The sequence below is a fragment of the Candoia aspera genome, chromosome 2, assembly GCF_035149785.1.
Source record: "Candoia aspera isolate rCanAsp1 chromosome 2, rCanAsp1.hap2, whole genome shotgun sequence".
Lineage (NCBI taxonomy): Eukaryota > Metazoa > Chordata > Lepidosauria > Squamata > Boidae > Candoia > Candoia aspera.
Genome location: NC_086154.1, coordinates 80,788,571 through 80,932,749, shown reverse-complemented (window position 1 = coordinate 80,932,749; position 144,179 = coordinate 80,788,571). Strand labels below are relative to the sequence as shown.

The 144,179-nt window shown below is 39.3% G+C and overlaps 1 protein-coding gene across 4 annotated transcripts; it reads left to right on the top strand.

Annotated features, from left to right (window-relative positions):
- The first annotated feature begins 45,462 nt into the window (after positions 1 to 45,462).
- Positions 45,463 to 96,615, top strand: P4HA2 (prolyl 4-hydroxylase subunit alpha 2). 4 transcript variants are annotated; one of them, XM_063292325.1, is made up of 16 exons: positions 45,463 to 45,581; positions 46,099 to 46,143; positions 59,743 to 59,833; positions 64,315 to 64,411; positions 65,550 to 65,701; positions 70,883 to 71,020; positions 72,970 to 73,209; positions 75,579 to 75,778; positions 77,421 to 77,597; positions 81,569 to 81,639; positions 82,055 to 82,154; positions 83,703 to 83,756; positions 89,459 to 89,524; positions 92,685 to 92,753; positions 94,647 to 94,743; positions 96,204 to 96,615. In XM_063292325.1, the coding sequence occupies exons 3-16, from the start codon at positions 59,761 to 59,763 to the stop codon at positions 96,272 to 96,274; spliced, it is 1,605 nt and encodes a 534-aa protein (XP_063148395.1). In that variant the 5' UTR covers positions 45,463 to 45,581; positions 46,099 to 46,143; positions 59,743 to 59,760; the 3' UTR covers positions 96,275 to 96,615. The 4 variants fall into 4 exon arrangements, with proteins under 4 accessions (XP_063148395.1, XP_063148398.1, XP_063148397.1 ...); XM_063292328.1 differs by lacking the exon at positions 89,459 to 89,524 and adding an exon at positions 89,334 to 89,393; XM_063292327.1 differs by having other exon boundaries at positions 45,469 to 45,561.
- The last annotated feature ends 47,564 nt before the right edge of the window (positions 96,616 to 144,179 follow it).

Genomic DNA, 144,179 nt, shown 5'->3' with positions numbered 1-144,179 from the left:
TTCTGTAACTGTCACTCCATAGAAGAGAATGTATATACCTCAGGGTTGAACTGTGGAGTCCTTGGTGCTCTCTGAGCTTGGTTGTTGGCTTCCAGACGTTTAATTATCTGACAAGGTAACATCATCAGTGCTGGTGAGTGTGGGGTTTGCTCCCTGTGTCTATACAGCAGCTTGCCCTGCCAGTGTTGGTGGGGTGTGGTTTTCTCCTTGGGAGTTCTTTGATGAGGGGATGTGTTCTGGTCTTTTTTGCTTCCTTCTTAGCTTTTTTTATTGTCTCTTTTGAATGGTGCATAAATGTGGTTTATTTCTATGTGCCTGTTGACAGCTGACTTGTCTGAATGCCAAGTTTCCAGGAACGCCCCAGTGTTTTTGGATTTGGCTTGGTCTAGAATGTTCACAGTTTCCCAGGTGAAACTATGGTTGAGTCTGTCCATGAGTTGTGAGATTAAGGGGTTTTCATCATGTCTTCTGTCTGCTAGTGGGTGTTCGTGGATGGGCTCTGCTAGTCTTCTGCCTGTCTGTCCTACGTAGTGGCTCTTACAGTCCTTACACTGTATGTTGTAGATGACTGCTGTTTTTTCTTCTTGGGCTATTGAGTCTTTTGGTTTGCTTAAGATGTTCTGGAGGACTTCAGTTGGTTTGTGAACCAATGAACTGGCATATTGTCTCACTAATATGGAGAGTAAATGGATCAGAGATATATGATCTATACACCTCTAGTTCAATGCATTCACCTATCTCATCAGATAAATCCATATAATTTCTGCAGTACCATTTCCATGATTATCAAAAGCAGATAAGGAAGCAGAGATGAGCAATTCCCAAGAGTGAATCTTATCTTGATGATATCCCAGCATTTTAATAATATATATTTTATTAGTTCCACACTGAAAAGGAAGTTTCCATGTATTCATTTATGAAATATGACTGAAAATAGTGTGAATGAGCATGCTGATTATTTAGCATACTTCTTTTTTTTCTTTTTTTGTGATGTTGTACATAGAAGGAAATACTTTTGTTTCACTAGCAAATGTTAGGCAGGTTCTTAAAGATATCTGCAAAACAGACCCCAAATGGGTGGCTTCTTAAAATAAATAGACCTCTTAGACCACCGCTGGGCAGATGCTATCAAGGAGTCCAGCAATACAAATCCCAGATATTATTGAATGTCTGCCATAGGTTCTTCCGGACATCTGGAAGGATTTAAATTATAGCAATGGGTTAGTCTATTGGGACATATGGAGCACTCTCACACGTGTTGACATTTGAACCCTTAGCTCTGGGTAAATGCTGCTCAAGCTTCCTAAAATACTTTGTAGCAATTACAATAAAGTATCATGTCTGTCTGCCATTAGTACATCAGGTTGTGTCATCAGCTTCTTGGAGCTGTCTTTTTTAGTTTTTATCCTGTGGAGATGGCTTTCTTTCTTTCCACTGATTTATTTATTTTTAACCCTTCAGGTGTCACCAGATTTCACAAGATGTGCCATTTCAGATAAATAGAAGGAAGACATTTTGGCCTGTTGCAGGAGAGCAGTATAAGGTGGGAGGCAAGATTCAAAGAGATTGTTTTAGTTGTAACCAAATAAATTACTTTTTCAAAGTGAACTTCCTATATCTTTCTTTGTTAAACTGTGTACACTAACTGGGTGTGAGTATGAAAATGTGATGAATTTGTGAAGTTGACATATACAGTAAGAGGCAGAAAGAGTAGTTTAAAGAAGGATGACATAGTTAACCAAACAAAGAATCCCCTGACAAATTCTGCCCCCCATCTGGGGGGAAAAAATGAAAAAGCTGCCCCCACCGATGTCTCCAAACTGCCCCATCCTCTTTCCATCATCCTCTTGCCCGTTAATGGCCTTTGCCTCCACTCAATTCAATGTTAATTGTAGTCCCAACAACTAAAATTTGCCCACCTCTGTCTTGGCAAATTTGAGACTGCGTTTTGATCAGAGGTAGCAGTGAACAGGGGAAAACCGTAAAAAATAGCATGGGGTCTTGGCTAACAGGAAAGGGTGAAGTCTTTTTTCTAGGATAAGAATGGAACAGGCAGTCGGCCTCTCCTCTGCAGCTTGGATTTTCAGGTGTTGCTTTGCCTCTGGAAGGCACTAAGTCAGAAGAAGACCCCAGGCAAGATTCCTGCAGAAAGGAGCAATGCAGAAAAGGATCAACTTCCTCCCTTTGTAACTTGCAGTTGAGGAAACTACAGTTATGACAGCCATCAGAGAGCAAAGGCCATTTGCTATATTATATTACAGCTCTAAGAGCCGAAATGTTGACCCACTCTGTGATATAGGAAGTGCAACAGGACCTAGAGGGAACCTTAGATTCCTCTCTGGTGCTGACCAAAGGATCCCAGCCCCACAAACCAAAGGATATTGCAGCTGTGGTTAATCTGCTACCTTTCATGGATTTTAAACATTGTTATATTGCTGATTTTAAGGAATTTGTCTTGTAGGCCTGCCAAAACAAAAGTGGAACATAAAGTAAATAACGTCCATGAATGAATAAATCATAAGTAACACTCAATAATTATATATTATATGCCCTTCAACAGTGATTATAAGACTGAATCACCACTGAAAAACAAATATGGTTATTTTTATTTACCTATGGCTCCCTTTGAATGCCATATCCTTCAGATTAAGAATAGAAACACAATTTTCCAAGTTCAGATACTTATGGAGATGTACAAGAAGGAGAAATTTACAGATTTGGAAGGATCCCAAGTTTTACCAAAGTATAAAGAAAAGAATCTTAATTTTACATGATCCAATGAACATGTTCACATGACATGGCTCAACCAAAATCCTGTCCCGCAGCAGACCTGCACATCTTTGATAGTTAGACAGCGGCCATGTTTTAGTTCTTACTTCTGGTCTTCACAAAAAAGGCTTTCAGTTCTCTCCCCAATTACTGCCTTTTTGATGTTTTTCTTTTCTCTGGAGAGAAATTTTTTTCACTGAGAAATTGTGGCACTGTGATCAGGGTTGGATTTAGAAAAACCACAAAAATCTGGCTAATCCAATAGATCTGGTGGGCTGGGATGCTACAATGTTGTTTCATTTTGTGGTGGGATGGCTGTCCGATTAACATGATTCCTTCATGTATAAATATAATATAAATGGTATAAGTGTTGTACTTATTTAATGTTTTAGAATTATCGTATTTGAATCTGATTTATGGATGTCATGTATGGATTCAGAATCAATAACAATTAGAGTGGCATATAAGCCCAGTAAATTAAAAAAAAACACATTTTGGCACAAATAAACCCATTCCTACCTTTTTTTCACTATCTCATGTTGCTGGGGGTGGGTTCACTATCTCACGTTGCAGAAGCCACCATCTTGCTTGTTTTGAACCCCTGCAGATAGTGAATGGATAAATTAACTTGGCTTTAGAGTTATTATGACATATTTAATTATTCTTAATAACCAGCTGAATGTTTTGTGAGAACTGAGCCAGGGAGGATCTGACTTTGATTATAATGCTGAGGCTCAAAAATTGGCAAGTGGATGAATTGGAACACCCAAGGAAAAGGCATTGCTGAAACTCTAACCAGGATAACTCCAGTGCAATAGTTTGTTTCAAAATTTATCCATTTCTCCAAATAGTTTGCAGAAAATATATATATATATATAAAAATGCTCTTGGGACCATTACTGGCTTTCATGGAAAAGAAAGAAAACTTTTTTGAATGTAGCCTGCCATTTCCTAAACTCTGCTTTTACTCAATGTGTATAGCAATCTGTTTTAGATCATGATCAGCATCTTTTCTTGAGGCAGTATTTGATGCTGGAACAGAACGGACCAGACAATATTCTAAGAATTGGCCAGAGTTAGTTTCAAGGAATGGTTTTAATAAAGGTAATTAAAACATAATTTAATTCTTACTGAGCCATATTTGTGCTGAAATTGCATTTCATCTTCAGCTGCTGGTCTGATCTCTCCTTCCAGCTGTTACATTTTTCTGGCCTGATGACTTTGCTTCTGGATAAATTTTTTCATCCTAGAATGAAAAAGAAAATGTATCTATACTTCTTTCAAATGGAAGACCATGAGCTTCAGCCTATATTTAAATGGTTATTACAGCTAGGCACTGTAGCTTTGGAATTTCTCAACTATTTCCCCAAAATGAATAGAGTAGGTATTTTGATTAGGTTTTTCTTAAAGCATATAGGATCTGTCATCTGGATTAGTTTCTGCCTCTTTTACTGTAAACTAGCAACTATCCATTGCACCTTTTCTGTGATATAAACTCTTGCCTAGTATGAGAAGAACCATCACATGGGCTGCACAGTTTAACTGTGACCGCCCAGAGTCACTCTTGAGGGAGATGGGCAGTGATGAAATTTGAAATTCAAACAAACAAACAAAGTAAGATGAAGCTAATTAAATATGACTGATGGACTCCATGGGTTGTACTGCTGGATTAATTGTTTTAAAAGTCAAGCAAGTCATGTGTAAAAGAAAAAAATACTTGGAACACATCAGTAATAAGTAAAATAATAATAGTCACAAGTGAATCACAGAAAATCTTTTGCTATAGAAAAATAATAATTTTGTCATCTAATAAAACAAACTTCTGAACGTATCCTTCCTCTCTCTCTGATTGTTTTAATGTGACCCTTATGCCCATATGTTTTCATTATTTCCAGGAAAGCTTCACCAAGATAAATATTATTTAACCTTCTTTTGACAAATGCATCAGAACAGTCATAATTCATGTCCAATAAATCAAATAAATCAGTTTAAATATCTCAAAACATGACTTTGGGATGTTTTGGATTTCAACTTCCATATTCGTTTGCCTAAGACTACCAGATCTGGGCTCCAAGAATTCAAATGACCATTAGATGGGAGCAAAAAGATAAACTAACTCCTTGTTGCCATCTAAAGGTTGGCTTTTTTAATGCAGTCCAAATCTGCAGAACTCTTCACAGCTTGGCCAATGCAGCTTTCTCCCTTACCTCCATTTTGCTACATCTTCCACTGAATTGAAACATGCAGATTCAAAACATTCTGTATTAGTGAAAAAGCCAGGTTTGGTTCTTCTGTTGAACTGGCTATGGATGTTTTTAATTTCATTCTTTTCAGACTTTTTATATTCCAGCATTATTTGATTTTTAATTGCCTTTCTGCTAACATTATGTAAGAGTATTTCTAATTCAAGGCCAATCTCCATCCTTGTCCTTGAAGTGACATATAGCATTTGTTTAAGTTCCAGTCTTGGTTATTGAAAAGACAAGTTACAGGAATGAAATGTTATGCTTTAGAGTCAGCTGACAATTCCCACTCCTATGAGAAGAATGTAGTTGTGGAACATGAATGCATAATCCTGGAATTATGTGGGGAGAAATAGGGAAAGGATAATCATAAGTAATTTGTAGGCTTGGGGCAAGGGTAGCCCTCCCGATGCTATTGGGTGCAGCTCTTACCACACAATCATGAGCTGGGTGGAGTGATGGAATATGAAGTCCAAAACATGTTCTCACTGCTAATTAAGAGCTTTCCTTACAATAGCCCCATTTATTTGAGAAAAACTATTGGACAAGCTTTGTGACTGTTGACAAGACTAGCTGTTGACAAGAAGTTAATGTGAATCATCATTCAGCAGAATTATTGCTACAGATGGCGTGAAAGCCACTGTAATATTTGTATTCACTGAATGTTTACATAAAACAGCATACCTAGCAGACAAAAACCCATTGAAATAAAAATCCTTTTATGGCACAAGCATCCTATCATATTGACGCAGCCATTGAACAGAGTCCATCCCTTGTTGTCATCCATTGTGACTACCTTAATGGGATCTATTGCTGAGAACAGGAAGAATGATAAAGGGAGGTAGCTGCACAACTGATTTGAATTAGCTCAGGAATGTTTTAGCTGAGTTAAAATTGTCTTCAAAGCACCACCCATATCCATTATGAAAAATAATTCATCACTCTATAATAACTGCAAAGTTAAAAAATAAATCCAGCGTACAGTTCTAGCTTATTTGGAAGCCATTTTAAGTTAGAGTTCTGTATGTAGAATTGTGCCACATCTGAAATGTGTGTTTTAGAGTTTACATTTAAGTTTGACATATTCTATATATTATCTACAGTATTCTTTTAATACATTGTTCATTATCTATAATGTGTCTTGTCTGCTCTTATTAGTTTTAATTATGTTAACCAGATATTTTTAAAGCTCAGTAGAGACATGTTTTAACTAGAAATTGGGGATGAAATGTTTCATAGTACTTTAAGTTTTCAATGTATTAGAATTTCATTCAGTGCCAAACACTCCACATCTATTAGAATATATTACCCATAGTATATTCTTAGATTTGTTTGGCTATTCAAGATTTGTTGGCTAGCCACCCTTATTTTATTGCTTAAATTGGTGGTATTATTCTCTACTATCTGTTTTTCTATATTCTTTTAAACTTGTATTAGTTTTATTCCTTTTCTTTGAACATTGTAATATCTAGCTTGTAAGGGGGAAAAAGCAAATAAAATGGGGGGGGGGAGGAAAACCTTTTCAAGGCTCAGGACAGTCACAATATTATTTTGCATATTTTCATAATCACAAAAGGGCTGATTCTCTTACTTCTTTTCTGAGTAAATGTACTATTTGAGCAATCTAGAATAAGAGCCGTCTGTGTTCCTCACTACAGTCTCCAGCTCTTGCAGAGTACACTATAATCTAAATGCTTCCTGGAGATCTGTCCCAGCCTTAGCAGGCTAACCAGGAAAACCTGGGACTCACCATAAACAAAGATTGTCATGTGGAGATTGATTGCCCACAAACTCCCAGTTGTTTTAAAGGCTTATGGAGGACTCTCTAAGCAACACTATTTCCAAGCACTAAGCCCTGTTTGTTCCATTTTCTTCCACTCTGGTGCATTGGCAAAGTTCCCAGGAATGCTAATGGGAGTTACATGCACTTTGCTTCAGACAGATCATTAGAACTATGTCCCTTAGTACATTTTATACTACTTCCTTAAGATTTGCTTCCAGAATTCTTTATATAAGCTCTCCTTTCCATTATAAATCTATAATCAAAAACGTAAACTTGCCTAGGCAGTTAAACCACAGTATCTGAACAGAACACAAAGGCTGTTCTTGTCTTTCATATCACAGGCTTCCCGTCTATTTTATTCCTTGATTTACAGCAATCTTAACGCAAGGTCAGAGTGGTCAGAGCTCCAAATGCTCTGACATAGCCATTCACCCAAACAGATGCAGCCAGCAGGGTAGTGATGAGGCCAGAAAGTTGTTTATATCTTTCCTTGGCTGATTTCAGAAGCTAAGCAACATCAGCCCTGCTTAATACTTGGATCAGGACCACCAGGGAATTCCAGAGCTCTTAGTTGGGATCCCGCCCCCCCCAAGCACCCTCCCAGAACAAGGCCACAGCAAATTACTTCCTTAACCCTGCCAACAAAACTGTGGATGCAGTCAGTAGGAGTCAACCTTAGGTTGAGGATATCTTGACTCTTTTATGCTCTTCTGGGGCTGATTTTAAAACAAAACAAACACTAAGCAGTTGGGCTGAAAAGTGCCCAACCTGAATCAGCAACATGGAGAAGGCTGGGTTATACTGAGAGCCAGTTTGGTGCAGTGGTTAAGGTGCTGGATTAGAAACCAGGAGACTGGGAGTTCTAGTCCTTCCTTAGGCACAGAAGCCAGCTGGGTGACTTTGGGCCAGTCACTCTCTCTCAGCCCAACCCACCTCACAGGGTTGCTGTGGGATATAAATAAGTAAATAAACATACAGGTATTTGCAGCAAGAGGAAGGGCAGGTATTATATGACCCTGGCTCTGCCCTCTAGTTTTCACAAATCCCAGGGACAAGGAACAATGTAAAATGAAGCAAAACAAATCCACGCCATGTTCATATATTTATTATTGACTTGTTTTGTTATAGAATGAGTCTATAACATGATGCAGTACAATCAAACCACATTATATTCCATAACATTAAATAAAGAAGTCAAAGCTACAAGATAGAGCAGAGCATATTAATCTGTAAACCTGGCTGGGCGAGGAAGTCTCTGACTGATAAGAATCTTGCAAGGTTGTTATCAGTACCCACCATATAAGAGCAAGGAGGGAATTTTGGATTTAATGTAGCTCTCATTGCATGTGTGCGCGCGCGCATTTTATGTAAATGATAAATACAGCAAAGTGGTGCTATCTATAAAACAGGCAATCAGAATTATAAGAAGTACATATATAACAAAGGCTTAAGAAGCTAAAAGGTATTATCATTCCCCCACTTTTCAAACCAGATAAGATTTCTAAGATACCCCAGAAGAGAGCTTGTACTCTCAGACATGTATGGATTACTTGTTGGATAAAACTCAGTTAGCTGGGTTCACATAACATATTATGCCATAGATTATGGTTTATAAAATATAATCACTGTAATAATAATTGAAGTTATCATCCATTGCTTTAAGCCAAAGCCATATTTCAGGCTAAGAGCAAGGTCTGAACTCAGTCTTAGCTACTACAACTTACATTCATTCTGACCAATGATTAATTTAATAGATCACTGCAAGTCTAACGATTCAATTTGCTTTTTTTAAAAAAAATCTTTCATTGAAGTAATTTATTTTATTGAAGCTTTCTGGTGAAACTTGATTTTAGTATTAGTATAATTTACCTCTTTTTTTTCAGCAAAACTTGTCAGAAGAAAATGCAACAATTGCTTCTGTCTAAAGAGTTGTTTGGATTCTGGGATTTTTGCCTTCCAAAGAGCTGAATAAGTTTAGTTGCCCATGGTCAGTTGTTGCAGCACCATAGGTGCTTATCCCCTGGTCTTTTCCATCCTTCCATAAGATACAGGTCATTCCAGGACAGTCTAAACAACTTTTCCCAACTTGGTGCCAATGCCCACACTGGATGGGTGTTATCAATTCAACATATCTAGTGGATGTCCAGATATAAAAAATAAGGGAGAAAATGCAGAACCTACAAGATTTTGTAGTACATTTGCACCCAGAAGCACTGGGTACTTATCCTGAGAGAAACTGTTCCTTCTGTTCCAGTTTAGTTACACTACCTAGTTTTGGGAGAGCTGACAGATTCTAGGAGGGTATAATGTTCTGTTGCTTGGATTTGCTTGAGATTATAATCATGTGGCATTTCTCTTACCAGGTTCCTGAAGGCAAAATGAGACATACATGAGGAAACAGATGTTTTGCTGGTCTAAGCCAGTTGAGATGCTAGTGTGTAGTGATGTTAATTTATATTAATGGAAAACATGATCCAGGAATTGCGTAAAATGACAGGAATGTTCCAATAGGAAAACAGAAACAATGTCAAGTCATCCAACACCCTATGCTGTATATACAGGACAAATACAGTGGAGATATAGTGATAACCTGGCCTCCTTACAACAGGAAATAGGATGGTGGTGTGTCCTATTTTGCAAAAGACAGCTCTTTATGTGAAGACAACCTCTAATTCAGGAGCTGCCTTGTTTAAAGAGAAAGAACTAGAAAGGTCTGAGTCTTGGAAGAGGTCCATCAACAGAGATCACCTGGCCACAGTCTTCCCCACCAGGATAAGCTAAATGATGTTTCCATTCAAATATAAATGCTTACTTCTAAATGTGCTTCAAGAAAAGTTGTTACATACAAATGTTACAAAATGTCATGCCCAGTTTTCTGTTTGCTTGTTTTCTCTCTTTTGTGGATTATATAAGTCATCATTTCAACTCACAGATGTTTTCATGCTTTTCATCCTTCAAGCAAGAGCCTGAGATGGTCAAATTCTAGATCTTTGAGTTATCTTCTGCTTGTTTTTATCCAGCATTTGAGGTCTTGTTGCCTATTACTTATTGGAAGCATTTGTTCCCCTCTTCGGACAAAAAAGCTTCCAGAAACAACGCATCAATCCATAAGACAATCCATGACATTAGCCTTGGTGGCCTTTCAAACAAGGCTTTGTGCCTTCACAGATCGTGTTTGGAGGGAGAGCGTGAAGACGTCCCAATATCATCTTTCATTTCGGGCTCTCTTCTGTTTTTGAATAGCTTATTCAATTTCTTTTAACTTGTCAGAAAAGGAATTTATAACTGCAAAATACCTTTTGGTTGTGGTGCTAGGAGCTGTCTGTCTCATGTTGTCTGTAATTGTCTGCATGAAAAATAATCTGAGGGGTTATGAGAGGGACAAAGGCCTCTGCAGAAGCTGATGTTTTCATCAAAATGTTGAAACTAATGTCACAACATTTTAATGCAAGCTCTGCTCTTTATATATGTGCACATAAAGCCACAATACATGTACAAAAAGAGGAGAACTTGCATCATGATGTTCATTTCATTTGCTCCCTTTCTCCCCGTTGGAGGTCCCAGCAAATCAGCATGCCACATTAGCATGTGGATGAGTTTGTTCTAGGATGTAATTCTCTATGTGCTTCTGGAGGAAGCTGTTTGTTGTCCCTCCCACATTCCTTAGTCCTACCTTCCTCCACCACCTTAGAAGGAAGCATGCTGCTGCTGCTCCTTCCATCTGGGGCCATGCATGGGCCTAGAGTCAGGAGGTTCCCCCTTTCTGCATGCAGCCTTTAGCAGCAATGAGGGCTAAGGGTTAATTCAGTTTAGGGAAAGAAAGAAGAACAAGAATCATTTTTCCTGAATGGATGTAACTGGACCAAATAAATGAGTAAGACTTTTTTTTGCTTACTTTTGAACCTACTTCGTCTAAGTGTGTAATTCTTTATGCTTGGGTGGGCTAAGTGTGTAAGATCAATAACCTATATTTCTCTAACAAGCCCATTAATGGTATTTTAGATAATATTCTTTTCTGTGAGCATTTTTTTCTCTGTATTAAGCTCTGCTCCATTCAGTGGTCCTAGCTGTCCACTAATGGCTTCACTGCCCCCCTCCCCAGTAAGTTTCATGGAAGGGGAGTTGCAAAGCCATCAAGCCATCTTTCCCCTTGAACAAACTGTTAGGTCAGCTGAAACTGAGAAGCTGGAAGGCAAAGAGGTACAAAAATTCATGCAAATGATGAAGGAATTACATGCAGATTCCACAATGCCACAGCATTTCAAAGAAATTGCTTCTTCTATTGTGATTTCAAAAGCTGAGTTATTTATTTAGAAATAAATCTACCCATGTCTAAAAATAGGGGTCTGAAGCCAATATTGAACCAGCACAGATTTGTCCTATGGATTCACTTATGCCATAATAGGGAAGATTGAAATCAATGTCTTGCATCTGTTCAGTTGCTGCCATAGCATCAGGTTGATTCTTCCTTGCTGCTAAGCTGAAGTGCAGTCCTGATATCTCTTCATCTTTGGGCTGATGGCGGAGGCCTAACTTTGCTGTTCTTTGGCTCTGTGGTGCTCATTTTATTTGTTATTTTATAGTTCTTGCATTTATATTAACACTGTACTTTCTTTTCATGTAGAAGAGGCACACAAACGACATAAATCAATAACATGCCTGAGTCTTTCTATATAAATTAAGTAGATAATCAGTATAGCAACATGGCCCTGAAATCATTATAGAGAAGAAGCATGGAGAGATGGTAACTTAACAGCTGTTTTGTTGTCTTTCTCTTCTCGTGTGTGTGTGTGTGTGTGTGCGTGTGGTATCTCTAACAAATGACCACATACATTTTAATGGCTCTCTAAAAGTACACTACCATCCTAATTAATTTTGGGAAATAGCTAAGCAGCACATTTGTGAGCATGCAACAGAGGCTCCACCATCAGCCTGAATCAATGTTCTGTTGACTGCAACTCATTACCCAGGTCTGGGGCAGGTATCCAAAATTATGGAAAAAAGAGCAGAACCAAATCTGAAGCATAGGAATGAGGCTAGCAATGGGAATGCAATTTTGTTTATGTTGCACTACTGTGAATAATCCATGTTTTCCCTAGGCTATAACACACAATTTCTCGAATTAAAGCATTTCGGTATGGATCAAATCTGATGATTATGTGAAACAACTGCAACATTGTTTACATGCCTATTGCTCACTGTTTTGACCATCTGGCTGGTTTGGAACCCTGACGATGCCACAAAATACGGCTTCAGCTGCTCTGAACGATTTGGCATATTGTCTTTTAGTTTCAGCCTGAGAATTTTATGCCACACTTATGTAGCACAGCTTCCCCCAGTTGGTGCTTTTCAATCGTTTTAGACTCCAGATCTCACAATTCCTAACTAGCATGGCTACATTTGGAAGAAACCAGATTGGGGAAGGCTGGTGTAGAAGGTGGGCATGTGAATGTATATGTTTCTGTGTGTATATATAAAACCCTCTCCCCCCCATGAAAAAGCCTTGTCCTTCTCAGTTCAACATATCATGACCAAGTCCTAATTGGGAAAGGGTTGAAGTGACTGAATTTTAAAGAAACGTTGTTTTCTGACTGTAATACCCAACTTCACAACAAACTGGGGTGTCCTTTCGTATTTGAATGACTTCAGCAATTTACTAAGCAGACAGTTCATGTGCACAGATGCGTGACCGGCATATCGAAAGATTCATGGCACCTGAAATCCCCTAAATTTCAAAGCACAAACAAGCTGTTGAACCAGAAAGTTCACTCATTATAGTGTTTGTTCCTGTTTGGCTGAGGACCAGTTTCCATATTAAATGCTTTTGTTATGCACAATAACTGCTCACTGATAGGATTATAATGGTCTTGGCCATATTAATTACCACTGGCTCTTTTTCAACTTTATTCTTTGAAAATTCCTAGGTTTGGAACTATCTTCTGTCATGGCCAAAAGTACCAGTTAAATGTCTCTGAGGTAGCCGGTGCTGGAAAGTAGGACAGAAAAGATTTTCCGATTGTTTAACTTTTCTCAATTTAAGAGTAACAATATCCTTGAATCAAGCTCTTCTCCTTGTGACTGCATGAACACAGCCATGCAGTTTTCTTGGCAATAAGACAACTGTTTAAAAGCCACTGATGGCTATAAACCATGGGTTAAGGCTCCACTTCTTATGTGAACCCAGATAGTTGCAGTTTATTTAGTAAACCATGACAAAACAAACGTGTGTTAGCATTTTGTATGAATCTAATCAGTATATTTACAATGGGTTTTTTTAATCAGTTGCTAAAGTGGTGGTAGAATAGACCTCTAACATACCATCAAATCCTGTAATTAAAAAAAATCAAAACAGGCCGATCATGACAAGAAAATGTAAATTGAGAGATATTAGGCTTTTCTGCACTGCCCAGGTGCCCCTCCACCTGCATAGGCTGGCAATCATTTCTGGATGGCAGAAATGGACAGTGTTGTACTCTGTTAATCCCGTCCTCACTATCAGGATACAGCTTCCTGCTTTACTTCCAAATACAATTTTCCATGTTATGTCAGCTCAAGCATTCCTATTTGTTTCAGATAGCATGCTTTAATTTGTTATAGGCTTACCCCAGCAGTTCACAATCTACTTGGCTGAGGCAGGAACGCACTGAGTTGTTTTACTTGTATTTGTATGGCCACCTATCTTGAAACACAACTCTTGCCAGCTCACAACAATCGTAAAACCCCAAACTATAAAAACCATAAAACATAAAATGCTTACCCATAGCTATTAGAGCTACCTTTACTACAAATGCTATAATAGCACAATAGTGGTAACCCTTGCATTGAAAATAGGGTTACTAGTGTGAAACTTGGCATGATTTTAAAAATTAATATTTTTATTTCCCTGAGCTTTCTACTTTTCGCTGTTACTGGATTAGAACGCACTCTGAGTACCTCAGCCACTTATTGTTCTGAGGAAATCCTTGGGATCAGTTATGCTAAAACTGAGAGTAAGTTTTGCAGAAAGATCTAGAGAGCTTGCTCGGTGGTGAAATGGTCAGACAATAGAGTTAAACTCTCTAAATACTTAGACGTAAGTTTTCCATAGGTCTACCAAACACAAGGCTTATCAGACTCACATAGTTCAAATGTGCAAAATTCAACAGCTGCAATGTAATTCTTTCACTTGCACAGCAGTGCTAAAAACATACTCGGCTAAGGCACATATGCAAATTGTGTTTGAAGCTTAATTGGGACTGTATCACTGGAAAGGGTTCAATCTCAATTCTTAAGAACTATATTTCCAGTGGGCCTAATGTGGTACTAAGGCAGGAGGCTGGTCTGACTAAAGTAGAGATAGCACATGGTTTCCATTACTGCCCACTCGTTAAAGTTTTTCCCACTCAGAAGGTCTAGGCTCTATGATTTGTGGCAGATAAATGTTCCTGAGGAGTCAAGCTCCTTTTTTCAGGCCAGCAAGATACTTATTCCCAAACTCTGAAGAGCACTAACACTACCATGTTTTAATGCCCTCCTAACAGCTGTTCTTGAGGGCAAATATTAAAAGTTCCTGATCAGCTAAGACTGCCCTTGCAGTGAAGGTCCTAGTGAATCCATAGCCTATATGCTCTGATACATTGCACCTTCTGTCAGGACACAAGAGCCCTTTTCATAGAACCCTACTTGGTGAAGTTCCAGGACAGTTCAGATTTATTTTATGTACAATGATTTCTGTCAGGCCAGTACTGTTTAATTATTGTGTTAACTTGCAGAATTATTCTCAGTGACCAAAACAAAGCATAACAACAGCTACCACTACCATTAACTGCTACTGCTATTACTACTTTTCCCTGTACCAATTCATTGTTTTTCCAGTGTGGGCTATTGAACTGCTAAGGGTGAAATCTTTCTACTTCAAGGGACTGGGAAAATGATGAAGCAATGAATTGTTTAATTTAGCAAAAACAAAAAAGCACAGGAAAAGGTAGGATGCTCAGAGAAAGAAGTATAGCTGATGATGAAGGTAGTGCTAAAAGACATTTAGAAAGCAACAGGACAGTAAGAATTTTTTTTAAGCAGATTTTGGGGCTAAGTGTATATGCATGTTGATGTTTGTATATATAAATCCAATTTAATTTTGAGTGTGTGCATGATAAAGATAAAAAAAGGATATGTATCCAGTAAGACACACCCATCAGAAAGTGATTGGCAATTGTTTTCTTAGAACAGAAGAATGTGAAGGCTCAGAAGCAAGGGAATTGTCTAATCAGGGGACTTGATCACCTGATGTCCAGACTGAATAGCTTACAAGCTTTTGCCAAAGTGTCTCTTCCCCGACAGGATTTTATTATGCTGGTCTGGGCTGAAGCCAAAAGCTTTCTTAAGCCTTTCTTAAGCCAGTTTAGAAGTAAGCCAGCATGAGCACCGGACATGAGCAGCTTTAATGGTAAGAATAGCCATTCCCAAGGAGAATGAGGCATAATGTGCAAAAGAATCCATAAAATGAAGAGTGGAAATGCAGTACAGATTAACAGGCATGGAACTGTTTGGCCGATGTCACAGGTTTATTAAAGACACATGCACACATATTGAAAGAGGGAGAAAGAGCATACTACATCTGAACCCTTAATTCTCATCTATTCCAAACGTTCTGATGAACTGGCCAATATTAAAAACAACTCTTGAATACCTTCATCTTACTGGCTTTAGTTACACTGATTTCATTCCTACTTATAATCATGATGCAGGATTTTAAGATTGAACCATGGAGTATTCCAATGAGCCCTGCCAGTAGTTTGTGCCAGGTGAAGATCTGAGTCATCACCATTCTGAATTCTTTGCTTTGCTTGAGCATTTAGGATCTTGCGCATAGACATGTTTGTCTATTCATAGATGTGGTGATGCAGGTCTCTGTTCCCAAACAGAGTGGAATTTCCATGAACAGATGGAAAAAAAACAATAAAGGCTCAGTGTCTGTTGCTGTGGGAACCACACTCCTCACCAAAAATATTGAAGGCTTACAGTGAAGGAAGCCATTTCTTGTGCCACATAGCAAGCCTGATCTTGGAAAATAGAATAGCCAAGTTGTCATTTCTCAATGTCTAATTACTGTTTCCATTCACTTGTTTGCTGTTAATTCATTCTGACCTTTTAATATAAATTGCTTCTCTCATCTGCATGAACTCACATTGTTGTGACCTGAAGTCTATATACAAATGACCTTTTGTTTAGAAGTTGGACAATGCCCACTAAGCTGTCTTTATTTTATATTATACTGTTATGACATTTCTAGTCTGAAACCACTCTTTTTCCCAAAAACAAAACTGGAGATTCCAACAACTTGATGAAAACAGCACAAAGCAGTTCCCAATAAATGTGCGCAATATCCCTTTTGCTTGCAATAAAGCCCTACATGGCATGGGACCAGGCTACCTGAGGGACCGTCTCATCCCCATGACATCACCCGCCCCACCCAGTCAGGCAGAGAGGGCATGCTATGGACCCCATCAACAAAGGTATTGCATCTGGTGGGGTCCAGGAGGTGAGCCTTCTCTGCAGCGGCGCCCGCCCTTTGGAATATCCTGCCCCCGGAGTTGAGAAGGGTTTCCTCGCTCCTGGCCTTCCGGAAGAAACTGAAGACCTGGTTCTGCCACCTTGCGTGGGATGGGGGAGGGGGGTAATAGCTCCACCTGGTGGTGGTTGGTGCCAAAGCACCCCCTATTGATTGGGATTCCATCTCCTCTTGGATTTTATATTTATATTTTTATCTTATTTATGTTTTTAAAGTGTGATTGAAGTTCAGATGTTTTTATTATTGTTTTTATTGTAAACCGCCCATCTCTCCCATTGGGGGAGATGGGCAGTAATATAAATTTAATAAATAAATAAATAAATAAATATTAGTTCTGTAAGTTCTAAAACTTATTCTTGATATTGCTGATTTAAAAAAAACCCAGATTTTGGAATTAGAAGGATTTTAAAATCATTTAGTTATACTGAGTGGGGGCTACCTTTTATGGGAAATCAACACAGGAACAACCCTTTATTAAAGATGGGATAATGTTGTTGCTTTTGAAGAATCAGAGAAATAAAACTCAGATTCCAGATTCTGACTTTGCTTCTCTGAAGTGAGTTCCATGTTACCCTGATTTGTCCTTAAGTTTCATGAATGGTGGAAACAAAAGGGCTGGAATAGAAAAGGTCCCTGAGGATGCAGAACCTAGATGAGCACTGGCCCCATCCTTCTAATATCTTCTGATGACTGACATTAGGTGGTTCACTTTATAACCTCTTGTGCTGTGGGGAAGTGTTTAACTACACTGGAACCAACGAAATGTTGAGGGCAGAATGACACGGCTCCTAAAAAAATGGGCTTTTCAATACTTGTGTTTCCCTTGCAATGAAGGTAGGTTGAAATAGTGTTAGAAAAGTTTCCGGTGTCAAATTAGAATGGGGAGGCCCAGTTCACGAAGCTTGTTGCAGGTCCTTGGACTATCCAGTGTGAGAGCTTGAGTTTTAAAGTCAGAGGAGGAAGAAGAGGAGGAAGCAGTTCTTTTCTCTGGTCCAGATAAATTTGCTCTGCCTTCTCCAGTCAGATATCCCTCACCTGTGCTAAGACAACAGCGCCTAGAATTTCTGGCCAGCTTGGTTGGTTGGTTTAGTTTCTCTCTTACAGAAACCTAAGCTGTCATTGTTATCTCTCAGATACACAGCCCTGCCAGTGAGGAGCAAAGAGGCCAAATGGCTTGTTGCTCTTATTGTCTATGGTTGCAAAAGCTTTCATAATTTATTTCCTCAGATGCTGCAGATCTGCATGTTGGATAAAAAGGATCCCCATCTGTCAGCCTTCTCCCATAATGTGTCTGCATTAACAAAATGACATTGTTACCTAAGCAGTTGCCCTATGAATTCCCTATGCAATGGATGCCTCTCATAGAGTTTGAAACGTCTCCTAAACTGTCTGAATAATGGCTTTCTTTCTTTTATTTCATTTTGATGCTACCTATCTCTTTCTTCCATGATCCCAAATCTTAACAGAGGTTCTTATTTTAAAACCTGCAGATCGTTTATTTATAATTGTTCAAGGATTGTTACTCTTCAGTATGACCAGAACATCCATCCATCCATCCATCCATCCATCCATCCAGGTGGGGAACATACCTGATACTCCTTCCTCCTCCTATTTTCCCCACAACAACAACCCTGTGAAGGGAGTTGGGCTGAGAGAAAGTGACTGGCCCAAGGTCACCCAGCCAGCTTTCATGCCTAAAGGGGGGACTAGAACTCTCAGTCTCCTGGTTTCTAACCATTAGACCAAACTAGCTGTCATGTTCACCGTTCAGATGGGATTACATCATAACGGTTCACTTGCCGTGGTGCTGACACGTGTATTGGCTGGGAGGGTGCTGCTGGGAACCTTGTACAATAAACAGGCTGGATGGTGCCAGGGAGGAATGTGTTTCGGCTATCTCTTAAATGTCAAGGTCGTTTAGCCCGTTGATCAGCGGTGCTCGTTAGGAGCACCTGGGAATGTGGGGAGGGCTGCTTGTGAGGGAGGGGGTGGAGTGATGTTGGCAAAGACGCTATTTAGTTTGAGTTTGGGTGCGCTTTCCTCATTCTCAGCTTTTTACATGTTTGCACTCTTTTCTAAATAAATCAAGAACTTGAATCAAGATTCTGAGTCTGCAAGTTTTATTTAGATTAAGGCAATCGTCACACTAGCTCTCCATTACTATTACTCTATTACTAACTATTGCCCTTATATAGTGACCTACCAGCATGACCAGTGACCAACCAGATTTCTCTGCAAAGTTCATACTAAGGACACAAGGGCAAGAGTCATCTCTTGTAATTGTCCCCAGCAATAATATAGTATTTAGAGAATGGCCAGGCAATTGGTGGCAAGTGCCCTGTGTATGCCCCTCAGTATCCAGTTTGAAACCTCAGATCCAGAGCATCCAGATTATACTATAGAAATTCACTGGCTAAATGCTTGGATGTCATGATTTTCATCTCTTCCCATCACCATATCAGATGAAAGGTCAGTGTATGGACCTTTAAACTCTAGCAACTCAATACAAAGAAGATAAACCTCAGAGTAGTGTGTGTGTGTGTGTGTGTGTGTGTGCACGCGTGCATGTGCAGGATTGCCTGCACTGATTTTGAAGGCTATTGCTTAATCATATACATAGTTGGGCTTTATTGCCATTCCACTGTAGTCTGAAATGTCATTTTTCAGGTGATAGAAACACTGATGGAGTCCTTAAGGTTGAACCCATGGTAAACAATCAAAGACAAAAGGTTCATGTTTATGAGAAGTTCTGGAACGGAATGCCATCATTTTCAAAGGGCTGGCTGTGGTGTTTATTTCATGACTCCCACGACGTTCAAAGAGAGTCCCATGACTACAACCTCAAGAAATATATTCTAAACAAAACCTGATGGTGATAAGTAAAGAAATGCAGCACAATGGTAACAGTTATAAATGAGCTGTCAACTGAGTCTCCATAATGTGATTTTGTGTTCTCCTGCTATAGTTCCTTGGCTTTGTTCCACAAAAGGGCTTTCATGTGAGTTTATCAAAAGCACGATATTGGAGCAGTGAAGAATGTAGAGCTGTTTCTGGGCGGTTTTCTATGGCATATGATATAATGAGTTTGAAAATACACTGGTTTTTAAAATTTCAATTTCATAGTATTGAGATTTGGAATTATATCCATATATTGTAGTTTATTAGAGAACATGGAAACCCTAAAATACTCTGGGAAACACTGCATTTTATTGAGGGAGATGCATTTAGGAAAGGATATTCTGTACAGTTCCTTGACATACAGTGCAATTTTTGCCTATTTTTAAAAAATCTTTTTTGCAAAAAAGAATGAATAAGAAAAAAAAAAGAAGAAAACATATCATCTACATTATTATAATTCTACATTACATGCATTTGCAATAATATGTAAATAACTAATCATGGAGATCACTGACCACCCTGCTGCACTGCAATGAATTACAGTGACATAATTCACATCATTTTTCTGATAATATAATGATGAATGTGACATCACTGTGGCTTATATACAGTATGAGATATCCTACAGGAATCTGTAGGATACCAGACATTGTGCATATGAATACCAGATGCTTATGAATATGTAGAATAGATTAGCTGTCCCTTTCTGCATGGAATTTATTCCTTAGGTCTGTGACAAAAGCTGAAAGTGTGCTAAGTAATTGAACCTGGTTTTTTTCCATGATTAATTATCTTTTTCTCCTATTGCTATTGCTATTTTTATTGTTTGTATTCATTTTACATATAGCACCATGATTTATGTCCATGATGCTTTACAGAGAACAGGTTTAACCACCGTGTACTCCAGGAGGCTTATAATCTGAAAATAAAGACAGGGAAACAACAGATTTCAGTTACCCAACCAGAGTAACTAACTTAAATACAGTAAGATATTGCATCTACTTAGCTTCAGACTGTTTTCTCTGATTACAGTCTACCTTCTTGCATGATCATTTATTTATTTATTTATTTATTTATTTATTTATCAAACATTATCAACACCCATCTCCCCCACACGGGGGGGACTCTGGGCAGTTTACAGTAAAAACAGAATTAAAATTCAGAACAATTACAAAGACAATAATACAATAAAAATAGAGATAAAATAGAATCTAAATGGCTAAGAGTTTTTAATCAGTCTGTGAGTGTAATGGGTCCATCAAAGATAACTTCAGGGCTCTAGCCATCCCCAGGTATGACTATTCCCCCTCCCATTCCAAGCCTGCTGACAAAACCAGGTTTTTAACCTTTTTTGAAAGTCCAGGAGCGAGGGGCCCTGTCTCACCTCTGGGGGAAGGATGTTCGAAAGGGCGGGAGCTACAGTAGAGAAGGCCCACTTCCAAGACCCCGCTAGATGGAATTCTTTTATAGATGGGGCCTGTAACATGCCCTCCCTGCATGACTGGATGGGGTGGGTTGATGTAATAGGGATGAGACAGTCCCTCATCATCCCAGGAAGATGCTTAGAATAACTAGCTCATAGGACAGTGTTCCTCAACCTTGGCAACTTTAAAATGTCTAGACTTCAACTCCCAGAATTCCCCAGCCAGCCAGGCTGTACCCATGAAATCCAGACATCTTAAAGTTGCCAAGGTTGAGGAACACTGCCATAAGAGGTTAAGGGGATGGACATCCAGAGGACAGAATTTCTCAGTGGCAGCCCCAATGCTGTGGAATAGTATATCCCTTGAGGTTCCTTTGTTGCCAACCCTGCTGGCTTTTAATAATAATAAAAAAGTCCTGTTCTGATAGGTACTTGGGTAAGTAGAGGTTTGAGGCTGCCTTTTTATTTTGATCGTAATTGAATTCAGTCCTAACCCATAGAATAAAAATAAATGAAATCCTTCCCCTGGCCATTTGTATCATCAACCCATCCATTCTGGTCCTCCTTCTCCAATGTTAAGCATGGTTCTTTGTCACCAAAATGTTGCTCCAGATACTTGCTGGAAAAGTGGGTTTTTAGAAAATACTAAAAAGAAAAAAGGAGATGATCATCCTGAAATATTTTTTCAGGCATTTCTAGCATAAGGCCCAACCAGGGTAAAAATAGTCAAGAAGATCAAGTACAGATTCAAGAGCATCTTGGAAGAAGTAGCCTTTCATATAAAATATGCCCATTAGGAAATGTTTCATATGAAAGAAACATCACCACACACACCCAGACTAATACCTGAATGTATATCACAGTATGGACCACATTCAGAGTAACATACATTTCTGCCCTTTAGGTGTGTCATTGCTCCATCTTCTATTATTCCCACATGTAGCCTTTGTGGAGAAGCCATAGGTCAGTGCTGGAGAACCTGAATGGTATATCTTTCCAAACAGTTGCCAAATTTCACATCCCCTTGCAGGGGAGGAGTATTTGTGGACCATAAAGCCCAGATAACAATATTCAGCCCTTGGCATGTATTTTCAGGTGAGAGCTTTGCCTGAAGCTCTGAAGAACCCGAATCAGTCAGAGTAGATCCAAAGCTGAGATAGATGGAAAAACACTCTGACCTTGTAATATTTCATTTATTTATTGGATTTCTATTCCATCTTTTCCCAGGAGCTCCTGCTATTTTCCTGCGCTGCAAGAACCGTGTGAGGTAGGTTGGCTAAGAGAGAGTGAGTGACCCAGGGAGATTCCATGGCTGGCATTGGACTAGAACCTGGATCTCCTTGTTCTTAGTCCAGCACTGTCACTGTTACCCCAAAACAGCTTCCTTCCTTGTTTTGCCCAGTTGTCCTGCAGCAGGAGCAAACTGTAACAGGAAATATGGGTCATGCCACTAAGAACCAATTATATGTATTCACCACTGAAAAGGTCTTTTCTCCATTTCAGAGGTATCTTTAAGAAGCCTGTCACGCTCCGATTCAGCAGGCCTTTGCATGACTACTTCTGCCTTTGTTGTTTTATTTTTGGTCTACTGTGCACACAACTTCCACAGACTATTCTGGATCAGGGTTTCACCCTCTGAGATGAAGATTCCCCACAAATAATAAAAAAAAACACCTGCTTTTTTCAGGAACACATCCTGAACCTCTGATTGTCTCTTCTATGCCAAAAAGAGAGCCTCAAACAATTTTGTGTATCACCAAATATAATTTTTCATATATATTTCTGTATATACATATTTGCCCATTCACTCTTTTTAAAAATTTTTCCTTAGTGTTATGGCAGCAGAGGAGGATTGGTTATGTCAGGGCTCCCCCTAATGTCAAAACACATTGTTGCAGCTGACTTCTCATTGATGAGATAATTCCATCAATACAAACGTAGGAAGATGCAGGTTTGAAATTCAGAAGCGCTTGGCTCCAGTCCTGCGCTTTACTCAGATTCCTCCATTCAGTGATCTCCAAATATGTTGTACTACAATGTATTAATCCAAACTTGTATATAATTCAACATATATCAACTGCTTGATGGTTCCATTATTCTGAATGAAATACATTAATTTCATTAATTGCCCTTGAGCCAGGTATTGATGTCACTAAGTGGAGACCAGATATGCCTTATGGAAGTACTAGAACGAATTATGAGATGATGTTGATAATGTTGATGCTATTTTAAGTCCATGCCCCAACTGAATGAAGCACCACGATCTGAAGTCAATCACATATAATCAAATATAAAACATGCCAGACTAAGTCATATATGGATTGGGGAGTCCCAGATTCAAATTCCACTAGAACATGGGGCTCAATAGCTGATTCTGGGTTAGTCATTCTCTCTAAATTGATTATGAGTCATCAAGTTGTTTTCAACTCCTAGCAACCACAAGGACAGATTTTCTTCATGACGATCTATGCCTAACATGTTCTTTCAGGTCTCCCAACGGTGCACTCTCTCTTAGCCCAGACTTATAGTCTGTTATAGGGATAAAATTAAGGGAGATCCCAGGTATAATGCATTGAACTCTTAAGAAAATCAGCCTATATACTTCTTAGAGTGGGATGTTCTCTGAAAGAAAAAGTAGACAATAAATACAATAAACACACAAACAAATAAATAATTCTCATTTAAATTGAATAAGAATTAAAGATAAAGACTCCCTGGAACTGAGCTTGACTCCTTGAGACCATACAGACACACCTGTAATTTTCTTGGCAATAATATGGACGTAGCTCACCACTGCTCTCTTCCAAGATGTTATCTCAGCTTCCTTGTTTAGTCTAGAGCCCAAGACAGGTGCTGCCATCTGCAGGAACCAATAATAATCACACTGTAGTAAATTAGTGTCGTTCAGTCACTTCCAACTCTTCGTGACTTCATGGACCAGCCCACGCCAGAGCTTCCTGTCAGTCGTCAACACCCCCAGCTCCCCCAGGGACAAGTCCATCACCTCCAGAATATCATCCATCCACCTTGCCCTTGGTCAGCCCCTCTTCCTTTTGCCCTCCACTCTCCCTAGCATCAGCATCTTCTCCAGGGTGTCCTGTCTTCTCATTATGTGGCCAAAGTATTTCAGTTTTGCCTTTAATATCATTCCCTCAAGTGAGCAGTCTGGCTTTATTTCCTGGAGGATGGACTGGTTTGATCTTCTTGCAGTCCAAGGCACACTCAGAATTTTCCTCCAACACCACAGTTCAAAAGCATCAATCTTCCTTCTCTCAGCCTTCCTTATGGTCCAGCTCTCGCAGCCATATGTTACTACTGGGAATACCATTGCTTTAACTATGCAGACCTTTGTTGTCAGTGTGATGTCTCTGCTCTTAACTATTTTATCAAGATTTGTCATTGCTCTTCTCCCAAGGATTAAACGTCTTCTGATTTCCTGACTGCAGTCAGCATCTGCAGTAATCTTTGCACCTAAAAATACAAAGTCTTTCACTGCTTCTGCGTTTTCTCTCTCTAATTGCCAGTTATCAATCAAGCTGGTTGCCATAATCTTGGTTTTTTTGAGGTTTAGCTGCAGGCCAGCTTTTGCGCTTTCTTCTTTCACCTTCATCATAAGGCTCCTCAGTTCCTCTTCACTTTCAGCCATCAAAGTGGTATCATCTGCATATCTGAGACTGTTAGTGTTTCTTCCAGCGGTTTTAACTCCAGCCTTGGATTCCTCAAGCCCAGCTTGTCGCATGATGTGTTCTGCATACAAGTTGAATAGGTAGGGTGAGAGTATACAACCCTGCCATACTCCTTTCCCAATCTTAAACCAGTCCGTTGTTCTGTGGTCTGTTCTTACCATTGCTACTTGGTCATTATACAGATTCCTCAGGAGGCAGACAAGATGAGTTGGTATCCCCATACGACTAAGAACTTGCCACAATTTGTTATGGTCCACACAGTCAAAGGCTTTAGAATAGTCAATAAAACAAAAATAGATGTTTTTCTGAAACTCCCTGGCTTTTTCCATTATCCAGCGGATATTGGCAATTTGGTCCCTAGTTCCTCTGCCTTTTCTAAACCCAGCTTGTACATCTGGCAATTCTCGCTCCATGAATTGCTGAAGTCTACCTTGCAGGATCTTGAGCATTACCTTACTGGCATGTGAAATGAGTGCCACTGTTCGATAGTTTGAATATTCTTTAGTGTTTCCCTTTTTTGGTATGGGGATATAAGTTGATTTTTTCCAGTCTGATGGCCATTGTTGTGTTTTCCAAATTTGCTGGCATATAGCATGCATTGCCTTTACCGCATCATCTTGCAAGATTTTGAACAATTCAGCTGGGATACCGTTGCCTCCTGCTGCCTTGTTATTAGCAATGCTTCTTAAGGCCCATTCAACCTCACTCTTCAGGATGTCTGGCTCTAGCTCACTGACCACACTGTCAAAGCTATCCCCGATATTGTTATCCTTCCTATACAGGTCTTCTGTATATTCTTGCCACCTTTTCTTGATCTCTTCTTCTTCTGTTAGGTCCTTGCCATCTTTGTTTTTCATCGTACCCATTTTTGCCTGGAATTTACCTCCAATGTTTCTAATTTTCTGGAAGAGGTCTCTTGTCCTTCCTATTCTATTGTCTTCTTCCACTTCCGCGCATTGCTTGTTTAAAAGTAATTCCTTATCTCTTCTGGCTAACTGTCATGAGTAAGGATGGCGAGCAGGGGGCTCCCATCCAGACTGTTAAGCGCATGCGTAGCACTGAGGAATTAGGTAGCCATTCAAAGAGACACAGATCGGGACCGCCTTAACCTTTGGGGTTTATATGGCTGGGTTTTTCCCACGCTTCTTCAGTTTGTTAGGATTCCTGTTATGTACAAGCAATAAAACATTAGAGACCAGTTCCTTGTCTCAGCGTGTTTCCTGGCAGTTAGGACACTAACCTCTGGAATTTTGCATTTAATTGGGCATATCTCCCCCTATCGCTGTTGCCTTTTGCTTTCCTCCTTTCTTGGGCTACTTCTAGAGTTTCAGGAGACAGCCATTTTGCCTTCTTGATTTTCTCTTTCTTTGGGATGTATTTTGTTGCCACCTCCTGAACAATGTTGCGAACTTCTGTCCATAGTTCTTCCAAGACCCTATCTACTAAATCCAGTCCCTTAAATCGATTCTTCACCTCCACTGCATATTCCTTAGGAATATTAGTGAGCTCATATCTAGCTGATCTATGGGTCTTCCCTAATCTCTTTAGTCTGATCCTAAATTGTGCAAGAAGTTCGTGATCTGAACTACAGTCAGCTCCAGGTCTGGTTTTTACTGATTGTATAGATATCTGCCACCTTTGGCTGCAAAGGATGTAGTCAGTCTGATTTCGGTGTTGTCCATCTGGTGAAGTCCATGTATAAAGCCGTCTCTTAGGTTGTTGGAAGAGAGTGTTTGTTATGCAGAGTGAGTTGTCCTGGCAAAATTCTATTAGCCTATGTCCTGCTTCGTTTTGTTCTCCCAGGCCATGCTTACCTGTCATGACCCCGTTGCAAGGCACAAAGAGCCTCACAACGTGGATCATGATCATTAAGGAAAAGGGGAAGGAGATAATTAAAATAGTGCTTAAACCAAGCACCAAAGCACCCACACCCATGGACTCATATACAGCTGAAAAGAAGGGCTTGAGATAAGCAGCGATAAGCCGCACCTGGTGCCCTGGAGGACACACCGGAACCAAGAGGACAAGGAAAGACACCGGGAAAACGCCCACGCAGCCATCAAGGAGCCCATCAAGAGGGATTGGGAGCAATGAAGGGTGGAGGAGCACGGGACCCCGCAAGAGGGTATAAACAGGGCGCCTCACCACCGCAACCCCATTCCTGTTTTTCGTTCTGTCAGCCACCATTCCAATAAACCGGAAATCCTTAATACCTATTAAGTGAGTCCGTGCCTTATTGCGAAGCGAGACTGACCCTGACATTACCTGTAATTCCAGGTGTCATCTGACTGCCCACCTTAGCATTCCAGTCTCCTGTGATGAGAACAATGTCTCTTTTAGGCGTATTGTCCAGTAGGTGCTGCAGATCCTCATAGAACTGCTCTACTTCAGCTTCTTCAGCATCTGTGGTTGGGGCGTACATTTGGATCACTGTGATGTTAGATGGCTTGCCCTGAATTCGAACTGAGATCATTCTATCATTTTTTGGATTGTATCCGAGCACTGCTTTAGCCACTTTACTATTAATTATGAAGGCTACTCCATTTCTTCTATGGTCCTCTTGTCCACAGTAGTAGATCTGCTGGTCATTTGATGTGAAGTGGCCCATTCCAGTCCATTTCAGTTCACTGACACCCAAAATGTCTATCTTTAATCTTGACATCTCACCAATAACCACATCCAATTTGCCCTGGCTCATAGATCTTACATTCCAGGTTCCAATGGTGTGTTGATCCTTAGAACATCGGATTCGCTGTTCACCACCAGAACCGTTGGCCGCTAGCCGTCCTTTCGGCTTTGAGCTAGCTGTGTCATCACATCTGGGGCTAGCTAAACTCATCCTCTGTTCCTCCCCAGTAGCATTTTGACCATCTTCTGACCTGGGAGTCTCATCTTCCGATGGTATACCGACATATCTCTGGTTGTACTGATCCATTTAGTTTTCACGGCAAGAATACTGGGGTGGGTTGCCATTACCTTCCCCAGGGATCGCATTTAGTCTGACCGCTCTGTCATGACCTTCCCGTGTTGGGTGGCCCTTCATGGTTTAGCTCATGGTGTCATTGAGGTGCTCAAGCTCCAGCACCATGACACGGTAACGATCCTTTGCTGAAGAGTAAATTAGTATACTGTGGTGCAAGACTGGAGGAGCTTTCAAGCGCAATGCTATGGTTGCCTTCCCATTGCTGACATTCGCCCCCACAGCCTCCACAATTCAGCTGCTATTCTGTTATTATTCACAATATCTCATACTGTTTTCTCAAGTGGATGTTAAAATATGATTACATGAAGGCTTTATGATCGTTAAGACTACATCAATCTTTTAGACTGCAATAAGTATACAAAGCTACAGTAGGCAAAGTATGGATGCAAAGCAGGAAGGGTTGTGTCATTTGTGTGTGTGTGTGTATACACACACACACAAACACACATACATTCTTTTCCTGCATTTGGAGGTATTTTTAAAATCACATTAAGCTGATTTTAGCATGTACACTATGATTTTCAGTATTTTCTGCTTTGAAATGATAGATGTGAATGATGATGTTCAGCAATAGTGGTCAAAGAAGACTCCAGAGAAGAGTTCAAGGGTCACCTGCTGCTGAACCTTGATGTACCTAAATAGCCTAATGGAAATTTGTATTTGGCCATTCAGGAATGAATGGAAATATAATGGAAATGTAATGTAACTATATTTCCAGTGCCATTGGGCTACCAAAAAGATACATAATGATAATGAGTTGCAATAGTGTCCCAGGAATAGGAGGGACCACTAGGATAAATTGAGAAATATCCAATATTTCTGTTTGATTAATGCCCTGCAATTAGCTTGGTCTGAGACAACTCATTTTCAGAATCTCATCCTTTTCTCTGGCCTTGCTGATGGCCTCAGATGATTCAAGGTGATAGGCTCCAAATGAGATTGGAAAGAGCTCTAAAAGGAGCTCTCTCCAAACTGAGTGAATGGGTTTCAAAGTAGGAAATTCAGTTCAGGGTAACCCAGTGCAAAGTGGTGCAACTGAAAAAAACAGCAACTACAAAATTAAAGTTGAGCACAGCAGATAAGGACAATTATTTTTTTTAAAAAATGACTAAAGTCGAGTGTGGGAGTGCAAGAGTAAAGGGCATGATAGCTAGGAGAAAAATCTCTGTGGTGCCCCCCTTTCCTTGGTGCCCTAAGCTTATTTTGCCTAATGGTTAATCCAGGGCTGCATCTTCTAGGCCAAACCTGTGGGTAGCCGCATACAGAATTTATTAGAGAAATCTGAATGTGAGGTTACCAGCGTATATACCAGTGCAGCTAGGCTGTCTGGGTCTAGAAAAGGGCATAGTTGATAAGCCAATCAAAACTGGCAATGGGCACTCCTAACCAGGAGATCACTTGGTTCTCCAGTGACCATGAGGATCCCCAAACTGCCTACATCTTTCTGAGGGGGTGAAATCTCATATTGACCAGATAAACTCCCTAATTCCTGCACCTGGAACTACCCTCCATCAAGGTCTCTGTCTTGTTGGGGTTCATTATATGTACTGGCCCACATACACCCCATCATTGCATCCAGACTTTAGTTTGGGACATGCACAGCCTCCCTTGATTTAGATGTTACAGAGAAGTAGAGCTAAGTGTCATCTGCATATTGGTGACACCCACTTGTAAACTCTTGATGACCATCCCCACCATGGGGATGCTAGATAGCACTGGGGACAAAACTGTCTTGTGGCACCCCAGAGCATAGCTGCCAAGATATAGAGGCACCCAATACTATATTCAGAGATCTTCCTTGCAAGCAGGAGTAGAACCATGGCAGAACCATGGTAACACAAAGCCCCAGCCCCCAACTCACAGAGACAGTCCAGGAAAATACCATTTATCAATGACACTGAAAGATGATTAAAAAAACCAACCAGAAACAACAGAATTGCACTTTGTCTCTCTGCCTCTTTCTCAGAGAGTGACTCAGCTCCAAACCCAGGCCTAAATCAGTCTGCACAGGGCTGAGATAATCAGCATCCTCAAAAATGTCTTCAGCTGCATAAACATCACCCTCTCAAGTACCTTGCCCAAAAGGGAACATTTGGTAGCTAGCAAAATTATCCCAATCATATCCTTCCAAAAATATTCTAGAGAAAATATTTATATATGATTACTACTCTGAAAGAAAATATCAGGCTATTGTAACTGATGATAGATTCCTTCTATGATTGACAGCTTTGGAACAAGTTCTAACATTAAACCATTGTTTGAAGTTGGACTAATACCCTGGCTTATTCTGAAGCTGGCAACCACATTTCTTGGTTTCGGCAAAATAAAAAACTGATTAAATTGAAACTGTTTGGTTTTTATTGCATCTTCCTATATAGGAAGAAGTGAAGACATTTCATTCATAAATTTTAATTTTTTTTTAATATGAATCTTTATTAATTTATTTAAATAAACATAAAATTACATACAAACAATAATATCTTACAATACAAAAAAGAGAAGAAGAGAGAAGAAAAAGAAAAAAAAGGGAAGAGCAGAGGAAAAAAAAGAGAAAAAATGAAATATACATACATACATACATACATACATACATATATATATATATATATATATATAAATAAAACAATTTAAAAAGGATAAAATGGAAAACAAATAAATAAATAGAAAGAGTTGGGTTTCCAACTTTCTAGACGGTACAGCTTAATATCCTAGCGTGTTATTTTTTTTTCCTTAATTCTCTAAATTGCCTTCATTAATTCTAATAAGAGATTAAATAATTCAAATAATTTGCTATTTACATACTATATGTTCATATTAACTTTTTGAGTCCATTCCACATATTTAAAAAAGGGTGTCCAGTCCTTTTGAAAGTCTTCCATATTTTTATTGTTTAGTTGGTCCGTCAGTTTTGCCATTTGTGCCAAATTTAGGGATTTAAGTATCCATTCTTCCACAAATGGGATTAATTCTTCTTTCCACTTTGCAGCATAGAGAATTCGGGCAAAGTAATCAAATACAGTAGAAGTTTTCCATAGTTCTTTTCCAAATCTTTGTTCATAAAGCCCAATAAATAGAATTCCGGTAATTTATCAAGGTTTACTGCCAACATTTTACAAATTATATTATGTATAGATGACCAAAATTTGTTCGCTTTTTTACAGGTCCACCACATATGGTATAAAGTTCCAATTTCTTTTTTACATTTCCAACAAACATTTGACGTATTTCGAAACATTTTCGATAATTTTTCAGGAGTAATATACCACATGTACATCATTTAATAAAAATTTTCTTTTAAATTATAATTTAATGTAAATTTTAATCCCTTAGTCCACATTCTTTCCCAAACATCGTATTCAATATTGTATCCAAAATTTTTCTCCCATTTGTTCATACATTGCTTAATTTGTACATTTAATATTCTCATTTGTAATAGCATTTTATATGTTTTAGAGATCATGTGGTCATTATTAGCATAGATTTGTTCATCCCACCAAGATAGTTTTTTTGTAAATTTGTAACTTTTGGCATCTATTTTAAATTGTTCTTTTAATTGAATATATGTAAACCATTGACATGAATATCCTTCATTTTCCAGTTCTTCTCTTGTCTTCATTGTAAATTTGGTCCCTTCAAATTTTATTAAATCCAAATATTTTAGCCACTTATTGTTTCCTATTGTTTGTCGCCTTACAAAAGCTTCTTGTGGGGAAATCCATAGTGGTACTGTCAATGTTAAAATAGATTTATATTTTTCCCAAATTTTAAGAATGGACCGTCTAATACAATGATTATTAAATGTTTTATTTACTTTCAATTTGTTATACCATAAGAAGCCGTGCCATCCAAATTTTAAACCATGTCCTTCTAAATTTAGTAATTTATAATCTTGTAGGGTGATCCATTCTTTTAACCATAATAGACCACATGCGTCATAATATAACCTGAAATCGGGAAGACCCAAGCCTCCTTTTTCCTTATCCTCTTGTAATAATTTGAATTTAATTCTTGGTCTTTTCCCTTGCCAAATAAATTTTAAAAGATCTTTTTGCCATAATTTAAAATTTTTATCAATTATAAATATTGGAATGGTTTGAAATAAAAATAGCATCTTCAGCAGAATATTCATCTTAATTGCAGAGATTCGTCCCATAAGTGATAAGTTTAATTTTTCCCACCTCAATAAATCTTGTTTAATTTCCTTCCATATTTTAACATAATTATTTTGAAATAAATCACTAGTTTTGGCTGAAATCTCTATCCCTAGATATCTAACTTTTTAAACACTATTAAATCCTGATTTAATTTCTAATACATTCTGATTATTTTGTGGCATGTTTAAATTTATCATCTTCGTTTTTTGATTATTTATTTTAAAACCAGCTAATTCTCCATATTCTTGTAGTGTCTTTAATAAGTAATCAATTGATATTAACAGGTTTTGTAAATGATAACTAAATCATCCGCAAAGGCTCTTAATTTATATGTTTCTTGTTTGATCTTTATCCCTTCAATTCGATGATCCTTTCTGATAGCTTCTGTTACAACCTCCAATACCAATATAAATAATAAAGGAGATAGCAGACAACCTTGCCTTGTTCCTTTTTCTATTTGACATTCTTGTGTTATCTCTTCGTTGATCACAATTCTGGCTTTTTGAAATATATAAATTGATTTTATTGCTTTTATAAATATATCACCAAAATCCATCAGTTCTAAAGTCTTAAGCATAAAATTCCAATCTGGGTTGTCAAAAGCTTTTTCAGCATCTAAAAATAACAACATAATCTGTTTTTCATTATGAAATTGAGCATACTCTATTATATTTAAAACCGTCCTTATATTGTTTTTTATATATCTTTGGGGTAAAAAACCATTTTGGTCATAGTTAATTATTTCTTGAAGTATTGTTTTTAGTCTTTCAGTTAGAATTAAAGTAAATATTTTATAGTCATTGTTTAATAACAAAATAGGTCTATAATTTTTACATAGTGACGGGTCTTGTTTTTCTTTTGGGATTAGTATGATATTTGCCTCTGACCACGATTTTGGAATTGGATTTCCTAACAGAATCACATTCATTAAATCTTTAAGTGGTAACAAAATTTGATCTTGAAAATATTTATAATAACCTACTGAAAATCCGTCTGGACCTGGAACTTTGCCTATTTTCAATTTTCTAATTGCCTCTATAATTTCCTGGGTTGTGATGGGATTGTTAATGAATGCTTTTTGGTCTTTAGTTAATTTCCTTTTTTCAATAAATAGTTTTCAATTTTATCAATTGAAATTTCTTGTTTCTTATATAGGTTTGTAAAGAAATTATGAAATGCCTTTTTAATTTTTTCATTGTCAACTAATTCTTTCCCATTTTCTTGAATTTTAGTAATATTTTTTTTCCTTTTCTTTTCTTAATTTGTATGCTAGCCATTTTATTTGCCAATTTTTTAGATACCCATATCATATCGATCCTGGAGAACGATTTGAATCTGTCTGAATAAAATGTATAATCTCTAGCCATACTGTTTTTATATCTCCAGGCATCTACAAGAACCAAATTTTCTGACATATCAAAAAAAGATTGGGGCAATTTTCCTTGATTTTTTTTAATTTGTTGTTCAGATTTTCTGTCAATAATTGGTAAGGTAACTCCGTTCCAATCTCCCATCATATTCCAATTGTTATAGGATAATTTGGAAAGTTCATTTGATAAATTTTGATAGAATTTATTCTGATTATCATTAAGGGCATATACTCCAACCAATATTGCTTTAGAATTTTGTAGTTCTAATTCTATTATTAAATATCTCCCATTTTTATCATCACTTATTAATTTAGGATTTAGATGGGGCTTTACATATATTGCAATTCCATTTATTTTTTTTTCATTTGCTGCTATAAATTCATTTCCTAATTTGTTATTTACCAGATATTTACTATCTTTTTTTGCAATATGAGTTTCTTGAAGACATATCTTGTTTTAATTTGTATAAATAGTGAAAAACTTTTTTCCTTTTAGCTGGGGTATTGGCTCCATTTATATTCCAGGAAAGGCATTTTAGTTCACTCATTGGAGAGGAGTATTGCAAATTCTTTAGAACTTGAAGCTAGTTCCTCTGCACTTTGTTCCTCTATATTTAAAGGTTTCACTTTACTTTCTTTACTTTCTGGCCTTTCCCTTCTATCTGTTTCTGGTTCTAAATCTTTCTTATATTTTCTGAGAAATTCTTGAGCCTTAAAAATAGTATTCAGTTTATATCTTTGTTGTTGGAATGTGACATTAACTCCTTCCAATACTTTCCACCTAAAGGGGATTTTATTTCGTTTAAGGACTTCAGTGAGAAAGAAATAGTCTCTTCTTTTTTTTAATATTCTCAGTGGTATGTCTTTCAATATCATAATCTCCTCTCCTTCGATATTAATTTTTTCCCCATAGGAGGCCTGTATTATCAATTCTTTTGTCTTTTTCCTAGCAAATTCAATTATTATATCTCTTGGTTTCCAGTTAATTTTTGCATATTTCGAGTTAACTCTGAATATTTTTTCTATATCTTCTTCTAGCCTTTCTTCCTCCCATTCAATTAAACTTGCAAGCATTTGAACCACTATTTCTCTTATTTCTGCCTCCTTTTTTTCAGGTACACCTCAAAGTCTAACACAATGTTCTTTTTCTTTTAACTCTAACACAGTTAATCGGTCTAATTCTATATCATTCTCTACTTCTAATTTCTCCACTCTTTCTCTTACCTCTTGAATGTCTGCTTTTATTCTTTTGTCCATTGTCTCTAACTTATGATCTAACCTTTTTTCAAATCCATCTATTTTCTCCTCTAATAGTTGGGTTAAATTTTGAGTAATATTTTGGATTTTTTTTTGCGGAAAATCTTCAAACATGGCTTTCAGCCATTCTCCTTCCCCGGCTTCTGAGCCTCTCCTATTCTGTCTCCTTGTGCTCATTTTGCTCTTATAGAAATCTTTATTTACCTATCTTAATCACTACACCTAATGTTATATTTATCTATATAAAGCTATGTATAATATTTATATCAAAACACACAGAGCATGCAATTCAAAATAATCTTATAAACATCTACAATATAGTCCAATATGGTGTTAGAAATTAATTAATTAATTCACTTCCTTTTAAGTGAGGACTGGCAGTAAAGATTTTTTGTCTCCGAAGTATAGAAAAGTTTTTTTTTTCTCCGCTTAGAAAGTTTCTTCTTTTTCTCTTCTCTAGTCAAAAGTTGTTGTTGCTTTTAATAGAAATGAAGGGGGCTGCAGAATTGCCTAGGTAGCTAGGCTACTCACGCGGCTTCTACAGATGTGCCTCCAGGCTTCCTGGCTGCTTTATTGTTGTGGCAAAAGTGAAAATGTTGAAAGAGAAAGCAAAACTTTCGCCTGCCGCTCCGAAGCCGCTGGAGTCTTTCGCCGGCAGCGGTCCTTTTCTAGTGCTGCCTACGAGGTCTGGCTTATTCTGAAGTTGGCAAGCACATTTCTTGGTTTTGGCAAAATAAAAAATGGATTAAATTGAAACTGTTTGGTTTTTATTGCATCTTGCTATATAGGAAGAAGTGAAGGCGTTTCATTTTTGATGGAAAGGCATACTCAGATTTAGCTTATTAAGATGAAATGTAATCATCCAATCAGATCACCGACCAAGTTTTCTTCAGCATCAGCACATTCAGATGAATTTTGTTCTGTGATCTCTTCTGCTGGGGATCCAAAAAACCCCTCTACTTTTCTCAATAACCGTTTCCTCTCGTATTTTGTGACCAATCTTTTGTTGTTGTTTTGCATAAATTGGATTATAGAGCTTATAGGGGAAGACCTGAACATTCTCACAAAACTCTGGAGGGCACCAGTTCACAGCAACTAGATATTGACATCCATGGAGCACCATGGAAATGGTTTGGGACAGGCTTCTTCTGACTGATAGCACATACAATAGAGTTTTTAATGTTCAAACTAGACAAGCATCTCCTATTTTCTTTCTCTCTCCTTATAATTATGAAATGTTGTCTAGTTGGCACCTATGACATAAACTTATGTCAGCAGCTTTTTAATCAGTCCATCCTCTGCCACAAATCAAAGATGCTCTTTTTAAAAGATAATTTAAAATGGAGAATTTATATGAGATAGATTGTTAGACATCTGGCTCACACAAGTGAAATAATATCATAAACCATCCAAATTAATCTCACATCCCAAGTCATGAAATGTCTTGTGTATATGTACTGGATGCCAAAGTCTTTTACAGGTGGGTGTCTTTAAACCCAGAATTTTCAGCAGTAGCTATGCTGCCTGAGAAATTCTGGGGTTGAACTCTCCACATCTGGAGGATGCCTAGGCTGAGCAAGGCAGTTGCGGGGGGGGGGGGGCAATTGAAAACATGCGTGGATTGGGGTATCTAAGAAAAGAGTTGACTGACTGATGGGATGGGATTTTGAATAAGAGCTCACACATTTTTCACAAGTCTCATTTTTTGTGCATTCAGCTTGGATAATTTGTAACTATATTATCTCATTTGTTCATGCTGTCTAGGTAGAGAAATTGCTCATATTTTAATATTTAACAATAATCCTATAGAAGAAAGTCTGGTGGAGGAATTCTAAGCTTTGCGACTTCACACTAGCAAAGGCAGAAGATGGAGAAATCTGATATTTCAAGCTGCTATCTCAAATTTGGCCTGTTATTCTCTCCCCCCCCCCCCTTCTTTCACTGATACTAATTGGAGAGAAAATAGGTGCTATTTTCAGGCTGCTGTATTTCTTGGGTCATTTTGGACCACATCAACAAAAGAGGAAGATTTTCAGTCTAGTGGATTCTACCCACATGCCTTTGGAATGCCTTTGCTGAGTACCTTGGTGATATAATGATAGCCTCAGATCTTTTTCTCATGTTAATGGACCTCCATCTTCACTAGGAAAATTAGTTCTGCAACATGGATTGGCCCTCAAAGGCTCACTCCAGCTGCCATACATATGTTCTTAATGTGCAAACTCATCATTCTTCCCCAGAGAGAACCTCTGTGTTCTTTCATTAAGATTATGATAATTGCTCTAAGAAACAATTTAAACATGGTGTACTGTATATATTAGATTTTTGTGTTTGTTTCTGGGATATTATTAAGATGCTTTACAACTGTCTGCCAAAAATAAATGTGGCAAAGCTTGGGGGTTAAAGAGTAATGACCAATGGAGATTCCAAAATGTTTCTTTTGAGCAGAATTGTATGCAATTACAAGATGAGATAATGGAGTCAATGCCAACTTTAAACAACAATTGTACTTTAAATCCCACTGAAGACAATGAGAAAATTTTCCCCTGAAGTGCATGAAATCCTACGGTTTTTTAAAAAAAAAATAGGGTTTCTATTTGAAGTTCTCATGTGGCAAAGAAGAATCAGATCACATCATGATATAAAAATGTAGATATATAGCCAACTTATAGAATACAATCTAACAATGTTGCCATACTTTTGTAGTGAGTAGAATAGTTATAAATGCCAAATAATAACTATAAAAAACATATTACATTTAGAAAACATAAAAGGGTAATGCCCATCGTTCCTTTATATGTATTACACATTCTGAATTTTGGCCATATGGTGAAGTTTAAAATAACACCAGTGACTGCCAATTGCAGGATCTTTCTGCCTTCAAATCTCTTTCCATGCCTTTGTGTATGTGCAAGAGGGTATGACTTGCAAGGCTTTATAATTCAGATTATAATTTGTTTTACCATAATTTCACTAAGCAGAAATATGAGCCAACAATTTGCATCCACCCAATTCTTATTTTCTTAGGTTAAGCAGTAGTGCAAAGAGTTCATCATCATAAAGAATGCCTTTCCTGTCACAAATGATAAATGAGAACATACTTCAAGCTTGTGGGATCTTCTTTGTGGCTTACTAGGATGTAGAAATGTACCAATTAGGGCCATGGTCTAAAAATATATACTTAGAATTTTAAAAGCAGTCCCTCTGACGCAAGTGGGATTTCTCTCTCTGTGGGTGTTTTAAATATGTAAGATTATGCTCCTCATATTAAGGATCCTTCTGCTTGATATTGCATAAAGTAAAACCAGATTCATAGCTGCAGTTTTTCAGAGTTTCTGTTTTCAGTCTGAGAACCAGAAGCTCAGTTCTTTTACATTAAAAAAATCTATTCCTGTTCATTCCAAAACTGTAATTGTTGCTGTTATTCAGTCATCTAATCTGGGCCAATAGGGACCATAATGTTATTAAACAACTAAATTCAGAGCTCTTTGTGGCTTTAATGCAAATCAGACAGACATTTATTTGTGCATGCGTGTGTATAGATATATGTATGCACATACGTGTTTGTGCGTGTGTGTTTGTGTATACATATATAATAGACATATTGGGGGGGTTACCATATGTTTCATTTCAACCCTTTTGAACATGAGACCTTATGAAACATCTCATCTCAAGCGCAAAACAGATTGTTTCAAGCATTTTGGAAACATTTCAAACTCAGAATGGCTCTATTTCAACTTCGAAATACTGTCAAATGTTCAAAAGAGCTGCTTCTCACTGAAACAGTACATTTCATGAAGTTTTCTGTTGAAAACGGCTTAAAATGAAACACTTTCCACATGGATATGACATATATAATTCTTGAGTACTTTTGAATTGCCAAGGAAGGTAATCAATTGAAGAGAGTATTTGTAGCTCAGGGTTGAACTGTGGAGTCCCTGGTGCTCTCTGAGCCTTGTTGTTTTCTTGCAGGCGTTTCATTGCCAGACTAGGCAACATCTTCAGTGCAAAGAGGGAGTGGGCCTTGCTCTCAGTTTATATACCGTAGCTTGCCCTGCTTGTGTTGGTAGGGGTGTTGCTCTCTCCTTGGGAGTTCCTTGATCGGGCTGTTGTTTGCTGCTTGGTTGATTGACTGAGTTAATAGTTCCTTGATTAGTATTGTTTTCTGCTTGATTGTTTGTGTGGTGTTAATCCCTGCTTATCTGGGTGTTGGCTGCTGGAGGGGATGTGTTCTGGCCTTTTTTGCTTCCTTCTTAGCTTTTTTTATTGTCTCTTTTGAATGGTGCATAAATGTGGTTTATTTCTATGTGCCTGTTGACAGCTGACTTGTCTGAATGCCAAGTTTCCAGGAACGCCCCAGTGTTTTTGGATTTGGCTTGGTCTAGAATGTTCACAGTTTCCCAGGTGAAACTATGGTTGAGTCTGTCCATGAGTTGTGAGATTAAGGAGTTTTCATCATGTCTTCTGTCTGCTAGTTGGTGTTCGTGGATGGGCTCTGCTAGTCTTCTGCCTGTCTGTCCTACATAGTGGCTCTTACAGTCCTTACACTGTATGTTGTAGATGACTCCTGTTTTTTCTTCTTGGGCTACTGGGTCTTTTGGGTTACTTAGGATGTTCTGGAGGGTTTTGGTTGGTTTGTGTGCTTCAGTGATGCTGTGTTCAGTTAAAAGCCCACAAGAAGACTGTGGCTTGCACCCATATCCAGGTACATTTTCCAGGTATGATTCCAACAATGGTATCCTTCTGGGATTCAGAATTGGGGGCACTGTTTTATGGTGGTTCTCTTTCTTCATTCAAGGCCAGTTGTAATAGGTGTGGTGGGAGGAGTGGTCCCTCCCTAAGGTTCTTCTTTGTGGGGTCCCACAGGGCTCGATGCTCTCCCCCTTCCTGTTTAACATCTACCTGACACCACTGGGTGAGTTCAACTCTGGTTAGGGTTCATCATCATCACTTATGATACCCATTTATATTTTTGACCCCAGGCTGGCCAAGTGAGGCTATTGGTCCTAACCCAGTGCCTGGCAGCTGTTCAGGCCTGGATGGGGAGAAACCAACTCTGACTCAGTCCTACTAAAACTGAGTGACTGTGGATGTTGAGGCCACCGGAAACTGGGGATCTTTCATTTTTACCCTTGGATGGGGTTGCACTTCCTTAGTCAGGAGTGGTGTGCAATCTTCTTAGACTCACAGTTCCTGCTGAAAGAACAGGTAGCAGCAGTGGGCAAGAAGTCCTTTGCATAGTTTCATTTGGTGCTCCAGCTGTGTCATTTCCTGCACTGGGAGGCCCTTCAACAGTTACTTATACCTTATCACCTCACAGCAAAACTATTGTAAGGGCTGCCCTTGAAGACTACTCAGAAACTTCAACTGGTCCAGAATGCAGCAGTGCAGGCAGTGATGAGTATGCCTCAGTATGGCCACATCACCCTTGCTTTGTGAGTTGTAGTGGTTGCCAATATGATTATGCATGTGATTCAAGGTGCTGGTTATCACCTATAAGCCCTACATGGAGTAAGGCTCAGTTATTTGAAGGATTCCCTATCTCCCATGGTTTATGCCCAACCAGTATGAGCTGACACAGTGGGTGTATTCAAAGTCTTTGATCAAACAATGCCATCTATCAGAAGAAGTATGCCTTCTCTGTTATAACATCTGCCTTCTGGAATAAGATCCACCCTGAGATCTGGGTGGCTGTCACCCTGGTGGTGTTCCAGAAGGCCTTAAAGACCTGGCTGCTCTTCCAGGCCTTGGGTTACGGTGGCTGAAGCCCCTTGCTTTATGTTTTTGCATGTTTTGCATATGTTTTCACTGTTGTGTAGCTGGATTCCCCAACTTGTTCATTTGTTTTTTATTGTATTTTTATCTTATTTTGTTTACATTGTGAGCAACCCAGAGTTGGATTGGAGTTGGGTGGCACCAAAATCAAATAAATAAATAGACATTTTCCAACCATTTTGTAGGGCTTTTATTTTATTCACATTTATGAATGTGATGTATGTCCTGTCTTTCATCTGCTTCTTAGAGTGGCTTACAAAAAAATAAAAAATTACAATGCAACAAACTGAAACATCACAATATAAAAACAGTCAGTAGTACTGAATCAAACCCCAAGCAATCAAACACCAAGGATTCCCCCAAGATATTAGAATTTCAGGCATGTGAAATTGAAATTTCATACAAGTACAAAAAACAGTAGGGCTTGGTTTATGATGCTAGGCCTACAATATTGCAGATTTTGACACGAATGTGCCATGGATGCTCCTGCTTGGGAAGTAAGATCTTTATCTGGCACTGTAATAAAATGATAATAGCCACCAGGTTTATTTATTAAATTTATATACCGCCTGATTCCCAGTGACTCTGGGCAGTGAGCAAATCTGAGACCATAGTCAGGAAGCTAGTCCATTAATAGTGAAGATGATTGCAAAAGGATATGCACTGAGAATTCCTTTTATTATTTTATTTGATTTACACAATGACATAATACAAAATGCTGAACTTTTAATGCCCATTATTAGGTACAGACATCTATGGAAAGCTTCTCCTCCTTCAGAAACTCAGCATAATTGGAGTAGTAGAAAAGCCAAATTATATGAAGTCTACATGCTTTTCCATCCATACTTAATGCATACTTAATGTTTTATTGTAAACCGTCCAGAGTCCCTTGTTGGGGGAGATGGGCGGTGGTGCAAATTTAAATAAACAAACAAATAAATAAATAAATAACGGGCACTGCAAATAGGCCTAAGTAGCTGCATAAACACAGCATGAAGATACAGATTGGCCCAACAGCAGTTCTCTCACTAAGGAAATGGTGGACAACATCATTTCTGTTGGGACAACATCCCAACAGAAGAGGGATCATGGGAATCTCTTCAGATACTCACCAAGAAAGGAGAAGGACACATGTACTAGTCTTTGTCCCCTTCATTTGCCAGTTCATAACACCCTGTGCTGAATGGAAAAGTCTGAAGGAAGTGTCTCTTAACTTGTGAACGAAAGAATTTAAATCTCCTGTATAACTGAGAACCTCACCTGTAGAAGAGTCTGAGGAAGCTAAGAATGTTAAGCTGAATTGCCCCAAAAGACCTATGCTACTAAAGATCAACACATTGCAGCAGCTAGTGCACAGAGGCTACTTCTCTCTCCATGGGTGCGGAGAATAGGTTGAACAGATATAAGGAGTCTAAACTCTTTCTTGTGCTGAACTAGAAATCACAGATGGACTGAAAGGTGGCTAGGGACTGGTTCAGGGATGGCTTTATTAATCATGGGAGCCTTGAGGGAGGACTAATAAGTGCAAAGGGAATGATCTTGACAGAACTCCAAGAAGTGGAAGCTTGCTCAAAAGTAAGAAGCAGTAAGGCAGAAGACATGGGAAGAGATAGTTGAAACAGACATTGGACCATAAAAACAAATAAAAGGACTGGAACCTTGAAACTGATGCCAAGCACAATTTACACACTGTTCAGCATAACCAGTTCTAAAGACAGTGTTTCCAAATCATTCAAAACTTAAAAAAAAAATAGTCAGTTTAAAAGCTAATTTACAAGCCACATGCTCTTTATATATTGCAATTTAATGTGGTTAGTTCAACAGATGAACAATAGATTATAATTTAAAAATATGAAATCATGATGTGCAAAATTAAATATTCAGTATATAAAGGGTAAAACCAACAGATCAAGTATGAAAACTAAAATAGCAGTAATAGATCATTTTTAGGTTACAACACAAATATTTAGGAATACTATCCTTAAAAAGAAGAGTATAATCCTTTTTTTAGGTTGTCAGTGAATCCATGTATCTGACAGATGGAACAGTAATGTAGAGAGATGTATTTTTATTTTCACTTATGTCACTAAATTATTGCCTGAAAGTACATTGGAAGCAATATGAACAATTCCAGCAACTCAACCACCATTTCACCAACTAATCAGGCTGTTCTATAGTTTGAATAAGCTTTATTTTGTAATTTGAGTGGAAATTTGAGCGGAAATTTGAGCATTTCTTTTATATTTTTCATGAATGAACATGCATCTGTGAAAATAACCAGGAAGAAAAGCCAGAAATCAAAGCATGCTAATTATAGTCCTGTAGGCAAACTTTAAGGTGCATTCTTCCAGCTGAAAAATCTATTTTGTGCTTAGTTACTGCTATATTAGAATTGGAATTTTAATCTGTTCTGATTCAAGGAAAGCGGCATCGTCTGCCTGAACGTGGCTGGTTTTGGAAGGTAAGCAGGGTCATCTGTGATTTCTAGGTCAGCACAAGAAAGAGTTTAGACTCCTTATATCAGGCCTGTAAGCTGGACTGGGACATTGAAACAAGATCCACAAAGAAGACAGTGGCAAATCACTTCCAAAACTCTGCCAACGGAACTCTGTATTTCCTGGAATATACAAATACGCAAATGAAGCAAGATTGTTGCATATTGCAACTCAGAGAGGAGCAATGTCCGTTGGCTGGAAGGCTACACTAGGTTTTGCACAGCATACCTAGGCCCACACTCCAACACTGGGCATGGCTGGGATCCAATTTGAGAAGAACCTTTCAGGAAAGTTAAGGGATAAAATAAAATAAACATTAGTAAGATGTAAGGCACCCATCTTCATCCATTCTGCAGGGTCTCTGCAGACCATTTAAGGTACGCTGATATGTCATATGTGCCTGCCCATAGGATGCCCTTTTTACACTTATGCCTTGAAATCATTATATGTATGAAAAGATACAGTTCTAGTCTCCAATTTAAGACTAGAACACAGAAGCACATCCACTCTGTGTTTTCTACCCATCATCATAAAGCAGGTTATTTGTGGGCTCTGCATTGTTTCATAATCAGTTCCTCCACTTAAAATTATAATGACTGTTGGTTTTATAGAGAATCAGAAATTGCAGTGAATCTCTAGGACAGCTTACCCTGCTATCCTCTGATGTGTTGGGACTCAACTCTGAGAAATTCCAGCCTGCATGACTTTCAAGTTGCAGTTTAGTTAGGTACCACTAAATTAGGCTTGACTCTTAGCAACTGCATAGACAATTTTTCACCATCTCTACTTGTTTCCAGTAACAAGCTGTTCCAAGGATATTCCAATACAGTAATTTTTTTGATCCCATCCATTCACCTCATCCATCATCTTACCCTTTTTCTACTTCTCACAACTCTGCAAAGTGTAGTAATGTTTTCTAATTTATCATCTGCTCTCATCAAGTGGCCAAAACATGTGAGCTTCTGCTTGCTGATCATCACCTGAAGGAGGTGGTAATTTGCTCCTGTATGGAGTGATTGGTTCCTCTGGCAGTCTGTAGTACTCATAGTAGCTATCTGATCTATAATTCATTTTTTTCTCTCTCCTTTCCATCACTCTTTCTCAATGTCCAACTTTCACAGCAGTATGTTACAATTGGAAAGACCATAGCTTTAACTGGTCTGATCTATGGCCTCCAATTCTTCATGGGCAATTGTTAAGCTCACTAAGACTGTGCAAAGTGAGTGAGTGGCAACATGATTCATTTCGCTGAAGCAAGGTGATCCCCCAATTCACTGTCAGAAAGCAATTTGCATCAAATTGCTTCAGGCCAGCCAGGAGGGGAATCTGCTCAGATTTCTTTCCCAGTACTGGCCAAAGAGTTCCCAGCTGAGGCAGCCCATCCCATCCTACATCTGACCAAGTAGGCAAGTTGTGGACTTTGTGTCATGACATCATGATGCATGTTCTGTTTCTTGTCCCCCTTCCACCCCATCCCTTGTGGATGCCTATGCCTTCTGTGTGTGGCAAAGGGGCTCCTGATCGTCAAATTCTTGATAAATGTAATGACTGAAGGAGCTGCAAAGGAGATTCAGGCGAGCCTTTATTTGAATCAGGAAGAAAGAAAAGAAGTTCCTGGTTTTGGGGGGGAGGTGTTGAAAGAAAGGTGGTATGGGAGTTATATTGGGAGCTAGAGTTTCTCAGGACAGAAATTAATTACATCAACAACGAACAGTTGTACAGTTCCAACTTAGACTGAAAGGACAAAGCTAAATATCGTGTGGGAAAAAGAAATACCATAAATAATTGCTCCATTTTGCTTTGGGAGTGGGCAATCAACTATTTGTGTGTGTCTTATTCTTTATTCTGGTAAGGCACGAAGAATAACAATCTACCGCCCAAGGTATCAAGAAGGATAATATATCTTTTCCTCATGGCCTTTCTGAACTGAGATATAAACTGCAATTCTACAGTTTAATTTGAACATGTGGGATTTTTTTTCCTTTCAGTTTTCTGTAAACATTTTAGACAGGAAAATATCCAAATGAAATGTGATGTATACTTTCAGGAGACAATCTGTATTTCAGGTTTGAACATCCCCTGTATGTATCAGAATGGGAGAGTTTCTCTGAAGCCATCAGAACGAGTTTAATGTGCCTATTTAAGAGCACAGCTTACCTTTCAGTTCAAAATCAGTGGCTCACTTTGCTTAGGGAAAGATCAAATACTACCCTTATTAGTGACTGGAAACCCTTTATGGACTTTTTGCTGAAAAAAGAAAAAATGAACTTGTGAGTTTTGGATTTGATGATTAGAAGGGGTAGATTATGGAAAGAAGGAAATTATGATGTAACCTTGGAGACAGAGGGTAAAATATAAACACGCTTATAACTGCTGTTAAGAAGATTGGAAGCCACTTCTTTGTAATCTTTTTTCTTTGTCTTTCATTCCTACTTCTCTTTTTATTTCTTCTTCACTTACTTATTACTTTTCTGTATTCTTCTTTCAACTTAAAATTTGTACTGTACTGTTTTTATTCTGCTGAAACCCTCTTTAATTATAAAAACAAAAAACAAAATCAGCGGCTCACGACATACATGGGAAGAGAACTGAACCACCTTATGGCTTAGTATGACAGATGAACCCAGACTTTTCTGATTTGTAAACCATAATTTACAGCTTAGACTGATGTGGACAATAGTTCATTCAATAAGCCATGCTTCAATTAGGTCCTTACGTGAACCCAGACACATAGGCATACTCCGCGGGTTTCCACTGGTTGTTTCTCGCTATGTCTTCTGTGGAAAAGCCTGTTGTCCATAAAAGTCTTAGGCATGAGCCATAATGTTGTAAAGAAAACGTGCAAGTTGGTGCGTACAGCAGGGCGAGGCGAGGCGAGACGGCGGAACCAAGTTTCCAGCCGGCTCAGCTCTTCCGAAGGTGGGAAGGGGGACAGCTCTTGGAAGCATTACGGTATTCCCGCAGCCTTTCCTAGGTCTGTGCCAGGCTCGCAGGGGGGTGGGGAGGAGGGGTTTCCGACGTGGCAGCCGCTCAATAGGAGCGCAGAACGCCAAGCGCATCAGCAAAGGAAGGGCGGGACTAGAAGTGCCAAGGCTGTTCTAGAAAGCGCGGAGTTGCGTAGCGTGTTCTTAGGCGAGCCGCGGACCCCGCTTCTTCCCAGGCGGGACAGGATCAAGGTGCACCTGTGGGACTCCTTGTACGTTGCTTTGATCCCAACCGTCGTATCGCCAGACCGGCATTTGGTGCTCCTTAGCCTCTGCCATTCTTGGAGCTGTGCTGTTCCGCACTCCCCCGGCTCTGCCCGCCTGCTTCTTGCCCACACCTCCTCTCCTTGCTCCTAATTAACCATCTCCGCTGGACTGTGGCACCCGCCCTCTTTCTCCCCCACCCCTGCCCCTACGCGCGAAGAGCCCCTCACCGCGCAATCCTCTCCATGCCTACCGAGCAGTAAAAACCACAGAGCAAAGCGGTGGGGCTTACGCCCAGGCGAGAGTGTCTAGGATTGCCTCCAAGGCCATTCCTGCATGCCTCCTGCAGCCCCCGCATGGCAAGTATTAGGAACACGCACCGGCGAAATCCGAAGCTGCCGGCAACGCGTTAGCTTCGTAGGCGCAGTGGAGAAGCCGCGGGGCTGGGAATGACTTCTTCGCTAGGCCAGCTACAGCCTGGAACATTTCCACGCCATAATAAACTCCTGCTTAACTTGTTTTCAGGTACAGGCCAGAGAGCAGACAAGGCCAGCACGGCGGTTTCTGCAGGTAACGCTTTGAAATGCTCACCGGGTGATGTCTGGGCAGGAGGGGGGAGGAGGAGGAGGAGAAGAAGGCGTCGTTGTAAGAAAGCTATTTTTGGAAGATCCGTAACCGGGGAATGTTGGTCGAGTTGTGGGCGAGGTCCCAAGTTTGAGAAAACTTGGCCTTCAGCTACGCGGGGGCAGGCTAAGTTCAAGCCTGGCCAAGTGGAAGTGGTTGCTCCTCTTCTCCTCCACCTTCCTGAGGGTCGGGGTGGGGGGAGACTTAATGGGGTGTCAACCCACTGTGACCCATCCTGCAGTTCTGAAAGCTTCCTCTGCTTGATGTTGGCCAAGTGTAATTGTGTGCATCAGCCCCTAGGCTGGAATTTTCAACCTGCTACATTACAGAAGGTGGCATCTTTTTGGAACAACAGGGGTGGGGGATTCTCTGGCCCTGGTGGGGGTTGGAAAAGGCCTGCTTGACTGAAGGTGGAACCCAAGCACCAAGAGGCGGTGAGAAGGGTAGAAAAGAAGTGGTGTTATTTATCTCTCAACTTGTGAAGGATCTTCCAGCAGGCAGCCAGCCAAATGACCTTGCACTTGCAGTCATTCCTGATCTAAGAAAACAGAAAAGGCTGCAGATTTATCAACTACTTCTTAGGAAAGAGAGGGGAATTGAGGGCAATGACTTCCTCTTTAATGGTGTTTTCTCTCTGCCAATTTCTCTGCCAAAGTAAGGCCCTAGAGAGACCCTTCTCTGCCTTGCACTGCTTTATTTATTCATTCATCATACAATCAGCCCAATAATGAGCAGAGTTGAGGGTTCTTCTTAGTTAGACACTAGATATATGCACTATGTCTCTGCATTTTTGTAGGGAAGTGTCAAAAGTGAAGCTAGAAGGGGAATGGAAAGCCAAAAATCCTGGCAATGCCAGTGAGACTGGTATCCTTTTCCTGTATAGCTCTGAAATGCTTCAGACAGAGTGTCTGTCGCATTAGGATCTTCCAAGGAGGCTATAGAGACATGATTCTGGCCTAACATGTCATATGTGCAGCTAGCTATGGTTTACTTAGTGAACCCTGGTTAAATAACCGTGACTTAACACAATATGCAGCCAGAGGCACTGGCCTACTCTAAGCCACAGTGTTTTGGCTTGTGAATGTGGAGATTTGGGGTTCATCTTATGACTCTGTTACATATCTCCATACAAACAATTTGCAGCCTGGTATTGCACATCAGTACGCAGCCAAGGCTAAGCTAGTCAGTAAATTTCTAGGGCCTAAATGTTGGCTATGGAGATACAGGCTGCATAGAAGACAACAGCTTTAATGACATTTGGGAGAGGGAACAGTTTTATTGTGCTATGAGATACTACATTCTCTATCCCCATTATGACCACCTTCTTGAGGTCCAGGAATTGGAATGTCTTCCAGAGGGCACATTTCACTGTCAGATTTATACTTTGCCTTTCCTCCAGGACTTCGGGAGCATGTGTAGCATCTGGAGTCAGGATTAAAAATCAATAGTGTCATCTCCAAAGCAAACAAAAAAATATTAAGAAAATAAATAGCTGCCCAGAGTCACTTGCTGAGATGGGTGGCTATAGAAATTGAATAAATAAATAAACAAAATAAAAAAACTATTTTTGTAAAAATTATCTGTTTATGAGGCTTTCATCAGTGGGTGGAATTCAAAGGGTTTTTTGTTTTGTGTGTGTATGTCTTCGGGTCAGTGTTGACTCCCGGTGACTACCTAAACTACTCCCTGTAGTTTTCTTGGCAAGATTTTTGGAAGTGGTTTGTCATTGCCTTCTTCCCAGGGCTGAGAGTGACTGGCCCAAGGTCACCCAGTTGGCTTAGTACCTAAGGCGGGACTAGAACTCACTGTCTCTTGGTTGCTAGCCTGGTGCCTTAAACACTACACCAAACTGGCTCTCAGAATTCATTGTAGCTAATAACTTAATTAATGTGCTATTAAAACTTCCTTATGAACTTTGTAAGATTACAGGTTTCTGAATAAAAATATCCCTTTCTTTTGATTGTGGTCCATATAGTCTAGCACAGGGTTTCTCCACCAGGGTTCGGTGGCACCTTAGGGTTCCGTGAGAGGTCACTAGGGGTTCCCTGGGAGAGCACAATTTATTTTAAAAAATATTTCAAATTCAGGCAACTTCACATTGAAGAGGTACTTTCATTCTTTATTTTTAGTTTAAGAACGCTGTTAATGCATAAATACAGGCCTACACATGAAACAAATATACTTTTTGTAACTTGTGACCTATATTTGAGCGTGAATGTGCAGGGGCTCCCTGAGACCTGAAAAATATTTCAAGGGTTGCTCCAGGGTCAAAAGGTTGAGAAAGGCTGGTTTAGCACATTGATTGTGAACTTTAGAATCCTTAAACTAAACTTAAACTTTGAATCAAAAGGCCATGCTTTGGAATAAAATTCAAAATTTGCAGGAGGGTTTCATCATTGTTATAAGCAATACCTAAAGGAAGTACTATAATAACTGGAAATTTTTAATTTAAAGGGCTATCTGTAGAAAATAGTTTCTAAATTGTGTATTCTCATTAAACACAGTGATGGTTCATTAATGCTGAGATTTGTATAATCTAAAAAGCTGAATAAGATGGGGCACACTTTTTAGTCTGATTTCAGTAGAAGAATTAGACATACTATATAGCCAGCTCTTTTCCAGAAAATACATTTGCATATTGGTTCATTAATTTCCTGAAATGTCTTTTGGGCTTTCTTTGAATGAAATGTGTGTTTAGTAAAATATCTGATAGATTGACTGTAATTATTTCAAGTATAATGCAAGTTTGCATTGTGTACAGTTTGTGATGTAGAGGTTCTGCTTTAACAAAAACAACTTTTAACTAGCAAGCAAATATACAAATCCAAAGCATACTCCTTCCTCTTTATTTTGTTTATTCCTTCTAACCTCAGTCTGTTCCCCTTTTAAACCCCTATTCATCAATTCTGTTACTTCTGACTAGATATACCATATCTCGACTGCAAATGTCTAACTAGAGTTTTCTATGTCTCTCCTGTTATCTCTGCTGTTGAAAAAAAGGTGAAAGTTACTATTTGCATTTTTGCAGCTCAGATGCAGTATGCGTGATCCTGGTCTAATTGGTATTTTAAACATACACCCAGAATAAATATTTCTGCTGCCTTGTGATTTTTGTTTAAAACTGTGTTTAATGTATCAGAAAGTTAGAAGAGTGGAAGCTGTAGAGAAATATTACCTTGACGTGTGTCACGTATTAGACTTGCATGACCAGTCAAAGAGCAGCTAAGGCTAAGGCATATATTTTTAAAAGTTTTGACTTAATGTGAGCCTAAGCACTGTGATTTGTAAACCATGGTTTAAGCTGAGCATACTGTTGGAACCTAGTCAGTTTTGATTATCACTATCAAGGCTGTCTTATAGCTGAGGTGATTGTGGCATTCTTCTTTGCATGACAATAAGAATGCCATTTTTGTACATTTGATGTTGATGTACACACATTCAAATGAAAATTGTTCTTAATTTTTATGAATCATTCTGTTGGTCTCCTCTGTTTCAGCTTGTTTGCTGTTAATAACCTAGAGGGAGAAGACAGTTTTCCTTGATTTTGAATTACAAGTTTCTGAATGTTCAGAAAAGATTCAAAGCAGGCTTATTTCAGCTAAGACTTCCAAAGTTTTTGCAGTTGGGATTTTAGAATGATTTTCAGTATGTTTTTCTTGAAAGTCTTTTAATATTCCAAAGATTTATAGATATATCTGATAGGATGTTGCATATTAACATTCTGGACTGTGACCAAGAAGTGTAGTTTTACATCTTTTCCTCCAAAGTTTTGGCTAGCTCTGGATGGAGAAGACAACCTAGCTTCCTTTTCATGCTTGCAGTTTGAATTGAACAGGTCTCTTCATATATTTGTCCTAGAGCTTTTCTCTTGGGATAAGAGGAAGATAGAATAACCAAATTTAAAGGCTTTGGAACAAGAACTCATTGCAGTTTTGAAAAGTCTTTCAGAACTTATCCCAATGTTAGTGTTTTTAAAGCTGCATAACCAAGAAGTCACAAGGTTACTAACTTTATTAAAATAAAGGAAATTCATAAGATTATTGATGTATGGTGCCACTGTACTCAAAAAAGCATTTGAGACACCACCTACCCTCATATTGTTACCAAAAAAAGCACAAAAGGATTAAATGTTTGTTTAACATTTAGTTGTTTAATTATTTGCAGATGCGCATTAAACTTTTGGCATGGGAGGTGGTGATGCAGGCATGTGGAAGGAATGAGTGCAGTGTTTTAGAGATGTGATGCTCGACTCTGGAGCAAGAAGCCAGCTGGAAGGCAGTTATCTTTGGGGAAAGAGGAACGTTTAGTAAGGCTCTTGGCTTTAAGAGGTTAGCACCATTATTTAGTTTTAGCAAGAATTGTCCCTATGCTGCCAAAGAGCTTATGGATTCTAAAGACTTTGGGAATGGCCTGTGCCTTCTGAGGATCAAAGAAACGAACAGTTCCATACGGGGTCTTTACACTGTTTCACAATGAGCTGTGGACCCGTGTGATCTCCCACAGTTACTTGTTTTTGGCATCTAAGCTGATTTCTTTTTGGCTTGGCAATTGTGCATTTAAAACTTCACCAAGGTGACCCTTCTCTTTAATAAGCTACAGGCTCTTGCCTCGTCCATCTTCTAGTCCTGAACTAAAGTTTAGCTGCCATAGCATCAACTCAGAATGCTATTCTTTCCATTTAAAAAGTGCAACAAAGAAGACAACACCTTGGTGGTTTTCCAGCTCCCTCTCATAGCACCTGCTTGGATTTTGGGGGGGAAATCAGTTAAATGTACATAATCTGAACTAAGGATGTGAATGGAGGATTGGGCACTCTTGAGTGGCATTCGTCATATTCTATTGGTCAGCTGGAGGGACCACTGTAGTAGAAATTATTGTGAGTCAGCTGCAGACTGTTTTAAGGACTGGGGAGTGGTGGTGTAGAAATGTTCTGTGTCCTCAGGATAACATACAGGTAGCACTGTAACTACCACCATTCTCCTCAAAGCCAGATAAATCTGCAAAGTGTTGAGATTCTGCATTTGTCTGAATGTGAGATTACCCTGATCCGATAGCTTCCTTCTAAGCAATCAGGGTTAGATTATTTCCCATTGGAACTGCACAATCTCATGGCAGGCACATTTTTTATTTTAAGGTTTGGGTCTTTGTAGAAGCAAAATGCTGGTGTAAATGGAAGAATAAAATAATGAATTCATGAGCCACAGTGTGGTTTCTGAATGCAGTTGTTTCCCCTTGCTGCTTCCTTATAAAAGGAGGCCTTCTGAAATTGTTTATATAGCAGGCGCTTCTTCGTGGATTCAATACTGACCACACCCCTGAAACCAATATTGTGTGTCATCTATGACTTCAGGCCTGGCATTTGTCTAAATAGGGATGATTTTACTGTGTTATGCATAGTTGTATATTTAAGTGCAGTGGGAAACAGTGTTGTATTTTAGATTAGGTTTTAAATAGAAATGTCAGAAATAGACATGTCACTTAAATAGAAATATATTAAAGCTATAGATAAATCTCAAGCCTTTATTTTCAAGAGCTTGATTTGCTGAATGAGGAGAAAGTAATCCTCAGACTTAAAGTGCCTGAATAACTGACAACAAATATACTGAGAATTTAAGCTTGGATAGTTATAACTTGGATAATGTTGATCATGTATATGAAATAATTTGGTTTAATGTAAGATCTTTGTCAATTTAAAGGAGGGGTTTTCTCTTTTGTTGATACCTAAGAGAAAAAGTCATTAGAACAATTGTAAAGTAGAGATGCGAAATTCATTAAATCAAGAAGCAGGCTAGCATGTGAAATGGCAAAGAACTGCATCTCCTCAAACTATTTTTCAGAAATCTGTAAAATGATAAAAAGACTGATACTTGAAGTAAAAATAGCTGATAGTTATAGTACTTCAAATGCAAAAAATATAATGGGTTATACACTTCATGTGGCCAAATATACTACATATTCCTTCGCCACTTTTTTTATTTGTGCTTCCTTTTTGGACAAAATTCAAAGTATATAACTTCCTTTGTTTTAGTAAAATGGTGATGGCACATTTTTAGTGCTCTTTTTACCTGTGTGTTACTTCTAAGCAGGCAAAAATAACACATTACAGGCACAACATAAAGAGTTCTGCAACTAGTAGTGAAAATATTTTAAAGTAAATTCATAACAAAGCTTACATTTGTCAATGGTGTTATAAATTAAATATGCTTATATTTTATCCACCCCCCCCCCCATTTTCTTACTTTTTCTGGAAAAAAAAACAGAAGAAAACATTTCTTTCTGTTGTCCCAGAATCCTTGGCAATTTTTCATCTATACTCTGGGGTTTATGTAGGATTCTTACCCTGCTTTTTTCCATCTGATGGAAAAGACAAGAGAAACACATTTTTTTCTGCTGGTTTCCAGCTGTGCTCCCTCTATCTGCTCCAACATATCCCTGGGTCTTTTTGTATCTCTACTGGCAGCACCGTCATGGTTATGGAAAAGCACGATTTGGATCATGCTCTAATTACTCAAATCTTTTAAAGTTTTGGAATGTTATTTGGAGATCGATGCAATAAGATAAATTAATTTTATAGTATAGCAAAAATATTCCTACTCTTTATAAGATCCTTTTGCACAATTGAGATATTTCTGACTCCGTGTGTAAATGAATATTGTGTGCTGTTTTAAAATAGTAGCTTTCTTCCGACATGATCACTGAGGGGAGGGGGGAATGAGTGTGCTGCTCTTGACTGCTAAAGAGCAGGATGTGAAGGTGTTGCAGTTATGTTGCACCCTTCTCTGTTAGCCCAGGGAGAATGGAAATGGTCATTGAAGGGTTTGAGCACAATTTTTAATATTTCAATATTGTAATATGTATTCCTTCCATTTAAGCACAGGTTTCACTGACAGTAACCTGCCAAAGCGGTTTGCATGGATAGGTGGTCTAACAGACAATGAAACAAATTATCAGCAAAGAGTTTGTGATTACAATGAATACTTCCTTAAACACATTCCCACCCAGATACTTCCCCTAATCTCCAAGTGTCAGCCACCACCACAGTGTCGACCATGGTGCCATGTATGGGTTCCTTGAATTCTCACTGCAACGTGCTTTTAATGCCCCAAAGTCAAAGTAATTTCTTCCTTGCTCCTAAATGTAATTCATGAAGTGTTCTGCCTCCACTGAACAGGATGAGTTTAATTTTCATTGTCTGATCTAGAGTGAGTTGCAGACTTCAGTACTACTCTCTCACCTGCTCCTTATTAGAGAAGAGAAAGGGCAGATCCCAGGAAATCTGTTCAGATATTATTTTAAGAGTGCTTTTTTGTATTATTTGTTAAAGTCATGGCTCATGTTCTATACCAGTCATCTTGAATTTTACTTAAACAGAAGATTTTTCACTTTTAATTTTGAAAAGTCTGACCCATTTTGTTAAAACTCAGTTTGTTCCTTATGCCTAAGATGAAGTAGATACTTCAAATTGCACTACACCTATATCATGCTTGTAATAGATAACAACTGCCAGGTTTTTTCCTTTTTGGGGGGAATTGAATTGGGGTGCACAAGTTGTGGATCAGGGTTGCAAGTGGTCTCCATAAAGTGTTTGGTATGGAGTCAGTGGTAAAAATGATAACAGTAATTTTTAACATGTCAGAAAGGGAAAAGTGTTAAAAAAAATAGGACAAAGCACATTAATTATATTTATTCAAGTAATTTTAATTACACTGAATTAAATCAAATTTTATTTTTGTCATGGCCCTGTCCACTTTTTGGAATGTGGTCCACAGCATACTTCTTAAATTCAGAGCATTTCCCTCAGTCTGGAAAAAGTTGTGCATTTGTGGATTAAACTGCTAAGTGTTCTAGGATTTCGGTGTTTTTGTGTGTGCTTTGTCCTTGAATCTCAAGTCATAGGTGAACTTGAATAAACAGAGACATATGGAGAGCATATGAATTTTCAGGATGTTTATGTTTCCACAGCTAAGGTTTGAGAAACTGTACAACTTCTTAAAATTCTCCTTTTGAGAAGCTGTCATCAAGAAATGTGCATTAGTTTCTAGCTAATAATGTGTGATAAGTTCCTTTGGTGCAATATACAGTCAGAGTGTACAAAATGTTAAAAGATTGCTTCTTTTCATGTGGCAGGCATAAAGAGAGTTGTGATTTTGACTTTTTCCCTTTGTCAATGTGAATTTACTTAGAGACACAATTTATCATTCTGGCTAAGTGAAATGTTGTTAGATCATAAATGAGGAACCCATGACTCTCAGCAGTTACAGTTAGCATGACCAGTTCTGAGTTATCCTTCAGCAGCTTCTGGAAGGCCACCTGTTTCCCACCTCTGCAACTAGCTTGAGAAAGAGGGAATGCATTTGCTTCAACTTTAACTTGCTGATTTAAATTAATGGCTTGGATCCTAACTAGATTTCTACAAATGGAAGGACACTACTAATACCAAAGTCCATTACTCAGGGACTTGCTGGCAGAGAAAGGAAGTAATTTTCATGTCTTTCCCTTCCAGTATTGTTTCAGAGATTTTCCTAGCCTGCTCCAAAGCAGATTTCAAGAAGTAAAACAGGCTGAAAAAAATCATTTGTTAACTGAAATGTATTAGGATAATTCCACATTTGGGGGGTGATGTCTTTGTTTTAGATCAGAATATTAACTGTAAGGAATACATGCAGAATAAGTTGGGAATAATGGAAAGAAACGTATAAGATGCTGTTAAATTAGTGCTTTCTTGCTTTAGCTTTGGTTCCATTGCCTGTCTGAAATCTGTCTAAAAAGTTAAAACCCTGTTTGTTTTTCTTAACTCCCTAGCACCCTCCTCAAAGGTACCCAAGATTCTCTTTCAGATGCTTCCTGTGAATCAGTATCTTGCACAGGACATGATACAGAGGCAAACACTCATAAATGCAAACTAGGGTTCTGTGAAGCATTCAAAGAACATGCCGCAGGGCACACTGGTGTTAAAGCAGCCATGCTGTTCAGAAAACTTGGCCTGCGTGTTTCCAAGGCTTTTTGTCTCTGCATGCAAGGGTATGCGTGGACAGCACTTCCATTGGGAATGCCAGCAAAAGGCTGCATATACAACTCCACTGGGTTTACTTCTTTGTGTCATTTGCTGGCTAATGGAGAGTTGCTTCCTCTCCCAGCTCCAACTATAGGCTTCATTTGTTTGATCTGATACATCTTCACTCTCTTTTATAAGTTACAGTATGATAACTCACTGTTCCAGTCCTTTGGCTTTTTCTTCAAGCACCGTTACGCACTTGCATTTATTGCAAATACATACTAGGTTATTTTCAGGCAAAAATATAAATATGTTAAAAACATTGGAGATACAAATGGGCATTCCCACTCTTTCTCTTCAGATGGAATAGTGCTGTGCGAAGAGCTAATTGGTGAACAATGCTGAGTCTGAACAAGAAAGACAATATTGGTTTGTGGTAGATAATGTATTTCTAGAGGTTGATTAAAACAAGAAATGCTGTGGGGTGGAGAGGAATTGTGTGTTTCGTATACTGCGTGATTCCCTATGATTAATAGTCTCTGCGGCAGTGTTTCTCAATCTTGACAACTTTAAGATGTGTGGACTGGCTGGGAAGTTGAAGTCCATACATCTTAAATTTGCCAAGGTTGAGAAACACTGCTTTGGGAATGGCGAAACATTCCTCTGAAGTATGATCCTCTTGCATTACTGTGAAACTGAATTCTTGGTGCAATATATTGTCCAATCAGGTGTCTTTAAACTTTTAAAAGTATAATAATAGACATAAAATATCAAACAGACCAAATGATCTGATGCAGCTTTTTGGAATATGACATTTACTTCTGTTACCTGGCCAACCTAAGTGTAATGTATCATGTGCAAAACACTGCCTTGAATTTTTTCACACCTACCTGCCAGTCAGAGGGGTTTTTGGCTGCTGGATATTTTGTATTCACTGACTGACTGACTAAGTTAGTGTTATAACCACTCACTCAGAAAATTATAGGCATTTACTCATTTAGAAAATTTCCTTTTAAATCCTGATGGATATAAAGTATCTATTGTATAGGTATGTATTTTCATTGTATTCCAGGCCTGTTTACCAAACTTCCTTCATGCTGCTGTGATAAAGGCATTTTCATTCTTATGTAAAAGTGAGCAGTGAGAGTGAAACTTAGCATGTTCTGCCTCTTTTGATTGCTGTTGTTATTGTTGGAAAATGACTGTAGGTAATTTCTGGTTAAGTTTGTACCCAGCATATTCCAGTGAATCCTTATATCCAGATCAGAACAAGCACATTTGCCACTCAGTGCAGTGACCAAAAATATAGCTTGATGTTTATTTATTAAATATCAGCAAACCTAAAAACATTAAACTAGCAAAAAACAGGATAAAGGCAGGGAAAAGTGGGGTGGGGGGGAAGAGAGAGAGAGAGAGAGTGCACGTTAGACAGAGACCTGAACAACAGGCAAGAATTTACATTATATCAAAAGGATACAGAACTTTCCAGAGCCCTTGAAAAGAATACTATGCCTAATTGGCATGGATGGTCCCAGGGAGTGGCCTTTGGTGATTCCTGCTTTAACTCTTTTATGTGTTTAGCAGTAGCATAACAGATGGAAAGGAGAACATCAGGTGATCCCTCTTCTATTCTGCACCATAAAGAGACATTTTGGGGGACAGGGATGATGTATCTAACAATTATCACCATCTCTGTGCTAAGTCAGAAGGTCTGAAGGGGGAAATCTCTTCTGTCCCTGGAGACTAGCTGTTATGGTACCCTTATTTTCTGCAGTTGAGCCTCGTGAGGCGCAGAGTGGTAGGCAGCAGTATTGCAACCGAAACTCTCCCCACGACCCGAGTTCGATCCCAGCAGAAGCTGGATTCTCGGGCAGCCGGCTCAGGTCGACTCAGCCTTCCATCCTTCCAAGGTCGGTAAAATGAGGACCCAGCTTGCTGGGGAAGGTGATGACTGGGGAGGCAATGGCAAACCACCCCGCTATAGTCTGCCAAGAAAACGTCACGAAAACGGCGTCCCTCCAAAGGGTCAGGCATCTCGGTGCTTGCACAGGGGACCTTTCACCTTTTTCACATTTTCCACTAATGGACATCATGTGGGGATCCTGCATACTATGCTAGAGTATGATCCCATTTCAGCAGTTTGGCCTGCATAGGAAGAAGGCAATGGAGTGAGCAGAGCTACTATGCTCTTCCTCATTTTCTCTGCTCACATTTGTTGTAACTAAGCTTCAGGATGCAAGAAGCTGTAAAGATTTGTCATTTTGTTTTGTTGGAGAGCAAACATGCCAATTAAAATTTCATAGCCAGGTGTCTCCTCTCTCCACATGAAAGCTGTGCTAACTGAAAGCTTTCTGCTCATGGCAGAAAGTGTGTGAAGGCAAAGTGGCAAAAAATTCAAACTGCTGGATGACGTAAACAGTGTTCTTTGTCTTGGCAGATATCCTGAATGTGATGAGGTGAGGGTAGCTGTTTTAGCTGAAAAATTCCTTCATAATCACTGAGCCAAGCTATGTGTAAATGTCTCCAGGAAACGAGAACAAGCACTTCAGATGGACCGTTGTGACTTAATCTGTCCAAATATATGCACCCCCGGAGTTCTTCTGGCATGCTCCATTGTTCTGTTTTATCGTTTGCTGTGGTTTTACTCTTGGCAGCCTCCTTTCATGGCACTTGCCACTCTGATTCTCAAGTTACCTGTGATTACTTTAGGAGATGGATTATTTGTTTTATTAGTTCTGTTTCTCACTAAAGGAGCTCAGAGTATGAGGCATTGAGCAAATAACTCCACATCATTTAGACTAGCAGTTCTCAAACATTTTGGTCTCAGGACCCCTTTACATTCTTGAAAATCATTGATGACCTCAAAGAGCTTTGGTTTATGTGGGTTATATCTATCAATATTTACTGTAGTAGAAATTAAAACTGAGGAAATTTAAAATATTTATTTATTTGATTGATACAAACTCCCTGAAGGGGTCTCAGGACCCCCAGGAGTCCCCAGACTACACTTTGAGAACTGCTGATTTAGACAAAATACCTTTTAATTTTCTACCAAAAGTTTCTGAGAGTGATAGAAAGGAAGGCCTATGGATCTCCAAATTAGAAAAAGAAAATATGCAGAGTTCAGGGACAGACCATGCTCCTTAATTAAACATTACATTTATTCTTAGGAAAGGGAAGGGCAATAAATAGCCTGGGTAAATATGTTCTGAATATGTTCCTTAAAATAAAGAATTATTTATTCTTTATTAAAATAAAGATTTATTTAGATAAATTGATACATATTTATTATTTGTAAAGCCAAGGGGGCAAAAACATAAAAGCATGATTGTCTGTACAAAACTAATATAAGTGTCATTTTATCTGCAAAACTAAACATAATAGAAATTAATAACTCTAGAAACTATACAAACTCAACTATATAAGAAAAAAAATGATTGGAGTACAGAGTTGTCAATAAATATGTATAACTGAGAGTACAAAAATTATCAGCATTTAATATATTTAGCTAAAATGACATTTGTACTGATGGGAGCAATCAATCAGGAAAAGCCTTATTAGGAACTAATAAATCGTGTTCATATTTGACTAAACCTGTTCTTACAGAATTTCTCAAACATGCTTGTTGTTAACTTTTCTACCCCAAAGAAAAAAAAGCCTCAGAAAAAGAACAGAGAGCAAAGTATCTCCCTCTCCCTCTCCCCCTCTCCCCCTCTCCCCCTCTCCCCCTCTAGATACAGATATAGATATATAGATGGGATTCACCTAGCCTGCTGACGATAGACTAGGCATAGTGAACAGACTATTTCTCTGTGTTCCATTCTTAGACAGTCTGCCTAGACCGATTGCATTGTTAAAGATGCAGCTGAAGTTAAGGCAGCAGAAATACATTTTAAGACATGTGGGCTGTGATCTGATGCATATGTGGGGAGAAGTTCTTTTGAATTCTGTGGGGCTTATTATTGATACACATGTATAAGATTGCATCGTTGGTGCCTATAAGCTGTTCAGATGTGCCCTGAAATAATAATATCAGTGCAGTGGAATTGAATGCATTGGGTGCAAATAAACTATTATGGTGCACAAACATAGGGAGCAGTTTGATTATAAATAGTTGAACAATCTTACCATTCGTTCTCAGTGGTAGAATTGTTTATTGAATGTGCATCTGGGAAAATGGGCCCTGGTCTTGCTTCTCCCATTTCCTTGGCATATCCATGGTAAAAAAAATTTGAACAGCTGCAGTATGTGAAAATATATGCCAGTGTTACTGAAATATTTTAAGACAAGGACTAAAGCAATCCATAATTGTCATGAATGGAATCCAATATAATGTCTACTTAGATTAGTTGCTGTAAATCAACAATTACTCATAGCATATGGTACATTCCAATTTTAATACTGTACTGCAGAGGTATTATGCAAGATAGTTTTTCTCCAGTATCCAATCTGATACTATTGAGCAATAATATTAATTGTTATGGAGATTTGGGGTTATTTCTTTTAAATGTTCTCAGTTTATTTTTTCTTTATATTTGTTTATCTTGCAGATATCCCATTGATTGAAGATGGCACCATGGATTACACTATTACTATTAACCTGTCTGGGGCATATACAAGGAGAATTTTTCACTTCTATAGGTATGGAACATTTTAAACAATATAGTAAAATCATGTCTAAAATCATGTCTTTTTATTTTATTTATTTATTTATTTATTTATTAAATTTATGTCACCGCCCATCTCCCCCAATCTTTACTTTTTATGAATGTAAAATATACCGTATACTGCCCTCTAGTTCATTTCATTCTTTGTAACCCAATTGGGGCACGCGGGCAGTTATGTGTGCCCCTAGATTAGTACATTTTACACCTCTGCTCCAAAGGCATTGGCATTGGTTGCCAATTTGCTTCCAGGTTCAATTCAAGGTGCTGGTTATGAGGCCAGATTATTTGAGGGACTGCCTCTTCCAGGTTACATCTACCTGTCCCATCAGGTGAGGCAGAAGGTCTTACAGGTCCCATCTGCTAAGGAGTTTCATCTGACGGGACCCAGGAGAAGAGCCTTTGCTGCCCTGGCACTCACCCTTTGGAACATACATACATACATACATACATACATACATGGAATATTGGAGATAAGTTGTGTAAAGGGTCCTGGGATATCAGCAGGATAACTGAAGAGGGACAGACTTGATGCTGGCAGAGAAGCCATCAGAATGAAGACTGAATTTGAAAATGGGCCAAATCTGGCTGGGGGCTATGGATAAATAAATTCCAGGGGAAAAAAATTCCCCAGTGCATCCCTATGGGAGTGGTACTTGGGCAGTGGCTCAGAATGCTGCTGACTGCTCTATTCTAAGCTCCCTCCCTTCTCCCTCATGGCCACATGACCCAGAGTGGAATATGCTTCCCAGTGCATACATATACACAAATACACATGGACACAATGCAAGTGGAGAACTGAAACAGAGAGATGCAAGACATTACTTAATTACACAGAAGAAAATACAGATGCCTCCTATGGTCAGGCCTGGTAAAGGGATTGGAAAAATTCCAGAAGCCATGCTTTGCATGCTTTTCTTGCCTCATTTACAATTGGCAAGAGGAAAAATGGTCATTTCTTCTGTATAAGCATATTGTTTTTCAGAACTCTGTTTTAACTATAGTTTTGAGTGCCTAATGCATTTTTAAATTTTAAAAGGCCTAAACCTTTTCCAGGTCATGGATGTTAGTGGGTTGCTTGTTTTGGCACTAAGATTGAAAGGATATCACTGTCTTGAACTTCTTTTCATTTCTGATTCTTCTGCCTGTACATTATTGACTGGAGAGTGAATCTCTCACATGCTCATGTATTATCCTACAGAATGAATAATGTAACTGAAAATGGTGTAGAAAACTATATTCCCATAGGTAATTAAAAGCAATTTAAATGATTTTTTCAGTTGGATTCCTGCTCATGAAATACATTCCATTAGCGGAATAAAGAGGAGAATGTTCTCTCTCTCCCCTGTAGCTCTTTATGGCCCACATATGCCTGGTTTGGAGTGTTGGAGTACTTTGTGGAGAAGATTGGTAGGAGCAGGAGCATTGCAGGAGGGAGGAATAATAGAAAATCCCACTATCTGAGAAAACAATCTGCATCCGTAACTTAAGATTCTGCCTGAAATCTAGCTATTGGCATATGTTTTATTCCTTTCCAAGTTGTGCAACTCAGCGTGCAGCATTTGATGAGAGAGGAGAGTTTTTTGTAGAAAATGGAAAGGATGATGGATATCCTTCCATAGGATTTGGCCACATCAGTATTATTTTATGGGCTTAATAACTCTAGAGACAGCCAGTCTGATGCAGTGGTTAAGGCATCAGGCTAGAAACCAGGAGACCGGGAGTTCTAGTCCCACCTTAGGCACAAAGCCAGCTGGGGGACCCTGAGCCAGTTACTCTCTCTCAGGCCTGGGAAGGAGGCAAGGGCAAACCACTTCTGAAGAACCTTGCCAAGAAAACTGCAGGGGCTTGTCTAGGCAGTCTCTGAGAATCAGACACAATTGAACAGATTAAAAAAAAGAATAATAATAATCCTAGAAACATATTTAAGGGGCAAATAATCCATTCTTATGCATAACTCCTGTGAACAATTTCATAAGAAATGAAACAGGCCATAATAAGAACTTAAATTGGCTAGCAATTCCTTCTCTTGAGTTTATAAATGTCCATACAATTTCCCTCGGGCTCTCAGCCTGACCATGTGGTCTTTTTTATTTAAAGTGTGTTTCTTTGTTATGTGCTGGCCTTAGCTAAATATACTTTAAAATAGCAGTAATGATAATAGCAATAATAATCTATGCATACACTTTCTGATTGTACTGAAACTAATAAATACCAGATAAATACAATTTAGTTTTCTATTATAATAAAATTTAAATACCTTGGCTGATACAATTGTATTTTCCCCATACCCAATGAGTGAGCTGCTTAAAAATTTGTCCTGTTTTTAATAAAGGACTTTAAAAACTATCTTGGCCTAGACAAAATTATTTCAAGTGGAAAAGTAGTAGACATGATTGAAGTGTTAAAGAACAAAGAATTATTTTTCCAAATCCCTTCCCCAAAGAACTTTTTTTTTCTAATTACAACAATAATTCTAATTTGGCTATTAAATCTTAAACTAAATTGAAAGGCTCCAGTAGACGTATTACGTAGAAGGTTGGAATAGGCCTTTATTACATGTATACCTAGTGACTTTGCAGTTAGACTTTTTTTTCATAAATCCATGATATTATTTTTATATACTGCCAACTATTTATTTCCATTTCATAAAGAAGCACCAAAGTGATATAAAACTAAGATAGAACTGGTTACATAAGACTTTTTGCCATAAAACAGAGAACTTGGCTGCTCTCTGAACAAGGTTTGGCAAGGCAGCAAATGTCAAATATTTTCTTCCAGTAGAATTTAGAAAGCTGGAGCTGAATCTGATCTTTAAATAAAAGGAAGCAAGTTTTAGATAGGGTGAGAATGTATCATTGTTTTAAAACAGTCTAAGGAGCAAAAGTCTTTATGACAGGAAAAGGTCTAAACAGAAGACTTACAGAAAAAAAATCAAATCCTTGAAGATTTATAATTTAAACGATATGGCATGGCTTCCCCAGGGTAATGCTGGACCTCTCAGAATTGCTTGAATTGTAATCCCAGCTATCTGGAGAATGACAGGTTGATAAACACCAATGAGTCTGTATTTGTGTGTGAGAGAGAAACCGGGGTGCAGGGGTGTGAGCTTGTATTCATTTCTTAACTAAAGTTCTCAATACTGAGATGTAATTAACAAATAAATACATACCTTTTTAAAAAAAAATGGGAGCAATTTGATTAGCAGCCAGTCTCTTGAAAGTCAATGTACAGTATGTAGTAGTTTGACAAAGTTGACATTTCAGTTTAAGGAGGAAACTCATTGAATTGAGTTCATGAAAAACTGATTCCATCTCCCAAATATCTGGAAATACCTACTGGAGATGAAAGGAAGAAAAAGATAATACTGCTCTTCACTGCATCTGTTGGATAATGTTTGGGGGCAATAAAGTAAACAAACATGTTTTCTTGAACTATCTCATGAGTACAATGTTTCTGAAAAGTTGATATCTAACCTTTTAGATGCTGTCTAACCCAGAGAATAAGCCTATTCACTTGCCCTATATCTTTCAGAAATACTCTGACACAGAAGATCCTGGTAAAGAAATGAAACCAAAATTCTTTCAAACCAAAATGCAACTATAGAAATGTAGCTCCAGTGATAATATTGGCAGATTTAATTTTCTAGGTTTAAATTACTGCTTCTGTGACCTCTGTCATATGTAAAAATGGACCAGCTTACTTATATGTCTTAACCTGCTGCATCTGTTTGTGTTCGGTGTTGCCAGTTACACACACGGCCAGTTCCTGACACAACCTCAAGTTAAACCCTGAACTGTAGTAACGTAACCATGACTCAGACTGTAGACTTTCTGCTTAGAGAATGAAACTTACTTTTTAAATAGTCCAGAGAAAGACAACACCAGTTCAGAACAGAAATGATCCTGGTCAGGTTGAAGAGCAAAGTTCAGCTGGATGAACCAAGGAATCCAAATCAGCATCCAGATAGGACTGCAGGCAAGACGGTGGTGATGGTGGTAGAGTTAATAGAGCGTTGATTGCCACAAGGAGCCAGACAAGCTGCAGTCTCACTTCTGTAGCTCTTCCTATCAGCTTGACTCTTTGCTGAGTCACACCTCTTTCCTTCAAGTAGACGGATGGTCTTCCTTTGCTCTCCTTTTCTTAATTTATTCTGTATTTATTTATTTATTTCTCACATTTCTACACGGGCCATCTTGCAAGCAACTCTGGGCGGTTTACAGTTCTGCTGGGGTCATGACCTGGACTAGCTCAGCTCTGGATGAGCTGATTCAGCCTGAACCTGTGTCTCCTCAGGTACGCTCTCTTCAGCCAATTCCTGTGATGCAGGCTGAGGCCAGTGTTGAACCTGGCCAAGTTCTTTAGTTTGTGTATCTGAAGACGCAGACTGAGACCTAACACTTTGCTGTCATCCAATTGAAGAAGGATGTAATGATGTTTGACTTTCTTCCTTTTAAGGCCAGATGACAGACCTGATTTATGCAGAAAAAGATCTGGTACAGTCATTAAAAGCATATATTCAAGAGGAAGAATCCAAACTTGCTAAAATAAAAAGGTAAAGGGAAGAGACTTTGTTTTTCATTTTAATATATTTTTCTTTACTTGGCTATTGGACATTATTACTCTATGTTGTCTTTTGCATTTGAGCAAAGAAAGAATATAAAGGCTGAAAATCTGTGCAATTTTACCTAAAAGTAAATCCCATTAAATTCAGTAAGGTATTTGCTGTAAGTGATGTAATGTTTCAATACAGATTACTCTCATTCTACATTCTGTGTAGAATGTAGAAACAATCACCAAGAGTTGGCTGTAATTTAAAAGAATATAAGGTAACGTTCTATATTAGAAAAAGAATTTACCTTGTTTCCCCCAGATGCTTGCCAGTGGACCAACCAATATGAGTGTAACCCAGTGTGCAAAGTACTTCTTAGGATAGTCATTTGATTGTATTCCCTTGTAGCGTGTTACCTCAAACCTTACTATTTCCCTCTCACACTGTATCTACAGTAGGGTAACACAAATGCAACAATCAGATCCAAGGAGAAAATACTGTCTTCTGTTAGGTGAACATATAAAGAGAACTGGGGGCAGGTTGCATCTGAGCATAGGCTGAGCCTGGAATTTATCTGCAGTTTCAGAATCAAGTTCCTGAATTCTTTCATGTACAAACTAACTTTTTGTTTCCTTCTGAGCACTTGTTTTTAATTGCCTAATTCAGGGTGGTGGTGTTCTGCTATTATTACACAGCAGGGCCAACCCTGCTTAGCTTCTGAGAACAGCCAGGATAAGTTAGATGGTGCCACCTGCTGAGACCTTTCTTATTTGTAAAATGTTTACTCGGATTTATTTCTGTATTTTAACAGACATGGTCCTTGATATAGTTGATGGTTTAGGATGCAACTTTATTAATTGTTCCTTCAACCTGAAAGTAAGCAATAATAAAACACTTTAAAGTGAATTGTCCATATGAATCTTTGCCCATTTGAAGGTTCTACATAAGGAATAAAATGCAAGATGGTAGGAAATAATGGCAATAATTATATCATGTCCACAACCCAAGATTAAAGGGCACAAATGATCCTAAGAAGAGGGAAAGTACTTGGGAATACAAATATGTGTTGTTATATCCTTACTTATTCAGGGCTAGTAAGCTAAAATGACACTAAATATATGTATATGCTTTTATTTTCCAGCTGGGCTGAGACCATGGAATCCTTAACTGTCAAATCCTCCTCTGATCCAGAAGGTTATCTTGCTCATCCTGTCAATGCCTATAAACTCGTAAAGCGCCTCAACAAAGAATGGTTGGAGCTGGAGAATCTGGTTCTTGAGGACAACACCAAGGGTGAGACTCTTTGGAGAATCAGAAATGTAGTATAATCAGTATGGATTGTTTTGGTGTTTTTGTCAACAAATTTCCTCTATCGGTAAATATTATTAGTGAGGTTGTTCTCTCTTTGTCCATAATCATAACGTTCAAGCTAATCCACACTGCCTGAACTAATGTGCTAATATGGAATGCAATTATCTCTCAGTTTTGCACTTCCCTGAATTGTGCAGTAAAGTGTCAGACATCTTCAGGAAAGTGTTTGCAAAAATCCACTGATGAGATATAATTGTAGGCCAACATACAATTTTCCAGGCTGATGCATAAACCACCGAAGGGACTTGTGCCTAAAAATTAGCAACCATCACAGAACATGAAAGAGACAGCATGACCTGTCCTCAGTATTTGTGACTGCATGAGGATAGCGACTTAAATACATTCCTGTTTCTGAAAGGAGGGGTTGAATGTGCTAAAGTCATATGAGATAAAGCAGGGGATTTCAAGAGAAGTTCTTGGCCACTCAGCACTATTCCAACTTAACCAATTTTTCTGTTTGTTTTTAGATTTTTTATCCCGCCTTTATTATTTTTACAAAGGCAAGATAAAAAATTAAAATATTGGTTAAGTTGGAATAGTGCTGAGTGGCCAAGAACTTCTCTTGAAATCCCCTGCTTTATCTCATATGACTTTAGCACATTCAACCCCTCCTTTCAGAAACAGGAATGTATTTAAGCCTTCATGCTGCTTTTTCTTTCTATAGAAAAGGAAAGAGAGAAAAAGTTGGTGCCGAACTTTTCCCCTGTGGCTGGTGTTCATGTGCTTCAATATGATTCCTCCCATCAGGATCATTTCTTCAAATTGGGTTACAGTTACCTCAGTGTGCTTTTGAATCATTGCTGTTTAGCTGTGGGCCATTTGGAGCAAAGAAAAGGTTAAGATGGCTCCTTCCTGAAGCTGCTTTTCTAAAGGAGGGAATTTTTTCTCATCCCGACTCTTTACATTTGCATATAACATATAATTAACCTTTCAGAAATGTTTTAGTCAGCCCTGAGTGGTTGGCAAGACAGAGAAATGTGGATTGGACAAAGCCAGTTATGTCTTGGCTTTACTAAAGGAGTGAGTCATGTTTTTGTGATTGGAGCTGCATTTCTTTGTCCTTTGGCTGCTAAAGACTGTGACAGGGATGGTATGATGTCATCAGAGAAGGTGGTGGGGAGAATGCTTGTTCTTTTTTTCCCTTCATTTTTGGGCTTGGGGATTTAAGCCAAATAGATAAGCAGCACAGTGAAGTAATGCACATACTATGGGAGCTGAAAAGGACTTTGGGAGGCCATGACTTATCCTATAGGCACGGTTACAGCAGTAACAGGCACTGGGTTGCTCAGTATGATGTAATATGTGAACAAAATGACACTGTTCTCACATGCATCAAGACACTGCACATCTTCAGATATGTCAGCAGACCAGCATCTCTCTTCACCCCAATAAGACATTTGCAAGGGAACATTGTGATGGATTTGCCTCTCTTTGGAACAGTAGGGGAAGGCAGTAAGGATTTTCTGCATCCAGGTTTGCCATTTGCATGACCACAGAAGTGTCTACGGACAAACGCCGGCTCTTCGGCTTTGAAACGGAGATGAGCACCGCCCCCTAGAGTCGGACACGACTGGACTTAATGTCAAGGGAAACCTTTACCTTTACCTTTTAAATAAACCGTATCAGTGCACAGTGCGACAAGGGGGTGGGAATGTTTTTCAGCCAGCTTGTCACAGAGCCTGATGCTGACTTAGGCTGAGAGAGAGTGGCTGACAAGGTCACAAAGCTGACTTCTGTGCCTAAGGGAGCACTAGAGCCAAAGTCTCTACACCCCTAATCCAGCAGCTTAACACTACCCCATGCCAGTGCTCACACAGGGACTGAAGGCAGGTGACCTTCTTTCCTGTTTCTGAATTGCTTGTGCTGCTTGGAAGATGAAAGCCCTTCTCTTGTAAACTAAATTGTCTTTCGCTGCTTAAAGTTTGGATGAGAGCAATGGTACTCCAGATATATTAAAAAATAAATGGACAACAGCAAGAAAGACCCCTTTTCCCCCTAAGTATGTCATTAGGCTGCAAAACATCTGTTGCTTTATTTGGAAGTGGTATTTTATTTATTTCTTTTATTTATCATATTTTTATCCATTTTGAGTTATCCTTAGAACTCATAATTTGCAAACTAGCCACAACTAAGGGAATGGGAATCGCTTCTGTAGCAGATCTTCCTCCCAAAAAGATTCATAAATATGTTAGACTAACCTTCAGGAAATAAGGTCTGTGTCAATAAGCAAATAAAACTATAGATTTTTCTTCATCTCTGTTATTGTGATGCCAAGCATAGGATTTGACGAAGATGAAGTTTCTCTTTCCTTCCACATCTGGCACTACAGGATGGAGGCTGCTATTCAGATGTGATGAACTGTATAAATAACTTTTCCTTTCTTAGAGCCAATAGCCTTTGAAGTTTTTAGCTATTGACCGCATTAAGTCACAGAGAAACATGGTGCTTAAGTTTGGCTGTCTGGATATGAATTAAAGAAATTTGTCCTTGCAGAGAATCAAGGTTTGTAATCTCTGTGTTTTAAAATGCAGTGTTATAAGCAACTATATTTATTTCATTAGTTTTTCTTGTAAAAATGCTTTCCGTATGTAAGCCTCGATGTTACTTTTGCAGCTATTTCTCCTCCTCTTTTTTGCGAAACTCTTTTTGACAGGAAAGACTTGTTTCTGATGCTCTAGTGGTATTAAAGAGGAAACATTGTTTTCTCAGAAATCAACCACATATGGTTTAGGGCAGCACAGTGCTTAAACTAAAAGCATAGAGGACTTGAAATATGCTTTTCCAGACAGGGCATGTAGCTCATGTTTTAACAGTATATTACAAGACCATTATCTCTTGAGAGCAGAAAAAGATGACCTGTCTTTGCTGGCAAAGGATTGGTACAGACTGCAAAAGGGTTCAGGGAACACAATCACTTTTCATTTTATACTTCACTTCTCCATTACTTTTAACGTGTTGGCCCTATGTGAGTGAGTAATGGGAGTGGAGCCATATCTTTCTCACTGATGGATATAGAATGAGTTACATTAGAGGTTCTTTGCTTTCTGTGATTAAAAGTTATATGCATGCATACATTGTGTGTTGGATCACATTTATTAGGACTTTGGAAAGGAGAAGACTTGCAACTGAGTATTTATAAAAACGAAAAACAAGCTTGCCATAAATTTCTTTCTGGCTGGTTGTTTCTGATCTTCATAGACTAAAACAGCTGAAAACCATGCAGTATGGCCTTTTGTAATCATACCATTTTAAATCCCAAGAACATTTAGTTATTCTGCTAGATACTCTCTATTAGCACCCCCTATAGTCTTATTGTCTCATTGGTAGGTCTGCATAATTATTTTGCACATATCTAATGATGAATTTCAGGAATTCCTCATTGGTGAGACCCATTCTCCCCTTTATTATTTAATTGATCTGATTTACATTAGTTATTTCATTTGTGGTGTTTTTGTTAAATGATGCCTCCTGGCTTTTGGAGACCCTTGGTGCTGATAGCTATATGCAACAGGGCTAAATTGTTCTTTCATAGTGCTAGAAATGCTGCACATATAAATACATATTAATAAATTTGCACCATCTACTAAATACATTGAGTAGACTTTGGCATGTTACAGACTGTCTGGCTGGTGTTGAATTTTTGCACATCTTGTGTTTTTTTTTTAAATGTCATTTGCATTTTTTAAAATGTCATTTACAAAACAATCTTTGTAGAAATTCATGGTTAAATAGATATTTAAGATGGATTCAGTTTGTTTATTTATTTATTTATCAAACTTCTATTACCGCCCATGTCCCCCAAAAAGGGGGACTCTGGGCGGTTTACAATAAAACCAGAATTAAAATCATAAAATATAAATTACAATAAATACACCAATAAATAAGAATAAGATAAATACCAAACCCAAGGGGCAATGTTCTTATTCAGTGGGAAGATCTGTGGTGCTAACCAGCCCCAAGACGAGCTATTACCTCTCCCCCCCCCAAGTGAGGCAACAGAACCAGGTTTTTAAATTCTTCCAGAAGGCTGGGAGCGCAGGAGTCTGCCTTACCTCCAGGGGCAGAATATTCCACAGGGTGGGTGCCACTGCAGAGAAGGCACGCCTCCTGGACCCCGCAAGGTGGAATTCTCTAACCGGCGGGATTCGCAGCATGCCCTCTCTGCATGACCAGGTGGGACGGGTCAATGTTGAGGGGATGAGGTGGTCCCTCAGGTATCAGTTGACTAATACTGGTCTCAAACTAAGTAAGATTTACCAGATTGCTTCATTAAAATCTATGCGTTAAAAACCCACGGTAAATTTATTGCAAGTGCATCACTGCCCTAGTTGAGGTATAGCAATAAAGCTGTGAGTTGGCCACCAGAACTAAGTCTCAATTTCCTGTTTTCTTTCCTTATCCAGTCTTTCTTTTCTGTATCTAAATGGTCAGACAGTGGGTTACACAAATTACAGTGTATCTTGAAACCAGAATTAGAAATGATGATCTGAAGTAGATTTCCAATTATTTTTTGAAGGCAAACTATAGACTGCTCAGATATTATGGGAAGCTGGTTTCTTCAAAATAGAAAGGGAGGGAATGGGTTGGAACATTGCAGAAGCACTTTGGAATGGGAGGGGGTGGTAGAAGGAGGGAATGCCCAAGCATGAAGTTCAGTACAATTCATCAGTCTGTGTTTTGGCAATTAAATTTCTCCAATGTGGATGCATGGTGGAAAAATATGATGGCCAATCAACATTGTTCTTTGGATCCAGTTCCTATATATGGGACTTGCTATAAGAAAGGAGCAGGAGCCCTTATTTCCCCACTGCCTACATTTATTTTCATTTGCCTACTTGAAACAGATACATTTTCTTCAATGTTTCTTCCATGTTTAGTTCGTAGGATTTTATCTTCATGCCAATTACTAAATAACAATATATTCTATGTAATTTGAGAGAGTCTGATGAGAACATTGTTTATTTATGTTTCAGTTTCAACTGTTGAATCCAATATACCATATTCTCTGGAACAGGAGAGATGTTTTTCATTGGAGATCAATCTGCTATTGATTATATTCTTCTGAGACACCCAGTTAACCATTTCTGTCTTGTTCAAATAAAGGCTTTATTGCAAATCTGACGGTTCAGCGTCAATTTTTCCCAAATGAAGAAGATGAAACTGGAGCTGCCAAAGCGTTAATGCGTTTGCAGGACACATACAAGCTGGACCCTGAAATGATATCAAAAGGAGAATTTCCAGGTAGTGATTGAAATCTATTTGATGTTTCTATGAAGCATATTGATTATTTGAATTCGGTTCCCTGCTGAATATAAAAAACAGTGGAATAAGCTATGAACCCATACAGTTGTTTTCTACACCATACCCTGTGTCCTAAACACAGTTCTAGGTGTCTCTATGCTAGTTTTTCTTTTTGTTTTGCTGTTTCCAAGACTATGGTTAGCAATGGTCCACCAGATTCCAGAAAAACATGCTTAGTCTTATTTATAACATTATTGAAAAAGTACAGAAATAGCTTGGAAATGTAATGCTCTTGTCCTAAGGTTTACTTACATTTCAAACAAAAACAGTCAGTCTTCATAGTTTAGATGAATTCTTTGCTAATGCAAAGCAGTGTCAGAATGATTCTGGTTCAAACCAGTATGCTGGACTAGAGGACAGTTTAAGGTCACTGTATGTTTTAGAGCAAAAAACTGTCAAAATTGTTTATTCACACTTCTGTGATTGTTAGGCCTCGTAAATACGTTTATGGCAAGATAAGTAACTTACAGGTTTTTTGTTGACTATACACATTTTTGTGTAATCTTTTGTTGATTAAAAAGTTTTATATGCCACATTTACTAATAAAATCTCAGAAACTGGCTTCTATTAAAAACATTTGAATAAGAAATTTCAATATGGCGAACCATTAATAACAGCCAGTATTTGACTTTAACTCATGCTAACCTGGGATTCATTCCAGTTTTTCACATGGATCAGTCTATTTGGCAACTAGACATTATGAGCATCTGGAATTAAAGGTATATTTCAATATGTTCTATTGTCCCTGAATCTAATAACTCTTTTAGGGTAAATCAAATACACAGCTGAACATAGACGTTGTGTAATTGAACTAGATTGTTCTGTGTGGTTTTTGTGCTTAAACTGAGACTCCACAGAAGCCAGGCCATGCTATGCATCTGCTTTACTTTGTGTTCCTTTTAACTGCAGAAAATGTTTCCTCTGGATGGGGAAGACAGCAGGTTTGACTGAAAGTGTCCAAGATAGCTGACAGTTTTAAATTTTGAAGAGGCAACTCCCCACCCCATCCCGGACTTTAAAAGATCCTGTGGACATGTGACAAGGGAGGTATCAGACTTGGAAAAGACGTACTTCAGAGTAGTTGCTCTTTGATTCCAGCTCTCCTTCCACATTATTGAAATGTAGATAAGGCTTTCCTTGTGGTTTAAGGGAAATCCTGTGTCAGCTCTCAATTCCCATTAGCTTCCAATTCCACTATTCATACTGATAGCAATGAGATTAGGTCTGAAGGTTTCTGCTCTTTGTTCTCAAGCTATGTGCAAAGAGTTTTAAGAAAAAAGTGAAGTGCTCCCACACTGTGGGAAAAGCAGGGGTATTCCTACTCTCAGTGCAGTATTTTTGGTTTTAAGTATTTTTTCCCCTAGCAATTTAAAAGTTCCTGGTGAGAGGAGGGGGAGTGAACTTAAAGGTCATGTACTGAATGAAGTATGTAATCTGATCTTGAATCTCTTGTCACCCCCACCCCTCATTCTGGAAAAATGCTAGATTAAAGAAAAGGAAGCAGTAAACTGAAGGATCATCAACAGCCCGATTCTTGACTGGGTGGTACCTAGGAGTGCAATTTTCAAAGCAGCAGGAGGACAGTTTATTTCTATCTGGTTTGAAAGATTTGTGAATGAGCAGGAGGTAGTTAGATTTTATCTCTGTGCTTTAAAACTTAATAAAGTTGTTACTAAAAAAAGAAAAGAAAAATCCATCCTTTTCCTGCATATCTCAGGGGCATCTCCCTTTATTCAGCATGTCCACTAACAACAGCATGCATCTGATAACAAAGGGGATAATAGAATCAGATGATTTTTCCACATGCCTTCATTGTGCAGAAATTTGTCAGAGGAAAAGCCTAGGCAGGTTTGTCAGATGTGCTTAATGTGTACTTTACTTTATTTCAGGCACAAAATACCGTTCTGCCCTGACAGTGGATGACTGTTTTAGTATGGGGAAAACAGCTTACAGTGATGGAGATTATTACCACACAGTGCTGTGGATGCAGCAGGCACTGAAACAGCATGATGGTGGTGAAGAGGCAACCACCACTAAAGCTGAGATCTTGGATTACCTTAGCTATGCCGTTTTTCAGCTCGGGGATTTACACAGAGCGATAGAACTTACAAGGCGGTTGGTCATCCTAGGTAAGAAGTTCTGATAGGAACTTACTCCAATCCATAGCGGAAAAGATGCTTTAGAGGGAACATGGGCAGTTTGCTACCCTTGTTGGCATCTCCTGAAAGAAGCCTCACCTTTTCCTGGGCTCACAAAGCAACCATGTGGTCCAGGAAGATAAGTGCCTGAAGTAAGGAGATGCCCACAGGGTGGAGAAGATTGTCACACTGTATCTGTGCCTCTTTATAGGTCCTTAACTCAAGCACTTACTTTCTTTGGATCATACAGCTCCGTGCTTCTTTAAGGAGGCACCAAGAAAGGCAGCAAGTATGCCCTTTACTGCAAAGCACCTTTTTTGCTTCAGGTCCAAACAGCTGCACATCCTGAGTAAGAAGGATAGATCATGTGTTTTTCCTCAATAGGCTTGTGGAATCTCTAATCTGGGAAGCCTTTCTGGCCTGCCCACAAAGGCTCCAAATGAGGTCTTGCCAGTGGTGCCTCAAAAGCACAAAAGTGAGGGTTCTGTGATCACCATTGTTTGGAGAAAGAATCCCCTTCACTTGACAGCTTAGGGTACCACTTCAGTATGCTTTTGAAAGAAAACAGCACTCAATTATCCTGAATTCTACTGTGATTAAGTGAAACTAATGATGACCTTTAGTTTTTTTTAATCCAGACTTCCAAATTCTCAGCAGGCCACACCATTTCATTTCTACAGTGAGATTATTTACTCTGTTTCCCTCTCTGTCTTAATTATAAAGGTGATTGAGAAAAACTTTCAGAAACTGGGAAGGGAACAAGAATGCCTGTTTACATTCAATATTTCATACTGAACTTATCTAAAAGTAATACTCCACACTTTTGTATGATGACTATAAATTAAATAGCAATTAATTCTACCTTAGGCCATATTTTGGTGTATCTGTAGAAACTGCAGTTTATTAACATCACTGCATATTTAGACTGATATGGCAGATTCCTTTCAGAAGCAGACGGTAGTGTTGGCAGGTGAGCAGACTCTGATCATTCTTAGTCTACTCCTTTGTCTGAGGACATCTGGTACTGCTCAGTGCAATTATTTGCTTGGATTAAAGTGCAGTTTATCTAAGGCAAAATAACAATCCATTCTATTTCTGTCAGGATTGCATTTAAATCAGCAGTGGAATCCTGAATATTGTTTGATTTTTAATAGGTAATTTTCCTTCTCATTCTTCAGTCATGTATTTTTATATTAAAAAAGTCATTCCTGCAAACATACTTTAAATATATAAGCTACCTGATCAGCTCTTTCTTTTCTACCAGTTTGCTTATCCATTTTCTTTTTGCCAGAATCATTCCCTTGCTATATAATGTTGACTTTATTTTTTAATTTCTTGCCCTCATCCCTTTTGTTGCTACTAAGACGTTTGACAGTAATAGCCATATATGTATAGTCTTATATTAAATAAAATCAATAAAGGATTCAAACTTATTATATGATAATATTTTTGATTTTTATGTTTGAAATTTGATTCCAATATATCTGCATACTTACACTCAACACACATGAACACACACACACACACACACACGGTAACAAGAATACCCTAAACATATGAAACAATGAAAATAATTAATTTGTCCATTCAAACTTCTTTGGTGTTAATCTTGATGACCTTGCCTGGGGTCAGAAGCTAAGTAGGGTTGGGCATGGTTAGCGCTTGGTAGGGAGACTACCAGGAAATAGCAGAGCTACAGATTAGACTGGAAAATCTGAATATTTCCTGGAAGAAATAAATGTCAAACCCTTCCATGCTATAGCCAAGTATGGACATGGCTATGAAGTCATCAGGAGCTGATTTGTACCATCTGAGCCTCAGTTTGGGATGTAACTCTCAAGTTTGGTGTTAATTTGTATAAGAATGATACTATTTTAAACGTAAAATTTTGTAGGAAAGATCTGAGTGTTGATATAAGGCTATTCCTCTTAACTGCTGGCCCAGTTCAGTTTTTTCTCCTAAAATATCCAGAGTCTTTAGGTCTTCGGGCCTTTCCACTATGAGCCATTGCTTTATTAACCCAAAATTGCTTATTCTCTTACTTGGTTGAGCTAGTCTGCTGGGTGGTTACAAAGAAAATGGACCAGCTGCCTTTAAAAAAAATAATCTGTGCTGTTTTTAATGTAGAGAGAAGCCATGTGTTGGGAAACATAGTTTTGTATTGTGTTTTGAGACAGTGCATTATGCTCTTTATTTATTGCCCTTGTACATTTCAAGCCCAAAAAAGATTATATCTTTAATTCCCAGGGAGCTTAACTGGAGATGAGGGGGACAGTTTTCTTACCTGCACAATGTAACTGGTGGCCTGTTGTAGACTTTAAGGTCCTGGGTTGACTTTCTTATGATTCTTTTCAACCAAGAGCCAGATCATGAGAGAGCAGGCAGCAACTTGCAGTACTTTGAGAAGCTGCTGGAGAGCGAAAAAGAAACAAACCAGTTCAATAAAACGTCGGGCACAAGCGAGCCCAAAACGTACAGTGGCATTTATGAAAGGCCTCAGGACTACCTGCCAGAGCGCGAGACCTATGAGGCCCTTTGCAGAGGGGAAGGTGTGAAACTGGTGAGTAAAAAAGTGCCAAAGATTACTAGTGTAAATTCTCATACTGTTAGTGTTTCCTCTGTATTCTACAAGCAGGTTCATCCTTCCTTCTAACTTGCAAAAAAAGAGAAAAAGTCAATAGGTAGCTTCATATGGCAGGAGAGCTTAATTTTTATACAAAAGTACCATTTCAGTATTTTAAAAATGGTTGCCATTTCAGAAGAATAATGGTTTCTCCTTTGAATTATATCCAGTTGCTCATCTGTAAGTTTTGAAACTATTTTGCTTGGTGTCAGTGGAGTTATGAGATGAGAAAATTCTTAGGATTATGACAAATTGCTAAGCAAGAGATTTTAACTTTCTTGTGTGAAATTGTTTTCTAAATAATTAAGGCTCAGATGTCATATTTCAACTTACCCTTGCTTATATTCTGATAGAGTGTATCATTTGATTTTTGAACTTTTTAGACACCAACATTCAACATGATGCATATTGTGATTGGCTTGAAGGGGATTGTATAGGCCATATAATATAACCCCTGTTAAATCCAAGGAAATTCTGAGAGTTTCTCTATTTTATGGCTGTCCAGTTTTATGCCTGAAAAATACCTGCCCTTGTTGTATGGTTAAAAGACTATTAGTTCTCCTGATGTTCAGATGAAATCTTCCCATCACCTTCTCAACCGTCTAGGGGTATTGGTCTTCATTATCATAATTCCTGATCAGCATTATGTCAAAGGATGGCTGTCCTAGTCATGGTCTTTGGTGCAGGAAAGCTCAAGTCTTTGTCCCCATTTGTATGCTAGCTCTTTGGGTATCCCTTTTCTCTTTTATTCTCCAAGTTACCGTGGACAGTTTCGTCTTATAGGCTGTGCATCCCTTTGGATTCAGTCTTCAAAAAGTGCTTTGGAATATGAGAGTGTGTGAAAGTAGCATGTGTCTGCAGCATATTATGCAGTTGTGTCTTTTTCCAGAATTGCACAACACAATCCTGGAAAAATGTGCTGTTTCTTTTAGGTGTTGCGGACAGGTACAGAATACAAAAATGAAATTTGCATTTCTGTATGCGGTAGGTATCTTTTCAAGATTGAATCCAAAATGCTGCACAGTTGTAATGCTGTATGATATTAGTTTCAAATGTACTTTGGCCAAGTCAGATAACCTCGACATGGACCTGTGCCTTTGAAAGTAGGGTTGCCTAAATGCAATACTTTTATATTATATTTCTATTCTATTCTATTCTATTCTATTCTATTCTATTCTATTCTATTCTATTCTATTCTATTCTTTCATTTCTACATTTAATTTGTTAGTTTCAACTCAAAATATCTATTTTGTCAAAGTACTTTTCAGTTTTAGACCTATATTTGGAGATCCTAGCTATCCCTCTCAAATTTTCTATAATCAGCGAATATAATGATTCATTCCATCTCCTCACCTAAGTCCTTAGTTAAAAATATTGCAGTCATGAGGCACTCCATTCAAAATTTCCAACCAAGTAATTTTGCAGTGTAGAATGCATATTTCACAAACGATAACTGTATCTAAATAAAACATCTAAATCTATTTAGATTGTCTGTTATTTTTCCCTGTAATTATAAGGCAAATATTGTTTACCTAAATTCAAGATCTAAAATACTGTATTTATCTGGATATATTTATAGACGCCTCGAAGACAGAAGAGGTTGTTTTGCAGATACCACAATGGAAATCGAAATCCCTACTTAATTATAGCACCTTTTAAAGAAGAAGATGAATGGGACAGTCCACACATAGTCAGATATTATGAAGTTTTATCTGATGGAGAAATAGAGAAGATTAAGGAGTTGGCTAAACCAAAAGTAAGAGTTAATTTTTTTTCAGTCGACTGAAATTATATCAGCATTTCAGTTAATTAATATAAGCTAATTAAAAGTGAAGTTGAATGAATTGGGGATGTCAGGACCCATTTCCTTGCAAGGATGTGGTTGCCATAATATATTGGAGCAAATTTTGTACCACATGGTTATTTATAGTCCTTGAGGCCCATTTATGATGAGTTCTGTGTACTATTCAAACTATGCAGTCATTTCTCTGGAGTGACATATTGGACTAGGGAGATGTCCAAGATTTGGACAAAAACAGGACAAAACAAAACATGAAATAGTAGCCAACATGAGTGATTTATTCTTTTTTAAGCTTAGCTTCAGCAATGCTCGTATTTGCTGTTCAAACTGAGAAGAGGGGAGATACATTGCTGCTAATTAATATGGATATTTCATTTTAAATTCTTCCTTCTTTAAGGCAATTAAATCTGACCATTACAATCACATTATTATATATATGAGAAAGAGTTCAGAATTACATCCTTTCAAGCTATGCTTTAAAACTGAGTTTCTGATATTGATTTGTGGAGCAAGAGCCTACAACACAAAGAACATGAGTCAGAAATCTGGCATTTCATTATGCCAAAAGCTACATGCCAAGACAAGATAATTAACAGGGAGATTAAAAGACCAAAGAAAGAATATGGGAAAAAATGAATAACATGGGAAGAAAAATGCGAACAAAGAGAATAATTATGGGTGTTGTCTATTAGAATGCATACAACAAATTTTAGTGAAATGGCATTGCTTTAAATAAATATTTGTGTCACAATTAAGGTGCAATTATACCACTAAGATTACAGGCATACTGGGAATGATATGGGCCAGATCCTTATTGGTTCACCCAAACTCAATTCTTGCCAAGGTCCTTCCTAATCATTCCCATTTCCTTCAGTAATTGGTCTCTGGACTAGCCTCAGGGGCTAAGATGACTGCAAGACTTTAACTTTCTGCTCATTATATGCTGCCGATCCTCAGAGATCTTAAGTAAAAACTAATCATTGTTTTATTGATAGTCTGTTGCATGCGTATATTAGAAATGCTAGAGAATTCAGGCAGGAGACAAGCTTTCAGTTCTTTTCTCCCAGCATATCCTTTTTTCTGCTCAGAGATGCTCCTTCATAGTCTTGGTATCTGCACTTTCAAGGGATCTGTCAGCAATGAACCACCTGGGCAGGAAGGAGAAGTCAAGAGGAGCCCTGGGGACTGCAGATGGGGAAATCAAGCTCACTTTTGATAAGGATAACATCAAGCCTGTCTCCTAATACCATTTCCCTTACAAATAGTAGTTCTTTGTTTGCCTTGGTACCATACTAACTAATGAAAGATTTAGTCATCAAAGTTTGATACAGCTTTGTTGGTATTGTCTGAGCTTGGTTTTCCTCCTCAAGACCTTTCATTACCAGGCTAGATACTATCCTCAGTGCTCTGACACAAGAAAATGAGGTTTGTTGGCTGTTTGTATAGAGCAGCTTGTCCTACTGGGCTTTACCCTCTTCTCCCTAAAATCCTCTGGGTTTCATACATTCTTGCCTGCATCCCTGCCTTGGCACAGTGACTTTGTATTACTTTCTTTTTTTTTTAATAAAGCTTTATTAATTTTCAAGATATAATTAAAACACAAAATACAGAATATAGAACAGATAGAATACACATCTAAAAAAGAGAAACTAATACAGTGCAAGAATAGACAGGAAAACATAGAAGACAGGTGACTTCCGACCTCCTCCGACACAGATATAAAAGCACATAAAAGTTAATCTCTTGCTATTAATTAAACATTTAATAACATTATTTCTCTAAAATGAAACCATTTAATCATCAAAACCCAAAATTAGAACTTCATTTTTTTCCATTATAAGCAAATAGTCCAAAAACGACTTCCAAATAGAAACAAACCAGTTACAGTATTTTCTCTTACCAATGCTGTCAGTTTAGCCCTTTGCACCAGTTCTATTAACTTAATCATCCAATCCTCCATGAGGGAATTTGTGCATCCTTCCATCTTTGAGGGTGTAAGAGTCTTGCTGCTGTTATCATATATAAGAACAGAGTTCCATGTTGCTTCTCAAGCTGTTGGTCCATCAAACCCAAGAGAAACAGCTCCAGTTTCAATTGTAAGTCTACACTGAGAATCTTTTGAATAATAATACATATTTGATTCCAGAATTTCTTAGCTTTTCCACAAGTCCACCATAAATGATAAAGTTCCTTCACCCTGTAAACATTTCCAACAAACATTTGATAACCCATTATACATTTTGGACAACTTATCAGGAGTTAAATACCAATGGTACCTCATTTTATAAAAATTCTCTTTCAAATTATAATTCAAAGTAAATTTCATACCTTTGTTCCACATGTTATCCCATTGTTCAAGCATAATATTATACCCAAAATTCTTAGCCCATTTAATCATACGATCTTTAACATATTCATCTTGTAAATTCAATTGCAACAACATTTTATACATTTTCTTGATAAGATGCTCATCGTTTGTACAAAGTTCCATTTCAAATTGTGTTTTTTCATGAACAAAATTATATACCTTCTTACCCAAATTAAACCGTTCTGACAGTTGTGCATAATTAAACCAGTGACAAATATGACCTTCCAATTCTAGTTGTTCCTTTGTTTTAAGTTTAGGTATCCCTTCTTCAAAATTCAGCAAATCTTCATATCTCAACCAATTTGGTTTGCCTGCCATCTCTCTTCTAAGAAAAGCTTCTTGAGGGGACAACCACATAGGTACATTAGGAGACAATATTGGTTTATATTTATTCCAAACCCTCAGTATGGCACATCTAACAAAATTATTTTTAAAATCTTTATTAACTTTAGTTTTATCATACCACCCAAATCGGAGATCATGTCCTTCAAATTCCAATAATTTCTTGTCCTTCAAAGTCACCCAGTCTTTCATCCATAGCAAACAGCAGGCTACAAAATATAATTTCAAATCAAGCAAACCTAGACCTCCTCATTCTTTGGCATCTTGTAACAATTTATACTTGATTCTTGGTTTCTGCCTTTGCCAAATGAACTTAGAGATATCTTTCTGCCATTGTTTAAATGGTAAATCTGTTGTCAAAATCAGTATTGTCTGGAACAAAAACAACATTCTAGGCAAAACTTTGTATTAACTTTCACTTCCACCACCAACCCATATAGGGTTTATCCTCCCCTTAACTCCAGCATATGAAACAGGAATCCCACAGCATATATCAGCAAATTACAGAATTACAGATAGTCCTCGCTTAACAACAGTAATTGGGACTATCAACTCAGCCACTAAGCGACACAGTCATAAACCACACCAACTTACGATAGTAGTCGCAGCAGTTCTGGTTGTGGTCATTGAGCGAATCTTGCAGGGTAGTTAAGCGTGACGTCACCATTTGCGACCGCCGGCTTCCCCATTGACTTTGCTTGTTGGAAGCCAGCAGGGAAGGTTGCAAATGGCAACCATGTGACTGTGGGGATGCTGCAACAGCTGCAACTACAAGGAATGGTCGTAAGTCTCCTTGTTCAGAGCTGTCATAACTTTGAACAGTTGCTGGACAAGTGGTCGTTAACCAAGGACGACCTGTATAAGAGTGGCACAAGTGAGGCAAAGTCTATTACCCCACTGCCACCTGCCAAAAAACTCTGTAGTATGAATTTGAGGTGTATGCCAATGAAAACCCACCTTCTTCCCCTACCCCCAAACCCCCTGGAGTCAAAACAATATAACAGACTTTAGAGTGATTAATTTGTTTACCACTAATGCAGTTATCTTACTTTTCAGAATGTATAGAATAAATTCCAGTTGCAATACTGTTCAACATTTTTACAAGAATCTTGTGGGATGTAATCATATTAGGGTTGGGAATAAAAGAGCAAGATAAGTTTGACATGTACTTTTGGTGTTATTTAAGTTAGTAACTCTTATATATATTTTGATACAGCTGGCAAGAGCTACAGTCCGCGACCCCAAAACAGGCGTACTAACAGTAGCCAACTATCGGGTTTCTAAAAGGTAAATTGTGTAAGAATGAAGTCCATCCTCTTATGAATAATTTCCAAATATATTGATAATAAATTAAAACTTTGAAATGCACTTCATTCCAAACCTGACCAACAATTAAAAACCTACAGAACAAAGAGCTGTTGAAATGTTTGGTATTTTTGCTGTTAGTTTTTTTTTTATTCTGTGGTATAGATTTTATATATCATCAGTTAAAACATACAATTTTGATTTAAATATGTTGTTATATAAGCCATCGTTTAAAGACTAAAGCCTAAAAGTTGATTTGTGAAGAAGCGCTGTAAATGTTGACCCATCTGCACAGTGGATGAAATTATGAAAGGAAGTGTGTGTGGAGGGGTGTATTTTAAATTTCACAATGAGTTGAGGTTTTTAAGTTCCTGTACAAAATCTCTATTTCTGCAAGTTCATGGCTGGAAGAAGAGGATGACCTGGTTGTTGCCAAAGTAAATCATCGAATGGAGCAGATTACAGGATTAACTACCAAAACAGCTGAATTACTGCAGGTAAATATGTTACCAGTTCCCTTCCTTGGGCAAGGCCCTGCCTGCTGTCTCTGAAGCAGAACTGCATGAAACGTGTTGAATGTGTAGTGCCCTGAAAATTAAGAAACAAAAAGTAGGCCCCCATCCCACCCCCCAAAAAAGGGAGAGGTTACCTTTACACTTGGATTGAGATTTTTATAATTCAAAACTCTGTAAGTAGCAATAGCTGCCAATAACATTTAACAGGAAGCTTCAGCTATATGTGCAGCATACTTGCACAAAATTCACCCATTTTTAGACCCATTATCTGTTTGTTTAAAAATAGAACAGCAAAAAAATGTCTTCAGTTTCAAATCAAGTAGGTTTGCATTATTGTAATTGTTACTAGATTTTTATCCCATATTTTTTTAAAATTTGGTCAACTCAAGGTGGTGAACGTATTTAATACTCCTGCCTCCTATTTTCATCACCACAGCAACCTGTGAAATGGGTTGGGCTGAGAGAGGGTGACTGGCCCAAAGTCAAGCAGCTGGCTTTCATGCCTAAGGCAGGACTGGAACTCTCAGACTCCTGGTTTTCAGGCCAGCACCATTATATTAAGAAATAATGCAGTTTCTGGCTGATTAAGCAGGACAAAGAGCTAAGATTTTGGATATCTGCCCAACTGGAATTTCTACCGCAGAAAAGATGGTGATCAGCTCTCCTCCAATTGCTATTTTTGATATAGCTAAAGAAAAAATGTGAAACAGTTCAAGAATAAAAAACCAGTTTCTCTATACAGAACGTTCTTCCTTTTTTATTTCATATCTCATTTCGTGTGGACAATTCGCTGTCTTCTAAAAACTATTTTCTTTTCCTCAGATTATCCTATGCTGAATTATAGATTGATGAAACCAATCCTCTGTGTAGTAGTTAAAGCACCAACCAATATAGTATTAAGTTGCACCAAAATAGCCCCAATATAGTATTATATTGCATAGATACATACACTTTTTAAAATCTGTTCAATAGCATCCGATTCTCGGAGACTGCCTGAACAAGTCCCTGCAGTTTTCTTGGCAAGGTTTTTCAGAAGTGGTTTGCCCTTGCCTCCTTCCTAGGGCTGAGAGAAAGTGACTGGCTCAAGGTCACCCAGCTGGCTTTGTGCCTAAAGTGGGACTAGAACTCAGTCTCCCAATTTCAATCCTGATGCCTTTAACAACTCCACCCAGGTGGCTCTCTACATACATACATACATACCTATACCACATGCAGTATTCCTTGTAACGGGCAATGACAGTTTCAGGAAATTTGACCAGTATGCCACAAGTGCATCAACCAGTCTCACCCGAAGCACATTCACACTATTCTACCAAGATAAGATCTTTAATCTACTTTGCAAATCAACCTACTGTTGCCCACGTCTCACCAACTCAGAGGAACATGCAGTGTGCTGACACACATGCAGCATGCAATGTCATATTGATGTTTTAAAAACAAAATGTGTTCTGAAAGATTATCATATTTTATTTGACTTAAAAGCTTTTGCTTTTATTTTGCTAATATATTGTCATTTTGTCTACATTTTAGGTTGCTAATTATGGGATGGGAGGACAATATGAGCCACATTTTGACTTCTCAAGGGTAAGATTTCCTATTTTAGGTACTTTTCTCAGTTATTGCTAAGTGTATCTGATATTTTAAGGGCTAAACTAGAGGTGATGGAAATTCTTAGTTAGTTTTGACATCTTTTTTTTTCTTTGTACAAACAAGGACAGGGTGGGACTGATTTGGCTCAGGATTAGCACCTATTTGTCCCATACTAGCACCCTGATTTAACTGTCCCAATACCATCTCCCAGAAAATAGCATTAGCAAGAAAAAATAAATCACATTGAAATGGGACATTGGGTGTGGGGCTAATCTTCCACTGCAGTACCTGATTTATTCAACCCCCCTCTAAAGCTGCTGTTTTTTTAGTAAAGAAAAAGATCTTAGGGAATCCATGTCATCTTTTGTTTGGCCCACTGGGTGACTATGAACAGATACCAGCATCATATTCATGGAGACAAGTTTTCCTTGTAGTGTATGAAATATGAGTGATGTTTGCTGAGTATGGATTATATTTAAGCATTTATATTTGGAAGAAACGATCTTATGGAGAGCAAGGAGAGTACCATGAATATTTCTGTATTTTTTTCCCTAAATTACTTTCTCTCAATTAGAAAAATTAGGATTTCCGCCCATAAAGTACTTTCAGATATAAGCCAAGAATTGCTGAGGTTAGTTCAGATTGGGTTTAATGGCAAAGTACCCCCCAGAATACATCCCCCCCACCACTCTACTGGCAAAAGTAAATTATATATCTCATGGCAGGCAATTCTTCTAGTTTTTCCAAACTTGTATGTACATAAAATGACCATAGAAATTTTTTTAGAGGAGGTAGGTGTATTAAGATTTGTGATTAGTAGGTAGCCTGTATTGTGCCTGATGTTTAGGAAGAGAACTTTAAGGTTCATGCATTTTGAAAAAGAGATAGCACTTACAGGCCCACCTTTCTCCTAATGTCTCCCTTGTAATCTGGAACATAATATTATCAAGAGGCAAAGCTGTGGCTTTTTTCCAGTGGTGTACCTCTAGCCATCAACATGTTAGCCAATAAAGTCAAATGGGGATAGGGAACTCTTGGTAAGATCAGATCACAATTCCATTTCAGCTGTCTCTAGAAGAAGTCAATTAAAAGATAGCCAACTCTTCCATGTAATATATTGCTCAGGTTCCAACTGAGAGGTTGAGCATCTTTCAAATGCCTAATCACATTACATCTCAATGGGTCTGTAATATGGTTTGAAGGTTAAACTGTTGGGATTGTTCCAATTTTTACATGGTCAACAATTACTAGAATCCAACATTCCCTGCAGCGAACTATGCCCATCTTTGAACATCCAAACAGGCATGTGTGTAGGTCCTAGGTGGAGAAGCGAGTCGAGTCTCTAGGACTGATTTTATGGCACCCCTCTAAATACCTCCCTCCAATTTATGATAAACCAATGATGAATACTCTGAGTATGTTCTTCAAGCCATCTGTGTTATCTACTTAATAAACATGTACCTGGTCTACATTTAATTAGCTTATCAATCAGCATATCTTTAAATATTTTGATGAAATGCTTTGCTAAAGTCAAGATTGTGTCTGTAGCATTCCACAAACTATTACTATGGAAGTAACTCAATAAAAAAATAGTCTCATAATAGTTTTAGCTTTGTTGAGTAGCATAATAGTTTCAGTAACATAAAACTATTGTGAGACTATTTTTTATTGAGGTTGTTGAGTTTGTTTTTCTTCCCTTCCTTCTCTTTGTGAATACTGGGGGAGTGGGATCATGTCTTCCTACGTGAAGACATGATAGGACAAACTCTCATCTGATTGCATCTCTGTCAGGTCAAATCTCTGTCATTACAAATCAGTGCACACTTAAAGCTGCTTCACTGATGCTGATTTGTGTAAGAGAGGCAACAAAACAACCAACAAGATAATTCATTCTTGAATGATATATAATGCTTGGAATGTAGTTGTCAGCAGCCAAGGTTACGTAAAGTTAACAGCTGGATTTCTTAGAGATTTGGACTGGTCCTCCAGGCTCTGTATATAGCACGGGTTGAATCCATTTGCCGTTACTTTATGGTGACTAAAGTTTCTGAAGCAGTTGTATAGTGATTGATCGATTGAAATTTATTAGTCTCCCAACTCCAGACTCTGGGCAGTATACAAAACTAAAAAAACATAAAACAGTGAGAAACATTAAATCAACAGGCAGCCTAGACTAAAATACTCTGCTAACAAAATCCACAAAACAAAATAGAGCCTTAAACAAATAATAAACATGAACCCCAGGCCTAGGATCAAAGCCTGGTTTTCAAGGCTTCCCGGACCCCCAGCAAAGAAGGTACCATCCTTATCTTGGCGGGGGGGATGCTGTTCCAGAGGGTGGGGGGCCTCAACAGAGTAGGCACGCTTCCTAGGTCCCACAAGATGGCAATATTTAATGGAGGGGACCTGGAGCGCACCCTCTCTGTTGGAATGCACTGAGTGGGCAGAAACGATTGGAGATAAGCAATCTCTCAGGTATCTTTGAGCAGTAGCTGCGAGTCAGGAAGGACCCCCAAATTGCGCACTAGTCTTGACTGGGGAACTGCAGCCCCATCCAAGGCCAAGGATGGTAATACCCCCGACCTAGGGGGTCCAAACAGCCACAGCTATTCAGTCTTGTTAGGATTAAGCTAAAGTCTGTTCCACCCTATCCAGACCCAAACAGCCTCCAGATGCTGGGTCAGGATGTCGACAGCTTCACCTGTGCTGCTTGGGGTTGAGATGTAGAGCTGAGTATCATTAGCATTCTGATGATACTGTACCCTGAACTGGCAGATGAACTCAGCCAGTGGTGTCATGTAAATGTTGAACAGGATAGGGAAGAGCGTTGAGCCCTGAGGCACCCCAAACATGAACTGTTTGACAGGTCCTTGGGAATAACCCCAAGCTCCCTCTGGAACCCAACAAGGTCCATCAGTCACCGAATAGGCCCTCTCTCCCTGTGGAGGTGGGTGGTCCCAGCGAGTTGGCAGACAACCCAAGAATGACCTGTCCATGGCAACAAACTGATGGTAATGTCCTCCAATGCCAGATCACACTGCACCTGCCCCGAGACAAAAAACAGATCTAGTGTGCGACTTCCAGAATGCATTGGGCCTTCTGTCATTTGGGACAGGTCCATGGAGGCCATGAACTCCTGAGCTGCCCTGGACTCAACATCGCCAGGTGGCAGATTAAAGTCCCCAAGGACCATCAGCCTCAGGGACTCCATCACCAACCCAGCAATGGAATCCAGCAGCTCAAGCAGGGATGATGCTAGGCAGCAGAGAGGGCAGCACAACAGCAGCAGTCCCAACTGCTGACCCCTCAATGACTCACAGAGGACAATAGGCACCCCACCCCGCCCAGGTGGGCATATTTCTGAGAAGGGAATCTCCCCCCCAAGCCACCAGGTCTCAGTTATGCACGCCAGGTTGGCACTCTCATCCACAAATTGGATAAGTGTTAAATTGTGGATGAGGGCAGATTTATTACACACCAACCTGGCATTCACAGGCAGTCACAAGTTGGCTTGCTTGCTCATAGATTATCTTACACTTGTAAAAAAACTGTTTTGGTGCTGATTATAAATCATTCTGAAGACCAGTTTTCACTGATTCGAGAGCTGTTATGCTGTGTTTGTAACTATATTTCAAAATTGAATTTTTAAAACATCTATTCCGTTAGCGCCCCTCCACCCTGCTACTGTCACATGGTCTCAAAGTTTCAGGTGTGATAACCAAATCAGAAAGTTTGTGGATTCCTGTGGCATCTATTTGCCATAATATCACAAATTTATTGATGCTTCCATTTCTGTTCTTTTTGGTTTGGTACAGAATCTCTCAGTTCCCTTCACATTTATTCTCCACCTTGCCTTATTCTGTAGTACGTGATTCTCTTTTTTCCTATATCCTTTAGTATGCACTCTTCTGTACCCTTCCTGTTCGCTATAGCACCACAGATCTTTGTATCATGCTAAATGTGTCATTCGTTTTCTCCTTCCTCATCCTGTAGGCCCCTCTATAGCCTCATTCAACTGCCCCTTTTCTCTCTCTCTCTCTCTGTTTTTTGCCCCGCCCTTATCTTTATTCTTAATTGAACTTGGTCACGTGTGAGGATTTTACTTTTCCAGAAGTAAATATTTCATACTGCCACTCAGATAGTAATAGTTTCTACAGCATTAATTTGGGGGAGAAGGGATGTAAAATCTACCCTTTACCTCTATATCAAGAAAAAGGACAACCATGTCCATAAATGCATGGAGCAGACCAAAAATAGGCAGAAAGAGAACGTAGTCAATCTGCAGATCCTATATTTTACAGTTTTGTTCTAACTAGATATCATATCACTAAAAATGGAAACTGGAAATAGCTCTAAATCTGTATACAGGTTTAATCTGCCTGATGCACTTAAACCGTGTATTAATAGTACATGTAACGCAGCCTTGTCTGTCAAAAACACTTCATTCATTAAATATTGTCTTTTAAATTGAAATCTGGGCCTTCTAAGCTAAATGTGCCAAGTCTAAATACTGTAACTAACTGTACAGTTTTAATTTTTTTCTCCTCTTTTCTCAAACTTGAATATTTTGTGGATCACTTTTTAATCATGTCCTAAATCACCTCAGGCTTCTGCGAGGAAGATCCCTAAATTGTCCCAGGCCTCTGAGAGGAAGATGAATAAAACTGGTCCTGTCCAAATCTTTGCTCTTGCGTGGTCTCAACGAATATTAAGGAAAGCTAACAGTGTTTTCCAGTAACAATTCCTCACTGCAGTTCCAGAAAAACAGCATTTTCTTAGCTGAAAGCATTATTGCTTTTGTGATTAATCGCAGCAAAACATCAGTAAAGGCTCTGGAAGAACCCCACTTTCAGTGGGAGACTGTTTGTTGCTCTTAAATCTACTATCTCCAAATACAAAGATAAGGAGAGTTGCTCTGTTGCTAGCTGCGAATTAGTAACAGAGCATGTTCTTGCCAAATTCTTTCGTTTTTGCCTGCTGATGATGAAGAGGAACTGGCACTTTGATTTCCACTAGCTGAAAAGTGCCCTTTGACTTTTTATAGTGCAAGGAGTGATCATTCAGCCAGGAGTTTTACCAAATGTTTACCACATCCAATAGCAGGAAAAGGAAGCTGCCAGCATGTTTGATGTATTACAAGTCTCGTATGGTCATGGAATGAAACACAGATACCTCATTGTGCTAAATCAAAATACAGTTTATTTTTTGTTAAGCGTGTGTGTGTAACCAGCCATGTTGGTTTATAAGTTTGGCTTAGCATATCGTACAGTCTCAGTTGTGATTTATTCAGAAAACCATGGTTAAACCAACTATGGCTTAGCACAATGTGTGGACCAAGCCAAGTATTAGCATTGCAGGTGTGTTGTTCAGGATGTTAGTTAATATGCTGTTGCATCTGAGATTTTGACTTAAGCCTGCAACCCTATTCATACGCACCTGAGAAATAGCCCCATGGAACAACTGGGTGGGCCTTGCTTCCATTTAGATGCATAGACAATCTCCATGTCCTGTTTCCAAAGCTACAACGTGCAATCAATTTGGAAGTTGGGTTAAAGTTGTTGTTTGTTTCAGCGACCCTTTGACAGCACACTCAAAACGGAAGGAAATAGGCTAGCAACGTTTCTTAACTATGTAAGTACCTCTGTGTTCTGCCTGCGTGCTTGAAGTTTGCAGTTTACTTTTATTTAATTTTGTAGAAAGATGAACCTGATGTTTTCAAGCGTTTAGGGACTGGGAACCGTTTGGCCACTTTTTTGAACTATGTAAGTATGAGCAGTCTTGGACATGTGGAGTAAGACTTGTCTTTTTTCATGTACCATCTTAAATGGAACTAATTGCATGATAGTTTTTAGAAATTGTTGACCCAGCATTACATGGAGTCATAGTATCTGTGGAGATTTAGTTTTCCATCTTCTTGCTTCATACATGCTATGCAATCTGGCATAATTGTGCCAATCAAATTGGTGACTGAAGTACATTTTTAACAGTGGAATTTTTATGAGAACTGATTTGGGAACACATTCAATTATTAATTGTGCAGCCACAGAATCTGTTCTCACTTTTACTTACCATGACCTGAAAGTGTTAGATATTGCAGCTCTTTCAATCAGGCTCTCAGATTTGTAGGAAACTTCTTGGAAAATGGCTAATAAAAGGCATTAGTTTATTCCAGATGTGTGCCTACAGTGCAGTTGCTATTACCATTACTAGTTGATTAGAACATCACTTCTAGTCTGCAGTCTAGCAAAAATAGGAGGAGGAAGGAGTATTATGTATGTTTGCCACCTTGAGTTATTTATAAAAATAATAAAGGCGGGATAAAAATTAAATAAATAAATAAAAGTTATCTCATTAAACATGCTAGGCTTTAATTCGGGTTTAGCTTTCTAAAATTGTTGATCTAGAGAAAGGATTGCTGATACCTTTCTCTCTGCTTGCTGTTGCCAACATCCAACTCTAGTCATATTTTGTCATTTTAAATGGAAGGTACATGAAGACACCCATGTTTAAAAATGACCATGATAAAGCAGTTTAGTAGAATCTCCAAATTAGGATGGAACCAGAAAGAATTAAGATATTTCACTTTCAGTTACTATGTTAGGGTTTGAATTTCTTCCTGAAATTAGCAAAATTCCATGTCCTGTATAATGATTACATCTCTTTAGAGGGGCCTCATTGTCCCTAAATTAAAACATGGTAGTTTGGATCCAAATATGTCTTCCATCAGTGGAACAAAATCTGAGTTGTAGAATGGGATTTCCTTGCCCCTCCCCTTCTGCTGCATCCCCCTGTGTCCCTTGGGGTTAGTATTGGAGTCACTCGGAAACAGAGTTGGCTCTGTTATGCAGAACTGCCGATAGAGCAGGAAGTTCATGGACATTGCTACTCCCTTGTAGGAAAAGCAGCACAATTTAGCATTACGCAAAAGTAGTAACTCCTCTTAGTTAAAGTACAGACACTACATATGATTGAAGTGCTTGTGTTCTGTGGTATCCGTGGCTACTTCATAGCACCAGAAATAAAGCTGCGTTAGTTTCATTGCAGTGTTTCAGATTCATAAAAAGATTACTCAGAGATGCACAGAATTAAGCAATGTCCTCAGTGCTAAGGAAGTTTTTCAGTTTGCTGAGCAAATGCATTGGCCAGAGGACTGTGGTCTTTTCGATGAGTATCATAAATAAATTATATATATAAATATAAATATATATAAATATAAATAAAAATTTGGAAGAAATGTAGGCTCCATATAGCAGAATATTCAGAACGGACAGGTTTACGCTATTAGTCCCAATTGTGATCCAACACAATAACTGTTTTCATACCAAATCCTGAGTCAGTCATTTCTCTTTTATATTTAAAAAACAACTAGCTATTTTTTTAATGCCTATGTTCCCATTGGATTTTGTACTCCTAAAATCCGTGACCACAGTCTGTCTGTCTCTGTTAATGGTGTCAGGGGCCCTCCTTCAAAACTCTGTGGCTCCTGGAGCCCCTCCAGAGGTTGCTGCAGAATTGTAAATTTCTAATGAGACAGAAGGAGAAATGTATTATGAAATATATGAAGAGTAGCCATATGTCATGAGTAATGACGGTGAGCAGGAGGGGGCCTCTATCCAGGGGGGAAAACGCATCCGTAGTACTGGCTAGGCTTGCAGGGTTCAGCCTGATTAATACTCTGATGAGAGATAATCAAAGAATATCAAGGCTTTGGGATAGACCAGAAAGTAAAAAGTAACAAAATCCCAGAAAATGGCAAACCTTTTCTGCGCTGGAAAACTAGACGATCACCTGGAGTCCAGCTTAAGTCCTTTATATTTCCTGTGCATTTTCTGGAAATCTTCAGAGTGTGCCCAAGACTGCTAACCGAAGGTGGATCTACACATAAGTCTCTTCTGGGAGAGAGTCACCGTTGCAGAGTTAGCCAATTATTGCTCAGTACTGAATTGTGCTGTAGCCCCTGGAGATATTTAAGGTAGTGAGCAGGCTGTGAACATTTTAATTAGCAAATAGGTATGGTGCAATATCTGCTGCGTTTGTAACATGGTCACAAGACACATATCTCACAGCTGTCACAGATGTGTGCATTTGTGTGCTTGGAGAGGTGAATAACGTTGCAGCTGCATTGCAGCTCCAAGCACTGCCATTTTTGTTCCCTGGATTTCCTGCTCTTTCATTACAGAAGTGTTTTTAAAAACGAAATTAGCCCTTTTCTGCCTACCAAAGCTGCCTGGGGGGTGGGGGTGGGGTGGGGGATGGTGGACGGGGAAGCTGGGATGGGAGGGCCTCTTCCCTCCTGCCCTCTTTGAGGGCTCCTCTGCCCTCTACTCAATTTCTGGAGGCAATCTTATCAGAGAAGGGGAATCTCATCTCTTTTAGTCAATTTGGGGACAAGTATAGAAAACTCCCCCACTTGATTTCCTCTCTTGGGGCAGAAACAGGTTGAACAGAGCAGGGTTGTTTTTTCTCCTGAAAAACAACCAGATGTCATGAGTACTGATGGTGAGCAGGAGGGGGCCTCGATCCAGGGTGGAAAACGCATGCGTAGTACTGAGGAATTAAGCAGCCATTCAAAGAGACACAGATCAGACCCGCCTTAGCTTTTGGGGTTTATATGTCTGGGTTTTTCCCACGCTTATTCAGTTTGTTAGGATTCTGTTTATGTAGCAGTAATAAACACTAGAGAACTACTCCTCGTCTCAGTGTGTGTCTCACTGTTAGGACATCATATTATCTAAATTGATTTTACATTTTGGTGTAAATTAAATCAAATTTAGCTTTTAGCCTGACCCCACCCACTACTTAATGTGGCCTTCTTCCTGCAAAAGGATGCAAACCTTGCTGATCCAGAGCTGATCTGGAAATCAGCGGAAAACCTTATTGATAATGCTGAATCTCCAGCATTGGCTTTTTTTCCCTTCTCAGATGAGCGATGTTGAAGCAGGAGGTGCAACAGTTTTCCCAGATTTTGGAGCTGCAATTTGGCCCAAAAAGGTAATAACTGTGCTTGCCTATAACAAATGCTTTCCCTCTAGAAGGTTGATAAAACCGGCTCTGTTTTCTTAGATTCTATCTGATCTACACTATTTCTACTTAGTTAATCATTCGGGATGACAAGATTGTGGCAATGAGATATTTTTGGTTGCTGCCCATGGGTGAGGACATTCCAGTAGGAGAGCACTAGTCTGACTCTTACTCAGATAGCCTTTTCCTGTATTAAACAGAATTTCAATCAGTCCTTGCCTGAAAGAGTTTTACAATGTATATTTAAAGAGCTTTAAAGGCATTTGTTTGATTAAAGGGCTCCACACAACTTGACTTCCCAGTAACAGAACAGGACTTCTCCTTCCCCTTCTCTTTGCTGCATGCCAGCTCTGTCCCACTGCCCCCCAGTCCTCAAGCACACTAGAAGTTTATAAACCATATTTGCAATGGGTCTTACATAATACTCCATAGTTTAGAACAATAAGTGAATCCAGCCATTTTGACATACTTTTCAGTATTTAAAGGGATGCATTTGTGTGTAATGTGTGTGTAAATTTAAAGGATGCATTTGTGTGTAATGACTGTATTACTCAATCTGCCATTAGATTGATTCATACGTGACTATAGTAGAAATCTCTTTATTGAAGAGTAGCATATGGGACAGTAAAAAAGTTGCGAATGAAAGTTCCCCATTTTCCCCACATTAAATAAACCAATGAGTACGAACCCCCTCCCTCTCTCAGGCATGCAGCCCCCCTCTTCGTGCCAGTCAGTTCAGTTCCATGCAGATGTCTCCAACGGCTCTGCCGGTTGACCTTGGATGCCAGAGATAGTCCAAACAAGAAGCTTTCACACTCCTGGCATATTCCCCCTCCCAGTTCTACTGACCTGCAAGTCTCAACACGTGTTAAGTCCATTCATGCATGCGAGTCGGATCAGATGTTCTGGGAACGTTTGATCGGGGAGCTTGACATTGTGTCCCACTGAAATCAGTGGGACCTGCTTCCAGACGATACTGTTGTTTGCTATACGAACATTTCTCTTCAAGCAATAAAGAGCAGTATTGTTTCCTGAGTTCCTGTTTGTATGAATATGAACATCATGTTGGTTTAAAGGTCCAGCAGGACCCTTTATTAACTTATTCCCAAAGAAAACATGTTTTATTCTTCTGCAAATGACAGCACCATGGTAAGCACAACTCCTGGAATAGAGAGCCCTTTGTCCTAAGGGAAACTGCTGCTTGAATAATTTAGAAGTTTAAATAATAAATATTTTGGTTCAATTCGTTTCTTTTTGTAGTTAATATAGTGAATAAATGTGCAGTAATTTGCATGTTCCCCATATCTTCGCAGGTTTTAAAAAATCTATTTACAAATTAGCTGCAACTTTGATTCTAATTAATAGAAAGTCTGCAAGATCTATAGGCTATTCACACCAAATAATATTCTTGATACAGTTGGTTATATATTCCTTCATTTCTAGAGAGCATGAATTAGTGCCATGTTATTGTGAGTTCTAGTCCTGCCTTAGGCACAAAGCCAACTAGGGTCAGTCCCTCTCTCTCAGCCATAGGAGGGAGGTAATGGCAAACTACTTCTGAAAATACTGCCAAGAAAACTGCAGGGACTTGTCCAGGCAGTCACCAGAAGTTAAGGCTGACTTGAAAGCACAAATTTCCTTTTTTAACTTTCCACCTACATTCAAATACATTGCCATTGCAATCCTATTGGAAGTGGAAATGGGAAATACTGTAGATATATTCCAGTGTGTTGAGAAAATAACTACTGTAGGTATGAATGCCCTATGGACTCCCTATTCTTATAGCAGGTAAAATACAAGTTAGATGAAAATGCACTCAGCATTGAATTTATTTAAATGAGTAAAGTCTTTTGTTGTTTTCAGGGGACTGCAGTTTTCTGGTATAACCTGTTCCGAAGTGGAGAAGGTGATTACCGAACAAGACATGCAGCATGTCCAGTGTTAGTAGGCTGTAAGTGGGGTAAGTAAAAATCATCTCTTTGTTTTTGGGAAGCGAGACTTAAGGTTCTTCAAACAGCTAAGGAAGACTGGATTATTTGGTCTAGGATTTTTGTATCACTATGACACATTCTTGGATAATGTGCTCCCACATTAAAATTCCTTTGCTGTTAGCTTATGTCTGTGACTTTGATGTTCATTTATAAGGTAAGGAAAGTAGAAAATGGTATCTGCTGACAGGATGTGAGTAGCTAGGAAGAAAGTAACATTTCAATGAAATTTTAAGCAGCGGAACATTTGAATGTTCAAGTCCCATGTAGTTGTCTGTAGCATCATTCAGGTATTATTTAACATGGAATACTCACTGCATGAGCACTCTTGTTAATTCCCACCCACCAGGTCCTCCAAAATTTCTCAGATGGCATTGGCTCACAGTGGGCATTTTGTGTTCAGCACAACCATTTGCAGGAATAAAACCTATGTGCATGCAGTTGGGCCATGAAATGACTGTAAGGGAGCAGTTATCATGAAGCAATGGTAGCAAAGCAAGAGGCATGTCAGGAACGGTTGTGTGTAATAAAGCCAGAATGGACTAAAGATGATTCTAAAACTCAACATTTGTAGGAGCCTCATGATCCATCTCCCATTCTGCTCATGAGACGTAATATTAAATATTAAACGATCTTACTTGCATCCTCCTACCTAGATGGCTCTAGGGGAGCCTTCCTCAGCTTGAGTGCTCTCCAGATGTGCCATTGTTGAGAATTCTGGGAGTCGAAGTTCACATGTCTGTAGGTTATCCACGTTGGGGAAAGCTGCTGTATGGCTACATGTAGCCCTCTGACGCTCCTTTTGAACCCTTCCCTAACATTCACAAACTGAGTGGGACATCAACTCACATTTCTTTCTGCATTTTGGGGGGTGGGGAAAATGGGCAAAATAAGTTCAAATGTAGCTCTTAGATACAAACACATTGGGCACAGCTCCTCAAGGATTCAGCATGAAGAGGTAGATAGGTACATCCAACTGTCCTCCATGGATCCACACCCACAAGTTCATGATGTGAGGATAATGGTCGAAGGTTAGAGGGATCGATGTCCATTTATACGAATCTGCATACTGTACAAAAACTGGATTTAAAGGAGATTGGAATACTAGTCTCAATGTTATATGTGAGTTATGTGCATGTATATTGTCCAGTAAAACTATTGGACAATATACATATTCCCTAAAACGTGGTGCAGGGAAGTTGTGTGCAGGCCTGCTGCTTTTACTGATCTTGTTATTTGTGTTGATGCTTTTGCATAACTGCTGGCCACGTTTTTATTACTTTATGGACTGTATTTATCATTTTATTATATAATTTAAAGTACTCATGTATTTTTAGAGACATACAATGGCTGAAGATGCTTAGTAGGACAGATAGTAAATAGACTTTTATGTAAATGGATAAATATAACAATCCTAACCATTTTTTTACAGTATCAAACAAATGGTTTCATGAAAGAGGCAATGAATTTTTAAGACCATGTGGTACAACAGAAGTGGACTGAAACCAGCCCAACCATATTTTTTTTTCCTCTTCTGCTGACATCCTTGTGCATTGTTCAGTTCATTTCTAAGAAATGACTCCTATTCTACTAAGGAAAATTACGACATTATTTATTGAAGAAAGGCAGCGTCTGATAAGGAAAGAAGGCAGCTCTTTGACAGTTGGTGCTATGTGCTTATATTATTGACACTGTCATTTCCCTTCTTGCTTCAGTTTCTGCAACATCCAGCAACGTTACAGATGGGTCATGGAACACTTTTTTCAAAATGTACATTTTAAAAATATTGTATTTTCTAGGATGTACAACTTACATTTAAAAAATATAAAACTTTTTTAAAAGAAGCCATATGTGTTGTGTGTGCTTAGTTTGTGGCAAGCGTTGAGATATTTCAAATGATCAATATCTGATATTTGATCATTCCCAAAACACTGGCTATAAGTGGGGAAGAGGAAGCTGAGGTGACCTAGGCATCCTAATGGCTACAGAAATCATTTGCTACAGAACTGGGAAGAAGAAATCTCATTTGGTTGAACAGCTTGAAAATCTTGGCTTCAGATTAATATGCGCAGCAAGATCTCAGTAGGCTTTAAATCATATACTGTGGGAGACATATCCTGTATATTTGTTGGTTTTTCCCCTGTGGCTAAACTGAAGGTAGACACAAAAATTCATCTATGGGAGCTGTATTTCACAGTGGAAAAAAACCACAACTAGGCAACAAAGAGAGAGCCCAGCAGGTTCCTCTCTCCAGCTAGAACCTTGTTCTCTCTGAAGGAAAGACTGGGAAAAGGAGGAGCTTCAGGCCAGGTGCAGAGGCCAGAGGCTCCCTTGGAGGAAGGTGGACATGAGCTCCCTGCAGCCCATGAGTTACAAGGGAGCTTGGAACCCCCTTCTTCCAATCTGCCCATTTGTTTAGTGCAAAATAAAACCAAATCACTGACACTGGCATACATTGAACATCCAGAATAAAGCCGATCCCACCCACTTGCATGATGTCATGATGGTATGACTTCCTTAATCTCCCCATTGCCAAAAATAATAGTAAAAAAACCACCCCTGGTGTCCTCTGGGTAGAAAAAGATGCTTACATGGCTATGGATCACTAATGCAACCATGCTTTTCTTCAGTCATGTGGACATTTGATTTAACAGGAAATGGATTATCTCTAAAGCACTCTCATTCTCTCAAGAAGTATAGGATGAGTCAGCCTGAATTTTTGTGGTATCTGGCTCGCTACAGAATTCCATTGTGTTATAGTTGTTTTCAAAGAAGTTGCAAAAGTGTATGAAATAATGTCTTTGCTGTGAGTGCAATGTGCCTGCAGCTTAAGGCAGACACAAAAACCATAAAAAGAAGTTGCTTGGATCCATAACCACAAGTTCAAGTCACAGACTTTTGAAATGCCTGCATGGAGAAAAATAGAGCATCTAAATTGTACAATGGTTCAAACTATTGCTAAGAATAATGATTCTCTGGCAATTCCACTATTCTGTACTGCTTGATTCCTAAAAAATAATTGGAGCGTATGAGAAAAAGAAAATAGGAAAGTTTGTAAAAATTTCTCTTGGAGACAGTTGTGGTTTTATGTACATGCATATTACTACATTTTTAATTATGACAAACACGATTTACCTTTTCACTTAAAAATGTAGACAGTCTTATTTAAGTAATAAAAATCCTGATGAGCAATATGGCTGTCCCTATGGTTTTGGACACTCAAGTCCCATCTGTTCCAACCAGTGTGGCCTTCCTGAGATCTGCAGGGAAAGGCTGTTCCAGGGGGTTAGGGCCATACCTGAGAAGCACCAGCTCCTTTCCCCTCATCTCATGTGGGGGGAACTCTCAGCATCCCCGTTTATGACATGCATACAATGGGGGAAGGGTTCTCAATCATCTTTTAAGTGGTTTTGGACTCAATGTGGCCTCATGCTGAAACCTGCAGATCACGGGATCTTTAGGAAGAAGCAAGCCCATCGGATATTCCATTAAAAATAATACCGGTCAGTGGGTGGGTGTCCATGTGTATTAAAAGGGTTGGGACACACCTTTTGCTTTAACTATGATTTATTGAAGGAAGTATCATTACCTGGGTTCATACAAAGTGCTGTGCCAGAGAAAATGCTGTCCTCAAACTTCCTTGAGCCATGACCCCTAAAATAATAAATGCCACAGCCAGTTTGGTCTAGTGGTTAAGGCACCAGGCTAGAAACCAGGAGACTGGGAGTTCTAGTCCCACCTTAGGCACAAAAGCAGGCTGGGTGACCTTGGGGCAGTCACCTTCTTTCAGTCCAACTCACCTCACAGGGTGGTTGTTGTGGGGGAAATAGGAGGAAGAAGGACTATTAGGTATGTTCTCTGCCTTGAGTTATTTATAAAAATAATAAAGGGATAGAAAATAAATAAAAATTAAAAAATTAAGCATTTATTTAATGCTACCACCCATCCCCTTCCCATGAATAAAATTATCAGACTGCACAAGCTGGACAAGCCAGCTGGCAGTCATCCATCTGCATATGTGCAAGCTAGGCTTTCAGGACAGGACTCCTTTGACAACGTTGTGCTCTCGGCAATGGCTCTTGCAACAGCCCTGGGGAATGTCATGCTCCTACATGAAGTACAGGAGGTACAGGGCTGAGGTGGCCTGGGGTGGGCATGCAGGCTCAGTGCCAGGACACAGCATGAAGCCACGCTTGGAAGAGGGGGAATGTGGTTCTAGACAAGAATGCCTCCATTCTGGCCAGGTCTCCATGGGTGGCACGCGGGAGCCATTGCTTAGAGCACAAAGGCTGTTGAAGGAGAGCCCTGGTGCCTGCACTCCACACTCAGCCTAGTCTGGCACCAGCTGTTGGGTGGAATCCAGGCAGAGCAAGAGAGAGTACAACACCCCTGAGATTTGCTCACAGCCCCCAAGGGCAGCATGAACTGCAGTCTGAGAACCCCTGTGCTAAGGTAGAAACTCTGGCTTAGAAACCGGAATGACAGCATAGTAAACTTAAATGCTGTAGCTAGTTAGGGCAGAGTGTCCTTGTATCCCGATTCAACAATGTTTGTTTTGCTGTTGCTGATTCATAAGACTCTCTTGGCTGAGAACAAATCTGTTAGTATCTATTACCAGAGCTGTTATTCAGATGGTTTTTCACATCCTTTTGAGTAAATGGGTTGATTACTAGATAAAAATAATGTTACATGAAGATTTTATCAAGGGAGAGAGAGTGTCTGTGTGTTGCCTTGCTTCAAATATTATTTTGATTTTAGGTAATTTTCTAACTGACAGAAATACTGGATTTGTTACATAGAGATGGAACTTATTTCCACACATTGGCATTTGCACATGGGTTAAGTGCACTGTTTCAGGAAATATTAGATCAGAGTTACAATATAGGTGGGGGGCTCCGAAAACAAGCAAGCCTGTTTCATGGACTCTGAAAGTACAGTCATTTTTACTCCCTGTAAACTGACCAGAAAAGTTTTTATATGATAACCTATCAAATTTATAAATAAATATAGAGGCTTTAAAATAATAGTATTATGAATATCAAATATCAGTAAGCATTTACATTCAGAGAACGTGCATTTTTGAATCTTCGGTGTCATGCTATAGCTAGCATGCTCAATAGCAATCTTTCAGAAGTCAATGTGTATTTAGATCATGATGCAAGTGAAGTTAGTTTTCTTTAAAAATGGTAGCTCTGCTTTTATACTAGATGTTTTTATGGGATAGCCACTATAATTGGTTTCTTCCTTTTCAAGAAGTGTTTCTATAGTTCATATTTCATTCCTACCCCCCACAGCATTAAAAAAAACCCACAATTTTTGAAATTGAATGGAACGGATATAGAGCATCTTCCTCCTGTGTTATCCAATCACAATATGCTGGATGACTTTAGGTAATAGGGCTTCACAGAAGTCCTTCTCTTCTGAAACTGTCCTGTCAACTCCATTCTCTTTACTGCATTCCTTTGCTTCCTTAGCAGAGAAGGACACTTTTTCCTCCTTTGAACCATAAAAAGGATATGGAGTGAGACAGAACTTGGAAGAGAAAAGCAACGTTTAGGGCAGAGGGAGAAACCTCTCTGGATTTGCAGAACTTGGATGCAGAGTCCTCATGGAGACTACCTCATCTATCCTCAGTTTTCTAAAAACTGACAGTCAGTAGACTCAAAAAATAGGACAGATAGAAATCAAACCACAGTCTGATATTTCCTTCCCAGAAAGGCTTGGCTTGTGAAGAGATTGTTGTTGTTTGGAAAGATGATTAAAGCTGTCCTGTTGAAAGTCTTTTCCTTATTCTGAATGAAGCATTCAAAAAAAATCCCCTGAAAATCCAGACTTTTAATGGTTGGTTGCTGTTTCTTTGGGAGTTTAATACTGTTAGGTATTTAGAGGATCATTTACTGTATATTTATTTATTATTTATTTATTATTACATTTGTCTACCGCCCATCTCACGTATAACGACTCTCGGCGTCTTACAGAGAATAAAAATGACAAGTACTAAAACAATTCAATATAATTATAAATATAAATATAAATACATATACATACAAATATAAAATATAAAATTCAAGATGGGAGATGAGACCTTCATCTTGGCACCCTCACGGTGCTAACCACCCCCACAAATAGCTGTCCCCCCTCCCATCCCAGGCAAGATGACATAACCAAGTCTTCACTCCCTTCCGAAAGGCTACAAGTATATGTCCATGAGTGCCTGTTTTAAGTCAGAAAATGTGACACAAATTCCCTAAATAAATAATAAAAAATAAAAATGTCCAGATTTGTTTTGGATTCTAAATAGTTTGGTGCGCAGTTGACATTTTTGTTCAACTCTTGGATTCTGTCAAAAATTGGCTATCCTTGTTAGAGAAATCTAGATCTAGATTTACTTTTCGGAGTAGGTTAGAGGCTACCACCTCCCCTCTTTTGTCTTTAAACAAGGGTGTTTCATATTGAACTATAAGATGGAAATCCTTCATGCCTAATGCTTGATCAAGGTCTCCAAAAAAATTTAGAGAAGACACAAATTCTCACCATGCTTGACAAACTCATACCAATTTGCTTGTTATTAGCACCATCATTACAGGCTTACCAGGCCCAGAGCCTCTAAGAAAGGTCTGAGGGAGGAGGCTGTAACTCCTGGTACATTCTATAATAAAAGCGAAGTTAGGCTAAGGTCATTGACACCTGTAGATATCGGACCAATCCAATACTTTATGCTATTTGAAACAGTAGACTAAATATTACCCACCTCCAATAAGATGAAGACTGAATCCCTAGCAATGGGACAGGGAGGCCCTGCAGAATGCATGATTCTATCCTCTAACACCCAGCCACACTTACTACATAGCCAGTATCCAGCCAGACTGAGGAATATGTTTGTGTGTGTGTGTGTGTGTATACATACATACATACATACACATACACATACACACACACACATACACATACAGTATATATATTCCCTTCTATTTTCTTTTTAATTTTTTATCCTGCCTTTATTATTTTTGCAAATAACTCAAGGTAAGGAACATGCCCAATACTCCTTCGTCCTCCTATTTCCCCCACAACAACAACCCTGTGAGGTGAGTTGGGCTGAGAGAGAGGGACTGGCCCAAGGTCACCCAGCTGGCTTTCGTGCCCAAGGCAGGACTAGAACTCTCGGTCTCCTGGTTTCTAGCCACTAGACCAAACTGGCTCTCATTAGATTCTGTTGGAATCACATTGTTAGTGAAAACTTGTTTTGAAGATTGTGAAAAGGGACAGCACTCAAAGTGTATTAAGAGCCCATGAGGCCAGACTAGATGGATCACTGATCTGATTCAGTCAGTGGCAGCTTTGAGTATCCACCTGAACAAGACATTCTTCTGCGCAGAATGCAGAGCCTGAAATCCTACAGAGCCTTCATGTGCCTCTTCTGCCTGGAACTGCAATGCCTTATTCCTTTGGGTTTTGCTCTGAGACAAAAAAAATGGCTTTGTCTCCTATTTTTCTCTTGAGTAATTGCCAGAGGGTCTCTGAACAGTTATAGTGAGATGAGAGTGTGCACCAATACAGCATAAAGCTTTTCAACAGTCAAGACTAAGCAAACATCTGGTTCCTGTTACACTATTCAAAATCCTTTCCGTTTATATTACAAGCAATTAAGTGAAAAACAAAAAGTTATCCTCTGTATGCCTACAACACTAGCACTGCCATATCTGGGCTACAAAAAAATGTGGATGGCCACAGTATGGCAGCAAAAATAGAAAGCGGATTCTTTATTGACATCCAACGGCCATCCAACTTTTGCAGTTGAGATATAGTAGACCTACAGAACACAGCAACTAACCCAGAGAGACCTCCTTACTAGTGATTCTGAAATCATCCATTTTCATCCTAACGGGATCAAAAATCACAATTTTGGAAAAAACAAAGCCCTCACACTCTTTCCAAAGACCAGACTGAGAAGCCAATGCCATATAGGCCAGGGCTACCTTTACTGTAGCAGCTCTAGCAACAGAACCTTGCAAAGCTGAAAGTGCTTCTTCCTCCCTCACTTTATCATCATGTGAACTAGGGAAGGGCCTGTCTGAGGCATTTTCTCAAGTTACTGTCTTGGCCGGGGCTCAAGCCCCTCTTGTCTGATTGTTGCCTTGCTAGTGGCCCTTCCACCTGTCCTTCAAGGCCATTCTCTCTGCCATCTACAGTGCCTGATAACTCAAGAGCCCTTCCACCAGGAGAGCAGCAATGTGGCTTTTCTTCATTGGCCAGGCAGACAACAGAAGTGGGATTTGGCCATGTAGCCTATCAGCATTTGGGAGATGAGTTCAGTGCTGCCAGGCCTTGGTAGTGAGATGTCAGCCTTGTGTGGTAGTCCAGACAAGAAGCACATCCAGAAGTACTAGCCCTAACTTTATTATAAGGTTATGTTAACAGAATCTTGCAAGTCTGATAGTACATCTCTCTCCCCTTGCCTTTATAGTCCAAGAAACTAGGGAGGGTCCCTTCTGAGATGTTTGCCACACTCCCATGGCTTCTGTGGACTCAGCTGACATTTGTCTGACTGTTGCCTAGACTGCAGCTCTTCCACCTGTCTCCCAAGATCCCTCCCACATACCATGACATGAATTCTGTATTGGAAAGGTTTGCTTTTTCCTTGGAGGACAAAATATGCAAAACAGATCAATTGACTGAGGGTTCACAGAACATGTTTCAGTTGAAGCTGAATCCTGCACATTTTTTATTTTTTTATTTTTTTAAAATTTTTATCCTGCTTTTATTATTTTTATAAATAGCTCAAGGCGGCGAACATACCTTTACGATTACTGTGCCTGTTCAGGGCTAAAGGGATTAGTGAACTGTGTCAACTGCTCCAGTTAAGAACATTGTGAGAAAAGGCCTAAGTGGGGCAAACTCCATTACATGGGGATTTGGACTGACAGAATGGTGTGGGTTTTTTGGTTGTGAACACTTGGGTGTTGATTTCTGCATTATAGAACAAAGGAAGGTTTCAGTTAGTAAAAGGAAGGTTTCAGTTAGTAAAGAAGGAATGATATGAGCAGACTCTGACTCATAAGGAAATCAAGCCATTGCCAAGACAAGTTAGTAAGTGCCAGAAGTCGTCCTGGATATATTTTTTGAAGAATTATCTCATCAGTAAAGGTGGGCTCTTTTTAAGGTTCCCTTTATGTCAAAGATGAAAATATGAATAAATACAGGTAATACTAGTGCTTATATCAATTTTCCCCAAACTGGCATCCTCCAGGACTGTTGGCCACAATAGCCAAGGTTTCCAGTCAGCATAGTAATTTGCATCTTCCAGATGGGAATGTTTATTTCAACTTTTGCAGCTTGAAATGCATGCTGATGGCCAATGCTGACAAGGACTTGTTGGAGCTGGAATTCAACACTGCAGTGCTCAGAATTTAAAACAACAACAACAACAAAAACCCTGCACTCATTAATATAATGATGGAATGGAAAGGCTTACAAAGGAAGACCAGACATCTAAAAATCTTTTAAATAAATAAATCTATCATCTATCTACATCCATCCATCCATCCATCCTTATGGCAAGACCTTTGTCTGCAAAGTGATGTTGAGTAGCAAATCTAAAGCCTTCTGCAAGTGTTTGGTTTGTATCCAAAGGTTTGAATAATTATAAATAAAGCAAATACCTTTAATGTTCTGTTATCCAAAGGAAAACAATGCGGTTAACTCCATCACTGTTTGTTCCATGGCAGAGATTTGGTTTACAAACAAGGGAGGGTCATGTTCAATCTGCATATAGAAGCCAAGGACTGTAGCTGTTGAAGTGATCACATACACTGAAGCAAATTCTCTTGCTTTGCTTCAATGGTGACAGAAAATAGCAGACAGAAAAAAATGCAAAGCAATCATCTATACGAGTGGAGGGAAACATACAGCGTTTCCATGCTCAGTGCCTTTGGCCTTGCCCCTCAAACAGTCCTTACTGATGGAGACCAGACTTCTAGCACTAGAAACTAGGGTGACATATCTGAGCTGCAAAAGTCTGGATTACTACTATGAGATACAGAAGATGAATCTTTGCTGCCGTAAAGTGCAGTGCAGCTATTAAAGCCCCGTTGAAGGTAAGGATGTATGTCCTTCTCAAGCCCTGAGTCCGCAGTGACAGACAGGCATTTCAGAGGGAAGGAGAATGTGGTGGAACTTTTCCAAAGTGGTATAAAGGAGGTCTACCTCAAAGGCTGGGAGACATTGCAGAATTTTCTCCAAATATTTTCATGGGATGGCTACCCTTTTTTATCCACAATGCTACAGGGTGATGTGAAAATGAGAAGGACTGCAAAAATAACAAAAGAAAAAAAAACTTACCAGGGGAAAGGGAGTTGAGCTATTCCCCCCCCCTTAAAAATACTGTTTAAACATTTATTTTGTCCCTTGTCCAAAATACTGGTGAAACCGTTCTCTCAATTTCTCTGCGAAGAATTTTTAGAAACCATGTCCAATTCAGAGTCTGATAATATCCTGATAGCTTTCATGAGATCTCTTTCTCACTGGCAAATGGGAGAAATAAACAATAGTATATCTAAATTACAGTTCATAAAATTTCTAAAGGTTTTTCTTTTGGAAAAACAGCTACAGAGAGGTTGATCGATATCTGTGGTCTTTGCCACTTAATGTCAAGCAAAGGGAACTACATTTCTCTTTACAGGCAATTTTCACCTCCAGCATTTCCAGCTGATGTTTGCTGGCAGTAAGGGCTGTGAAAGAAAACTGTTGACTCATTTCTTCCTATATAAGAAATTTAAATCACATAAAAGTAGCTGGACCTCTAATATTTAGAGATGGAACATTTCATCTCAGTGATAAAGAAAATGCACTATTTATACTAATAAACAGGAGATTCCTATGATTTCTATCCTAAAAGGAACAGAACAGTGTGACTGTTGAAATGATTAACAATTCATTGTATGGTTTGCACCTGAGAAGAGAATAGGGTTTCATGGAGTTCCCTGTGCCTGGAGGAAGGTCTGACCATTGATGGATTGAGCAAGCTCTGTCTTTACCTGAACAAGGCTCTTTTTTTGTTTCTCACAGGACTCTGGGTGGCGAACCATCTAAAACCATTAAAACAATTACAAAACAATACAAAAATAAATATGTGTGGCAGCCAAGAAAATTATCTTAATAATTGTCAAAATAGCCAAGAAACGGGGCCCTTAACACATTTGGGGCCCCAGGCCTGGCACATAGCCAGGTCTTTAAAGCCTTACAAAAGGCCAGCAGGGTCAGGGTCATCCTAATCTCTGAAGGAAGAATGTTCCAGAAGGCAGGGGCCACAGCAGAGAAGGCCCATCTCCTGCCCCTAACCAGCCGACGTTCCTTGGCTGATGGTACCCACAGCATGCCCAACCTTCTGGAACAAATTGGATGGGTAGAAACTATTGGGAGAAGACAGTCCCTCAGGTAATCTGGCCCCAAGTCATGCAGGGCTTTAAAGGTGACAACCAGCACCTTGAATTGCGCCCAGAAACATACCAGCAACCAATGTAGCTCAAAGGAGCTACATTTGGTTACTTCTCCACATAATCACCACTATTTGCCATACACTTCTGCCAACAATGGACAACCTTCTTAATATAATCAGGAAAGAAAAAAACTCTGTCTCTTCAGCCAGGTCCTAAGCATCCTTTCTCCTTCTTCATCTGAGTCAAATAGATACCCATGAAGGTCTTCCTTCAATTTGGGGAAATGGTGGAAGTCACATGGCATCAAGTTTGGTCTGTCTGGTAAAAGGCGTAAGATAGTGAAATCCAACTTTGCAATTGCCTTTTGGATGGCGTATAAAGTACTGTATGATGCCCAGCATTGTCACATTGCAACAAAATTTCCTTTTTGTGCTTCTGAACCTTGATTAAAATTGTTTCAAAGTTTTGAGTGTTGCAGTGTAACACTCTGAGTTTATAGAGGTGCCAGGTACAAGGAAACCTATGTGAATAATACCATCTGCATCCCCAAATCTGCAACATGAATTTTCCTGCTAAAACCTAGGTTTTGATTGTCTTTTTGCAGGTGAAGCTTTGTGATGATATTCCATGGACTAATTCTTCTTTCTGAGCCATAATGATGAGTCCATGTTTTATCTGCTGTCCAGATACTGTGACCTCACCTTCATTCTTGTAGCATGACAATTGCTGGCAAATTTCAACTCTTGAAGCTTTCATCTCTGCAGTCAGCATGCAAGAAACTGTTTTCTCCTGATCAGTTCATCAGCTTTTCTCATGTGAAACTCCTTGGTTGCTGTCACAGAACATCCACTTCCTTATCACATAAACCAGCTGTTCACAATTCACTATCTTTACATTTCTTGGCCCAGCAATGCACATTACTCACATCAACACAATCATCAAAATAATCAACCTGTATTCAGCCATGAGTTTCTGTTGGCAGGATCCCTTCAGCAGTCAAAAATTCAGTCAAACTTCTGAGCAACTTCACTTCAAGTGAAGTGAAATAACAGGTACCGAAGAATACATCAGAATTTCTAGTATGTCAGTACCGCCATCTGTTGATAATTTATAACATTGGAGGCATTACTTTTCATTCAACTCTCTTACCCTCCTCCTGGCTATTTTTCTTAACCTAAAGAGTCCCAGATGTTTTAGTTTCACAGTAAGAAAGATACCTCTTGAATGATTTGGTTGCCTTTTCCTGAAATGTTTTTTCAGCTCCATAATACATTTTTCAAGATAAGGTTGCACACCAAACAGACATTTTAATGGCACAGTCCACCATATTCCAAATTGTACTAAGACTTCAAGAATTTAAGGAGTGCTTCTACACAAAGGGTTCCACAAAGGGCACCTAGGTGATCTTGATTGATTACATGCCATCAAGTCACTGAATCTTAGCAGCTTAGATAGATAGATAGATAGATAGATAGATAGATAGATAGATAGATAGATAGATAGATAGATAGATAGATATAGATAGAGCTGATCTTGACTGATCTCAGAAATAAAGCCAGGCACTGTTTAAGTGGGAAGCAACTAGGAAACCACAGGGTTGTAGGCTAGTAGCTACTATTCCAGAAGGTCACAGCAAACCAATACAATATTGTAACCAAGGAATTGATCTTGACTTGAGAGAGTTTTTATCTTTTTCTTCCCACACATGAACAATGTTGGCTGAGTCATGAGAGTTGTAGGTAGAAGACACCAGGTTCCTTGGGCATTCACTTTTGATTTTTTTGTTTGCTTTTAGATTTTTAATCAGATGTATTGATGTGAATATAGCCACATGGCTCTATAATGTAAATTCAGACATGCAGTTCCAAGAGTCAGAAGCATGTACTTCTGGGATCATGTACGAAGGTCATGTCCAGGACAAGGGGCCCTGGGAGTGAATATGCCTGTAGCCACATTCTATACAGATGAGATCTTACAAAATAGTAAATAAAATAAACATTCCCCTTTTCTACATGGCTTTTTCTGTTATGTGAAAATGTGAACTGAAATGACTATACATTAAGAAGATTCCTGCATGACATGGTTGTGAAAAGAGATAGAAGTGACATCATATATTTCCATTCAATATTACTGCTTGGCTCCACTGTCTTAAAAATGGACCTTAATTGGGATGCTTACTGAAGTGCTAAAAGTGACTACCTGTTATATCCATTCCAATGCTCCAATTATGAGAGGAACTCTTAGTAAAGAAACATCAAAAAATACACATGCCCTAATCAGAAACCCACAGAATCAGATCTCTTTCATTCCCCTTTATGACAGTAGCTAGGGAGAAATGATGTAAGTGCTCCCTCCCCATCTGCCTCCTGGTCATTGAAGTAGCGATATAATCAAGAATTAATTGGTCTGAAATGGGCAGCTGTTTCATCTTTGGTTTTTCAGCTAACCATAACCCAAAATATTGCAACAGAGGCTGGAGTGGGGATGTTAAAGAATGGAGTGATATTAAAGAAATAATTCCACAACTTTCCAATATATATACAGTTAGACTAATCTATTTAAAGCAATCTAATTGCAATCAAGGAGAGGAAGTGCCCATGAAGGCTACAGGCCTATGCACTGCATCAGCCTAGGTGCAATTGGTGTTCACTTTACCAGTGCTTTCTGGATCCAAACCTGAACACACATATCCAATTTGTAAAACATGAGACATTCAACAGGCTATAGCTGCTAGCCATCTCCTGGACCATTCTGCACTGAGATTGGGAAGCATGGGATTTGGATTAAATAAATGCTCCTGAATGCATCTGATAAAGTCATGGAAGCACAATCTACTTTGTCCTGAATGAACTTTGGTATGTGGGCAAGATGTGGAAATGGGAGTTGGCCGTATTTATGCTTGCCATTTTGAGAGTTTCCTAACCTGTGATCTGTATCCAACAGGTTTGATGATGAAATAAAGCATGTAGTGTACTGCTGCTAAGGTTTTCTGTGCCTATGGCTACTCTTTGCCCATGGATGGACAAAGAAAGTGCAAACAGCTTCCAACTGTGCAGTTCACAAAATTTATACTTGTAAAAGTTTATTGTTTAAAAAAATGCCCAGAACTACCTTGAACGCTACATTGATATGACACAATAAGCTTAAGCATGCCCACTAAGGACTCTTTCCTTGCCGTGCATGTCAGGAGGAGGTATCTGCAAGCACAGCCTGGCTTTGAATGTTGCACCAACAAGCACCTTTGATGCTGGTAGCTGTCCATGTGCTGATTCCTACCTTTTGCAACTAGAAAAATAAGAATATTTGCTTCCCTAGTGGCTTTTGAAGTCAGGGCCAATGTGCTTTCAGCTTGCCCAAGAAGCTGGGTAGTTGTTATGTTGCTGGTTGTGCCTTCCTTCCCGTTATATTCATGGCTCAGGGAAAAGAAAACAGTCCTTGTGAATAGCATGATTTGATGCCCTGCTAACTGCAGGAGGCATGGGGGCGGTATGCTATGGCTTGTCATGTTGAGGTGTAGTATGACATGCTAGAGATGTATCTCTTGCCACAAAGTAGTTGCATCCTGTTGTTTCAGAGTGGAACTAAGCTCTTATTGCCAGTATGTCCAATAGGCATATACTTTAACATTTTCCAAAATGCAAGGAATGTGTTTCCTGATTTTTTTTTTGCCCTCTCCAAAATGGCTTTGCTGTTATAACTGAGTTCTTCCACCTCCTTGTATCAATAATATAGTCAATTTGGGTTTTTGTGCTCCATCTGGTGATGTCCATGCATATAGGCATTGTTATGACTGTTTGAAGAATGTGTTACTCTCCTGCTTCATTTCTGTTTCCTGGCCCACACAGTCCAACTACTTTTTTCTCCGTACTATTTCGTACTTTGGCATTCCAGTCTCCAACCACAAGCAGCACATCTTGTTTGCCCCTTCTGTCAGTTTCAGACTGAACTTAACCATGACAGTTGTCAACCCCCTCTTCTTATGCATCAATTTATAAAATCAGTATTATACTACAATTGCTTTGCAAATGTTGAGATATACAGTATATATAACTCAAACCTTCCACTAACTTTTTACCTTCTACTTGTATGGAGTTACGGTTTCCAGAATTTACAGCTAGGACAGTGAACTAATTTTTCAAGCTGCATTGCTGGGTACAAATGCTGGACTGTAGACTTATGAGTAGCTCCCGTGGCCAATATTTCCCCACATGTTAACTAGCAAATGTGAGAATGTTATTTAGACATTAATGTTTGCCATAATATTGCACATACTTAAAGAATAAAGGGATTTGCAATATAACATAGAACTCACAGTATGTCCTTCTGCTATGATGGAACCAGGCAGTTCTGCACATATCATTTGTTAAGAATCGGGGGCAGGAAACAGCAAAATGTAGTAATGACTGCTACTAACATCTTTCTCTTTGCTGTTACTTCCTTTTCAGCCCAGTTTTATCTAGAATTTGTAGCCAAGACAGGTTTTTATTTAGCAACACATCACACTGGCTTTGTCTCCTGTTTCTGACCATCAGGTAGTTCGATTTTGCTAAAAGATGAATGCTTTGCAGGTTCCCACAGTTCAGTTGAATCCAGTCACCTGAAAGCTTGCTTAATTTACTAAAAGAAGTAGTCATTAAAGAAGCTGCATTTGTCTTGATATCTCAAAAATGATTACCAGGTATGTCTGTTTTATCTTGTATGATGGCTATGAGGTGGTATGTGTGTATGCATTTAAGCCATAGCAGTGGTCATATTAAGGATAGGAAACTCCTCTCCTTTTATACATGGCTTCTGTGGGTCTGTATGTTCCTACCCCTTATTTCATGTAATGTCAGTTGCAAGAAGGCAGATACAAACTAAACGTTTGGCAGTGGAAGAATTATCCTGAGATGTTGTAGATCCCCTGGATCTGTTAAAGTAGATGCAAATTGAGCCTTCCACTGGCAATGGCTTAATTTGGATTCCAGTACTCAGCCAGGGGCTGGGCTGGATGGTCTGAGTGGTGCCTTCCAATGCTATTCTATGATTTCCAAGATCAAAACATTGTGCTGTAATCCTGTGCCTGAATTTGATGTGACCAAGTGTTATTAGGATCCCCTACAAGCAGGTGTTAATTGTACTCCAGCTAATGCAGCAGCAGCTGCTATTGGAGCTTGGGCTAATAGGCAAATGGAAGATTAAAATTAGTTATTAAGCTAGGTATGAAAAGAAACAAGGAAAGTTTTGTGGGTTTAGAGAAACTAAGTTGTTAACCACAGAATACTTACTATAGCTAAGAGAAAGTTTTGTTGAAGATCTGGATGTTCTTGGGAATTTTTGACGGATGGAAATTTCGTTTTGCAAAATGAATTTTCAAAGAGAGCAGTTGCACAACAGGGTTGTACTCATCTCGGCAAATCATGGGAATGTGTGAATATATGTAAAACTTATTTTTAATTATCAGCAAATCTATTCCACTATTCCTTTCTCCTCCTTTATTCATAAATAAATATCAAGTATTTAAAGTTACATATACATTGTCAGTATATGTATACTCCAGGAAATAAAGCCGGACTGCTCACTTGAGGGAATGATATTAAAGGCAAACCTGAAATACTTTGGCCACATAATGAGAAGACAGGACACTCTGGAGAAGATGCTGATGCTAGGGAGAGTGGAGGGCAAAAGGAAGAGGGGCCGACCAAGGGCAAGGTGGATGGATGATACTCTAGAGGTGACGGACTCATCCCTGGGGGAGCTGGGGGTGTTGATGACCAACAGGAAGCTCTGGCGTGGGCTGGTCCATGAAGTCATGAAGAGTCAGAAGCGACTGAACGAATAAACAACAAACATACATTGTCAGTAAGTTAGGTGCAGTTTTATTTACCAGGGGATGGAAATGCAGTGTTTGTGGGCACCAGATCATTTATAATATTCCTCAGTTTTGTTTGAAGATACATATATACAAATCTTACAAAATTTAAATATCTTGATTTGCATGAGTTAACAAATTGGATAAAAGGTCTTGTGATACTATGCAGTTTCATGCCACAGCACCCAATGCCTGAAAAGATTGCTGACCCGTTATCTACATACACCAATGTGTAATTTGGGCCATCCATAGTATGATGTATGTCTCCAGGCCATGCAAGGGATATAGAGGAAGTTTTGATCCAGTGCCTGGAAGCTCTGAGGATCTGGATGCAGCAGAACAGGCTTAGAATGAACCTCAGCAAGATGCCTCTGTTTGTTTAGAAGACATCTGGTTCCATGATAGTTCCATCTTTAGCTCTAGATAACATGGCATTCACTTGAAGGAGTAGGTGTACAACCGGGAAGTCCTTCTGGACTGTCAGCACCTCCAGGTAGACCAAACCAGGAACTCCACAGGAACACTGAAACTATTTTTATTGAGAGTATTTATTTATTTATTTATTTAGCCACCTGTCTCACAAAATGTGACTCTGGACAGCTTACAATAATATTAATTTTTAAAAATAATAACTATATTAGAATCTTGCAAGTCTGCTTATGCGGTACTTCCTTCTCCTCCTCCTTATACTCGTGTGAGTAACACAAGCTTTGGTAACAGAGCTTGCATATCTCCATCAAGATATCTTCTTTACTCTCTGCATGGACTCACATGTCCTCTTATAGCTGCAGTGGAGGCCATGGCCAGAAGAGCTTCTGACTAGCTTTGGCTGATCTGCCAATTGTGACCTTTCTTGGATCAGGAGGATCTGATTATAGTAACTCATGCCCTTGTCATCTCCCATTTAGGTTACTGCAGTTCACTTTGCATGGGGCTGCCTTATGAAGATGTTCAGAAGCTACAGCTTATGTAGAACAAAACTAGCCACATACTAACCCTGCTGTAGTGGTAGCCAGTATAACAGGGTGACATCTATACTGTGGGGACTGCTATGGATATTAGTTGGCTTTGGGCTCAGTTACAGTGCTGGTTATCATATGTAAATGGCTTGGGATCTTGTTTTCTCTAGGACCCTCTGCTCCAGGTAGAATCTGCCTGCCCAACACATGCCAGCTAAGAGGGCTTATTGCAGATTCCTACTTCTGAGTAGTCATACACACTTAGCACTGGGTCCCAATAACATGGTAGACTTGATAGAGTTCTTCTTTTGTCCGGATACAGCTCAATATCTTCCCTGATCCAATAACAATTTTTACCAAAAATGGTTGGTAAAAAAGGAGGTTCTATTAAACAGATCTTAAATAGTGCATTCTATTTGGCCATGGCAACAAATGAAAATGGAGGATGATAAGAGATCTAGTTATGGGAATTATTCAAATTCAAATTTTAAGTTGGTAAGAAAGCTCTAGTATAATTTATAAAAAAAATAGACGATTGCTTGAAAATTATTTTAGATGATGATGATTACATGCCATTACGTTGTTTTTGATTCTTAGCAACCACACAGATTTTCTCCATGATGATTTGTCCCTAACCTGGTCCTGAAGCTCTTCCAACAGTGCACCCATCATTACTATAACTGAGTCCATCCACCTTGCTGCTGGCCATGCTCTTCTTCTCTTTCCTTCCACCTTTCCCAGCATCAGAGCCTTCTCCAGCGAGCTGGGTCTTCGCATAATGTGTCCAAAGTAGGATAATTTGAGCCTGGGCATTTGTGCCTCAAGTGAGGACTCTGGGTTCATTTGTTCGATGATCCATTTGTTTTTTTTGGCTGCCCACAGTAGTCTCAGGAGTTTTCTTCCACACCAAAGTTCAAATGCATCAATATTCTTGTTGTCCTGTTTCTTCCAAGACCAACTTTTGCTTCCACAGAGTGTCACAGGAAATACCACTGCCTGCACTATCCTGAACTTTGTAGGTATGGACACATTGCAGCATCTGAATATATTTTCTTTTCCTTTTTAAATAAATTCTATTAAAAGTTTTACAAAAAACATAAAAACTAACATAACTAACAAAGAGTAAAAGAAGCAAACAAAGAAAGAAAAAAGAAAAAGTGCAGAAAAAGAGAACAAAAAGAGGACAAAAGAAATAGAAATAAGAAGTTCCAACTTCTTCTGCAGCAAATATAAGTGCAAGTACAAAATTAACTCTTATTCTATGGTTAAAAAAACCCTCACTTTTTTCTATTATCCAGTCCTTTTCTAATCATCAAAACCACAAATCGTGAGTGCATTTTTTTTCCATTTCATGCAAGAAGACTATAAAGGGTTTCCAGTCAGCCATAAATGCAGATATTGTTTTTTCTCTAATCAAAGAAGTTAACTTAGCCATCTTCACAAGTTCCATCACCTTCACCAGCCATTCCTCCATTGTGGGTAGTATTGAACCTTTCCACTTTTGAGCATATAATAGTCTTGCTGCAGTTATCACAAAACATATCATTTTTTTTCTATTATCGAGTTTTTTTTCTAATCATCAAAACCACAAATCATAAGTGCATTTTGTTCCATTTCATGCAAAAAATCTATAAAGGGTTTCCAGTCAACCGTAAATGCAGATATTGTTTTTTCTCTAATCAAAAAAGTTAATTTTGCCATCTTCGCAAGTTCCATCATCATCACCAGCCATTCCTCCATTGTGGGTAGTATTGAACCTTTCCACTTTTGAGCATATAATAGTCTTGCTGCACTTATCATATATAAAAACAAAGTTCCATGACTTTTTTCTAATTGCCTGTCCTTTCATCCAAAAAGGAAAGTGTCTGGTTTCAATTGTGCTTTAACCTTTACAATCTTCTGGATTAATATATGTATTTGTATCCAAATTTTTAAAACTTTTTTACATGTCCACCAAACATGATAAAATGTCCCTTCATGTTGTTCATATTTCCAACAAAGGTTCAAAGTTCCTTAGGTTAACCATTTATGCTTACTCATAATTTCTCGTCTATAAAATGCTTCCTGCACTGAAAGCCACAAAGGTGTTTTTGGGCAAAACCTAAATGTATATTTATTCCATATTCTAAGTATAGCTTGTCTGACATAATAATTTTTAAAGTCTATATTCACCTTAGCTTTGTCATACCATAGATATCCATGCCATCCAAATCTCAGCTTATGACCTTCTAAATTCAATGATATCTTTCCCAAGGCCTTCATGGCTGCTCTACCAAGTGCTAGTCTGCAGTGTATTTCTTGACTGCTTGTTCCTTTCCTGTGGATGGTTGATCCTAAAAGGCAGAACCTGTCCACCACTTCAATATCTTATTTACAAACAATGGTAGAATGGTAGCTTAGGCTGAACCTTAATAAACGTGGTGCATTGAAAACCTTGCCCCTTTCCAAAGTTGTCTAAGCTCAAAAGAGGTTCCTTTGGTGGTGAGCTCTAAAGTTCTAAGACAAAACCCACAAGTCATCTAATTCCTCAAGAATTTCAACAATGGATGGCTGTACAAAGAACACTGCATTTTCTTTTGTACAGTTTCCATAGGACTGCACAACCCAACTTATTATGTGTATTAGTCATCAGCAATATCATAAATTTAGTCTTTGAATTAATAGGTAAAATAGGTGGAAAGACTATAGCAAGCTTTACTTGGGTTAAGGGTGTACGTGAGTCCCATGGGGTGTGTCAAAGGAAAAGTAAGTTCAATGAAAGGAAAATGCTAGTGTACTGTAGGAAATCATTTCAAGCCCACCAGTTTTTCTGATAAACTGATGTCATCAAACCACATTCTCATACCTTCCTAGTTTGAAGACCACAAACTAAATTTTTATTTAGGAAAATTGGCAGCTACTGGGAAACCTAAGCCTCTGGGAAAACATTTGGGCTCTTGGGCCACAGCTTGTGTACCTTAATTATATTTCATAGTAAATTATATACTGCATTCATTTTTTATTCTGAAACTACCAAACCCATTCAAAGGAGAGCTCCATTAACAAATAACAATCCTTTAGGTCACCAAAGCATGTAAGATGTTGAAAGCTCCCAGAGATGTTATCTAAATGAGGCAACAACCAGTTCCAGTGATAATTCCAACCTGCTCAGGCCTCTTCAAGGGAACAGCTCCATGGGACGCCTAAAGACGGGAGAAAGGAACAGCTGGCAACCTCCATTTCTGATGTCTCATCAGACACCAGCTGGAGTCTGATCTCTGAGGGGAAAGGGAAGGTGCTCTCTTGTCATATCTTTAGGGCGCCCCAGGACGAAACATTTCCCAAGTCATTGTGGTTGATTAGGGACTGGAAATATTGCTGTCCCTTCCTGGAGTTGGCATGCCCTCAGGCCCACCTTTCCCACCTCATTCTTTCTGCCCCTGGTGTTTTCCTCAAGTTATCCAAATAACTTTTTAAACAATCAGTTTGCACAAACTCAGCTGAAATGGATAGAAAACAGTTCTCCAAACTCCTTACACTGAAATAAGGATAACAGCTGGCAACTGAAATTGCCTTTGGTTCTAAGAAAGCAAAAACTAATCAAACCAAAGAAACTGCATCTAAACCTTCTTTCAGATTTCACATACCAAATAAACTAACAACAATAACAATCCAAAAATGGGGAAAAAATTCCACACAAAAGTCCCAGCCACAGCCACCTTTTTTGAGAGCCAGCTTGGTGTAGTGATTAATGCACCAGGCTAGAAATGGGAGACCATAAGTTCTAGTCCTGCCTGAGGCACAAAGCCAGCTGGGTGACCTTGGGCCAGCCCCTCTCTCTCAGCCCTAGGAAGAAGAAGGCAATGGCAAGCCACTTCTGAAAAACCTTGCCAAGAAAACTGCAGGGACTAGTCCAGGCAGTTGCCATTAGTCAAGACTGATTTGAACACACACACACACACACAGACACACAACTCATGACCACCACCACCCACTTTAGTGGCATTACTGCAACAACACCTTTTCCATTGCAGCCATTGACCATCCATTTTTATTTTAATTAAAATGTATCCTGAGACTCTGGGATTTATTGCTTCCTGCTTGCCCTTGAGTTAAAGGAAGTCTGATTTGCAGCAGACCACTCATCTTCAACCCTATTGATTTCCTACTTCCCTCATATAAGGGTTAGGACAGAACAAACAGACCTGCAGTTACCGCTTGAGGATAAAAAAAATCTGCTGGTGCATAGTCATAAAAACGTTTGTCCACTAAAGAAAGAGTGGTAAACTTGTATCATTTGAAAATAATAACAGAGACTTTTGCATTGCTGATAGTCATATATCATGACTATATATCATATAAAGCAACCATCACACAAATCTATTCATAAGAATTTTAGGAGTTGAGCCCCGCTGAAGTTTTCCCTCACTGACTTCTTCTGGGGGGCTTTGGTCCAGGTAAGTGGAGGGCTGCAGGCTTACTTCTGCTAACATTTTGAACAAGATTTTTCCTTTTTTGTTTCTAAGCTCCTATGTTTAGACCAAGATAAAATCAAACCACTGATATGAAACAGAGTATCTGCGTAGAAACCACACTGAAAAAAATACCTCTTCTAAAATAGCTTGTTTCCTGACAGATGTTCTTGCACACTGCAGAAGGGAAAGATTGTTAATGAACTATGAAGTGCTCCCGGAGCATTGCATAGCTGAGTGCTTGTTGCAGAGACAGTCCCCAAGTGAACAGGAGAAAGGAAGGAGATGCTCAGCAGGACAGCCTCGGCTTCCAACAAACCCACCACTGCCAGCTATGATTGGATATAACTCTCTCAAGGACCATGGAGAAAAACCCCACCTGAAATGGGTTCACATGTTGGGCTAAGCCATGCTTATTCAACCATGTTTATTGAACAAACCACAATGGCTAAACCAAAACCAAACCAATTACCTTTAAGCTTAGTGCGCTGTGCATACTCAGCAACATTAGTGCCAAAACTACTGGGTGTATTTGCATGATACACGGAACTTCAAAGTTTCCAACCACAGATTAACCACCATGTGGTTCATTTGTGGTTCGGCGTGCTGTGTTAGCCTAGAAAATTCAGGTAAGTGAATAAACGGTGAGTAAGGTATCCATGATAAGTAAACCATAGGTAATGGTGTTATGTGAAGACTACTCTACCACTCTGTGGTAGAGTATCTATGCTCTGTATATAGCAGCTTCATACATGAATATAGTACTAGTGCTTTCAAAAGCAGTTAATGAGTTTCCCTTAACACTATATGACCTTCTTCTGAGAAAAGGTCTGAAAATGAGGAAGGACGTGCCCACCTCAGACTGAAGGCGGCCCCTTTAAAATACTGTAATCGCCCTTGCGAGAATTCTTTACTGAGAATTCTTAATTCTTGCAAGGCTCCAGATGCAGTTTTGTCTTCAGGGACACATTGGGTGGACTTTATTCTACAAGGAGGGCTTTCCACAGACAGGGCTGGGCTGTGTAGGTAACTCTGGCCCTCAGACTGCAATACCCTTCTTCCCCTAAAAGAGAGAGTTCATCATGCTCCTACTGCAGAGGTTGAGCTGCTTCACACAAACATTTCATTAAATGAAGAAGCCTTCATGTGGTTTCATTACAAGTGGTTACAGCTCCCACACAGAGGGTTACATGCATCAAGTGAGTCTTTAGGGGCTGCTTGTAGGTGCCATATTTTCCAGTAATACCACTAGGAAAAAGTATGTATATATAATAGCAAATGAAGATTTTGCTATGTCTCTATTTTTCCATATGCATTCATTCATGCATACCTTGTGCCTGCTTTCTCCCACATAATCCTGCCAAACAGATGAGCTGCTAAATCTCAGTGAGGATATAAGTCTTCCAATTTAGACTGAAGGGGGGCATACAAGAGGAAATGCTCCACCATAAAAATATAATTTCCATCTATCTGTCAGCCTGTTTCCCAGAGCAGCTGAAGTTGTAAGATCAGACACATGGATCCAGAGTAGCTTTTGAACTGCCCCTAAGTCCCATTGTGGAAGTATCCTGTATTTACTGCCTCCTACTAAGGAATCAAAACTGTTCATTGCAATCCACAGTTCTTAGGAGAAATTGAGAACACAACTCTGAGAAGACATGCTTGGTTTTTCCTTCTTCCCTGCATCATTTCCCCTCCTTTATTGGAAATGTGATAGCCTTAAACACCTTTATAGTTGTTGTTATGGTTTTTGGAGTCAGTCTTGACTTGCGGCAACCACACAGACAGGACCAGGCAGTTTTCTCGGCAATAATTTCAGATGTGGTTTGCCCATACCTTCTTCCATGATGTTTTTTTGACTTCCCAGCATAAGAGTGAACAAGAGTGACCAGCCCAAAGCCACCCAAAGCTGGCTTTTGTGCCTAAGAGAAGGCTAGAATTTTTGATCTCCCTACTCACAGTCCAGCATCTTTAACTAGTACGCCACACTGGCCCCTAAGCACCTTTGCTGTAGCCCAGCTCAAGTTTGTGTTCTCCCTCAGTGATTATGGTTTTCATCATCGTCATCATCCAAGACAGAGCTTGCCCTCTTGATCCCAGTAATAAGAATAAGTGTTTATACATGTTGCTTGGTATAGTCATCTATTGAAGGTTCTTTTGCATACTAATTGCATTACTCATAAAACCGGTCCCTAAAGTGAAGAGAACTGATCCAGACATGGAAAAGTACAGCACTTCTAGGCCTGCTGTATCCATTAAAATGTCTGTAGCTGTCTTTGCAGGTGAGCAATGACTAGATTATGGAGCATCATGGGCCCCAAGTTGCTTTGCCACAAAATCATAACAGTTGAAAGGGAATCTACATTCTAGTCCATGCTCTTAACTAATGCATTAGTTAATGCATTACAAGATAATCTGAACTCAAACCATTTTTCACTGTCATAAGATCATTTTTTATACACAGTGCACAAAAATTTTTTAAGGAACAAAATACGGAGAAGAGTAAATGTCAGTGTTTGAGTATATTTTAAAACAAAGTCTCTCAAAAACCCTATCTCACAAACAAACAAAATTCCAGCTGTGTACAAAATAATTTATTCAAATCCAGTTGCACGCCATTAGTTACATACAAAACTTTCCAGCATACTTTACTTGCTGTTTAAATCTCAAATATCACATTATAAATAATGACATAAATAATACTGCATATAAACTAGATTTTTTAAACGTTCAGTTTTTTAAAATCCTCAACCTGAGGATATAGCTGAAATATAAATAAAACAAGAACAAAGGAGCTGTTTTTTTTACCCCCCCCCCAAAAAAAACCCTGCAAATAAAAATACATTTGCCCAGTCCACATTTCTTGTCTCTTTCTGACCAGCAGAACAATATTTTTATTACAATTAAATGATGCTCTGGGACTTAGTCTACCAGAGTGCTGGCACCTGGGGCAACTGCCTTTTATTTCTTTAATGGGACACAGTGACACTGTCTTTCAAGAAGAATGTCTCATAATTTCCATCCTTCCTCCACTCCACCTGTCACTCTATGAAAGCATCCCAACAAAACTTTCATTCTGAAAATGGAATTCTGAACAGATGCCACAAACATGTAGGATCCCAGAGGTCTAGCTGAGTAGACACTATTCAACAGAAATTTTCCCTCCCCATTTCCATTCTTCAGCCTTTAACTTTAGTTTGCTTCTGCAACCTGATATTCTCTAGATGTGTTGGACTTCAGCTCTCAGATCCCTAGCTAGTATGGCTAATTCCTTCCCTTGGATAGCAGATAGCAATTAGAATCAGAAAATACAAAGGAAGTACTGGAAGAAATGAGACCAGAGATGCCCCAAGACAAGGCTTCCCCGCAGTTACAATGTATATATTGCAGGCATCTGAGTTTATGCTGAGTGTTAGTTTTCAAAATGATGTTACCAAAGTAACCAGATAAAAATTATGAATGGCAAAACAAGTGATTTCCATGGCAGAAATAAATATATATTATGATAAAATACATATAATTAAATATTACTTTAAATAAATAAATAGATAAATAACATCCATTTGTGCACATATTTGAAAAACATATAGTTAATTCATATTTAGTCAGCAGTATGTCCTAAGTAGTAGTCAGTACTAACTAAGCTTTCAACTGAAATCCTCCAAACACTAGGTTGGGAGTAAATTTCAGGGAACTTCATAGGACTTATTTCTAAGTACACTATGCATTTCCATAGTATTGCATATATGTGTTCTTTAAAACCACTTCATACTGTAAGATACAGAAGAATGTGATCCCCCCCCCCTTTTTTTTTATTTTCTAGATATTTTGCATTGAATGTTCACAAACATATTGGCTGCCTTCACAATAACCTGAAAATATTTCATCTTCAGAATAAAGCAATGGAGCTTTGGATGGTCCAGATGTACTCTGTGCCTTACTTGCGTGTCAAAAGATGATACAGTTCAACCAGGAAGTAAGAAAACTCCTCCAGGAATTTATCAATGCTTATATTCGACATTTCACAATTCTGATTTTCCTTTAATAAAAAAGAGAGAAATTTGTGTTGAAAAACCATACAGTTTTCAGTCTCCTGTGTCCTCCCTTCCAAAGGCAAGAATGCAACAGTATAAGATGCTTAAGCAAAAGAAGTCCTGTGCGAAAAGAGGTTGGGAATGAATCTTCCAAAAGGCCTATCATTTGTTATTATGAGACACAGCTCATTCAGAAGATATTCCCAGGGCTTTCTTTTGTAATTACAGGTGGTCCCCAGATTCCCAAGATCTGTCCTTAAGTCAAATTTGTATGTAAGCCAGAACAATATTATTGTATAATACTGCATAAGTAGTATTGCATAAAAACTCACACCATTGTGTATTTAACTTGAATCATTGTGTATTTAACTTGAATTTTGCTACAATAGGCTCCATTCTTAACTATAAGTTGTGCTTAACCTGGGCGTTCTTAACCCGGGGACTACCGCTATTAGCTATGGAGCTGGTGTGTGTCTTGCATGATTTGCTTTTAAAGACAAAAATGTGGGATTCTCACAGTGAAGCTGGGTTCACTCTGTTGGGCTAAACCATGAAAATGATTTGTTTGGTTTTGCCTCAATGTACTGCGTGAACCTGGATATTATGATCTGTCCATCATGATTTATGGCTTAGTGCATTGTACAAAAATAGTCAACTGTGGTTAAACAACCATGACTTAGCATGATATGCAAACCCAGTCTAAATATGCTTGACACACAAACCAACTGACAATCCCTTCATGGTCCTTTTCACTCTCATAACAAATTAGTATTTAGAGCTTTACAAAGCTTTGGATTCCATTCCTTAAAGATTCCTTGAAGTATTCAGGAATGTGAATGGAGCAGTTATTTAAAACAGTTTCCCCAAGATCTTGTGGCAGATGTCACATATATATGCCAGATGATTGATTGACTTATTGATAGTAACAATAATCAACCTAATATTAGTACATCTTTATTATTTTTTCATTTAAGAAGGCAGGATCTAATTCTTCTGAAGCATGCCTGTTACCTATTTCCCTGATAAAACGATTCATAAGATCAGAATCTAAATCCCAGAGTGATCCAAGAAGACAATCCGTCTATAGTTTTAATAAGGGGACCTGGTCCAGCAATGGTATTAAATGCATCAGGGTGCCCTCCCTGCAGACCAGCACAGGAATTGTGCTTTGGTCGCATTTTCAGGAATTCCTGACAATTTCTGGAAAGGCTCCAGGTCTCCACTGTTACATTAACTGCAATTAATTGCTGTTTAAAGTGATGCCAGAGAGAGTGACATAACAATGGTATGTCAAAGAAGTTCCTAATAAACAGAGCAGAGTTAGTCAGCACTGACTCACTTGCCATGGTCAGGACACAGAACAGGCTGTAGCTGTTCAAACACCTGCTTTGCATCACAGCAAAAAGGGCTTCACATCGCCTTTGGTGCAGTGGAGTTCACAGTCCTTCACACCAGAGGATTTAAGCTGACAGCAGTGACATCCAAGCAAGAATATTTAAGAGAGTTTATGTTATTATTCAGAAACAAACTAAAGCATCTCTACATACATTTTGTGGCTGTAAGATCTTGGCGATAGCCTCATTTCCAGCGAACGACTTAAGACTGTGGAGCATATTGGCATATGCATTGGCCAAATCTTTAGAGTCTTCAATCTTCAATAATTTCAGGGACTTGATGTACTTGTCCAAATTATGCAACGCACACTCTTTCTGAAATGACAACATATTTTTAAAAAGGTTAAAATATACTCGTAAATCTGCAACACTATACTGTACACAGTGGAGATTGAAAGCTGTAATAATGTGGTACAGTAAAATGCATTTACAGTACGGGTAGCCCTCAACTTATGACCACAATTGGGACCAGAAGGTCTGTTGCTAAGCAATGTGGTCATTAAGTGAGTCACGACCAATTTTATGACCTTCTTTGCTGCAGCCGTTAAGCAAATCATGCAGTTGTTAAGCAAATCTGGCTTCCCCCGTTGACTTTCCTTGTTGGAAACTCCCTGGGAAGGTTGAAAGTGGTGATTATGTGACCCCAGGTAAATACATGCTAGTTGCCAAGTGCCCAAATTCTGATCATGTGACTGAGGGGATGCTGCAACGGTCATAAGTGTGAGGACTGGCCTGGCCATAAGTCATATTTTCCAGCACTGTCATAACTTTGAACAGTTGTTAAATGAATAATTGTAAGTTGAGGACTACCTGTAGTCACATCTCAATTAAATTTTTTCTGTTAAGTGTCTTAGAAGTGATACTTAAAATGACAACTGAATTGATCATACTGTAGTTTGAATGATAATGTACATTGCATTTAAAATTGTTCTTTTCTGCCTTCCAGAGGGCAATAATAACATTCAGAAATTATGAATGGGGTGGGGAGGAAAGACAATAAAATGCATTTAATTTACTGTAATCACAAACTGGCTCTATCTCTAGTACATAGAGATTCAACATGCTGTGGATCAGCTCAGCCTTAAAAATATTGTTCTCTGTAAATAGTCAGAGGCATCCTTGGCATAATTCAAGATGGCACCTGCAATCATGCAATCAGAGCCTCACCATTTTTTTTTACATGGATCCTGTGTAGGGAACAGGGCTTCAGTCATGTGGTCCCAGCCACCATCTTGATTACTTTGATCCCCATGCCCTGCACAGACGCCATGAATACAGCAAACCATTTCTCTCAAAGGATGTTGAAACCACCAGCTTGCTCCTCCCATTCATGACATTCCATCTGGCATTTACATCCCCAAGTCAGTAGCAACACTTCAGATAAACTTTTTTGGATGAATATAATGAGTTTAATACTGTGGTCTCAATCACTCAAAAGTCCTTTCGAAACTGAGGGTCCTAACTTTGGCAGGAACATACCTTACATTTTAAAATAGAAACACAATATTTTCAAGGAGACATCACTTATTTCAGTTATACCTTAACACTATAACAGCAGCATTCTATTCTTCTCACTGATCACTCTTCATACTAAAGGTAAATTCCATAACAGCTTCAAACTTGATATGATCTAACTTTTGGGGGAGAGGGAGGCACACGGATGGATGGTTTTAATTCTTACCTCTATTGTCATTGGGATTTCCAGAAATCTCTACAAATGAAAAATGACAAAACGAAGTTAGATAATACAAACAGATATAATAAGAGATCCAAGGGTAAAAGTTAGATATGGCCTGCCAATTCTGTCCTATCGTCTTTGACAATCACCTCCTTAAAACTGTATATGGTAAAAGTATATTCCATGAATGAATGAATGAATGAATTAATGAATGAATGAATTGCGGCCAGCTCCATTTCCTCAAATGTCTTTGTCCATTCCTCAAAGCCTACCCTTTTATGTCAGAATGCAACAGTATTCAGTTGATGTCTCTGAATTACTAATTGTTGATTAGGCAGAACCTGATAGGACTTCAATTCAGTGAAGAGAATAATATATTCTCTACAGACCCTGTCCATGAGGGATTGCCAATTGGCAGGGTCCAGGAGGAGAGCATTCTCTGCCATGGCACCCGCCCTCTGGAACAAGCTACCTCCTGGGGTAAGACAGGCCCCCACTCTCCCGGCCTTTTGAAAGGGAGTAAAAACTTGGTTATGCCACCTGGCCTGGGTTGGGAGGAGTGATAGCTCCTCATGGGGGTGGTTGGCCCCGTGAGGGTGCCATGAAAAGCCCTTTATTTTCCATCTTGAATTTTATATTTTATATTTATATTGTATTTAAATGCTTTTATATTATTTTTATTCTTTGTAAACCACCCAGAGCCATTGTGTGCGAGATGGGCGGCAGAGATGTTTAATAAATAAAATAAAATAAAATATTTGGTTTTCCAGAATTTTTTCTATATGTTCTCCCAATCAATCAACATTACATTGATTCAAACAAGACAGGCATTGACAGCCAAACTATGTGTATTTACATTTATGAAATATGGATTCATATTATTCAAGAATCAAGAAGCAGATTCCACTGAATGCTGTGGCACTCAGGAGGATGTAACTTAAGTAAGTGAAACTTAAGCTTCTTACCATATTTTCATTTTGGAATCTCACTGTACCCTGCAAAGAACAGAATAAAGTTAGACAATTGAAACAGACATTTAAAAAATGCAATATATCAGAGTTTAGACAAAAATAGTCAGTTTCATTTAATAGTTATAGCTTACCTTTTCCATTATTCTCTCTAAAAATTTCTTTGTGTCTGAAAGGACAGGTGAAACTGTAGGCATACAACTGGCAGACACTCCTATGCAAAGGAAAATCCAGCAGTGGGACAACATTATGATATTAGCAGAGAGAGCTCTCTTGTACTGATTCTGGCAAACTTTATCTTGATATATATATACATGAACACACACACACATGATGCTAAAGGAAATGATTAATATCTCACTTCAGAGTGGAGGGAGTAGGAAATTACCTTGAATAATGGAATCTCCTAATTGCTTATCTCATGCTGAGATATATCTAATTTGATATGATGACTATTATCATTTTAAAAGAAAATGTATACCAACATGGGCACAATCCAGAAAATGATAACTACCTGTTGGATTATGTTAGAAAAACTAGGTGGGCTGAGTGGGATATCCTTGCTTATGATCACCTGTCTAGATCCACATGGAAATTTGGCCTTAGCAGGCATTCTCACAAAGCCAAAACTGTGCAGTTTGGGTACAAGGTAATTAAAGTTCTAACAATAAGGCCTCAAGGAAAAGATCAGCTGTCAGTTGCATATGACAGTACAACCCAATACCAGCCTACAGAAGACCTGTATGGTTTCTATACAGGATTGCAGCCTAAGTTTTACAACCCAGGTGAGACTTCCATCAGCAAAATCACCAAACTGAAGTTGGAGTAGGCAGCTTGGAGGAAATGGGAGTGCTTTGATCTCTGTGAAAACTTCAGGGCTACACCGGTAGGCAGGGCTGGGCTCGGGGGGATTACGAGAAAACAGCCAGATTTTCCCACTCACTCACTCTTTAGGGGCTGAGACTACTGGGGTGGAAGACAAGATACACACACACATCCGCATCCTTATCTAGACTGTCCACAGTTCTTATCAGGATGGCTGTTTCTTTCCTTTCCTTTATATCTGGGCAGCCACAACTGATGTGTTGCTATAGATTGCTTTTTATATTAATAGCAGTGGAAAACTGGGGGAGGCATAAGGATGGTCTTTGTTCTCCTTCTCAGCAAACCATCTCAGGATTGCTATTTCCTTACTGCTGTTAGCAAAGAGAGGAGTCACCTTACAGGCTTCAGGTTCCCCACATGGTTATTATGATGTTATGCTTTTTCAAGAGTATTTCCCATCTTCAATCTAGTACAGTTTTGACCTAAATTAATTCAGAGCTAAGATAATTTACATCTTTGGCTTTGGCCAATAATAGGTAAAACAGGTAACAAGCAGCACTATCTGAAGATAAACTTATTGCAAAGGCAGAAGATTTGAAATGTGGGCAAAAGGAAGATTGGGAACTAAAGATAGATCTCTGGGTATTTTGAAAGTATTTTACATAACAGTTGTTTAGTAAAACCAACTAAAAGGCATCATCACCTCTAAATTCTCTTCCAGATGGGGTGCAAATTTATTAACAGAGCAGGATATAGAAGAGAATATATGTGGCTCAGGGTTGAACTGCGGAGCCCTTGCGCTCTGTAAGCTTGGATGCTTGCTTGCAGACCTTTCATTACCCAGCTAGGTAACATCATCAGTGCACTGAAGATGTTACCTAGGCGGGTAATGAAACATCTGCAAGCAACAACGTAGCTCAGAGAGCACCAAGGATTCCCAAGCAAGATATAACATTAAATCTGGGCTGCAGAACTCCAGACGGCCATGAGATGGTAGCAAAGAGAGCTTTCTATAACTTTGCTGCCATTTATTGGTGGTTTTGCAGCTCAGACCTAGTAGTTCTACCCTCCTTGAGTTCCTATACCGCTGCTGCCACTGATACATGTGCTTATTCCAGCTGCTGGCTTCCTCCTGCTCCAGTTGACAAACTTCCTAGGGCATCATGGGAACATCAGGTTGGAAGCAGTTTATTTCACTTTATTCATGAATATATGCTCCTGTCTTGAAGCCTGTTGAATGAAGCTTGGAGGAGTGAAAAGCCACCAAGGATGGCTTTTCATGTTGAAGGATTTTGAAATGAGTTCCGACACTGGAAATCAACTGAGTTCTAGGCACTCTGTTTCTTAATTCTCTTGCATTATGCTATGCTGCCCTTCAGTTGATATAGCCTGATGTTCTACTAAAAGCCCAAATAATTCCATAAACCTGAAGTTCATTTACACCTGAAGAAGATATAAGTTCTTTTTATATTACAGCCTTGGCAATTTGGTATCTAGGTTACCATGTTTCAGCAATCACTGGGCAACTGAGTGGTCAGAACTGTTAAAAACCAGTCATACTTTTTGATTGCTATGTGTTTACCTCTCTCGGGTTTTGGAAGGGAAATCAATATTTAGGAGGTGATGCTTTTAAAAAGTTCCAGTTCTGTAGTTTGGAAGTTGAAAAAAGCAGAAGGAAAGGGATTCATTTAAAATTATCTGGAATGGTCTTGAGGTTAAGTAGGGTAAAAATGCTTAATAGAGGTAGGATCTGTTTTTGTTCACTAAGAACAGCTTCAAGCCGTCTGGTAATAGCTCTTAAGTCACGCTGCAAAGAGGAAGTTTTTAACGTTTAATGTAGAACAGATTGAAAGCTTGAGACAATCAAAAGACTGCTTGGTGCCAAAACGATGAGGGAGCCTCCATTCAGAAGACATATCACAGCCAGGGTGCCGTTTTGCCCTGTAGGTGTGCTTTTCTCCCCAGCAACCCACTTATTAGAGGAACCTGGAAAAAAGCAATGGATTTCAATGTTAGGAATTGACATATGAAGAAAGGCATTCGCATATGAAGGACTTTGGGGTTAAACCCACCATCTTGAACTAGACCTAGGAATGGTCTGAGAGCCAGTCTAGGTCCACATGGAAAGAATTGGTCCCAGGCCAACTCAACATTGGTTTAATTAATTGCTAGTCTGCAAACTGCCTCACTCCCAAAATGTACTATGTTTTCTACAGCCAGTCTTGCTGATATTATTTACCCTAAAGCCAGTTTGTCTAGTGGTTAAGGCAACGGGCTAGAAACCAGGAGATGGTGAGTTCTAGTCCTGCCTTAGGCATGAAAGCTGGCTGGGTGACCTTGGGCCAGTCACTCTCTCTCAGCCCAACCCACCTCACAGGGTGGTTGTTGTGGGGAAAAGAGGAGGAGGAAGGAGTATTAGGTATGTTTGCCGCTTTGAGTTATTTATAAAACTAATAAAGGCGGGATAAAAATAAAAAATTAAAACAAATAACCGAGATGTTCCTTGATGTCCTAACAGTCAGAAATCATGCTGAGACGAGGAGTAGGTCTCTAGTGTTTATTACTGCTACATAAACAGAATCCTAACAAACTGAATAAGCATGGGAAAAACCCAGACATATAAACCCCAAAAGCTAAGGCGGGTCTGATCTGTGTCTCTTTGAATGGCTGCTTAATTCCTCAGTACTACGCATGCGTTTTCCACCCTGGATCGAGGCCCCCTCCTGCTCGCCATCAGTACTCATGACGTCTGATTGTTTTTCAGGAGAAAAAACAACCCTGCTCTGTTCAACCTGTTTCTGCCCCAAGAGAGGAAATCAAGTGGGGGAGTTTTCTATACTTGTCCCCAAATTGACTAAAAGAGATGAGATTCCCCTTCTCTGATAAGATTGCCTCCAGAAATTGAGTAGAGGGCAGAGGAGCCCTCAAAAAGGGCAGGAGGGAAGAGGCCCTCCCATCCCAGCTTCCCAGTCCACCATCCCCCACCCCACCCCCACCCCCCAGGCAGCTTTGGTAGGCAGAAAAGGGCTAATTTCGTTTTTAAAAACACTTCTGTAATGAAAGAGCAGGACTTGAAGAACCATTATTCAGGCCTGCACAGATTCTCAGATGGAAATCCAGGGAACAAAAATGGCAGTGCTTGGAGCTGCAATGCAGCTGCAATGTTATTCACCTCTCCAAGCACACAAATGCACACATCTGTGACAGCTGTGAGATATGTGTCTTGTGACCATGTTACAAACGCAGCAGATATTGCACCATACCTATTTGCTAATTAAAATGTTCACAGCCTGCTCACTACCTTAAATATCTCTAGGGGCTACAGCACAATTCAGTACTAATCGGCTAACTCTACAACGGTGATTCTCTCCCAGAAGAGACTTGTGTGTAGATCCAGCTTCGGTTAGCAGTCTTGGGCACACTCTGAAGATTTCCAGAAAATGCACAGGAAATATAAAGGACTTAAGCTGGACTCCAGGTGATCGTGTAGTTTTCCAGCGCAGAAAAGGTTTGCCATTTTCTGGGATTTTGTTACTTTTTACTTTCTGGTCTATCCCAAAGCCTTGATATTCTTTGATTATCTCTCATCAGAGTATTAATCAGGCTGAACCCTGCAAGCCTAGCCAGGTTTGCAAGGTGCACTGAGAAGTCACCTCTGAGACATAAATAATCAAGTGAAGGCTTTTTTCTGCCCAGATTAAAATGCTGAACCTTTAAGGAGAATGCAATCCCTCAACAGGCTGCATACTACATATATGGGCAAAAGAATTGACTAATAGTAGTTCCATTAGATTTGAATGGAATTTCAGGTTACTACCTTCATCTGTCTCCTATCTATGTCTGATCTATACTACGCCTCACTCCTTTTTCCTGTGTTGTAATTCATTTGCATTTTCTAACCAACCCTAGCATATGAATAAGGCATCTACTGCAAACATGCTGTGGTGATTCTCATGTAACACTAAGGTGATTTATTTATTTATCAATCAAATTTGTGTAGCTGCCCATCTCACAGAAAAGCAACTCTGGGCAGCTTATAACAATCCAATAAAAACAACACATACATAAACAATCAGTATAAAAAAATATTAAAATCAATATTAAAAGCTAAATATGATAAAAAAACAAATATACAAACCCTAGGCAAGAGAGAATAAGGATAGCTAACTCAGCAATGGAGCCATCTAAGCATGTCTCCAGTTCCCTGGGAGGCCCAGGCCTGGTGACATAACCAGGTCTTGAGGGACTTCTGGAAGGTCAAAAGGAATGGAGCTAATCTAATATCAGGGAGAAGAAAGTTCCACAGGGCGGGTACCACAACAGAGAAGGCCCAATGCCTGGGACCCACTAAATGTACATCCCTAGCTGATAGTACCCTCAGCATGCCTTCTCTGCTAGTTCTAATGGGGCAGGCTGATGTATTTGGGGAGATGTGGTTCCTCAGATAACCCGGCCCCATGCCATGAAGGGCTTTAAAGGTTAAAACCAGCACCTTGAATTGGACCTGGAAGCAAATTGGCAACCAATGCAGCTCGTGGAACAGAGGTGTAACATGAGCTGTTCTAGGAGCACACATGACTGCCCACTCCACTGCGTTCTGTACCAGCTGAAGCTTCTGGATACACTTCAAGGGCAGCCCCATGTAGAGTGCATTACAGTAGTCCAATCTGGAGATGACTAGGGCATGAGGGACTGTAAGCAGAGCCTGCTGGTCCAGGAATGGGCATAACTGGCGCACAAGATGAAGCTGTGCAAGGGGCACACCAGAGATCATCCAAAAGTACGACCAATACCATTTCCATCCCATACCCAGGTCTGAATCCTGATTGAAAAGGCTCCAGATAAACCGCTTCCTTCAAGGCCCTCTGAAACTGTTGTGCAACTACCTTCTCCACCATCTTCCCCAAAAAAGAGAGGTGAGATACTGGATGAAAATTTGATTTGCTTTCTTTTAGCTTAGTGCAATATGCAAACTAGACTACTATGGTTTACTCAACAAACCATGGTTGAGTTGAGTAAATTGAGTTGTTGAGTAAACTGTGGCTTATTCAACAAACCATACTGTGGTTTACTCAACAACCTCACAACACATGGACATTGAGTTGTTGAGTAAACTGTGGCTTACTCAACAAACCATACTGTGGTTTACTCAACGACCTCACAACACATGGACAGACTCAACCATAGTTTCAACTGGGAAACTGAGCATCCTAGACCAAGCTAAATCCAAAAACATTAGGGAATTCCTGGAAGCTTGGCATTCAGATAAATCAGCCATTGATCAAGATAAACCGCATTTACACACCATTCAAAAGAGACAATAAAAAAGCTAAGAAGGAAACAAAAAGTCCAGGACACAATCTCTCCAGCAGGCAACACCCAGATAAACTGGGATTAACATCAAACAAACAATCAAGCAAGCAAGCAAGCAAGCAGAAAACAACACTCTAATCAAGGAACTACTAAGGAGAAAACCACACCCCTACCAACACTGGCAGGGCAAGTTACTGTATAAAAACGGGGAGCAAACCCCACATTTACTAGCACTGATGATGTTACCTAGTTGGGTAATGAAACATCTGCAAGCAAACAACCAAGCTCAGAGAGCACTAAGGATTCCACAATTCAACCCTGAGCTACATATATTCTCTTGTATTGGGATGAACAAACCATGACGAGAACACTCATTTTAGAATAAAATGGGAACTCAACTTATAAGTCTTCATTACTCTCTCATCCAAAGGAAATAAAATGAACTCGCTAGTAATCTATTTTGTCACTGTCAAAATGTGTGCCTAGAAATGTATATGGCATATATTTATATGCTAACTAATAATGCCAGAGTACTCTCCAGTTATAGTTACTTCTTTATCTTTGCATGTCCTATGCTGGTATACATCAAAGGGTTTAGGTTAGTGCCAGCCCCTCTCTAGAACCTACTGAGCCAAGAGAACTGAGAAACTAAGTCTTACCAAAGAAACTGTAGTTGCTCAGTGAAGTCTCCACTAGGTTGGCATGAGGGAGAAGCTTTAGATCCCCAAGGATCTCCAATCTGATGAAAGGGGAGAACTAGGGAGTACGCTTATTAGAGGCTGTCAACTAGCAAAGGAGTTTCTAGCTAAGAATCAGAAGTGTGGCCTCCTCAGAACCTCCTCCTCAGGACTAATTGCTGTCCTTGTGAGTTCTGCAGTTCTGCAGCTGAATCTTGGGTGCAGTTCTCGAAGTCATGTTGTAAGACTTGTCAGCTTGGTCTCACCACAACAGTGTCTGAAACTAGCTCCAAGGTTACCAGTCACACTGTGCCTTATTCTTCTAGCCCAGACTATTCATCTATACATGTACCATCTAAGATGCCTGACTGTTGGCCTTAATTTTGCTCAGGACAAAAGTTGCAAACCAAACTAAGAATACAGATGTACCTGTAACATAACTCCCACTGGGCTCTGGATGTAGCAGAATCCCTGTTATGCCAATGAATGTGAGGGATAGTGTTGTAAGGAAAATTACTGTAGTCGATCACCCCACCAGTGCCTATGGGACATAGGTATCACTCGTATTGGACAGAATCTTGGACAAAGATGTAGATGACACTGAGGAGCAGCAGCCTACACTGCAATATAGTATTGCCCTTCAGTGTACAGTCCCAACAGAGGACACCTTAACTTAGAGGACTGCTGGATGCTGTTGGTTGCTGTTGGTTGCTCTTAGGGAACAGGAAAGCAGGACGCATGGCCAGGAACCTTAGGACTTAAGTACCACTTGTAAAGAATTAAAAAGGATTTAGAGAGCAGCAACGTTCCTGATAAGATAAAACAGAGAGCCATCCCAGTGATCTTTAGTCCAGATTCATTTCATGGCACCTGAGCCCAAATCAGTGAGTATTTCAGTTGTGGACAAGATGAAACATCCTCATCACAGTAGCAGCTGAATAATAATAAGAGGAGATCAATTTTTTTGCAGGACCTAAGAAATATCTTAACCTAAGGAATACCTTCTTCAGCAAAGGATCAATACCTTGTCGTGGTGCTGGAGCTTGAGCACCTCAATGATGCCATGAGCTAAACCGTGAAGGGCCACCCAAGACAGGAAGGTCATGACAGAGAGGTCAGACTAAATGCGATCCCTGGGGAAGGTAATGGCAAACCCCCCCCCCCCCCCAGTATTCTTGCCGTGAAAACTAAATGGATCAGTACAACCAGAGCTATGTCGGTATACCATCGGAAGATGAGACCCCCAGGTCAGAAGACGGTCAAAATGCTACTGGGGAGGAACAGAGGATGAGCTCCACTAGCCCCAGACGTGATGACGCAGCTAGCTCAAAGCTGAAAGGATGGCCAGCAGCCGACGGTGCTGGTGGTGAACGGCGAATCCGATGCTCTAAGAATCAACACACCATCGGAACCTGGAATGTAAGATCTATGAGCCAGGGCAAATTGGATGTGGTTATTGGTGAGATGTCAAGATTAAAGATAGACATTCTGGGCATCAGTGAACTGAAATGGACTGGAATGGGCCACTTCACATCAAATGACCACCAGATCTACTACTGCGGACAAGAGGACCACAGAAGAAATGGAGTAGCCTTCATAATTAATAGTAAAGTGGCTAAAGCAGTGCTTGGATACAACCCCAAAAATGATAGAACGATCTCAATTTGAATTCAGGGCAAGCCATCTAACATCACAGTGATCCAAATATATGCCCCAACCACAGATGCTGAAGAAGCTGAAGTAGAGCAGTTCTATGAGGATCTGCAGCACCTACTGGACAACATGCCTAAAAGAGATGTTATTTTCATCACGGGAGACTGGAATGCTAAGGTGGGCAGTCAAATGACACCTGGAATTACAGGTAAGCATGGCCTGGGAGAACAAAATGAAGCAGAACATAGGCTGATAGAATTTTGCCAAGACAACTCACTCTGCACAACAAACACTCTTTTCCAACAACCTAAGAGACGGCTTTACACATGGACTTCACCAGATGGGCAACACTGAAATCAGATTGACTACATCCTTTGCAGCCAAAGGTGGCGGACATCTATACAGTCGGTAAAAACAAGACCTGGAGCTGACTGTAGTTCAGATCACAAACTTCTTCTTGCACAATTTAGGATCAGACTAAAGAGATTAGGGAAGACCCACAGATCAGCTAGATATGAGCTCACTAATATTCCTAAGGAATATGCAGTGGAGGTGAAGAATAGATTTAAGGGACTGGACTTAGTAAATAGGGTCCCGGAAGAACTGTGGACAGAAGTTCGCAACATTGTTCAGGAAGCGGCAACAAAATACATCCCAAAGAAAGAGAAAACCAAGAAGGCAAAATGGCTGTCTGCTGAGACACTAGAAGTATCCCAAGAAAGAAGGAAAGCAAAAGGCAACAGTGTTGGGGGAGATATGCCCAATTAAATGCAAAATTCCAGAGGTTAGCCAGAAGAGGTAAGGAATTATTTTTAAACAAGCCATGCGCGGAAGTGGAAGAAGACAATAGAATAGGAAGGACAAGAGACCTCTTCCAGAAAATTAGAAACATCGGAGGTAAATCCCAGGCAAAAATGGGTACGATCAAAAACAAAGATGGCAAGGACCTAACAGAAGAAGAAGAGATCAAGAAAAGGTGGCAAGAAAATACAGAAGACCTGTATAGGAAGGATAACAATATTGGGGATAGCTTTGACGGTGTGGTCAGTGAGCTAGAGCCAGACATCCTGAAGAGTGAGGTTGAATTGGCCTTAAGAAGCATTGCTAATAACAAGGCAGCAGGAGACGACGGCATCCCAGCTGAACTGTTCAAAATCTTGCAAGATGATGCTGTCAAGGTAAGGCATGCTATATGCCAGCAAATTTGGAAAACACAAAAATAGCCATCAGACTGGAAAAAGTCAACTTATATCCCCATACCAAAAAAGGGAAACACTAAAGAATGTTTAAACTATCGAACAGTGGTACTCATTTCACATGCCAGTAAGGTAATGCTCAAGATCCTGCAAGGTAGTCTTCAGCAATTCATGGAGCGCGAATTGCCAGATGTACAAGCTGGGTTTAGAAAAGGCAGAGGAACTCGGGACCAAATTGCCAATATCCGCTGGATAATGGAAAAAGCCAGGGAGTTGCAGAAAAACATCTATTTCTGTTTTATTGACTACTCTAAGGCCTTTGACTGTGTGGACCATAACAAATTGTGGCAAGTTCTTAGTGGTATGGGGATACCAAGTCATCTTGTCTGCCTCCTGAAGAATCTGTATAACGACCAAGTAGCAACAGTAAGAACAGACCACGGAACAACGGACTGGTTTAAGTTTGGGAAAGGAGTACGGCAGGGCTGTATACTCTCACCCTACCTATTCAACTTGTACGCAGAACACATCATGCGACATGCTGGGCTTGAGGAATCCAAGGCTGGAGTTAAAATCGCTGGAAGAAACATTAACAATCTCAGATATGCAGATGATACCACTTTGATGGCTGAAAGCGAAGAGGAACTGAGGAGTCTTATGATGAAGGTGAAAGAAGAAAGTGCAAAAGCTGGCTTGCAGCTAAACCTCAAAAAACCAAGATTATGGCAACCAGCTTGATTGATAACTGGCAAATAGAGGGAGAATATGTAGAAGCAGTAAAAGACTGTATTTCTAGGTGTGAAGATTACTGCAGATGCTGACTGCAGTCAGGAAATCAGAAGACGCTTAATCCTTGGGAGAAGAGCAATGACAAATCTTGATCAAATAGTTAAGAGCAGAGACATTACACTGACAACAAAGGTCCACATAGTTAAAGCAATGGTGTTCCCTGTAGTAACATATGGCTGCGAGAGCTGGACCATAAGGAAGGCTGAGCGAAGGAAGATCGATGCTTTTGAACTGTGGTGTTGGAGGAAAATTCTGAGAGTGCCTTGGACTGCAAGAAGATCAAACCAGTCCATCCTCCAGGAAATAAAGCCAGACTACTCACTTGAGGGAATGGTATTAAAGGCAAAAATGAAATACTTTGGCCACATAATGAGAAGACAGGACACCCTGGAGAAGATGCTGATCCTAGGGATAGTGGAGGGCAAAAGGAAGAGGGGCCGACCAAGGACAAGGTGGGTGGATGATATTCTAGAGGTGACGGACTCATCCCTGGGGGAGCTGGGGGTGTTGACGACCGACAGGAAGCTCTGGCGTGGGCTGGTCCATGAAGTCACGAAGAGTCGGAAGCGACTAAATGAATAAACAACAACAAAGGAATACCTTATACATTGGGATCTTGATAAAACAACTTACAGTTGCATATAAAAGCAAAATATTGTTTTCATTTGTATTGTGCCTGCATTAATTTAAATGAATATGAGAGCTGCAGTTCCTGACTTCTAAAGTAGACTTGTGCACATGTCATCTTCTGGACTGGAGTATCCTTTGATGGTTTCTTCCTGGAACATTGAACAGATCATTTGTCTTCTTGTCTTCACCTTAGAGAATATGTCAAACAAAGCCTAAATAACCTATTCATTTTTATACAGGCTTCCTTTGCTTAAAGGGTAATGCTAAATTATGGGAGAACAATTAAAGAGCAGATGCCATCATATTTTACATCTCTCTTAAGTATATGTTTGTGTCAACCCTGAGCAATTATTTCTTTTTTTATCTAAGTTTTTGAGTCCGGGGACTCCACAGAAGAGAAATCAAACTGGATTCAGATCTATTAGGAAATGTTGTCATTCTGAGGAAGTCATTCTGTGTCCTTTTCGCCGTCCAGATAAATGATGGATATCCTCTTGAGTCATAGATTTCCCAGAGATCCAGGAGATGAAAAAAGAACCAGTAAGATCAGAAAGGCATTTATGCTAACAATAAGTTAGTTAAATGGTCTACCTTTTTCCCTAAATACCTTCTGCCCATTTAATGCCCCTGGTTGATGGGTTCTGAGATTATAGAGGCAGATCAGTTCTTCTGACTTCCAATGGCTTGGCTGCTGTGATTTCCTAGAGCTGCAAGAGAATAAGAATAAGCCTGAGCGTTAAGTTGAAGATGAGAAGTTTTAGAATTTGGGTTCTAGGCCCAAGAGCACTTAGCACTTAGCCAGAAATGCAGATGGTGTTGCTGAATACTGTGATCAAAAGTCAACGTCTTTTTGGAAAGAAAAATTAAGTCATATATTTAAAAAACAACACCCAGGACTTCACCCTGTATTGGAAGGCCAGGAGGAAGTGGGGTGCTCTCACTTCTGGAGGAAATGCGTCCACAAACAAGGGCCACTTTCACACTTCTTGAAGATCTTCCTGATAAGTGGGGATTTTCAGCAGGGACTCTCTTCTGGCACCTCTTGGGCAGGCAAATTCAGGTTGGGACAGGAGGCCTCAGTGATATCCATGTTCCAAATCAAATAATTACCAGCACTGAGCACCCACTCAGAAACAAACCGGAAACCAATGCAGTTCTTGTAGCAGAAGTGTGAGATGACAATAACTGGTCTTATCAATTCTGTTTTCGTTAGCCACTTGCCTTAGGAAGCAAACTGCTGATGGGAAAAGGAAATAAAATGTAAGGAAAAATATTCTGGAGTATGACTGAAAAGTTAGAGGTTATTTTCTTTACTAAGTGATTGTGTCCTCCTGTAAGACAGAAAAAAGAACTCAGTTGAAGAGTGACACTTTTGCTCTTAAAAAAAACTAGATTGTCATTGTTATCATCTATTATCTATGCAGGATGTGGTTGATGAAATCGAGAATCTGAAGTCATTCATAGAAAGAGAGAACAAGTGATGCATGAAACAAATTATCATGGAAAAAGTATATTGCAGATTTTAAAAAAAGCAAATTGGAAACAAGAATTCCCTATAAGGGTAGGAAGACAGATGAAACATCAGGTGGAAAGCCAGAAAATTCTTAGTGTATGTTGGTGGGTGGGTGTTCATTCATTCTTCCTTTCACTCATACAGGTATGCTTGTCAATAACTGTGGCCCTTAGGATAAAACTGTGCTTGAAGGATGAAAAGCCAGCCCTTTGGCTGTTGGACACTGCCAAGTAGGCTCTTGGCTTGGGCAGATTTGCAAACCCTACCAAAATTAAATTACATCCTTCTGCTTTTTATGCAGAACAGAGAACATCCAATTGGAAATTGAAATAGGCAATTAATGGTAGCTCAATCATAACTGTACCTAAATAATTGGTATAGGAGTGCAATAAGAGGGTAATGAGGGATGTAATATCTTCAGTTTCCTGACTGCATGGAGCCCCCCAAAAAACCCACACAGAGCCCAATAAGACCCAGAGTTCCTCCAATAATAACCGTTGTCAGCTATTAAAAGGGAGAAGGGAATGCAAATTCTTTAGAATAAATTCTAGCCGAAGGGCCATCCGAGCATCGAATCGGAGGAATATCTGGTACTGGAACCTTTCCTACTCCAAACTGAATTGAACTGTTCTAATCCAAACATGCCTTAGTCCCTCTTTCACCTGAAAAGGAAACACCACACAAACACACACACAAAATGCATTATATGTGTGCGTTTCCTAAATATAATGTTACGTTATGTTATGTTATGTTATATTGTTATATTGTTATATTGTTATATTGTTGTTATATTGTTATATTGTTATATTGTTATATTGTTATATTGTTATATTATTATATTTTTAAATTTTTATTTATATTTCAAATTTAGTCACCACCCATCTCACTCAGAGAGTGACTCTGGGCAGTTTACAATAGAACAAGAATAAATAATTATTAAAATAAAATAAAACAATAGTCTTAAATAAAAAAATACATAGTCCAAGACATAGTTGTTAAAAAGTTCTTAAGTTACAGAAGCATCTTCAGGGTGCCAACCACCCCCAGGGCTGGTTAGCCCTCCTCATTCCCCATGCAATATGGCAGAGCCAGGTCTTCACCCCTTGCCAGAAGGCTGGGGGAGTGGAGGCCTGCCTCATCTCTCGGGGAAGAGTGTTCCATAGGGTGGGGGCAACAGCAGAGAAGGCTCTCTTTCTGGGCCCCACCAACTGACATTCTTTCATGGATGGGGTCCATAACATGCCCTCTCTGCTGGACCAGGTGGGATGGGTTGATGTGATGGGGGTGAGGCAGTCCCACAGGTAACCTGGACCCATGCCAGGTAGGGCTTTAAAGGTGAAAACCAACACCTTGAATTGGACTCAGAAGCAAACTGTCACGCAATGCAGCTCCCGCAACAAAGGTGTTATATGTGCCATCCATGGGGCGCCCAAGATTGCTCACATGGCCACGTTTTGAACCAGCTGTAGCTTCCAGATACTCTTCAGCGGTAGCCCCATGTAGAGCACATTGCAATAGTCTATACGGGAGATGACCAGGGCTTGAGTGACTGTTCGAAGGGCCTCCCAATCCAGGAAAGGGTGTAACTGGTGCACAACACAAAGCTGCGCAAAGGCCCTCCTGGCCACGGCTGCCACCTGCTCTTTGAGCAGGAGCTGTGAGTCCAGGAGGACCCGCAGATTACGCACAGGGTCTGTTTGGGGCAGTGCAACCCCACCTCGAACCAAAGATGGTAAACTCTCAGATACTGAGGAGTTTATACCTTATTCCATATATTAATATAATATTTATTATATTATATTATATTATATATATTATATATTATATTATATTATATTATATTATATTATATTATATTATATTATATTATATTATATTATATTATATTATATTATATTATATTATATTATATTATATTATATTATATTATATTGTTGTTTATTTGTTTAGTCGCTTCCGACTCTTCATGGCTTCATGGACCAGCCCACGCCAGAGCTTCTTGTCGGTCGTCAACACCCCCAGCTCCCCCAAGGACGGGTCCGTCACCTCTAGAATATCATCCATCCACCTTGCCCTTGGTCGGCCCCTCTTCCTTTTGCCCTCCACTCTCCCCAGCATCAGCATCTTCTCCAGGGTGTCCTGTCTTCTCATTATGTGGCCAACATATTTCAGTTTTGCCTTTAATATCATTCCCTCAAGTGAGCAGTCTGGCTTTATTTCCTGGAGGATGGTGTCCTAACAACCAGGAAACACACTGAGACAATGAACTGGTCTCTAATATTTATTGCTAGTACTTAACAGGAATCCTAACAAACTGAAGAAGCGTGGGAAAAACCCAGACATATAACCCCCCAGGGTTAAGGTGGTCCCGATCTGTGTCTCTTTGAATGGCTGAACAATTAATCAGTGCTACTCATGCGCTTGACAGTCTGGATGGGAGCCCCCTGCTCGCCATCCTTACTCATGACAGATGGACTGGTTTGATCTTCTGGCAGTCCAAGGCACTCTCAGGATTTTCCTCCAGCACCACAGTTCAAAAGCATCTATCTTCCTTCTCTCAGCCTTCCTTATGGTCCAGCTCTCGCAGCCATATGTTACTATGGGGAACACCATTGCTTTAACTATGCGGACCTTTGTTGTCAGTGTGATGTCTCTGCTCTTGACTATTTTATCGAGATTTGTCATTGCTCTTCTCCCATGTATTATATTATATTATTAATATATGGAATATGGTTGGCCATGTTACTCTTCCCTGTCTTCTCTTTCTTAGCCTGGAGATCTTTTTGCATGCTCATCTCTTAATTCCTCCCCCCTCTACTTTTTCCATTTGGAAGCCCCTGTTTTTATCCTTTTCTCACATTCACAATCTCTCTCCTTATAGGGCAGGAGTTCAGTCTCTCCAAATATCCCATTTTCAGGTACCCCCTGCACATTCCTTGTAACTTTGTCTGGTAAGATAATTTCATGCAGCCCATGGTGTGTCTATAAAGTGGGGCTTTTCTTGAGGAGTTTTGCATCTTTACAGCCAAAACGTCTATTATTATGAGGGTAAAAATGAGAAGTGCCCCCTTAGCATCTTCAGAGTTAATTTTGGAACTCATGCCTATTTGTACCAATACTGATTGTTTTCCATTGGTGCCTCCTGCATTCCCCCCCACCCCCAAATAATGAAATAACCTCTTAGGGCCTCCATGTAGATAAACTTGTCGAAATCACTTTTACTTCCTGCTGCAGTCCCCATGCTTCTTTCAAAGTTGAGGAGTAATGGAATGAAACAATTAGTCAGATTTTGAATGTGACTAATTATTCCATTCCTTCTGCTTTTTGCAGTAGTAAATCTATAACTCTTTGTTATAATCTTGCTGCCATTCTAACTAAAAAAAAAAAAGAATTCCAGTAAAAAAAAACTAGCATCAAAAGGTTAAAAAGCAAATATAAATAATCTTCTGAACCATATGGTCCCTGGCTCCTCTTTTTTAATTTAAGCAATATAAGAAATCACAGCCAATTTTTTCTGCATTGCATTTTCTGCCATAATCTGCAAGATGGCTATTCTCACATGTACCACAACCTGAACCGATCTTTCCTTAATCTGATTTTGGGTGACATTTTGCAGGCACTGGCAGAAGGAAATTTCAGAAAGGTAATTTAGCTCCTCTTCCTTTTCCCAACAGCCCTTTGAATCCCCTGCAAATCTTTTTTTTGGGGGGGGGTCATGAATTAGAGGCTCTGAGATCAAGGCAATCCTTGAAAGTCAGGGGATTTACCTTCCTAATGCCACCAGTATTATTTGACCATGAGATGTGCTCCATTGATAGGGTTCACACAAACACATTAAGCCAAAATATGCTTTGTTTGGTCTGGGCTTAGTATGTTGTGTGAACCCAGTCAACTGCAGTTTATTCATTCAACCATGGTTAAATAAATAATTGTTTATGGTATTGTACCATAGGACCAACCCTATATTGTCTAGATGGCTTTTATATCTATAGACAATTTGATACAAATTGCCTAGTATATTTGTTTCAGTACTCAGGGTTCTCTTTACTTGCATATTTATGTTTATTTATTAGAAATATGTCCAACGGATAAAAGCATTACTCAGCAACAACGTATATAATGCAAAAGGCTGTGCATTGTCCTGAGATTCTGTATTCCAATATGGTGGGGAAATCAGAAATATCACAGTCAGGCAGGATACATATATTCTGTATATATGATCTGTACAAAGGCAATCAGTGAATGCTCCTATTTTACAGGTGACCAATACTGAGGGGGGTGAAGGAGAAATTTGGATAAATTAGAAAATGCCAGCCAGCACTTGCTGTTATTATAGCCCAAGATCATTTGTTCTGTTGCTTCCCAGTGACTAGTATTGAGAAGCTGTTGCCTTTACTTTAGAGGCAGCTGGTGATCCTGGTCTCAAGTTTGTGTTGATAAATGCTAAGTCCACCTGGAATTAGACCACCTTCATCCATGACTTGGTCGTGAGTGGAAACCTGCTGTGTATTAGTGAAACCTGGCTGGATATTAGTGAAACCTGGCTGGATGAGGGTGGTGATGCTGTCCTTTGGGAGATCTATCAGAGTCAGGAGGGGGTAAGGAATTTACCTTAAGGGACACCTTAACTCTGACCAGGGCTCTGCTTTGAAGGCAATGTGTGAAACTCAGTTTAAAATAGATCAATAGGAACAATATATTCCTGTACTGGCTACCCTGCTGTCCAGCTGGGTTGCTTTCTGAGCTGAGTGAGTCTCTGGGCTGAGATTGGAGTGCCCTCATCTTTCGGTGTGAGGAAACCTCAGCTTCCATGCCGTTGGGGTACTTGGTTTCCACAGTGATCATGGTAATCTTTTGCTCAACACATGCAGCTGGACACATATTGGACCTTGTCTATGCCTTGGAGCAGTTTTGTGTGATCTGGATAGAAGGAGGGCAATACTTCTAGCCTTAATGGTCAGATAACTTCCTAGTCCAGTTAAGAACAACTGCTACCCAGGAGCTCTGCAGGACCGGGATACTTATTAGAATGGTCTTCTCCATTTGTCTGATGGATCTGGAGGATTTCAGAGGGTGCTTGAAGGAGCGTCCCAGAGATCTGAGAGGTAGTGTCATGGATCCCAGATCAAACGTTCGCAGAACACTTGATTGGACTTGCATGCATGTTTCAGTCAACACGTGTCTTCTCTTGTGAGTGGAAGGAAAGGGAGGGGAAAACTGCTTGGACTGTGAAATCATTTTGTTTGGACTATCTTGGACTGCCAAGGTCATTGGCAAAGAACGTTGGAGGCAGCTGCACATTTGTACACTAACTGGCACGAGAGGGAGGGGGCATACCTGAGAGGGGAGTGGGGAGGGGAATTTGAAGTCACTGAAGATGTTTAATGGGGAAAAAGTGTGGGCTTTTCCATTTGCAACTTTTTCTTCTGTACTGAATGCTATGCACTATTAAAGAGAATTCTAATTACTTATGAGTCATATTTAATAGGAAGTTGAGTATTCCAGTCATGACAGGTAGTTCCATTGGTTGCCTGGTCAGCCTATGGCAGTATTTCTCAACCTTGACAGCTTTGAAGATAAATGGACTTAAGTCCCAGAATTCCCCAGTCAGCAAACTGGCTGGAGAATTCTGGGAGTTGAAGTACACACATCTTCAAGCTGCCAAGGTTGAGAAACATTGACCTATGGCATCAGAAGGTGAGTCACGCTCTTGACAGGATTGCTCTGAAGTAGTTTCTTGCAGCTTTTGACCTTCCTTGGAGTTTGACTGAGGGGGTGGCTGGCTAAAAGTCACTCACTGAACTTCACAAAGGCTAAGTATTGGATTCTACAGTCCAGTCCTGAGAGTCTACCATGGGGCCACAATAGTTTATTGCAAGAAGAATGGTCAGTGATGACTTAAATGTTTTGAAGACTCCAGATTACCTTCTCCTACTTGGTTCATTCCCTGGGAAGAAAATGTAATTATTTATTTATCAAATTTTTCACCGCCCGTCTAAAATACAATACAATATATAAAAATATAAACACCATTAATAAGTA

Bases quoted from the DNA above. Each gene is read 5' to 3' on its own strand.
- P4HA2 (XM_063292325.1), top strand. From the start codon at position 59,761: ATGGCACCATGGATTACACTATTACTATTAACCTGTCTGGGGCATATA. The intron at 65,702-70,882 runs GTGAGACTCTTT...GTTCAAATAAAG, and splicing joins TCTTGAGGACAACACCAAGG to GCTTTATTGCAAATCTGACG. The intron at 77,598-81,568 runs GTAAGAGTTAAT...ATTTTGATACAG, and splicing joins AGGAGTTGGCTAAACCAAAA to CTGGCAAGAGCTACAGTCCG.